The 144,179-nt window shown below is 26.9% G+C and overlaps 5 protein-coding genes and 1 long non-coding RNA gene across 7 annotated transcripts in view; 3 read left to right on the top strand and 3 right to left on the bottom strand.

The window, feature by feature from the left end:
* Positions 1-19,442: 19,442 nt before the first annotated feature.
* On the top strand, positions 19,443-21,175 carry LOC136086930 (zinc finger BED domain-containing protein 4-like). Its single transcript, XM_065809430.1, has 3 exons — positions 19,443-19,474; positions 19,626-20,203; positions 20,379-21,175. Exons 1-3 carry the CDS (start codon positions 19,443-19,445, stop codon positions 21,173-21,175), a joined length of 1,407 nt encoding a protein of 468 aa, XP_065665502.1.
* Positions 21,176-37,156: 15,981 nt separating this feature from the next.
* Positions 37,157-39,219, bottom strand: LOC101237947 (uncharacterized). Its single transcript, XM_065810485.1, has 2 exons — positions 39,011-39,219; positions 37,157-38,300 (listed from the first exon to the last, which is right to left on the bottom strand). Exon 2 carries the CDS (start codon positions 38,289-38,291, stop codon positions 37,233-37,235), a length of 1,059 nt encoding a protein of 352 aa, XP_065666557.1. The 5' UTR covers positions 38,292-38,300; positions 39,011-39,219; the 3' UTR covers positions 37,157-37,232.
* A 273-nt stretch (positions 39,220-39,492) lies between these two features.
* LOC100208929 (WD repeat-containing protein 75) lies at positions 39,493-82,156 on the bottom strand. Its single transcript, XM_065810484.1, has 21 exons — positions 81,903-82,156; positions 74,894-75,023; positions 74,699-74,761; positions 70,113-70,209; positions 62,643-63,005; positions 62,360-62,515; positions 53,770-53,832; positions 53,468-53,586; positions 52,306-52,413; positions 52,163-52,233; positions 49,947-50,098; positions 49,698-49,810; positions 48,845-48,918; positions 47,148-47,341; positions 46,151-46,314; positions 45,805-45,849; positions 45,545-45,608; positions 45,015-45,082; positions 41,746-41,831; positions 41,488-41,534; positions 39,493-39,706 (listed from the first exon to the last, which is right to left on the bottom strand). The coding sequence occupies exons 1-21, from the start codon at positions 82,049-82,051 to the stop codon at positions 39,570-39,572; spliced, it is 2,463 nt and encodes an 820-aa protein (XP_065666556.1). The 5' UTR covers positions 82,052-82,156; the 3' UTR covers positions 39,493-39,569.
* Positions 82,157-92,782: 10,626 nt separating this feature from the next.
* LOC136087526 (uncharacterized) lies at positions 92,783-95,735 on the bottom strand. Of its 2 annotated transcripts, XR_010641847.1 has the most exons (4): positions 94,022-95,735; positions 93,752-93,881; positions 93,460-93,628; positions 92,783-93,356 (listed from the first exon to the last, which is right to left on the bottom strand). It is a non-coding gene; the product is annotated as an uncharacterized LOC136087526 (long non-coding RNA). The 2 variants fall into 2 exon arrangements; XR_010641846.1 differs by having other exon boundaries at positions 92,783-93,628.
* Positions 95,736-110,747: 15,012 nt separating this feature from the next.
* Positions 110,748-113,371, top strand: LOC136087525 (uncharacterized). Its single transcript, XM_065810483.1, has 2 exons — positions 110,748-112,704; positions 112,953-113,371. The coding sequence occupies exons 1-2, from the start codon at positions 112,281-112,283 to the stop codon at positions 113,327-113,329; spliced, it is 801 nt and encodes a 266-aa protein (XP_065666555.1). The 5' UTR covers positions 110,748-112,280; the 3' UTR covers positions 113,330-113,371.
* A 15,346-nt stretch (positions 113,372-128,717) lies between these two features.
* LOC100205418 (rho GTPase-activating protein 15) overlaps positions 128,718-144,179 on the top strand; it is a 63,572-nt gene continuing 48,110 nt past the window's right edge. Inside the window, exons 1-4 of the mRNA XM_065810482.1 lie at positions 128,718-128,828; positions 129,142-129,655; positions 139,880-139,966; positions 140,820-141,011. Of these exons, the coding sequence (XP_065666554.1) occupies positions 129,212-129,655; positions 139,880-139,966; positions 140,820-141,011 (723 nt within the window). The 5' untranslated portion in view covers positions 128,718-128,828; positions 129,142-129,211. The remainder of the gene's footprint in view (positions 128,829-129,141; positions 129,656-139,879; positions 139,967-140,819; positions 141,012-144,179) is intronic.

Below are 144,179 nucleotides of genomic sequence, written 5' to 3'. Positions count from 1 at the left end.
AGACAAGAATATTTGAGGTTGACACAAACCAAACACTAGCTACTTGAGGCGAAGCTAAAAAAATAACCAAGAAATTGAAAGAGTCGTAAAACATCATTATATGTAACCAAAGATTAGAAAAAAAGTCAAAAGTAAAATTAATAAATTAACTTTTTCAATCATTTGCAATCAACATGCATACCTGTTTGGCAAAAAGTATTCATTATATAAAACAGTTAATCAATTTTTTTTCTTTGTAGGATACCCATAGGTGACCAAAGGAACCGCCCGTTATGTATCACTCAAATAAAACCTTCTTTATTCAACAGTATTTGTCTTAAAACAATAAAAAAGATTTCTTTTTAAAATCCGAACAAAGTGTCAAGAGTCATAATTGGGGCAAAAGGTTAAAACTAAGTTGGGTCTAATCATAATTAAACTTTTTAGATGCATAAACTTACAAAAACGTTTCAAAACTTTTTTATTTTATTCAAGAGTGTTCTATGAAAATAAAAAAGAGTGTTTTTTAAAATTGGAAAAAAAAAATTAGGGGTCTCAAATGGGTAAAGGGTAAAGTTGACGGAGCCTAAGCATATTTAAGCATTTTAAATTTACTATTACAAAAAAAAGTATAAATAAATTTCAAATAATTAAAACAAAGTTTTAAACAACAAAAACTTTTAAAAATATTTACAATATTAATGTATATATGGTACATTGTCCAACAACCCAGTGGGCATGGGACCTAAAAAAGTCGTCTTTTAAAGTAAATCTAAAGTACGTTCAAAACGTATAATTAATTTTTTTTTTATGCCCCATGCCTACTGGGAAAAATAGAATAATTTTTTATCCTGCTCTACTGCATTATTTAAATGTTAATGCTAAATTAAACTTTTCTTTCATTAAAAGTAACTACATAGTCACTTTCGATGTCGAGTATACTTTTTTACATGTTCAAATTTAGGATAAATTTAAACATGAAAAAAGTATAATCGACATCAAAAGGTAGGTTTGAATTAAGAGTAAAGTCTCCACACTGTTTAGCTAACTGTCTTGGGTAGATGAAAAAGAGTCTTTTAAAACATCTTTTTACATGACAGATTTCTCAACTTGAATCTACAATTCAGTGCATAAAAAATTTTAAAATAGAAAAAAATTCATGTCTAAGTCAAACCAGTGGGCTAAGATTGACATAAAATGTACAAAAAATCATAACTCCTTTATTTTTAAAGTTGTCAAATTGAAATTTTTATCAGTGACTCTAGTCATCATGAAGATCAGTTTAAAAAAAAAATTTTTTAAACTGATCTTCTTTTTTTAAACATTTTTTTTTGCAGATACAAGGCACCCTAAACACCATAATAGAAAAGGGTGCATAGGGCGTTATAGATTTTAGACATAACTTTTAGTTGTTTTTAGAAACAGTTTTTCCCAGATTCGAAGTATTAATTAAAATGTTCGTTACGTTTTAGACCCCTTTTTATAAGCAAAGGAACGTTAATTTATTAGATATTCTATTAGAAATCAGTGTAAAAATATAAAAAACTTAAAATTAAAAAAAAGTTACAATTAAAGTTTAATACAATCTTTGTAAAGTTTAAGTTCTTTAATACATCTCGAACTCCTTCTTAGAGAGCTAATAATTGGATCTGAACTGCACAATTATGTTCGCATTACATCTTCAATAGTGAGCTTTCTTGAATATATTCTCGTATAGTGTTCTCTATAATATAATAACGTCTTTATTTCGATATTTCTGAGCTGAGAAAGAAGACCTACTGTACTGGTTTATCTCTTACAACTTGAGAATTTTGAACTAGAATTTATTTTATGTACGATTTGAGGCATTGGGATCCATGGGTACAGAAAAAAGCAAAGCTCTGCTGTTTCTTTGGTGTATTTTTCAAGTTCATTAGCGTTAATTTGATGTTAAAAGAATTACGTAGAAACATTTCATGAGATTTTTATTGATGCCCAATGTATCAATGCTTTATGAAAAATTATCCTGGCTTCCACATATAATATATATCCAGTCAAAAATCACCAAAATAATAGGTTTGATGTATCGAGTTCGCTCCTACGTCAATAAAAATAGTCTTAAATTAATCTACTTTGGGCTAATTCATAGCTTCATCAGCTATGCAAACATTTCATGGGCAAGTACTCAAGCGGCAAAGATTAAAAAAATTTATAGTCTACAAAAACATGCCTGCAGAATCATTTACTCAAAAAATAGGCGTGAACACGCTAAGCCCTTAATGAAAGATATGAAAATGATGAATGTGTTTGAAATTAATATCTACCAGCATTTAATTTTCATGTATCGTTATAATCACAATATCTCTCCTATAAGCTTTAATAACAAGTTTAAAATAAATAAAAATGATAGCTATAATCTTAGAGCGAATATGTCCAACACATATAAACTGCCTCGGATAATAAACAAATATTCAGAGTACAGCATTCTATATCGAGGTCCAAAAGTATGGAATACTTTTCAAAAAGGATTCAAAGGCACGGTAAATTCGTTAAGTTCCTTCAAGTTTTTAACAAAAAAAGAAATTTTTAAAATATAAGAAATGTTTTTGGTTAATCATACTTTGAATAATTTCTCATAAATCTGTTTTTGTTTTATTTCTACTTTTGTTGGTTGCTTATCAATTTTATTAGCGAATTACGCGTTTTATTACGATATTTTATTGAAATTTTATTACGCATTAACATATTACGATATTTTTTTGAAATCTTGTTATAGGGGCTCTATGAAAAGATTGCGATAACGTACTGTCATCCTCATCTTCTTTGAGCCCCTATCTGTTTTACTTATTTTATTTATTGAAATTTTATATTACGAAGTTGTAAAATCTTATATTATATTAAAACAGAGAAAGAAAAAAAAAAAAAAAAAAAAAAAAAAAAAAAAAATGAACTAATTGAGTCATGTAATACCACTGATAAAGGGAATCATATAGTCTAACAGTGTCAAAACAATAATCAGTCTATTTCATATCCTGAAGAGAGTGTTACCAAGATAATGTAAAATCTGAATAGAAGGTTTTAATATTTTTATAAATGCTTTGGCCAGTAGCATCATCAAAACCAGCCTTACACGTGAGTGTCATTGCTTTCATTGCTTTGTCGTTCAATATTTAGTGCCTCAGCACAGGTTCCTGAAGTGCACAGATTCTTTGCAAAGTATGAATCATTAAATCTTTTAAATGAACTGAAGCCAAACTGTCATATTTTTAGAATAACATTTCAATTTTACATCCCTGACCTCATTGTAAGTGGGGTAGATGTTATATTCTTTCTCCAAGGCTCCGCTTTTAATCAATTTATATGAAGCTTTTGTCAGGCTGGCATCAATTTTTAAAGCCAGTGCTTTGTCTGCTAAATAGTTACTTGCTTTATATGTATTTGAAATATTTAAAATGTCCTTGGCAGCAATAACAATAGATTTATCTCTTAGTTTTTTACTAACAGCAAAAAATAATTCATTGGATGAGTGAGATTCAAGTATACCAGATGCACACCATTTTTTAGTTTTAGTATAACTATCATCAAATGTAACTGGTTTTCGGCCACGTCTACTTGCAGTTGGTTCATTGTCTTTTACTGACAACTAAGTGTTCATTAAGCCAGTTCACAAACTTCTTTTCAAAATTTTTGACAGTATAGTTTGCAGATTTCCACTTTTTTTTATACAAGTTAACAAATCGTTGAACAGCATGCCTATAATCAACGTCTTTAAACTCAGCAATTTTTGGCTGAACAAATTTCTTCAATAATGTTTTGTTTTGAAATACTAAGATTGCTCTTTTATAAATGTCAAAGTTTAATAAAGCTATATCTAAATAATTCTAACAAATATTTTGTATTTAAAAGTTTAATATTATAAAATATATGCCGCGTAGGGTACTAATTCTTGTTAGTAATTAAGTTACTACAAATGTTAGTAATTAAAATTAAAAGTAATTAAATTGCTGTTAGTGTTAGTAATTGAATTACAAACAACTACCGAAAATATGTCGTTGCTATGCTATGCAAAGTAAGGTATCCATAGCAACCAAAAAATTAACCTCATAAAAATTGTGAATCTTATTTTAATACATACGCCCAATATTGTGTACTTTTTCAAATAAAATACTGTAAAAACAACATTGGTGTAAAAATGGATTGTTGCTATGCAAAATTAACTACCATAGCAACCAAGTTAAAACATAAATAAAATCTGAATGGGGATTTAAGGGGACGAGTAATCAATGGAAATTCAATTGAAGCATCATATAGTTCAAATAAATTTAAAACAGACTTGCACACGGCAAATTGAGGTAATTATCAGTAATAGTGCGGCAAAAAATATATTTCTTAAAGATTTTTTTTTTGAATCTGAAATTTTCCAAGTATAATTTTTTTTTTTTTTTTTTTTTTGTCAGTAAGTAAAAAATTTTAATCGTAATTAATAAAAGAAAATTTTTTTTACATGACTGGGGCTAGAAGAAGACAAAATTAGTCTTATCATTAAGCCCAGAAAAATGCATCATTATAAAATAAAATTTTCAAATAAATGCAAAAAGTATAAAATGTTTTACAATATTTAATTTTTAAACTTTCAAAATATTTAGTAATTTAAAGAGTTATATTTAAGAATTGGTTAGTAAAATAAGACAATATAAACTAAAAAATATAATTGAGAAAATTGAAAATTGAAATTAAAAAAATATAATTGAGATAACATGCTATGACAAATTTTATTTCACGTAATTGTTTTTCTTATCTCTAAATACTCCAAAATAACATGTACTCATTTTTTGTTTTAAAAACGTAGATGTAATTAAAATATCACACAACGTTGATGTCACCAAAATTACTAATTTATATATATATATTTTTTCTTTTTTTTTATTTCAATATTCAAGTGCTTAAAGTCCTGGTAACTAAGAGGTTTAATAAAAATAAGTTACCAATAAATTTCTCCTAATATATATAGATACTAAAATTGTATAAGTTTTTAAGATTAGACAACTAAAATTTTTCCCATTTTGTTCACCTACTGGCTCACTGTGTGTGGATAAAAAATGCAATGCAGGATTAAAAATTATTCGATTTTTGTTGGATTATAACTATATATATAATGATATTTTTTTGTTGTTGTTGTTTAAAACTTTATTTTATTTATTTGAAATTTAATTTTAGATTTTAGTTTTTATTGGGCTTCTAATATGCTTAAATTGGCTTAGTCCCCCCCCCCTTTCCTCAAATTTACCCTTAGAACTATTTGTGACTCTTGTTATTTTTTTCCGATTTTAAAACTTTTCTATTTTTATAGAACAAATTCTCTTAAATAAAGTTAAAAAAGTTTTGTAAATTGCATCTATAATGCTTAAATGGGCTAAGACCTCACTAAATTTTACCCTTTTGCCCTAATCATGACTCTTAACACTTTGATTGGGTTATAAAAAAACTCTTTTCAATTGTTTCAAAACAAATAACTCTTGATCAAAAACGAATTCATTTGACAGACAAGGCATAACACCTGGCGATTCTTTTGACCGCCAGTGTACCTTAAAGTTTAAAACTTGTTAAAATATAAGTGAAAAACGTAAAATATCTGGTTCGAAAATCACGTAAAATGACTCTGAAAGTTATAAATCGCGTCAGTCATGGTAGTCAAAACTTAATTTAAATGTCAGAAATAGATTCTCTGACTTCAATTACCAAAAAAAAATTTTGATGTGTATTATGAATAGGTTTTTTTTATTTTTGCTAATTTTTGGTATGTGACTACAGTGCATTGATGTCATCTAAGATAACGTGATGTTATTTCACTCATCACTCAATGTCGCCCACTATCTTTGATTGCTTCTAACTCAGTGAACACACACGCTACATCAACACAAACAAATTCATATAAAGCAGCAAATCAACCTTAATCAAAAGAAAAACACCTTGATCTCAAAGAAACCGTATTTATCTACCGTAATTATCTATCGAAGAAATTTTGTTAATTTTTGGTTAGTTTTTTGCAATCTAGTTTGCTAATTTCAAACAAGCTAATTTCAAGTAACTCTACCAAGTTGTTAAAAAGTTGAAGCCAAAATTGGCCTCCCAAGATGGCGGCGATTTTAATACCTAGCTCTGAAACCGATATACGTTTTATATGGCTTATCAAATTACAAAAGAAAATAATTAAATAAGAATAATAAATTTGTAAAAAATAGAAGAAAACAAATGAATTATTTAAATATTAGAGAGAAAAAAAATTATCTTTTTGAATAATTGAATTTATTATTAAATGGCATTAGTGAAATTTACAATTTTAGTTTTATTTATAATTTATGTACCTTTTAGTTCTTAGTTACCCAATGCTGTATGCTAGAAGGTTAATAACAAAACAGCATGGTAAGCAGCAATTATGTCTTCCTCAATTTTATACTCTCAATTTTTTGTAGCAAAATACCATTCTTTACATATGCTGCATGAACTATTTTATGAGTGCTCATTATAATATAATTCTAGAAGAAACCCCTGAGTTTTGGGTACTCACGTACACAAAACTCAGGGGTTCCTTCTAAAATTATATTATACTTGAATGCTATTATTGCATAAATTATTTGATTAAAATATTCTAAAGTGTCACTTATACTGGTAAAAAAAAACCAGTTTTAATTATAGTTATTTAAAACAATTTTTAAAACAAATAAAAGTAAATAATCATTTCTTATAATTTAAAGGATAATCACTCAATACATTGAAGATACAAATGTATGTAAAAATACATTTAATTAAAAAAAATGTATTTATTAAATCTTTAATATAGAAATATTCAAAATAATATCTCTTCTGTGAAATATCCTTAACTAATATATATATATATATATATATATATATATATATATATATATATATATATATATATATATATATATTAGTTATACAAAGTTTCTTGTCTAGTCTAAAAACTAGTTTCATTGGATATTTGGCAGCAATTAAATCTGTTTAAGGTATATTTCTCGACTAAGTAGAAAAAGAAGGTTCACCATAAAATTAATTAACATGTAAGCTCAGTCAAAACCATCTTACAAGCTCTTTATTGGAGCTGTGAAATCGACTCGAATGTTTAACAACAATATCAATTGCCAACAATTCACAGCCACATATAAACAACTCTTGATGCGAAGTACCATTTAATGTTCAAATGGAAAATTTAGCATCAGAGATAAAACTCATATATTTAAAGTTTTAGACAGTTTTTTGGCTGACTCCAGTACTAAAATATCTGGCAAAATTGAATTAATAAGAAAATTTATTGGAGAGAAAACCACCTAATAGTGACCACGATTATGCATATATTCCAAACTGCAGCAATCTATTTGAATACAAAAAAGCTTTGGTCTCATATATTGCTGGATATGTAGCTAAAATAACATCAGAAAAAAATTATCTCCATTAAATGTCAGAATGCATTAGTACTTCTATTTCATTTTAAACAAAATAGCTTTTTAAAATTCTGAGGCAGGAGGTTTGATTAAACCAACCATAAATGTTATTATCATATGGAAAGAAACTGAAACGTGCTTCCAAAGATTGCTTGCTTCAATTGATGGCCACCTTCCAATTGAAATAGGAATTTAAAATGCAATCGCAAGTGCTGTTTTAAGATCAGTGGATTTCTATATAATATTCACTGAATTAGCTCCTCCTATATTTGACTCTAAGTGATAACCATTTATTTTACTTGGTTCAGCTCGTTCTCGAAAACTATGCAAAAGTACGCCTTTAAAATCTTGGATAAAAACAAACTGCTAAATTAATTGGAAAAAAAGCTTCAGAAGCAATTGATAAAACTTTTTTATTTATGATTTATAAAAACAATATATACATCTTAAATATGTTTATGTATATATATATACATGTTTAGTGATTTTAGTAAAATACATAAAAAATAAGGTACAAATAATTATGTATAAAAAAATTCTAGAAGAAACCACTGAGTTGTGTGTACTCACATAGCTCAGCTTACAGTTCTAAAACTATTAGCTGAGCTCTGTGAAAAATCAATTTCATAATAGTTTATTTTAAAAAGATATTCAGCTGCCTACCATGCAGTTGTGTTATTAACCTTCTAGCACCCAGCATTGGGTAGTGAAGAACTAAAAAGTGCATAAATTGTATTAAAAAAAATATCAAAAAATAAATTACAATAAAACTAAAATTAAAAGAAAGTAAATAGATGAAATATAAATTTAAAATTATTTCAGTTTTTCACATTTTAAATAATTCTTTGAACGTTGTTTTGAAATTGATAAATTAGATAACTATTAGGTTCTTATTTGTTTTTTACTTCTACTAATAGGTTATAACTAGTTATAACCTATTAGTGGAACCTAGTAGTTAACTACTAGGTTCTAGGTATAATACTAGTTTCTTGTATGTTCTTTACTAATTTCTAAATAATTAAACTAAAAATCTTATTTACATTAAATAAACAAAAAAATTTAGTTAAATTAATTAGAAATTAGTTTATTAACATTAGTAAAGAACACACAAAAAACTATTATTATATTTAAATAATGGTAATTAAATTTTTAATTACAACTATATTTAAATTTTTTTTAAAAAAAAGAGAAAAGTATTATACAATTGTTAAGAGTATATTCTGTAAAACAAAGTATTTTATATATTTTAGAAACTTACGTAAATTTGTAATATTGCGTTTTATTCAAAAATAATTGTTATGTAAAACTGAAAACTATATTTTTATTTGAGGCTTGTACATTTATTTTTATATAAAAAAGATATAAAAGTTCGTCATAGGCCGCCATCTTGGGAGGCCAAAACTGGCTTCAAAAAATTTGCCCTATTATCTATCCAGTTATATTTTGAGATAAGTGCATGTTATATTAAGTCATATCGTCTAGATTTACTAAAAATTTTACATATACGAACTATTTTTACTGGATAACTTTCGGGTTTACCACCCTAAGTAACCATCGCCTACGATAAGGTTTAGGTTACAACTAATAGCGTATAGTTTTTACAATATGTTAATATTTGTAGTTCTTGTAAATTTTAAACATTTTATTATATTAATATGACATTTTATACTATAATGTTATTTAACTAAGCCCTGTCTTGAAAAGTAACATAATTAAAACAAGATGTATACTATCATTGCAATTACACAGGAAAAGTCACATTAAACCGGAAGTCTGATGAAAAGACTGCTTCTGCAACAGAGGTTATAAAATGTTATGAGACAGCTCATTTTCATGATGGTATAACTACTTCGACTTCTGATAGTAGTGCTCATGGTATTTGTCAAACAAAAAAGCTGCCAACACTTGATATTTCATTACAATAAATATTGACATTTACTTGTGTCAATTGATTACATTCAATTGATCAGTGAGTCTTTGTTAAAAAACTGGGCAAATTCATAAAATGGAGTGAAAAAATTTGATGAGTTAACCATGTCAGATTAAAGTAATCTTTTTTATCGCGCAAATCAGAAATGTTGTACAATGTACCACGTATCAACACTGAGAGAAAGTCTCTCTTAGAAAATTGCAATTGGAGCAAAGCCAAGAAGGAAACCTACTTTTAAGCAACCAGTGGTGGTCTTTGATTAAGCACCAACATAACCATATATTTGCTCTGCAACAACCTCACTACGGCAGGAACAGCCTCACTACGGCATCAGTGCATAGATAAAGTTAAGTGTCAAAGTATTTTAGAGCCTTGAATGACGTCATGGTAAAAAATGGCTTTCAACTTAAACCAAAATCTATATGGAATATGGAAACTGGTCTACAACTTGATAAAAAACCAAGAAAACCAAAACGTTTAAAAAATTCTCCATAGTTAAGCAAGTAGAAATTGAGAGTCAATCACTTTGATTGTCTCTGTGAATGCACAAGGCAAGTTCATCGCACCTCAGGTGATAGTGAACTCAATGTACAAACCATAAATATGGTTTGTACATTGCCCATTTACTTGGAAAATTATAAAAAAAAATTTCCTGTGTAATGTGACTTTTCCTGTGTAATTGCAATGATAGTATACATCTTTTTTTAATTATGTTACTTTTCAAGACAGGACTTAGTTAAATAACATTATAGTATAAAATGTCATATTAATATAATAAAATTGAAAAACATTCAGGCCTTTAATAGGTTTCAACACAGATTCTACACAACCAGAAATAAATTTTTTCTGGTTGTGTAGAAATTTGTTTGTTTATTTCGCCATTCTATAAGTTTTACAATTTAAAAGTTTACGAACAAAAACACTGGCGGGACATTACTTTGTCTTATCACCGAGCCCCAATCATACGTAATTACAATAACCATATAATATATTTATACTTTCCAAATTATTTATTGGAAATTATAAATATAAAAATAGATAACAATTAGTTTAAGAAATACTTCAAGAATAATTAAATAATCAATTAAACAAGAAAAATCGAAAGAAAAGAAAAAAAGACAAACCAAAAAAAAAAAAAAAAGAGCACATATTTACAAGAGCCGTACTAAATTTAGTATGTTACAAATTGTTATAAATTTTATTTTTAAATTTTTCAATAGATACTTTGTATAATATACGTATGTATATACGTATATTATACAAAGTATTTATTGAAAAATATAAAAATAAAATTTATAAAAATTTGTAATAAAGTAATATTTAAACAAAAAACGAAAAATAAAAAATAAAAGAGTACTTAATTTACAAAAACCATAATATTTATGTATATTTTAAAACCAATATGAATAAAAGTAAAATAAATAACAATTTATTAATAGTTTAAAAAATATATATATATTCAAGAACTCAGATTAGATTTCAACAATAACTTTTAAGATTAGAGGCAACACCATAACTGAATTAATGAAAAAAAAAGTTGATAAATTCTGAGATATGTATAATTTGAATTTTAGTTTAAAAGAAGCTTTTAAAATCGGATATGATAAAAAAGTAATAACACCTGTTTCGATTTATTTTTAAACTATTGTATACTAACTTTTTTCGTATTTGCAATATTAGTAAACTTTTTCAACAAATAATGTCCACGGTATTGAATTAAATATGTAATTTGTATTGAATTATATTTAGGGACAATGTACTTATTTATCTGAAAATTTTTTCGGGTATTTATGCTCTACTTTTTCAAATTGGAAGTGAAATATTTTATCAGATAGTCCCATCTTTATTTTATACATGAACATTAAAACTTGGTGTAAGTTTATTTTATAAACGTTTAATGCGCCTAGTATACACAGAAGAGGCTCGCATAGTACAATTTTATCAGCTCCAAATAATATTCTGCACGCATGTTTTTGTTTACTGTACAATTTTTTTAATTTTTTATGGTTTGTACTTGCCCATGCAATATTACAATCAAATAACAATGAATAAAAGAAATTGTAAACTTTTTAAAGATTTAATATTAAGAAATGATATCGTGGCTATATTTTTTGATATTTTTTTCTCAACGCTTGATCAATCCAACGTAAATGTTTGTCTAAAATTTTCTAATTTATTTATTTTATGGAATAAAATATATAAATTATTACTTTTAAACCACTCATTAACCTTACCCAACTCTTCGTTAGCTGTTTTAAAAAGTGTTTTAATATCTCTGTGAGAATCAAAAAGATTGGAGTCATCTGCAAAAAGAATACAGTTTAAGAAGTCTGTTGCTAAATTTAAATCATTTATATATACTAGAAATAATAAGGGTCCTAAAATAGAGCCCAGGCGGACACCACAATTGTATAAACTGCTTTCTATTGGTCAAATAAGTTTTGAACCAATGTAAGTTATTATTTTTTACTCCATATTATTCAAGTTTTTTTCAGTATGTTATGGTTTAAAGTATCATAAGCTTTTGACAGATCAATGAAAACTCCTAATGTAAAGTTAATAGTACATAACTTGTTTGTTATTTGATTAACTATTTCAACCTCTGCATGGTCAGTGGAATATTTGTTTTTGAAATCAAGCTGTGTTAAATACAACATATTGTTTTCTGATAAATAATCATCAATTATATAAATATACAATATACAACTGATAAACAATTATCATAAAATTAAAGCTGGGTCTAGTTATAGCTATGATTTACCAAGATATATTTGAAAAATTTTGGCACACAACATCCTCAGTTGTTAGTTCTTAATGAGCGCGATTCTCACAATTTCCTTGAACTAACTGATATTGCTATTTACGACCAAATAGATATAGTTCAAATGCCTTTACACGCATCAAACTGGCTTCAACTATACAAGTGCACTTCATTCATGCCACTGAAAGATTATAATTGCTCTACAGCATAAGATCTGATGGGTCAGTTTCGTGGAGTTACTACCTTACGTTTAAATTTTGCAAGTATATTTGCTTCAGCATGTGGTAAGCAATGACTCCAAAAAATATTTTATCTGGGTTCGGGCAGTGTAGAACTTATCCATTCAATCCTTAGGTTATTCCAAGTAATGCATATTTGTTCAAATATTGAGACTTAGTTGAGGATTTCTAGCTAATTCAACCGTATAATTCTGTTTCGGAGTTTACTGGAATATTTAATAATTGGACATTCCATGCCAAATGGTTTATGATTTTTATTCAATGTGGTATTCTTAAGGACTGTTCACAGGGTTGCTTGTTTCCAACTTTAGTAAACAAGTTTGCCTCAATGACCGACGACACGGTTTTCGTAGTGGAGGGGCACAATTGTCAATTTTTAAAAAAGTCCTCTATATCTAGAATTTTGTTAAATAAACAAAACAAAACAAAAAAAAAAGGTTCTTCAGAAAAAAGTAAGGAAGGGGGGGGTGCTCGTGCATTTAATAGAAATATCTGCTAAACTTGGGCATTATTTTTTTGTTATATTCCGTTTTTTGCTAAATAAGTTCTTTTTATAAGTAAATAGTTGACATTTTTTTATCCTAATTATTATAGAGCACCACAAAAGAGCATTTAAGTAAAATGTTCACGCCACCTTGCTAACCATTGATGTTTATATAATCAGAGTAGGCGTCAATAATTGTACCTCTTGGTTCTGAGGCTTTTTTAAGCCTAAATTAAAAACAAATTCTTTTTTAAAAAAAAGAAGAAAATTAATATTAAAATTTTTTGACTTGAGATTATTTAGCTATTTATCATTTTTACAAAGAAGTTTATCCGGATATCCGTTTTTTAAATAATTTTTCTTGTTTTTTCTTTACTTAGCATAATCTTTTATCCGACTCACTTTATTTAACTATTTGTTCCTTTTCTAAGAAACAAATAGTTAAAAAATTTTGTTTTGTTGGATTTTTTTCTCAGCTTTTTGTCGATTCAAATTTTGCTGATTTTTTTTTTTTCTCTCTCTCTCTTTTTGTTCATTTTTGTTTTTTATTACAAATGTATATACAAATATTTATAAATTATAGAATGATTACAAACGAAGATTTTTTTTTAAAGACAAATAAAATAAAGAAAGAATAAACACTTAAACTCAATGAAGAACATGTGGCTTTCTCGCATAGAACGTTAAAACACGAGAGAAAAAAACGCGTTAAACCCGAGAACATTAAAACGCGTTAAAACTGGTTTTGATGCTTTTTTAATTTTATATTTTAAATTCTTTCTAATCTTATTAGAATTTTAATTGTTTTTTTTGTTTTTTAATTACAAATTAAATACGCTAAATGATTGCTCGTTTATCATTAATTGTCATTAATTGCAGAGTGCTCGCAAATAGCGGATGTGTCTGTCTAACGGTTGATAGAAAGAATAAAATAAAGGAAAGAAAGAAACCATTTGAATAAAGAGAGAAAATTTATCAATATAGTTGACGATAAAAGTAAGCCAAAAAGAAAACTTCTATTTTTTTGTCTAAAAGAAATTACTAAAATTAAAAATCAATCAATTAATAATTAATAAATTGCATAAAGTGATGAGAATGCGCACAAAAATATCTACTTACAAATTAAAAATTGAAACAAAAAGTAACATAGAAATTATTTAATTTTTTACCATTTATCAGTTACCACTGTTGAGTTTTTTCTTCACTAGATCTGGGTTTTTACTGCTGTCTCGGTTCATGGGTGTTTTTTTTTAGCAAAATGTTGCCAAATATAATTATATTTCCTTCTTTAGGTATTTTTTATTGATAAATTTAGGATTTATATTTAATTTTTTCAAATCAAACTTTGTTTACGCAACCATTTTATCAATTTAAGAATTTTTGAAATTTGTTATTCGAGTTTTAACTCAAAAGTTCGACCTCTATACTTTACATTACAAAATTTTAACTGTTGATTTGCACTTTGCTTAGAGTAATATCAGTCGTAGGATGTCTTTAAAGGCGTTTTGTTAATCTTTGATTTAAAATTTAGAACTACGTTAGTAAATATATTGTAAAATACATTTTTGTTCTTTACTAAATTAATTTATTTTAAATTTTGATAAGTTACTAAACGATATCAAAGGTGTTTTAAAATACTCTAGGAAATTTAAATCGCTGCAACTTTAACTGCTAATCGGTAACTTTAACTGCAAGCGGTAATCGAACAACTATCCATAAAATTAAATTCTAATTAAAATGACGTCAGTTTTGTCAAGTTTTTAGTAACTTAGTTGCATACAGTAGACCTTTAGTTAATTTAGTAATTTTGACTTAATTTTACTGTTAATTTTATTTAAATATTTGTTAAAATATTTAACAAAGCATTTTGATGCTGTTTACATAATCTTAGTATTATATCTGTGTTTTTTCCTGAAATTTGAGGACACGTATGTACACGTTTAACGGAAATTTGCAGAAGTTTAGGACGCATTTAAAGAATTAATCATTACACTTACATTACGCCTACTTAAAATTGCATTTACTGTAACTATTTTTTCTTCATTACTTTTTAGCTCACCTAATTTTTTTTCTTTTTTACGTATCCTTTTTATATTATAAATTAGTTTATTATTTGCTTTATTATTGTTTATTCTATTATTGATTATCATATTTATAGCATTTATATTTTTAACATTTATATTTTTATAACATAATTGCTATTACTATTGTCATTACTGTCATTATTGTTATTATTGCTATTGTTGTGATTGTTATTACTATTGTTCTTGTTATTATTATCAATATTGTAGATATTTTTATAATAAAATTCATTATTATTATAGTATCGTATATTTACTACTGTTATATTATTGTTTCTGTTGTAATAATCTTATTAATATCAATAACTTTATTTATAACTAATTTCTAATAATAATAAATCTGCAAAAATAGAGAAAAAATTATTCGAGCTAATCGTCTTTTACTTCAATGTAATTTCTGCTCATCAATCACTGCACAGTGGGCCAGGTGGTGGACAAAACCTAAAAAATAAATATTTATTATATTCAAAGCCATATAATAAAACATATTTGTAATACTCTCATTTAAAATTTGGAAAATTGTTTTGAATATAATAGTGTCTTTTAAAACCATAAAAATCAGTTGCGGTTTCATGTATAATGAAAAAATAATTTTTTTTTTTAAAAAAGGGTGAAATTTTCACTTTTTATTCATACCTATAGTAAACAGTAACTTTTAAAATTTTATGAGCTTACGGTATTAGTTTATATATTTAAACTATTTAACAGTAAAGCTTTATAATACACTTATAATCAGGCTTTAAAATAACGAGGTAAATTTTTAACATTTATTACTTTTATTTTGTACAAAAAGTGTCACATACTTTAGGGAACCTACGAGAACCTATACTAAATACTTGAACTAGTAAATGTAATATGTATACAATTATTTGAATTATATACATTGGCCTTAACTTCTCTTTTTCGGTTTCTTTAACATTTTAAAATAATGACTTGTAACATTTTAAAGTTTGAAATCAACTTTTATTTCTCGTAAACAAAAATACATTTTGTTTGTTTTTAATTCAATACAAATTGCACTGCTTACCTAACAATTTTTTTTTTTTTTGTTTACTATAAAAATTGACGACATTTACGGACTTATACGACAAAATGAACTAGTTCCTTATGATATACCATTCTTTTCATTGAAATTAACTGTTCTAGTTTCTGCAGATATTCTGTTAATAGATATAACTGTTCTAGTTAATAGATGCTAGTTAATAGTTAATAGATATAACTGATATAACTGTTCTAGTTTCACAAGTAGAACAAGAAGATTGTAAACTTAATAAAATTATAATGTAAAAAGTTGATAACTGCAAAACAATGATAACACTCATTTTGAGAGAAGTAATGAAAATTGGCTAGCTCAAGATTTTCAATACACGGTCACATTAAATGCTACACCATCAGTTAATAAAGTTGGGAAACCATGTTGCTCTTTTAAAAAAGTTTGAAACAGAACAAAAAGAATAAGCTTAACAATGTTAATAATATTTTATTTAGCCATAAATTATTTCATGCAACAAAATTGAAACTAAGAAGTGAGTTTAAATACAAACCTGGCACAAAAATTTCTGAAATTTGAAATAAAAGCTCTATGAAACCTGCTTAGATATATTCACCTGATAAAGCTTTACCATTAATTATTAATGATGATATATCATAATCAACATACCAGCTTCTGAGAAATGGTGCTGAAAAATAGTTTGCCATATATATCCTTTATATAATGGTACAAGATCTTCAAAAACTAAATTCAAAAACTAAATCCCAAGAACATTCATATAGATGGCAATTCAGTACAAATACCGTTAAAAGATCTTCTAAAACACACTCTTAAAAAGCTATGTGGTATACAAACTACCGTGCTAATTACAATTCTAAAAAATTAACTAAACTGACGTTTAGATGCAAGGCTGGTTTTGATGGTGCTACAGGATATACTGCCTACAAACAGGTAAGTTAAAATGAAAATAGTAACGAATGGAGAGTGACTGTTGATTATTTACATAGTACCTTTAGAACTCAGTAGGCTTTATAATAATAAAAACGTTGTAGTATTATTCATCCAGAATGTGCGGCCAATAGATTAAAAAATAAAAAAATATATTCTTATGTATAGAGATGATAAAGATAAATGTTCAAAACGTCCTGGACATATAATAATATCAATATTAGTATTTCAAATCTATATATTTATTTATATTTTCTATATAATTTTATATATTTATCTATATATTTCAAATCTATTATATAATAATATTGATAATAGAGTTTCAAATCTAGTGATAGATTTTCATTTTTTCTAAAGTGCGCATTTTTATTTTTAAAGTTTATTGCATTAATTTTTTTTTAAATTCTATTCCACCAGAAGAGTTTGTTATTCAGTTCCGCGATTTTAAAAAGTTATAGGATTTGAAATTAAAAAGTTATAAATCCGCGTTTTTAAAGTTTTATAAAGTTTGTTAAATAATTTTAAGTATTAGCAACTATTTAACTATAATTTATAATAAAATTAAATATATCTTAATACAAAGTGATTCTTTGGACATGTAAAGGGTTTTAGTAAAAAAAAAAAAAAAAAATCTATTTTGTCCACCATATCTCTAATATCCAGCCCACTGTGCACTGGTTAAGTTCAATCCACAAGAAATATAGTTCTTTGAATTATAATGATTTTATGAAAAATCTTTTTCATCGCTTTTGGCTCTGCACCTTTCCTTTTAGTTCTATATCAAATAATAAACTACATCTTTAAACTTTAATTATGGCCGTCCTGATGTGGAGGAAAGAAGGGGGGGTAGGGGATGTCTAACCCCCCTTAAGTAAATTTATATTTAAAAATTAGTAGGTAAATGTGGACAATGGAGTCGGGAAAATTGGATCTGCTGTAGGCAGTCAAATGTTAGCCAACGTGGACCTTTTTTTTTAAAGATCTTTCATATTTAGTTTTTTTTTTTAATTTTCCATATTTAGTTATTCTATTTGAAATACTTTGTTTGAAAAGAATAAAACTTTTTTGATTATGGGTGATTTTTAAGCTTCGGCATTACGAAGATTTTACTTCGAAAAACTTCGAGAATCGAAGTATTTTTCGAACTTCGAATTTCGAAGTTTAAAAATATGGACTTCGAAAACACGGAATTCGATTTTTTCGAAGTTGAACAAAATGGTCCTTATAATTGCGTATACAATCAAAGTATTTCGAAGTAAAGAAATTCGAATTTTAAATTTTCGAAGTTTATATTTTCAAAGTTCAATTTTTTTAAAGTTTTTTTAATTAAAAGTATGCTATTTTTTGTTTATCGCACATCGTTTATTGAATAAAAACTAATTAATTTTGAAATATTTTTGTTACGTAAATAATTTTAAAATTAAAGTTAATATCAGGGTTGGCAACGGTTGGAGCGGTGTTTTTTACAAATGAGTAGCCGTTGGTATCAATTTAATTAGTTTTTCGAGTTTTATATTGTTGAGTTTTTCGAGTTTTATATTGTTGAGTTTTTCGAGTTTTATATTGTTGAGTTTTTCGAGTTTTATATTGTTGAGTTTTTCGAGTTTTATATTGTTGAGTTTTTCGAGTTTTATTTTGTTGCAACCAATGAAAAGTAATTAGTAAAATGCTCAGCGTAGTTTTTAAAGTACGATCAAAGTATTTCGAAGTAATGAAATTCGAATTTTTAATTTTTCGAAGTTTATATTTTCAAAGTTAAATAAATTTTTAGCAGATAGTATGGTTTGTTGAGCACTAATTTATAGTTGTATTTACTAGATTTAGTAAATACAAGTTTTAACAAAAACAATAATTTAAGACTTTAGCTGATTAAATATCAGAGTAAATAAACAAATATTCAATATATTATCAGGAAACATTTAGTTGTGCAACTTGAAAAAAACCTCTCTACAAGTTAAAAAATGGCTCCTTCAACAAAATCATTGTGGAAAGAGTTTGACAAAATAAAGGCTCCTGATGACGCACCTCCAGGTGAGCGTGATCCTTCTGGAATGCGGAAGAATTCTAAAAATGAAAAACTCATCAACTGGCGCTTTAAGGTCTCATTTAAAGTGTCACAAAGGAATTCTTGCAAGAGTGGTAGCCTCTGAGCTAGCAGAAACTGAGCAAGATAACGCGAATCCACTGGAACTTCACCACGCTTTGGTTGATGTGAACGAATATGAAAAGAACCGTGACGGTAAGAAAATTATAAAACACAGGCGGCCCTTGTTATATGCGATCTTCTTATTTAGCTTTAAATGCTCATAAATAAAGTTTAACTGTTTCAATTTAATTTTTTTCAGATTTCATCAACAGCCCATCAAGCAACACTCCTCTGAAAACACGCAAACAGAAGAAGCTGTTGCCAGCCCAATCCACACCTAACAATTCAATTGTTGGATACTTTCAGCCCAAAGTTTCAATTTTTGACAAGCGCTAACTTGACTATGATTTCGACCTACTTGAGCTGTTGGTGAGCTGTTCACTCTCATTCAACATTGTTGAGACGGAAGGATTCAAAAAGTATGCGGCCAAAAGGGAACCCAGGATGACGGTCAAGTCTGCAACAACTTTTTCAAAGTGTTTGTGTGTGTAAAATTCTTTCCTAGTACAGTATGCTGCTGTCAAAAATAAGTTACTGCTGTAAAAACGTTTGCATGGATAATTGTAATTTGAATTGAAACTCTGACATTATATATATTTAATTGGTTATTATTATTTTATTTTTTAGGCAAAAACTCCCATTGCTTAACGGACAGGTAAAGCAATTCATTTCTAAGGAATTGGCTAGAGAACTCAATGACTGTGAAGGCCTTGGGGCTTTGACAGACATGTGGACAAGCAGAAGCAACGATTCTTACATATCTGCAACACTTCATTTCATCAACAAAAACTTTGAACTGAAAAAGTTTGTTCTTGCTTGCCAGCCATTTAGTGGCCAACATACAGCTGCAGCCTTAGCCAAAGCTTTGTATAAGGTTATGCAAACAGACCTTTCTTTTCTCAGAGCCAGTACGCAAAGGATTGCTGTGCACAATTCAGCAGCTAATATAAAGGCTGCAATTCCGAAAACAGTAGAGATTACAGACTCTCTGCTTTGCGCTGATCACTTGATTAACTTAGTGCTGCAAAAAGCCAACGAAAAGAAAATTTTTAAGTATTCATGCCACAATGGGACGTCCCAATCTTCTGAGGAAGATAATAACGACATTAACAAGGCAATCAAACAAGCCCAGGATTTCTCTGCAAAGGTTCACAGAAGTTCAAATTGTCAAAATGACATCAAAAAAAAGTGTCAAGAAAATGAAGGTAATATTAATAATATTTTGGTCTAATATAGAAACTTTTAAATTAATAAAAGTATTTGGTAAAAATTAACATTACACATCTTATAAACACTGAAATATTGTCGACCCCCTCCTCCTCCTCACACATGCAAATAATTGTGACACTTAATATTTATTTTTTGTTTTTCTATTTTTAGTTTCTTACGTCAAGATCATCACAGACTGCTTGACTAGATGGAACTCGAAGTCCATGATGATCACCTCCGTAATTCGGTTGAGAGAAGTCCTTGAAGAATTGAGAGACAGTAAATGTGAATTTGCTGATGTCACCCCGTCAGAGAATCAGTTTTTACTTTTGGTGGAAGTTCAACCCATCTTGGATTCATTCCGGAAAGTCAGCAAGGTCTTTTCTGCTGACAAGCATCCTACACTTCATCTTGCTTGCAGCCAACTGGTCAACCTTCAGATGAAGGTAAACTACATTGCTCAATTAGACATACAATCTGCCACGAAAGGCTTGGTCCAAATTCGGACTGGTGAGCTGAATAGGCGATTTCCAAACAGTGGAACAAAGAATCACTACCATGCCATGGGAAATTTTCTCCACCCCTTCTTCAAGGGTGCATTGGTGAAAAAGTATGGTGATTTGGAAGGGCTCAAGGACAGGTTGGTGAATGAGCATCCAAGTCATCAAGAATTTTTGTCCCAAATCAGGAATGCTTCCCTTAATCTGACAGGGTCTGGCTTTGACTTTGACGAAGCTGAAAAAATGGCATCAGAAATGCCTGGAGAAGAAATTCTGTTCAGGGATGGAAAGTCAAAAATTAAAATTGAGTTAGACACATACAAAGGTCTCCCTCGTCCCAATTCCTCAAACACTGATACCCTAAAGTGGTGGGAAGCCCATGCAAAAATGATTCCACTACTTTCCCAAGTTGCAAAAAAATACTTGGCCATTCCTTTAACTTTTGCATCAAGTGAAAGGGTTTTCTGAGCTGCAGGCAGTGTGGTCACTGATTCAAGAACAAAGTTGGATCCCCGAAATGTTGACAAAATTGTTTACCTCAAGACCAACATTGGAAAGATAAATAATGCACAATCTGCTTTGACAATTGAAACAGCAGAAGAGAAAACAGAAAGGAAATCCAAGACCTACCAAAAAGGTCAATCTGCTGTCACTCCACTACGACAAAACAAGAGGATCCGAACAAACTGTGGTTCCATTGATATTTCTGATGATTAAACTTATTTTGTACATCTGTAAATTGTAATACAAATCAATTACAAGCAATAATAGTTGTTACAAAGAATTAAATCCATTAATAGCTCTTAAATCCATTAAAAATGGTCTAAAACTGGGTTTGATATACATCAGGAAAATTTCGGAATACTTCGAAAAAAAATTTGAAATACTTCGGAAAAAAATTCGAACATTTTCGAAGTCCGAATTTGCTTTGATTGACTTTGAAACTTTGACTTCGATTTTCGTAGTTACAAACGTTCACTTCGAAACTTCGACTTCGAAAGGCTTTGTCACCCGTAATGCAGAAGCTTAGTGATTTTAATACAGATTTTATAAAAACAAACTCAGATAAGTAAATCTCGGAGTATTTAACATCACTCCTTCAAATAACTTTCTTTCTTTTATATCCTTACCAATAATAATTAAAAATCATTCAAGTGCTTTAATTTTCTAACTCAATTTTACAGATATTTTCTCCGGAAATATGACCATTAGATTATCGGATCATTTTCCCCAGTTTCTAATTTATTCATCTTTTAAAAAAAGAAAAAACTAATTTTCGTAAAAGCAATATTTATCTTCGAATTTTCAAAAAAACTATATAGTAAAGACTTCAAAAGTAATCACTTGAAACTGAGATTAAGTAAGTAGAGTTTCTAATGGTAATACTTATAAATCACATAAAGACTTCTTACTAGATTTAACACTCTTCTAGATAAACACTTACCGCTAAAAAACAACAACTAAGTAATCGTGGCTTTAAACCGTAGATTACTTTAGGAATGTTAATCTCAATAAAAAAACGAAATAAAATATTTCTCAAAACAAAAAATTTATATGACAAACTAAATCTTAAAAAACTTATAAAATTTACTTGTAACACTTAATCGGCAAAACAAAAAACAACCATTTTTCCAAATAGTTTTCTACTTATAACAATAGTTTAAGAGCTACGTGGAAAAACACTGGAAGTCTTTAAAATATGCGTTTGTAAGGTATATCGTATCCATCATGTGTATTTTCAAACAACACAATTATACATGATCCAGTTAAAATCTAGAAAATTTTAATCCCTAAAGAACTTTAAAAAAATATTCACTTATCCGATACTGATTTCCATAAGTATTTAAAAACACCTAAAGTAAAGTCTATATTCATTAAACCTACTGACAGAAATAAGTTATCACTTATTATTTCTCTAAATAATTGCAAGGCTTCTGGTCCAAACAGCGTTCCAACAGCGTCTAAAACAGCGTTCCGACCTTTTTTAAACTTCTTGCTTATGATATTTCTCCAATACTTTCTGAACTATTTAATTTCTTATTCGTTACTGGTATTATTCCTGATACTTTAAAAAAAGCATCAGTTAAACCAATCCATAAAAAGGACACAAAACTGTAATAACCATAGACCAATGTCATTATTATCAAATATCAGCATAATTTTTGAAAGGTTGATGTATTTTTGTATTTACCACTTTCTTATTTGTACGTCAGTTTAGATTTCGTTAAAAACACTGCCATGCACCACGAATCAGTTCTTTTTTTTTTTTTTTAGATGCCCCAAGAAGTCAAGTTATTTAGTTATTTTTAGGTTATTTATGGTATTTACTTGAAGGTTGGTCATAATTCGACCTTCTTTCAGAAAAAAAAAAATTTATTGGATCATAGTTAGAAGTGTGGGGGTCGTCTAAACGATTTTTGATACATCAAAATAAATTTTAAACAGCTTATTTGACGTTAATATGCTCAATGATGTTTGACAACATTGCATTATTCAAGTTCTAAATTTAATGCTTATAGTTTAAGGATTATTTTTAGTAAATAATGTTAAATAATAATTATTAATGGTTTAAGAATGAAAGCGTATACACTTTAAACATCAAGACGGGGGAGGTTTGCCCAATGCAAATGGGGCACATTGATCATATGTTAAAACCGTTCCTCAACAACTCTTTTTTTTTTCTTTGTTAAATAGCTTGTTTTATTTGCGATAATAGCTTTTTGTGTTTTAAAATGCTTTCAAATAAAAAAAAATTGAGGAAATAATAAGAATTAAATAAATAAGAGCTTTATGTTTTTTCAATATATTTAGAGGGTTTCATACTGAGGTCCAACGCAATTTAAATTTTAATTATGAATAAGTTTTTTTTTAATCAAAAAAAATAAAACATAAAATGATTACAAAAAAAAAATTGCTGAAAATTTAATTTGACCTTGTTTTATATAACTTGGTCTACTTACCCCGATAGCGGGTTAGTCAGCCTCCTGGGTCTACATACCCTGATAGCGGTTTAGCACGTTAGCCAGTCAGAAACCTAACGGGGCCCGATAGCGGGGTATATTAGTATATCATAATCCAACAAAATCAATTTAAAATGTATTAAAAACCAATAAATAACGTTATTTATGCGTAGTCTAAGGTCTTGTCAATTTTTTTTCATATAAAAATAAAATCCTCCTCAGGCTAGTTGCTATAAAGAGGCCACACGCCAAGGCCGGTGACGAGTATAGCTCACTAAAAAGCATCATAACCTGCTTCAATGGACGAAGTGTAATTGAGTTTAAGAAAAATGAAGAATATTAAAGTGACTGAAAAATTTGAGTTAAAAAGATAGCATATAGATAGCGGACTAATATTTCACTGGATGTTAGAATGTGAAATTATACATAAATCGGTTACGACTAATTAATGTATTTGATTAAAAGCTAAAAAAGTGGTATGGTGGTTTATCCTCTTCCGGCTAGATGCCATATAGAGTCCACTTACAAATATAGAGGCCCGTGAAGACGAGTTTAGCTCACTTAAGAGCATCATAACCCACTTTGACGAACCAAGATAGCATAGAGAAACCGGAGATATTGCACTAGATTTTAGAATGTGCAATGAAACATTAATCGGTTATAATTAACTAATGTATTTGAATGTAATTTTATTGTATGACACTTAACAAGTAATTACTACATTCCACTAACAACAGTTATACATCAGTTATACTAAGCTAAAAAGTTATACATCAAAGAAAAAAAGCGGGCCAAATTATCTTGGTCTACTTTACGTAGTTTCTCCAGATTTACGCAAACTTGTGGTTTTAATCATGAAACAGTTTATTTAATACAGACAGTACGATCTACACTTTTTGAATCAATTTTTTTTTTATATATTTTTACAATTACATAATTTTTACAAGTTTTAACTTTATATACTTTAATTACAAACACATTCAAACTACCTCTAATATAAAATAATAAAATAATAAAAATTTAATTTAAAATAATATTAAGATACATTTGATGTATATATATGTGTGTGTGTGTGTGTGTGTGTGTGTGTGTGTGTGTGTGTGTGTGTGTGTGTGTGTGTGTGTGTGTGTGTGTGTGTGTATATACTTGCGTGTGTATATATTTATTGTGTGTATATATTTAAGTTTTGGATGTTTGTTTGGACAGATTTGTGATATTTTACTCATAAGATATTTGATATTTATTCCTCATAAGATATTAGAAAATTTTCATAAAATTGCTTTTATCTAAAATAAGTTTTTTTAGATAAACTTTTAAAGAATTTTTTCGAAGAGGAATTTTTATTGAGGAAGTTTTTGGTATTATTTTGTTATACAGGCAAGGAACGCGATATGCTATAGTTTCCAGTTGCTCTAGTGCTAAATTTATTTATACTAGTTTGAAAAAAGTTATTTATAAATCAACTTGGAACAGTTCTCATTTTATGTTTGAACACAAACAAAATACTTTGATATATATTGATTTGGTTAATATTTAAAACAATCATCTGTTTTAGTAATGGGTTTGCATGAGTAAGTTTGTCTTTATAAAATATAACTCTTGAAGCGAATTTCTGCCGTCTATATAGAGAACTTAATTTAGTTTTATGGGTACTTGCCCATGTTATATTGGTGTATAATTATACAGATAAGGTGTTGCTTTAAAGAGTATACAAATCTTTTTTTGATATTTTGTATTAATGGCATTTATGTGAGAGTTCCATGATAAATTATTAATGCCAGTTGCTTCTTATTTGTATTTTTAATAATCATGTTTTAAAAACATTCATATAACAAGCCTGATTATTACATTAAAAACATAAAGATTTTATTGAAAGCCCGAAGTATTCGTCAGAAGTCAGAATTAACACTTATTTACTCAATTTACTTGTGCAAGTTAAGTAATTAGTTCAGTTTCAAGTTTGATAAATAAGTAAAGTCAAGAGTTTGATAAATAATTAAAGTCAAAAATTTCAGCATTAAAAATGATAACTCCAAGGCGTTTAAAAATGAGACCCCATTCCCAAAAAAGTCTAAATTTTTTCATTTTGCTTTCATGTAATTTGTAAGAAGTTATGTTAACGTCTACATAGTTATATAGCATTATATATATATATATATATATATATATATATATATATATATATATATATATATATATATATATATATATATATATATATATATAACTCAGGAAAAGATATTAAGGTATGGAGATTTTTTTTTTAATGTTTGATTATGGTTTTTTTGTTTTGTTAAAGTTAAAAGGAAACGTCCCAGTTTCCCAATCCTGGTTAAAACAAAGATAAAAGAAATAAGGTAAATAACGTGTTGACCTTATTTAGTTATATGTATAGTTATTTTCTTTAAGCCATTACGTTCTGTATGTAGCAAATGTTACACGGCACAAAATTTGATAAAGAGTTGAAATTACACAAATACAAGTCAATGAAATGAGTTACAACGACAACAGATGTTTTGTAAGAAATTATTGTTATAAAAATAAGTTAAATTGATATTTAGATTTCACTGAATCTTCTTTTAATCAAATCTATTTGAATTTATAAAAAAAATCTATTTGAATTAAAAAAAAAAAAATCATTCAAAAATACGTCTTGGATCAAACTCAAGAAAGCACTTTTTAAAAATTTAATTAAAAAAACAATATTTATAAATGAAAAATCTTTAAATAAGAGTTATTCAAAAAAAAAATTTGAAGGATTTAAACAACTGCTTAAAAAAAAAAAGTACTTTCAAGGTGAGATGCCATGACTTTTTTGATTTGCCGCTATATTCCATAACATCTAATTGAGCTTTTTAACTTTATTTACTTTCATAGTTTATAAATTTAAATTCACTAAACATTAAACATAAAAATCAGTTTTTATATACTTAGTTGTATTTTTATTAATTAATTAATAAAAATACAACAAAAAATAATTTTAATAATCCCCGAGAGTCGCAACATAAAATTTTAAAAAGCAAAAAAAGTTTTTACAATTGCAACACGTTTTTGTTACAAATAATTTGATTTTTTTAATACTTTTTTATTTATAAATATAAAAGGTAAATAATTATTAAAACAACATTTAGGACAAAAACTGTTCTCCAACGATAAAAACGTTTTTATCAAAAACTGTTCTTAAACGATAAAAAAGCTATTATTAAAATTTGTTTTTCAACTATAAAAACACACTAAAAACTTTTCTTGTAAAATTAAAACGCTTTAGGTTCGGAAAAAAGTAGCTAATGCGACACCTTAGACGCAAGAGGCTGTAAAGCAACTTCTGGGTGCAAATTCAACTCTTATAATGTTATATAAAAAAATATTTTTAAACAAACAACTTTTTTACGCCTCTTTGCACAAATTCCTCGCAAAATACGAGATATTGTGACTGAGACGCAGCCATGGCCAAGCCAAATTATAGTCCCTTAGACCTTTACTACACCGCCTGTAAAAAAAGTATTTAAAGGTATTAGTCTTCTTATTAAAAATTTAGTGCAATTCTTCAATTTATACCATTCGTTATCGTTGAAACTTAAAATAGAACTTATACTATTTGTTATCATACAAACAATTATTTCAAAGTATAAAGCAAAGAAATTCCGATTTCATAAAATTTATAAAATTTTTTGCTTTTTAAACAACTGGTATAGAAAAATTCTAATATTTAAAAAAAAAAAAAAAAAGAAGATTTATAAACCGGAAATTAATAATTAAATAAACAAAAGGAAATCATTTTTTAATTTGAAATTGTCGTTATCATTTGATCTCTGCCTATTGGTTTTTTTTCCTTCTCAAGTACTTGATTATCTGCAAATCGCAATATAAATAGCCCTTTCTCTCATTCAATTAATTTTTATATAATCAATCAATATTAGTATTAACTTATCAATAACGATCGGCATTGTAGCATTAGCAGTTAAAAATAATCAATCAATAATGTAAAGATTAGCGTTGGGACGGATTAAATGAAATACTATGCTAATATTGTGATAATAAAAAAAGTAAGAAGGAAACTTTATGAACTCTCATTTTAACATTTTTACTAATATATAATTATGAAAGCTCAACGCTATATTAGTTTATACTGAATAAATTTTATGCTTTTCTTTTTTAATGTTTGATGAAAAAAAAAAAGTTTTTAGGCCTTAACGTTTATCTTAAGCAACAGGTTCACTTTGCTACTAGTGTGATTTTTTAATTACGTTATTTTAATAAATATAAACTGTATTATAAATTTATTTTGAAATATACATAAAATTCTTTTTTTTTACAATTTGATTACGGGACTTAGAGAATAAAACACATTTGACTTCTTGTTTTTGCCATGCAAGTATTTGTTATATATTATGAGGGTACATTTATCTTATTGGCAAAATGCATTCAAAAACATATATCAAAAGATTAAATGTATTTACAAAAATATATTTACAAAAATATATTTACAAAAATATATTTACAAAAATATATCTACAAAAATATATTTACAAAAATATATCTACAAAAATATATTTACAAAATATATTTACAAAATAATATTTACAAAAACAATACTAGTTACACTTAAAATTACGTATGGATAGGGGAAGACGGGAAAAGATGGCAAACGTTTTGAAAAGCCTGAGTTATTGCAAAGCTATCAGCCGTAAAGCAATAATACTTTGGAGTGTGTTTGTTTTATTATATTGATTCATTCCCTGCATGAATTTTCAGTTTGGAAGTATAAAAACTGGTTATCTGGTTACGTGACCAGACTAAAATGATTTACTATGCGTTTTCTGTCTCTAATTAAAAAAAAAAAAATCCAAAAACTAATAACTACTCTAACTAAAATAACATCAAACAAAATATCTCGATAAATTATTCCTAAAAGAATTACACGCGAAAAACACTATTCATTAGCAATAACCGAAACCAAGGTATTTTTTTTAACGTATAAAACAAATTTATGCGTATAAAATTACACTAACATATTTTAAAATATAAGATATAAATACAGTTTCGTTTCCAATCATTTTTAAATTTTTTGTTGAGTTGTTAGATAAAAAGCCATCTTGCCCCATTCGCCATCTTGCCCCGTTTTCTCATACACTTGTTTTCATAAAAACCTATTAATAAAAGTAAATTCATGACCATTAAGATTTAAGATATATTAAAGTATTTCAATGCTGTTGTAGAATCAATTAATAAAAAATGTTTTCTAGACTTGAATATTTATAAACTCCCTTGTTCATTATTTTTTTAATCATTTAAAAACTCTTTTTAAAAAAAATCTTTTTTTTTGACATTTTAGGCAATAAACATATATAGATGCTTATCACACATTAACAAATTTTTTTATGTTGACTCCTTAGATGTGCTTTTAGTCATTAAATGGCACCATAAAGTGTTCTTGGTGTTGTTTAGTGTGGTAAAAATCACATTAAACAGAAATAAGGGAGTTTTATATTTTTGAAAGTTTAAAGGTTAGATTTCTTGATGTTTCAGGTAAGACGCTTTCAGGAATTGAATAAACTCCAAACTTAGCCATGTTCATAGTTATATCAAATAAAAGCGCTTTACTAAAATTGGGTTGATTAGAGTCTGGGAACAAAAATAGCCCCAAAAAAATGTTATATATTTCTAAATTTAAATTCACCCAAATTTCTTATTTAATATTCAAACCTTTATTCAACCTTTTAATATTCAAAAGTTATGACCATGTGAAATCTACAACCCTCATTTTGGGGAGGGAGGATATTTTTTGTATTATTATAATAATAAAACAAAACCCATGATCGTAAAAAAAAGCTCAATTTATTAAAGTATTATATATATATATATATATATATATATATATATATATATATATATATATATATATATATATATATATATATATATATATATATATATATATATATATATATATATATATATATATATATATATATATATATATATATATATATATATATATATATATATATATATATATATATATATATATATATACATACATATACATATATTATATATTATAAATAATATATATAATAATTTAAATATATATATTATATTTAATATATATATATTAATTTAAATATATATCATAAATAATATAACTAATATACATATTATATTTAATATATATATATTTAATTTAAATATATATTATAATTAATATAATGTAAACTCAATTTTTCATAAAAAATGTTTTTTTAGTAAAGCTGTAAAAAAAAACCATTTATTGTTGCAGTTTCTAAATTTCAATTGGTTGATTGTTGTGAATCATTGCTTCATGTACTCGGTGTAGTTAAGGCGATTTATAAATTATGGCAGCTTTTAATTTCAATTGATTGGTTGTTGTAAATCTTTCCAACATGTACTCGGCGTAGGTTGTTGTAAATCTTTGCTTCATGTGCTCGGTGTAATGTTGCTGTAAATCTTTGCTTTATGTACTCGGTGTAGTTTGTTGTATATCTTATAATTTTGTAATAAAAGAATTTCTTTGCTTCAAAAACTAGTCTAAAAATGTTAGAAAATGATCTACAAATTTTACAGATATTTTTGAAATTGATCTTATTTTCATAAAAAATTGGTTTGACCCTTTTATTTTCTACCTCTTATTTCCATAATTATTTATTTTATTTTGTTTCATTTAATTTTTCCCTCTTATTTTCATAATTATTTATTTTATTTTGTTTCATTTAGTTTTTCCCTCTTATTTTCATAAAAAATTATTTAATGCGTAACTTTTTCGCTTTATTTTTATTTTTCATTTTTCGCTTTTTTATTATAATTTTTTTTAATGGAAAAAGGTTGACAAGACCCTAGACTTCTCATAAATAGCATTATTAAAAGTTTATAATCAGTTTTTAATACATTTTAAATTGCTGATGGGCTAACGTGCCCCGCATCAAGGAAAAGTTGGCCAAGAAATATAAAACAAGGGCAATCTTAATTTCAACAATTTCTTTTTTTTTTTTTGTATTGCTATATGTTTTATTTCTTTTTTTTTAATAAAAAAATTTTCATAATTGAAGTTTGAAGTGTGTAAGTAAAGTAAGTGTAAATCATAAAGTCCTTACTTAATTGCTTAAGTTTTTATTTATTTTCAAAACATTTTAAAACATAAAATATTATTATCGGAAATGAAAACAAACTAATTTAAAAAAAATTTGTTGAAGATTGGTTTTAATGTATGGCCATCGCATTCTGTTTGCATTGTCCAAACCTGCCCCGTCGTAGTATTTAAAGTGCAAACGCTTTTATTCTTAAACCATTGATAATTATTATTTAACATTATTTATAATCCTTAAACTATAAGCATCAAATTTAGAACTTGAAGAATGCAGTGTTGTCAAACATCAGTGAACATATTAATGTCAAATAACCTGTTCAAAATTTACTGTAATGTATCAAAGTTTGCTAAAACGGCCCCACATTTTTAAATATAATTCAATGAACATGATTTTTTTTAAGGGTTTTTGAAATACTATTAACCTTCATCTAAATTCCCAGCTCGAGCAAAGTGTTTTAAAAAATTTGACCGGGCCAATTTACCCCTATGGCCAACCTGCTACCTTAGTTCAGCATTTTTTTATTAGTTATAAAAAATAAAATTTTGATCATTCAGAAATTTTTTGCACAGATATGCCCATCGTAATATTTTTTGCTGTAAAAAATGCCCCGACGATGTTTTAAAAACTTTTTTTTTAGTTTCAAACGTAAAAATAAATAACAAAATGTTCTAGAATAATATCGGAAACATTTTTAAGTTATGCGAACTGTAATATAATATCACATCCGCCTGAAAATTACCATTAAAAAAAAAAATGAAAACGAGAATGAAAAGTTATTAAATAAAATTATTCAAAGCATTTAGAAGTTTTTGTTTTTTTTAATTGCAGTATATTGTGGTATAATGCTTATGAAGTTATGAACAATGATGGAATTATACGATTCTTAGTGATGGGATCTTATGATACTCTTCGAGTTTCCTTGTTCTTGTATTTTATGTTCACCGGCATTAAAATGGTGTACATAAAATACAAGAACAAGGAAACTCGAAGAGTATCGTAAGATCCTATCACTAAGAATCGTATAATTTCATCATTGTTCATAACTTCATAAGCATCATTGTTGTAGACTGAATAAGCTGCTAATACAATAAGATATCTATTTAAACATGATTTATGCGTTAAACAGAATTTACAAACCTATGGAACAGTTTACTCGACTATTAAAATTAAAAATTAAAAATCCATCATCAAAAATCTTTTTTATATTTGGTTTTTGTTACATAGAATAACATGCCACGTTATCTATATACTCCATCGATGTAAGCTATTATAGCATCTAAGTCATAAGTTCAAAATACATGATATTTTAATTATTTTTATGTGTAACTTTTATGTATACGAGGAGGTGATACTCTTTGCAATAGGGCTTTGAAATATTTTTTTTTTATTCATGCAATCAGTATATGCAATCAATAGGTCGTGAAAGCTAAAAGGAAGCAGAAAATTTTTTTTTAGCACCTAAGATTATACTCAATAGCAAAAAATTTGTATTGGGTTGTACTAATCCAGGGTAATTCAATATCTTTAAATATTCAAAAACATTTTCTCAGTCTGTTGTGATGGTAAGATATTAGATTTCAACTAATAATTCATATATGAGACCCAACTGGTCCTTCATATATGAGACCCTTCATAGAAATCCAATCTACTGACAATATATATAATTTGTTTAGTTAATCTTTGTCGGCAGTAAATACTATGAGACCTTGTAAACTAAAAATAAAGAGGGGTTTATTGTTGTGGTCGTATTGATATATATTATCAATAATATATATGCATATATATATATATATATATATATATATATATATATATATATATATATATATATATATATATATTATTGATATAAATAAAGCATTTTTTCAAGACTTAAGCCCTTTATAATCGTATTTTTTTCAATAGGTTTGGTAAAATTGTTATATGTGGAAATATTTGAAAAAATTTGTTATCTTTTAAAATTTTAGTGTGAAACCTTGATCATTACACAAAGCTTTGATCCTCACTCGCACATTTTATGTTGTCGTATGCCTTTGCTGTGTAAAACAACATGTTGTTTCTTGTAATTTTAGTATAAATTTTTTTAACAATATTAATTGTTAACAGTTTAACAGTTAACAGTTAACATTAACAGTTTTTTAAATTTATGCATTTGTAATTATTTAGGTTTCTGATTACTTGGAAATCAAGCTAAATATATTTTTGTTACCATTTATTTTAATTCCATTATAATCTAGTTAAAAAAAATACAAAAACTAAGCTAATTAGCTAACTTTTTGACGGACCAAAAAGTTATTAGCTTTAATATATAAGCTTTACGCTCAAATATTAGCTTATTATTTTCAACACAATTTTTTATCAAGCAACTTATAAACCAAAAAAAATGTTTAAGGACAAAAATATATAACAGTATGTCATCAAATTCTATTATATTTGCATCGGTATAATCATTTAAACAAATCGCAAATAACAACGATGTGAGTAAAGAACTTTGCGAGACTTTATTAGGTGCTGTACTTATTCTAAGATAATCTATAAAATATTTTATTCAAAAAAAATCAATTTTGAAAATTTGCAATGAAAATAAATATGAGAATTATAATTTCTACTTAGCTAAAAAAATTGAAATGTACATGTCTCCTCTAAAATTACCTACACTATAACGGTATTCACAAGACAAAGGGTCAACACAATAATTTAGATGACCAACTTTGTGTTTTTATTTTAATGTTGTTTATATTGCTTTTATTGTTTTCAAGTCAACGTCACTAATGCATTTCAATTAAAACGTCACTAATGCATTTCAATTAAAACGTCACTAATGCATTTCAATTAAAACGTCACTAATGCATTTCAATTAAAATTTGGCGGAAATCAGCAATTTTATTTAAACTTTTTTTAATCAGTTTTTAAAATATTTGTTTAATAATACATTATACTCTACAGTATAATGTTACATAGAAACAATTAAAGATGCAGACTGATTTTGTGATGAAAATCTTCTTTATAATGATCCGTATCATGACTGTATGGCAAACCATAAAAAAAACTATAAATATTATAATAATGAAAGCTATTAATAGAATAGAAACATAAAAAATAGTTAGAAAAATGATATTCTTGATGCATTTTAAATCAATTTATTGCTAATTATCATTTATTTTTTGTTTATTTATTCTATAGTTATTTTTTTTTTTGTTTTTTTTTTTTTTTTAGTTTAGTAACATATTAACATTTACAATAACGGTAATCATTTTTTTAATATTTAAAAAGTAGCCTGAACAAGAAAAAGAATTTTTTAATGAAAAGTTTGTATTTTTCAGACAGTATTTTTTATCCATATTTAGAATTTGGTTTTAAAAAAATGTTTGGAATTAAACTTTTTGAATATTATTAACTTCAGTAAAATGACTTTTGTGGGGCATATCGGGACAACAAGTTATTAATATAACTGAATATATTACTACCATTTCGTGATGTTGTTTACAGCTTGATGATTTTTTAAAATCTAAAATATTATTTCTCTTATTTAGAATAACATATTTAGTAATAAATTCAAAGAAGTTCATATTATTATAATTTTGATTATTAATAGTGTTTAATGTAAACAAAGATGGTAAGAAATTATATAAGAAAGATCAATCATCCAAAATGTGATGAAATGCAGTTTTAGCTGTGAGTAAAAAAAAACTTAGAACTAGAAAAGCTGCTGATACATATGTCATGTTTAAGTTTGCTCTAAATTGGCATATTGTTGATAAGCCAGCTCATCAAAAATGTTGCCAAATAGTTTCAGGATGTTTTTTGTGTGATTTATGTTATCCATAAACTTTTTTGTTTAATTTCAAATTTAGTAGTAGTTACCAATTTAATGATATATAGGTTACAAAAGAGCGGAGAAATTTTAGAATAAAACACACACACACACAAATTTTATTTTAGCTGGTATTTCCTTATTATTGTATGGGTGAAAGAGCGTGTAGTTTCTATGGGTGTGTTACCTTTTTTGAGAGTTTAATGTCTGAAAATATTTAGACGATTAATAGATTTCATTTTTTATGATTTTTAAATCTTTACAATTGATGAATAACTGCTGCATTTTAACTTTCCCGTTTTGCCCCGCCCACTTGCAAAATGTAAAAGGAATATTTATTATTTGGAAAATATCAGGAATTATTATTATTAGAAGTTATTATTATTAGGAAATTTATAAAAAAACAGTGTTAACTATGATTAGTTTGTCCGCAATTAGCATTTATTGCTTAAGTGTCCCTATATGTCGCTACCCTAATATAAAATGCCAAAATATTTATGAATTATTTTGACAATAATTGTTTCATATTTTACTTGATTTTGATATAAAAAGGTGTTTCTCATGAGTAACTTTTTTCACTTTAAAATACAAAGTTTCTTTTAGTTACAATTATAATTAAAGCTTTGACAAAAAAACTTGACTGCTGCAAAGGCCAAGGACGCTGGATAGGGGTGGATAACGCTGGATATCTTTAGCATTTTTTCACATAATTTTTTGGTCAATAAATTTTAAAGAAAAATATTTATGTTTTCTAAAATCTCTATGAAAATACGCTTCTTTTGAGACCTAGGTTGACATACTTTTGAATAACTTTTTTCCGCAATATTAGGGACTTTACCCTAAATACTTAAGATTTGAACCTAAATATCTTTACAACTTGACCTGATGGTAAAAAAAGAGTTACTTATTTGAAATCAAAATGAGAAATGCTATACAAGAAACAAATTGTTTGCTCGGCACCAGAAAAAATTTTTTTTTTTGTTGACCTGTGTTATAAATCATAATATAGTAAATTGTAAACTCGTAAATTATATTAATAGCAATTCACACTACCTAGTGGAAACAAATGCGCGCGTTTAGCTCGGTCCTGTACACATGTTATGATATTAGACGGTAAAAGTTATTGACTTGGTTAACTCGTTATTGATATTTGTAGATTTTGTTTCTATTATTAGAAATCACACATGCTTTATGTTTACTTGTCTGCATAAAGCGCTCAAATCCGATTTGTGAGTTAATAGTGTGCGCTATTGTTCTGCTTTGGTTTATACTTTAAAGCCGCGATTATTTGTTCATCTTCATTTTCATATTTGGAATAGTAGATAAAAGAAAACCTGTTACGATGTCTTTAAGACAATAATAATTTTCTTTTGTATAAGTTCTCACGAGCCGCGTTAGTTACCAGTACTTAAAACTGTCATTAAATAGTTATCATTTAGTGATAACTAATTATTTTAAAACACTTTTCTTTTTTTTTTTTACAGTTTTTTAAAATGTTCTTTATACCCTATTACTCCTTAAATAATTGTCAATCCAGTCAGCCACATGTCACGTGTTAAATTTAAGCAGGAACAAATTTTATCGAAGAATCGTTAAGCGATTCCGTAATAAAATCAACACAAAGACAAAAATATTTTTTATATAAAAAGTCGCCTTATTTTAAACGAAATACAAAAGATTTGAACAAATTAAATTCTGCAATAAACAAACGTTTTAAACAACAAAAGCTTCTAATAATAAATGATTTTGGTTTTAAACAACAACAAAAAAGTTATTTTAGAAATTTAAGTAACTTTTTTTTATAAATTTGTTGTTTAATAAAAATTTACAATTAGGCATTCGGCTTTAGTCAACTGACTGTCAATATTTGGTACTTATTTTGAACGTTAAGTGAAATATGATATTAAAATATTTTTTTTAAGCTATTGGTATTTTCCGAGTGTAATTTATTTTATTTACGCTTAAACAATTAAAATAAAACGATGGTAAGTTTATTCAAAGTATTTGTCGAACATAAAATACTGCTAGCCTGTTAAATAATTTGTTGAATATCCTCCGAATTTTGGATGTCAAAGCGTTTTAAAATAAAGAAATTTTGTTTTCAAAACTTAAGCTTATGGGTTTAAATTAAATGTTAACTTTTTTACTTGCAGGTATAAATCGAAAGTAAGTGCTTTTTATCAACTAACGCCTCTAAAAACTTTTTAAACAAAAAAGTGTGTTTTTTGCAAAAATTTGTTAGTTTATTTTTAAAGATTAATAATATTTTCTATGTAATAAATATCAAATCCCATTATCATATTCGATGTAAAGAAGTATTTACAATAAAATAAGTGAAACTGGATTTTACGCAGAGTGACCAAGAAAAAAATGTTTTTAAAATGCAACAAAAGTTAATTCCGTTTAAAAAACCTTATTTTAAGACATGATAAAAAAATTTATATTTTTTTTGGGCCGATAAACCGAAATTCTCTAAGTAATCAGATTGCAGAATTATTTGGGGTTTGTGATTCAACCAAATTTTTTGTTTGAGCACAAAAACAGGTTCATTAATAAACATGACGTAAAATAGATTAAGAAAACTTTTGAGAGACAAAATAACTATGAAAATATTTACAAAATGCCAGTATAGTTTATCCGTTATGTTATACAATTTTATGTATATAGTCTTTAAATATGTCAGCGAATCTACTCATTGCAATCAACTTTTCACGATGTACATCTTCTAACCTTCGAACACGATCATCTTCGTGTGCTGCTCGCGCTAAAATGTATCTATTTGTTCGTTCTATGCTTTCGCGTAAACTTGCAATCTCCTCGCCACATTCACATTGACATTGCGAGCGCGGCTTTTTGGATTGAAAGTTTTCAATATGACTATTGGAGAGTAGATTATTTGTATGTCCATTTAAATATATATCGTTGAACTTACGTTTTAACGAAGGAAGGGGTGGTATATTCTCATTTTCAAAATAATGTGGCGTATTATGTGGCGTTTCGCCATTGACGTTTATAGAGTTTGAAAATGTTTTTTGCTGAGCATACGGCGAATAGTTCAATAAATTGACCAATCTATCGTAGTACTTGCATATACGTTTAAAGTTGCCGGGTCGTCCGTTGTGTTCCTGAACCTTTTGAAAATCTGCTTTGAGATTACGAAATTTTTGATTGCACTGACATCCATTAACATCGGAATCTAGACTTTCGCGTATAGCAGTTGCAATGTCTTCCCACACTCTTGTTTTTCTAACACGTGGATCTTTAAGCTGATCTTGATTTTTTTCATATAAGTCTAAGAGCAACTCAACCTCAGCTTTTGACCATACGTGTTTGTCTTCTAACGGAGTTGTAGATGGTGAAGGTTGGTCGGAATTTTGAGTACTATCATCTTTTTGACTTAATGTAGGGGCTTTATCGATATAAGGTGGAGATCCATTTCTATAACTATAATTTCGATAATCTGGCGATGGATAACCAATGGTGCTTTCTGATGTAGCCAGGGACATTAATGTCGGAATATATGCAGAAGATAAAAATGTTTCATTGTGGCGAGAAATACTTTTTGCAATATAATCTGATGAAAAGTGATGTTTAGAGTTAATTCCACTTACAGTCGAAACAACGTCAATATGCTCTTCCTTTGAAAAATTATCTTCCGTTTTTACCGAGTTACTTTCTGCAGCGCTCATGGCGGCAATTTGCATATTTTTAATCTAAAATAATAACCTGAAATAGTAACAAACATATAACATTATACAAATATACATCAATATATATATATATATATATATATATATATATATATATAAAATTTCATATGCAGTTATAAATTCCACTGTTCCAGTTAAACAATACTACGATAGACTTCATGAAATCACATTTTTCCTTCTTTTCAGATAACACGTGTTAGGTTGCGGTGGTGTCTTTGTTTCTCAAACAAACGGTTCGCTTAAGATTTTCAAATGAGCACGTTTTAATTAGAAAACAAAAAGAAAATACACCAAATCAATTGCTTCAAATTTTTCGTCTTGAAGATAAACAAAGTTTTCTTCGTGACGTCATATATTCAATTTACGCAGGATGAGGGGAAAATTTTTATATTTTATTTTACACGATGTAATACAAGATAAATTGCCATGATAAATATAGCACAATTGATTGTAGCAAGAAAAAACCAAACACTTCAATTTAACGTTTAATGATCGATTACGGTTGACATTGATTGACGACAACAAAACATGAGTTAAATTCCAGTATCCGTTTAAATCACATAGCCCGAACGGTTTAAGTTCAGTTGACTATATCGTTTACTAATGCGAGTTGAACTCGATTCCAATATCCAAGAATATTTTTTTAAACATCATAGTCATTTGAAGAAATTAATAATAATAATTTAAATTGAATATAAATTTAAAATACTTACTACTTATTTGTTTGAAACTGCAATGACGAACACAAATGACTGCAATGACGAATTCAAGCAAACTTTTTTTTTAAAGTGAAATTAAAACTTAAGCATTAAAACTCAAACTCGACCAATTACATGTACCACAAAATGTTTAATAACAATGAGGTCGAACGTTTGCAATTAAACCAAACCGAACCGCTTTGAAGAAAACAAGTGCTTCCTTTGCAAGAAAAAACCAAACAAAAGTTGACTGAGCGCCATGGCTATCAACTTAAAAAGAAACACCGCGGAAGTTTGTTTATTCAGAAAAAAATATCGGTGTCATTATTTGGAAAATGAAAGGCGACTTAATTAAGCTTGGTTATTGTTTTGAATATAGTAAGATTATATATTACCTGCAAATGTAAAAAAATGTATCATTACAGCGGATCATTTGTTCTCAGAACTATCTTTTAAAAATGGTTTTGAATTAAAAAAAAAAAATAAAAACAAACATGTTTTGAAAATATTTTTCTCTAAAATACTAATAGTGTCTATACAGTATCGTATCGTAAGTTATCGTAGCTTTTTGTACTTAAGTCTCTACCATCTCCTTCATAAATGCAAAGTCATACGAAGGTAATTTAATATGATCAATCGGAATAAGATCTTCGAGGGCCGGGGAAATTGCGACTACTTCCGAATTTATGCGATCTTGATCACAAATATCATCTAAAGATGAAGCAAAAACGATAACAGAACTGATTTGATATACTTTTAAAAAAGTAATTTTAAAAATTTGCCTTACGAAAAAATTTTTCCTTGAAAATTAAATAACTTTCAATTTCAGAAATTTGTTTACTTTTTACCCTTAAATTTTAAATAACTTTTTATAACTTTCAAAATATAATTTGGTATTTTAACAATTTTAATTTTAACAGGTTTCTCTTGAATATCAAACGAAAGAAAAACATAAGTGAGAAAATTTACTTAGATTTAATTGTTTAATTGAATTGTTATAGTAAAACAAACAAAAACGCGCGAAACTATTAAAGCGCTCGTCAAACAATGGGTTTAATTATTACATAGGCTTTCCAAATAATATGATCGGGACGAAGAAAAAATTATCAAAGATATTGCTAGAATTATTATACAATAGTTAAGCCTGTTTGAGCACTTGAAGCATGTATTAAGCCTATAGATCAAAATAAAATTGTCACACACCCGAAGCCGGATCATATTTTATGAATGAAAACCGGACATTGTTATAAGCGATGCGACTGGGCATTAATTATTGAGCAAGCTCCGTTTCAATATCGTTATTTTGCTTGCTATACACGTTGCGTCATTAAAGAAGCTTAAAAAAATGTTTTAATTATTTTGCGAATTAACAAATATCATTAACTATAAAATTATTACAATGAAAACCGAGGTTTGCTTTCTTGCTTCTTGAAAAACAAGTTCTTGATAAAATTATCAGACTTTCTTTTTAATTTACATGTAAAAATATATATTGAAAATAGAAATATAAGATTTATAAAGATTTAGGCGAATTTCGAAAATTAGGCGATATTACCTTAATTAAGGTTGTCAAACTTAAAAAAACTAAAACTAAAAAACTTATTCTAAATTAATCTAATAAAATTGTCGTGAGGTAACCTAAATTTATGTTTAAACAAATTTATAAGGCTTTGTTTAACATTCTTCTTAAGATATTAGGGTTTATTCGTAATCGGGTTGTTTGACACACTTGTGCACATCCGCAAACAAATTCTTTCACAATAATTTAAACTAAGAAAATGCTTTTTATGTATGTGTTTGTGCATGCATAGATTTAAGTCATATAGTTTACAGTAAGGCAGGAGGGCGCTTTTTATATATAAAAAAAACCTGGGAAAACTTTTGTTTATGCAAAAAAGAATTTTAAAAACTAATTAACAAAAACCTTAAATAGAGACTCGCTTCTTTTTAGATGTAAGTTAATCTATCTTTTAATTTATATTTTGTTAGTTTTTTTTCAGTTCATGTAAAAAAACAACAACATTTTTTTGTTTTTTTCTTAGCTTTTCATAGAATTATGTCCAAGCACCTTATATCTAACGGCCCAAAACTAATAAACTTATAATAACGTGATGTCTCTTTGAACTCACAATTAAATAAAAATCTCGCATTTTATCTAATCAAAACAAAACATAAAAAAGAGAAAGATTTAAAAAATAATCTCACATGTATCAACAACAATAACAAAAAATTAAAAAATAAAAGAAACATGTTAATGGTTTACAAAACTACCGAAAAAAAAAATACTTCAAGCTTGTCTAATAGTCTGGGCTCTAGTCACAATCCTGGTTTGGAATAACAAATTTTTTTAGTTGCTAAATACTCTGTCCTCCACACCCCCCCCCATCCCATCCTTACAAATAAAAAAAAGGCTTCGCTTGAAAACACTTTTATTAAACCGAGTAGTAGTAAAAGCTGTATTTTATCTAAAAGTTTTCAGATTACGTGCCTACCTTTATCGTCGTCGATATCATTATTTGTATCTTTTAGCTTAGCATGGCTAGAAAAAAAATTTAATTACACAACACACGCAAATTTATTTCCATTAATAAATATAATTCAACAGCTCTGAACGTTTTTTGTGGGGCTATTTGAAATTTAAAATAAAGAATACATAAACAAGCTAGCCAAATTCTAATAGATAAGTATGAATAGTCTAATAGATAAGTAGTAACTTTTTTTTTAATTACATAATTCATTAATAAAACAACCTCGATTTAGAGATGAGAAAAGACTTCAAAAAAACTTTGCACAACACATCTGTAGATGGTAAAACGTGAGATGGTGTTGATAGTATCTAAATATAAAAAAAAATTATAATTGTAATTTATAAATGTTCTAAAAACTTTATCCAAAAGAACTCAATTTTTTACTGAAAACTTAAGTTATTTAAATTAATGAACTCAGTAAATTATTTTTACTGCTTTAAAAAACGTGAAATTTATTTAAATTAATGCCCTCAAGTATTCAAATTTCGTCATTTTAAAAAAGATGATTTTTTTTGTTTTAAAAAACGTCAAACAATAAACTTGATCGGTTTTAACGTTTCCAAATAAAGAATATTAGGTATATTTAAAAAATATATATATATATATCAAATTTAAAACTGAACGATTTACTTTAGAAATATTACTATAAGTTGTACATGTCATTTACTTTTTTTTACTTATGACAAATCAATTATAAAATAATCAACTAAAATTAGAGCTACAGTTAATAACAGAATGGTAAAATTACTTAATAAAAACCCTCAGTTATGTATTCTACATGGCCTAGATTGAGCAATCATAAACGTTTATTATAATAATAGCACAGTAGATGTAAATATGATGGTAATATAATATTTAATGTTGATTCTAATTATTTAGAAATTGAAAATAAAAAAAACTACGAAGGAAACCACTACTGATGCTATGAAACTTGTTCCAGAAAACACGGAGCTTAACTCTTTAATTAGAAAATTTGTTAAAACCATAAGACTTTTCTCAAGTCATTAGGAAAGTCATTAGGAACTTTCATTAACTTTAGACTGTAAAAATAAAGGAGTTTATTAAGCTGTAAACATTTTTAAACTTAATGATACTATTCTAAAAAGATAGATTAAGCCATGGACATAGATTTTAATGAAAGCAAAGTAAAGTTACTGTAAAAAATATATATATATATTTGATAGTCAAAAAAAGAAAGAAAATTAACTGATAATATAAATCGTAAAGTAATATAAATTTGCAACCATATAAATATTTTATGTAGCCAATATTACATCAAAACTTATCTAAAAAAAGGAATGTTGTATTAAAGAAAGAAAACATGTTACATTATATAACAAGTTTTGTTTTTTCTGTTAAAGACAATTACAACATTTTAAATCATCAGTAAACCTGCAATTATTAAAAGTATTGTTGACATTGTGGAAAACATTTTGAACAATCCAAAATCATCAGTAAACCTGCAATCATCAAAACTATAGTTGACATTGTAGAAAGCATCTTGTATATTATTAAAAGTATTGTTAACATGTAGAAAGCATCTTGTACAATTTAAAATCTGACAATAGCAGTCAGAGACACTTAAATGAATCGAATTGAAATTCAATTAATGACTAATGAGTAATGACAAATAACTGTTAAATCAAATTTTTTAAAACTGTTTAATGATTTTTGTATGAATGAAAAACTCTATCTTCTTTTTACTACACATTTTATGTCAGTACTACCAGTAAAATTGCAAACTCTATATATAAGTAAATTGGCTTTAAAAAAGAACTAGCAACTTCTTCAACAGAAGTATCTTTGTCTTGGAGAGATGCAATAAATTTTTGATTTTTATTAACAACTAACAAAATTATTATAAAAAAACAAGATGGCTCATATAACCGAAATATCTAAATCTAAAAAACGTAAATATATAATACTAGAAAATTCATGGATGTCCGTGGCGCCTGTTTTTAGCAACCTTTTACACTTGTAAATGATATTTGAGAAGTGAAGCCAGTGAAAGCAGATACATCTTATATATATTATGCATACCTAATGAGTGTTTATAAGTAAAAAAGAATTTAAAAATTAAAAATTTAAATGACTAATAGCCAAATATTAAAAATAAAAAAAAATTTCTTTGCAAACTATATTAGGAGCATAACGATAATGCCTTTCTTTAAAAGCAAGACATGTTACACGCATTTATGTTATTTATTAATTGAATTACTTAACTATTTATTAACCACCGTTTCTTTTATTATATTAATATTTATTATTATTAATATATTAGCAAAAATTAGTTAATTAATAAAAAATATTTAATATAAAAATATAATGCATAAAAAAAAAACAACAAAAAAAAAAAAAACAACGAAAAAGAACTCTAAAGAATTTAATTAACCACTGCACCGCACAATATTGTTAATAAAATTTAAATAAACTGAATTTGTTTTGACGCAGGATACTTTTAAAGTAACTAATGCGCTTTAAAAAGAAATAACTTATGCATGATTAATATGATAAGTTAGCATTACACTATCAGGGAATCAGTGGCCTATATAAATATATATGTAGGGGTGTACCGGATTGGAGATTTTGAATTCTGCCAAAACAAGATTTATATTTATGTAGGTTTTTACCTTCAATATTGAAAGTGAAAGCCTGTACCTCAGCATCATGGCTACATAATATATATATTTTTAACCTATAAAAAATATATATATATACATATATATGAAATATTTACTGTATTAGGCATGCTGTACTTTTTAGCTATTTAAAAGTTAAGAAACATTAAAAATGAGACTATTGTCAAAGGCAGGTAATATTTTTGATGAAAAAGGAGTTTGTTGCCCAAAATTGGATAGCAACTCTTTTTGCACCACAATACTCCTAAACTTTTAAAAATCTTTACATAAGTGATTACTGAAATTAGGCAAAGCTACAGATATGCAATAATTTTACTTTATCGCTTGTTGTGCTTTTGTGTGGAGACTTGCTCAAAGTGGTGACTTTTAATATAAACATAAAGAATATTTATTAGTTTTAGTGCATACATCGACTATCTTATAGCCTACTTCTACAAGGAAGCGCTGCAACATTGACTGAGGATTTGGCATAGGGCAGCAATCTTTTTCCTTTTATTAATTCAATTAAAATTTCTAATGTTAAAAAACTCTGCACTAACGAGAGCGCAACAAGCGAAAAAATAAAACTTTTTTAGATCACTAAACTGTAGCTTTACCTAAAATTATATTGTGTTTGTTAAGAATTTTGTATTTTTTACCTAGGTTTACCCATAGTTCTTCATTACCCTGTAGGACAATGATTTTTTTGATTTAATTTACACAGTCTGTGTCACTTGTCCGGCCTGAAATATTATAATTCTAGCTGGAACCAGAATGACCTAAAAGTCACAAATTCTGGCCAGAACGGAATTCTGGTACATCCCTATATATATTAGATAAAACACTTACATTTTAATTAAGATTATGTCATACCTTTTGTATAATCATTGAAGCTGTGTTACCAGTAGGAATGGATGCACCATTGCTATCATTCACATTTTCTAAACAAATAAAAATAAATGACAACTACGCAAAAATGTTTAACAAAATAGAAAAACTTTTTAATCTGTAGTTTTTTTCATTCTTGAATATATGCAACACTTATATTTTTTTTTCATTAATGTCTTAAATATATGCAACACTTATATTTTTAATTAGAAATAGAGGGATAAAAATAAAAATACTCAAAATATGTGATACACAATGACATTAACAAAATAATATAAGTTTTAAATAATACCGTAATGCAAATTAAACTGTAAAAATTAAAATGGTGATAAAAAAAGATAACATAACAGTAAAAACAAAAATTTAGTAAAATTTAAATTTATTTTTATTTAACTTTATGGTTTAACTGATTTTTGTATTAAAATACTGTTCTTCTTCATATTCTATACTAATATATCTTCTACTTATTATATTACTGTATTTATAATTTTTAAATAATTTTGACAAATACACACGTTTTTGTGCAGCTCCAAAAATTTCTGTAAAAGCTGAATTTTCAATTGGAATATTAGATTCTTTCTAAAATATACAAATTTAAAACATTGATAAAAATAATTATTTTAATAGTGGTTTTTTTATATAAGTTTCATGATGTATGTATGCATGCATGCATGCATGTATGTATCAACACATGTCACCCCTATTATTTTTAAAAACTTTAAGAAAATATTAAAACCAATAAATCAAAGAAGAAAAAAAAAAGACTTTTATTTACATTATTTGTTTTGATTTCATCTGCTTCGACTATTTTCATGATACTCTAAAAAAAAATTGTTACTAAAAATTGTTACTAAAAACTTTACGATAAATATAGCAAAATATTTTTAGTGATTTAAAACTTTAATATTCTAATAAATTTAATTTCTAAACATAATTATAAATAAAAATAAATTTATAAATAATAAGTACAAATAATCAATAAAAAAAATATAATAATAAATAAAAACATAATTATAAATAAAAATATAAATACTTATATCTTTAATTATAATTATATTTAGAATTATGGATAACTAAATGGATAATTAAAACTGTAACTCATTAATTAAAAACAATTATACGTTGTCTTTGAGATAGTATAAGACTCCAATTTTAGTCCAAATAGTATTTCCAACAGTGTGTTCCAAACGTGGGGTGAAAATCGCAGACTTAAGAGATAAAAAGTCTTGTTGTATATTACATATGAGTCCTGCAGGTGTTGGTACACAAGGATCAAACAGATACACTTAAATGTAAATAAAACATTTTTTTAACAATGAGAAAAAGTGTAATTTTTGGATTTTACATACAGTAATCATTTTTTCACAGTTTATACATAATCACATTGGCGAAACTTTTTTCTTAACTCATTTTAACTTCTCATTTTCTCTGAGTAAACTTAAATATATTCTTTTTTAAAGATTTCTAGTAATGCTGTATATATTTATATTTGGATAAAAATGAAATAGTTGCATTAAAAGACTATACTGAGTTACCCCAAAGGAAGTAAAGTGGAAACTGAAAAATGAGATATAATATACAATAAATAAAGATATGTTGAATAGGACTTCAAAAAATACTAGATATTTCAGAGAAGAGTGTGTTAAAAGTCACAATACCTTAATAGTGCGCATTCATTAAAAAAAATCAAATCAACTCAGCCCTAGAAAAATTGCAAACACGTTAAAAGCAGCAGGTAAAAAAGCATAATGCAAATAAGCTTCATTGCTAGAGAAAGTTAAAATAAGCTATAACTTCATTGCTAGAGAAGTTTTTAACTGCTCAAATTTTGTTACAAATGATAATTATTTAACAAAACCTAGAAAGTATAATTTTTTTTTTTAAATGTATACTTTTTATTTTGAAAATTAAAAATGCAATGCCTTAACTGAGCTATTTATTATTAATGCTGAATATTATTTATGACAACCATGAATAAAAATATCTAACAAATTAAAAAAAAATACATATTCCTTATTAATGACTTATTATTGTCAGAATATATTAATTAATAATAACTATTAATATAAGCAGATAAATTTCACATAATTCAATAAAAAGAAAACACTAAATACTAACAATGCATTTTATTATTTCTTTTAAACCAAATAAATGCAGCAAAATATTTAGAAGATGGATCTGATGTTATTAACTTTACTTCACACTGCATTTTCCAAGCAATTTCCAATGTAGAAACATTCCAAGATACAATAGTGTTGTCAGAGCATCCAATAAGATATTTATTAGATTCCTTGTGACAAAACATAAGGGATCTAAAGAAAATTAAAAAAATATATATTAAGCATTTATTTATATTTTAAGAAATTGATGTATAAAGTATTAAAGTAAAAAAATTTTTTTTATGAAAACTTCATAAATTGGAAAAAATACAGGAAAGATGTTATTGTTAATTATCAGAAATAAAAGTACAATATTAGTTTCAAAAGATTCAATACAACCTTTCTAATGGCAAATATATAATAATATAAATAAAATTATGAAAAGTTTAAGAAAACTCTCTAGTATATTTTAATACACTGTTCATACTAGAGAATATTTGATGGAACATTCCATGGAACATGGAACATGAACAAAAATTCTCTCGTGTGAACACAACTTGAACGAAAATTATATGAACACACGAGGAATTTTTAATAAACAACTTTTGGTGTCATGGTGGGAAACAAACTTATCTAATCAGCTTCAGTTGATCTGGCAAAAAAAAAGCAAACTCAAAGAAGCTAAGCCAAAGTTTGTAAAGACTTTGTCGATGATGTTGTTGGTAACTAATTACAGCATCTATATTTCTTTATTAAACAAAATAAATCAATACTTAATACAACTCTTCTGACTTTTTAGCTTGTCTTTATCAGATACTGGAAGTGCACTTAAAGAATATGCAACACCAATCAAAATAAAATTTAACATTCCATTGAAAGCTAAGGTATCGTTCAATTTCACTAATTGCCAAAAGCTTTTTCTCGCAGAGCCTTAGTTTAAGTAAAAATTAAAAATTGCTCATTAAATTGAATGAAAATTGCTGCGTAAAAGAAATTTAGATCTCCAACTTTTTTTTAAAAAAAATTTTGAATTGCATAATTTATGAACGATCCATAATTAGATTTAAATAATGAAAGATGTTACAAGAATGTCAAGAGTATTTCTGTCTTTTTTGGTTATTTAATATTTAGAGACATTTTTTTAAAAAGTTTACATACGCTTTTTTTTTTTCTCCTACTAATAACAAATATTACTTATACAATTTTTTCCAAGTGCAATATCTAAACTGTGGAGAGTTGGAAAAAAAACCTGTTTTTTTAAAAAAAAAGCCTAATTCATTTTTTAATTAGTTTAATGTTGGCATACCTTGGACTTGTTAATTATTATACTTCTAACCACTTTATAAACCTTAAGATTTTTTTTACACAATCACAAAACTTCTTCTTCTTTTACCTAACTAAGCTTTGACTTGGCTAGCTTTAACTTGAATTAATGGCCAACTATATGTACTAGATTTTTGGGGCACATAGGTCTATTCATAAAACCAAGATCTATTATAAAAAAAACAAAAAAACAACAACAAACAAAAACTTTTTCTATTGGTCAACCCTGAGCATTATGGGCATTTAATTTGAACAGAATAATGTTCTGCCAAATGTCGCTAGGGTAAACATGGTATAAGTGTAAATAAATAATATAATGAAAATTATGAAAAATTTAAGAAAACACTCTAGTAATCTAAGAGTTAAAACAAAAATGTTAAAAAGTGTAAATACTTGATAGGATCTAATTCACAATTCCAACTAATTGTGCTTTCCAATGAAAGGTTGTCAGGGTCCCATATTGTTATCTAAATAGAGCACATGATATCCCACTATTAAAAATGTTAATTATATGCTCAATTACACTTTATATTATTGTATTATTTTACATTCTTTGTTGTTTAAATTTAAATAATTTATGTAAATTTTATATAATTTTTATACAAACTTTAGAATACCTTTTCAAGATATAATTTAAAGACAGTAAAACCTTTAATAAAACTTATACCTTATTATTATTATATTTATTATTATATCTATACCCAATAGAAATGAAATAAAAATATACACAAATATATATATATATAATTAGAAAAAAAACAACATTTTTTCCATTCCTATAAACTATTTTTTTCAAATGTTTTTTTTTTTTTTACATAATAGATCACTTCACTGATTAAATTAATTCTAACATCAGCCAGTTTGAAGTTCATAAAATAAAAAAAAGATTCAAATGGTCAAAATATTTTGCAATACTTCATAAATTATCAACAAGATTCCTATAAATTAAAAAAAGCTAAACTCAATAAAACATAAAACACACTTTAAAGTGTGATTTTCATTATCTATGTGACTACCCTACCGAAAAGAATTAAAACATAAATAACTATTTTTGTCAACTTGAGCCAGAGGAATTGAAAAAAGCTGTATATCTTTTTATTTAATTATAATATTATTATGATTTCAAATTATTTATTTAATTAGTTTATTTAGTTTTAATTTATTTAAATTATAATTTATGGTTTAAATAAATTATTTTCTTTTCTTAATATTTTTATTCTCTATTCAGTTAAATTTATATATTTACTTCAGAAAAAAGTGCAGCTAACAATGATCCATCATCAGAAAAACAAGCTTGGTGACAGCTTTGTTTACCATAAGTTCCTATAGAGTGTAGCTCCCATGCTTGTATCTGCTTGCCTAAACATTTTTATATATTATTTACAACATTATTACTTGAAACTTTATAATTTTTATTTTTAGAAAAAAAAATTACTAAACATTTATCAATTTTTTGTGGAAATTTTTTAAAACAAACTATTTAAAAAAAAAGAACCTTGACTATTCTTTCCTTCAGCTAATTGCCAAGATTTGATGTTTCCATCTTTACTCGAAGTAATGGCATAGTAGTTAGATTTATGTGGACGAAATAGTAATACACACACATCATCGGAATGAACAGGCTCAACAACAGAATTTAAATAAAATCTAAAAAAGTAAAATCCAAAGTGACATTATAAATTTGCATTTTTAACAAAAACTTATATTTTTTATATTTCTAGTCTTTTTATTTAAAAACTTTCTGAATAAATTATATAAAATTTTTTTCTGATACCCATTTAGATTGTGTCTTAACACTTGTTTATAGACTATAAATTTTTTGAAATTCTTTTTGAATTTATTTTTCGTTTGTTGTATGTTAACTCCATTACCAAATTTTAGTTATTTAAAAAGAAAAAAATTACAAAAAACAAGTTTTTTGAAATGGCATACCTCCTATCTATTAGAGTTTGTTAGGAATTTCCAAAACATTCCAAATTAGGCTTTAAATAACAGTAATGGTGCCATCACAAAAGATAAAGCAGTTATTTCATAGAAAAAATCTAGTTTTTCTTTAAGGGCCGAAAAAAATGTAAAAATTTAATTATTTTTCTTCAAAAAAGTCTGTTGGCTAGTCACTGAAATTAAACGCTAATGGGTTGGAATTGTCAATTTATCTTTAGATACTATATTTAGTTACTAAAAAGTACTTAATTAAAAAAAAATTCATAAATTTAATATTAATACAAACTGTTTTTGTTCAAGAAAGGGAAAAAAATACCTGAATGATGAACGGGCTTTGGATTTTAAATTGGAATTTAAAACTGCTCAGCACTAATATTAGCACTGATATACTAGGTACTATGAAAGACTTTTACCATAACTACTATTTTAATAAAGAACCGTATTGGTACCGAAGTACCGAGTACCATGACAACACTACCCTTAAACATTTACAGGTCCCTAATAATAATACATAAAAAGTGTTTAAATACGCGATTTTCCAATTTGTGTACTATTACTCTCTAAATATGCACTTTAAATTTTCAGAAAAAGAAAAAAAAACAAAGTATAATGAAAAAACTGATAGCTGCTTTGATCTTAACTCTTAGTCAATGTAGAGGCAATCCCTTGGATGCTCTACCTATATAGTCGGTCTATATATGTTTGTACTGAATGTATGTGTGTATGTGTGTGTGTGTGTATATATATATATATATATATATATATATATATATATATATATATATATATATATATATGTATATATATATATATATATATATATATATATATATATATATATATATATATACACAATATATATATATATATATATATATATATATATATATATATATAACATCTAGGTATAATATTTAACTACTGAAGGAACAATTCTACTTGCAAATTATAGCAATTATTCATCAAATCTATAATCATAAAAAAGTCTTGAAAACTTGGAGAACGATAAAGAACCAACAAAAAGGTGATAAAGTGAAGAGGTGCAAAGTGGAAGCAAATAAAAGAATAATCAGAGGTTTCGAACCTAATATTTATCAAATTAGTGAGTTGATAGCTAAGTATATTCCTGACTCAAGCATGCAACTATTGTAGTCTTTGCAAATCAAAGTATTTTATCCATTAATACTGAAATCTGAAGAAGAAATAGATAAATTTAAATTAGTCTCACAAAATGCAAGCGAGTCTTTCAAATTTTGTAAGATGTATGATTTGACTGATAAAGTTACTTTAAAGATCACAATTATTTGTGAAAGTTGTATTGAAACAGTAAGGTGGTGGGGATGGTTTTTTATGAATAATATTTTGGGTTACTTTAGGCATAATTTAAGTTTAAAGAGAATTTGACTCATTCATAGACAGACAAAGGCAACTTGACTCATTCATAAATAGAATTAGTATATAACATAGAACTAATGCGGTAGTGGTGTAGTGGTAAAGCGCTCGCTTCATAAGCGAGAGGATCCGAGTTTGAACCCCACCACGTCCCCGGTAGTACCGCGCTCAACTTGTTTCTCCGCGCAGTGGCCTTGTTCGTCAAGGTTTGTGTTTCGGAGCTATAGAGTTGAGAGAGGGTTATAACCACTATTAAGTAGCCTCCTCATCTGTAGTGGCCTTCTCGGCCTTGAGGAGGTGAATAACAAAAAAAAAAACCAAAAAAAAAAAAAAAAAAAAAAAAACTCAAAAGCATACATTAAATGAAAAGCATACTTATTATTGTAGTATTTCCATAACTTTAATGTTCTTTCAGTAGGTAAAAGTACATCCTTTCGAATTACTATCTAACCAAAAGTAAAAAAAAAATATACTTCAAATTTACTTAAAAATGTAAATAATCTTTTAAAAAAACTTACAGTTGCTAACCATGAACTGTCTTGTGAGAATGCTATTCGTTCAATGCGACTAGGGTATATATGACGATCCTCAACAGATGTTATCAGGTTTTCACCAACAACATCTAGCTAGAAAATAAATTAATTTAAATAGAAGAAAAGAAGCTAAAAAAAAAAAAACAAAAAAAAATAACAAAACAAAAAAACATTTAATAGCATTAAACTTTTTAAATCTGGCATCAAAATCAATCAAAAGTTTATAAAACACAAATAAGCTTAACAAAAAACAAATAAGTTAATAAAAACATTAATAAGTAAAAAAACAAACAAAAAAACAGCGGTATCAAAAAAAACTCAAAATAAAATTTAAACAACTCAAAGATAAAAAATAAAAATTTAAACAACTCAAGATAAAATGAGTTGCTTAAATTCAGTGGGTATTCTTGTTTTATCTAAGGTCAAATATAAAGAACTATATTTTCTATTTTTAATCTTATCAAAACAAAACAAAGTTAATAGGACAAAGTCCACTTTCACGATCAGATTATAGAAACACACTAAATTTAAAACTTGAGAAAAAGATAAATTATCAAAACACAGCATTCCATTTTTGATGACTTATTTTGTTATTTGTAAGAAACATTTATTATGCCTAATTCCTGGTTGTTTTAATGAAAAGTCCACATAATATATCAACTTTCTTCTTGCTAAAATGTTTTACATAATGGCCCTGTTTGTTCAAAGGGCTTTGATGAAAAAGTTTTTAATACTACCAATCTGCATTATTTAATCTTATGATTTTCTTCAAAATTATTATTTAAAAAAATAAGTTTAATTCTCATAGTTCCATAATTATGTGGAACATCGGTTTTTAAATGTTTATTTACTTATTTAATTGATGTTGAGATTTAAAAGTAAAAGCTATTTTCTTTACAATCGAATGCACTTTCAGGTGTCAACTTGTTTTAAACTAAAATCAGGAGCAAGTGTTTTTATATTGATTAAATAATCTCTCTGTTGTTACCTTGGGAAAGTAACACCAAAGAGATTACCTTCCCAAGATTGACAAGCTTTTTCTACCCTTATCTTTATTTTATAAATTAAATACCCTAAACTATTTACCTACCTCATCAAATAACAGTTTAAAAAAAAAAAGGTAACCTAAAAATGAGTTAATACTTACATTAATTTTAACCATATCTTGTTGTGGGTTATAAAACTGAATAACTCCATCAGGTTTTCCATTCATAACAAGACAACCTGTTTTAGAGTCATAAGATATTCCGGCAGGAAAATCATTAGCTACAAAAAATATCAAAATTTTTAAAGAACTTTATAAATGTATTTTATATATATATATATATATATATATATATATATATATATATATATATATATATATATATATATATATATATATATATATATATATATATATTAGTAATAATAATAACAATATTATTAATAATAATAACAAAAGTTTACCAATAGAGAATCCTTTTATAGCTTTTGTTAACTTGGTATCGTGAACTGATAAGAGTTTAATAACTAAATTAAAAAAAAATTATTTTAATATAGTCTGTAAATTACACAACTCAAAAAGTAGTCTTTTTGGTGTGCAATTTTATTTCAATCTCTTTAAAATATTTTTCAAAAAGTGCTTTTATATCTTATAGAACACATTAAGAGGGTGGCAGAATATATTTTTCAAAAAAGTTTTTTTTTGAAACTCAAATATATATATATATATATATATATATATATATATATATATATATATATATATATATATATATATATATATATATATATATATATATATATATATACACACACACACATATACATATATATATTGCATTAGAAAAATTCTTTTATTAAAAGAGAAATTAAAAAGTGTCACTTTCTTTTTCCAGACAAGGGTTTAAAATTTAGCAGTATTTAGAAATATGTAAAAACTTTATGTCATTGTATACTTTGTAATTTCAAATGTAAAGTCAAATATGATGCACATGCGTAGTGCAAATCCAAACAATATATATATATTAGTTGAAAGAGCAATGTTTTTTGCACATTTTAAATTATAAATTTTAATTTTTTAATAACAGTGTATATATATAATTCTTTTTTAGAAAATGCCCATAGAAAAAATACATTTTAGACATTGCATGTTGTACGAATTTCGGCAGGGTAAAAATGCAACAAAAGCAACAGAAGCGATTTGTTCTGTTTAAGGTGTGGATGCTCTAAATGTTCGCCTTTGCCAGAAGTGGTTTGCTAAGTTTCGCAGCGGAGATTTTGATCTTGAGGACAAAGAACGTTCAGGAAGGCCACAGAAACTGGAAACAGACAATTTAGAGGAATTGCTCGAAGAAGACCCACGGCAATCGACTTGAGAATTAGCAGAACAACTTGGAGTTGATCATTTGACTGTTTTAAGACGATTACACAACATAGGAAAGGTTCAAAAGGTCGGAAAATGGGTCCCACATGACTTGACTAAAAACAACAAAATGCAATGTTTGAGCACCTGTATTTCTCATATGGCTAAGTACAAAAAAAAGGACTTTTTGTGGAAAATTGTAATGGGTGATGAAAGGAGGGTTTATTATGACAATCCTTTCAACAAAAAACAGTGGTTGAGTCCTAGTCAATCAGCATCTGCCTCACCTAAACCCAATATTCATCGAAAAAAGGTAATGCTTAGCGTATGATGGGATATGGAAGGTATAATACTATGAACTGCTGAAACTGAAGCAAACTATTAATGCTGTACGCTACTTGCAACAATTGAGACAATTGAATGAAAAAATCTTAGAAAAGAGGTCCGGACCGGGTCATGGAAACCGTAAAGTCATATTGCTGTACAACAATGCTCGGCCCTATGTTGCTATGAGAACCAAGGAAACTATTTTAGAACTAGGCTGTGAAGTCTTGCCGCATCCTGCGTATTCACCAGACATGGCACCATCAGATTACTATTTGTTCTGTTCAATGGAACATTTTTTACGGGATAAATCATTCAAAGAAAATCAAGATTTACAAAATCAGCTAGATGCCTATTTCGAAGCAAAGCCCCAGTCTTTCTACAGAAATGGATTTCGCCAGTTGGTCACAAAATGGCAAAAGGTCATAGATAGCCAAGGAAATTATTTTGATGACGAATGACTTCTTAATTTTAACTATATTTAATAAATAGTACCGAAAAAAAAACGAATTTTCTTTTGCACCAACCTAATATATTGCGAATATTTAAAATAAAAGTTATTTTTGCATCTTTTAAATTATTAATACAAATTAAATATTTCATAATTTTACAGGGCTCGAATTCAAGATCACGATTTGCGATATCTGGAAAATTTTCTGATTTTAAATTTTTAGCTTTTTAAAAACCATAAATTCTGTTTTGATTACTAAGCTGAATAGCTATTATTCAATAAAAAGTATTTATTCTTGAATTATGATATAAAATCTTATTGTAAAACCATATTATTACTTTTACTTTTATTATTATTAAATATTATGATTTAAACGTTAATATTTAATTCATTTTATAAATCATCAGATAAAACTCGAAAAAAAAAGCACGATAAAGTACGATGTAATTATTAAAAAACAGCTGCTAATCACAACATTATAAAGGAAATTAGCAGTGATCAAATATTTTAAATTAAAGAAATCGTGAAATAAGATATAAAATACTTTTATAACTTAAATCCTATTCAATATTTTCTTATAAACTAAATGCTCATAACTCTTTTGCAGATATGTATATAAAATTAAAGACAGAGGAATTTAAAAATATATAAAAACTAATTTAAACTTTTTATAGTTATTTTAAAACAAAACAATAAATCTCTCATGACTTTTCAAAATTTCTTTTTTATTGTTATTTTTATTATCAATTAATTAATTTCTAATTTAAAGCATTTAGATTATTTCTATATTAATATTTCATACAATGTGCAAATAGATTTAGCATAATTTATTATTGGTTGATTATTGAATTACCGCGCAAATTTTTTGGACCTTTAGTAATAAATATTTTTTTCTTATAACATATTTTTTATATTTATAATCCTTAAATTACCTGATGTTTAAAAAAACAATAATTAAAAATCTTTAAGTTTTGACTGTTATTATTTTTGCAGTAGTAAATTTTTTGTTTTGTTTTTTCATTAATTTTTGCAATATGATAAATTGACTTTTTCATTAAAACAGTGTTCATGGTTTTTAATAAATTGAGAATTTAATGACCAGAAATATTTCCAGATATTGCAATTCACAATCACTTAATTCAAGCCTTGATTTAGTTTTATAATTTGTATGTTTCATCATGCCTTTTTAGATAGCTTTTAAAACAGCAAAACAATATTGTTGATGATCAAATGGTAGTTGACAAAAATGTAATGACACAATGAATGTTGCTGATGACAAAATAGACTGATAAAAAAAAAAAAAAAAAAAAAGGTCAATTAATAATAACAATCTTTTTGTAATTCAAAGTGAGAAGTGTTTTTCAAATGTTAGTTTACTGAACTTTGAAACTTGGAATAAAAAACAAAATACACTAAATACATCAAACAATTAAAATAAAATAGATATTTGATTATACATATGTTAGGAATCACTGTCTAAGAAATTAAAGCAACATAAAGCATGATCAACTCAATAACATATTTGTAAATCAGCTGCTAACTTCTTTGCAAAGGCTGAATTCGGTAGTTTGAATAATCACCTTAATCAACAATTGCATCTTCCACATCACCACCATCTTCCACATCACCACCGCCACTTTATTTAAGAAAGAGAAAATAATGATTTGTTGGTTTCCACATACTCATTTGGCTTTAGCTTTATTCTCAGCAACTTGTAAAGTTGTTCAAGATTTTCTTTTAATTTTCTTTCTCAGCCATTTACAATTTTTTTTCTTTTTTTTTTCAAAATATCCAAACTCTTTTTTTTTTTTTGCAATGCACATCCAAAACTTTTTTTTTTTAATTTTCAAACCTTTTTAATGGCAGAATGGACTTCAAACAGATGATGGGAAAAATTTATGTTTGAGGATATATTTTTTGTTTATGTAAGAAATTCAGTCTACAATAGATTTTGTTCCAAATCAAGAGTTGTATTTTTCTAAAAAAATGTGTTTTAATAAGAATTGTTGACAGAACATGTGAGTCATAACATTTTTATTAACATAATACTCCCTCTGTTCAGAACTACTGTTCTGATTTGCATTCAACGTAAAGAATTATTAAAAATAAACTGTTGTTAATTTTTTTTTCATATAGTTTTTTTTTTTTAAACATTTTGAACAGTATTTCAGAATGGAGGGAGTATATATTAGAAATTATTAGTGCACTAAAAAAATTTGCAAGTTGAACTACAGGGCATCATAATTTGAACTGAAAAACAAAATGTCAAACTTTTAGAGTTCTATTTACCGATTATACTACTCTAATCACTGAATTTACCTTTACCCATTCAAAACATTCTTCTCTTTATCATGCGATTAGAGAAAAACTAAAAAGAATGATAGCTGCTTATATTGGAGTTTATTGTAGGCCAGATAAAGTAGAAACTTTAGAATCTATTGTACATACAGCAGAATTTTGAACTCTATTGTACCTTAAAAAGTACCTTAAAAAGATCTGAAGATCAGAAACGACTAGTTGTTTTTGATCTTCTGTCACATCGATATTTTTCACTGGCTCGTAACAATATCATTTTACTTTTTAAAATTGCTTTGTAAAGAGCTTTTAAATAGAAGTTACCATGATAAAATGATGCATTATCTGTTTTTGGCATTAAAATTTTTTTTTAACTTTGGCCAAAATAACATTAGCAAGACAGAGTGCAGGAAAAGGCTTTGTTCACATATATACACAACTGTGAAATAGTCTTTCATGGAAGAAAAAATCAACATGGAATCATTTATTTTTCTTCAAACTGTTAGTTTTGGTCTCAACAGAATTTTGCTAGCAAAATGTTTTGACAAAAATCTTTCAGCTAAAATCCAGTTTCCTTATCAAGTAGTTCAAAAGCCATTGCCTTTGTAACTTTGATGCTTTGAGCAGGTTTTAACATCTTCAGTAGCCACATTTAAATCATATAGAAAATATTCATCAAATTTCTATAACCAATTCACAAACCTGGTTTAATTCTAAAACGAAGACAGCACAGTCAACAAGCTGTTTATCACCAGCAGCTATAGTAAGACAACTTAAATTTTAATCAATATCTGTAAGGGAAAACAAAGTAGAGTTACTCTGTAAAGTAAAACTATCAATACATTTGGAAAAAATCATACCAAATCCATTAAAAACAGATTTGATATAACTTGTTTTGTTTCTTTAAGTCTTCTATTTACTTATACTTTATCTCAAATAACTGCTTTATCTGGAACATAAACGACTTCAGCAAGAAAGCTAAATATCATTGATTTTGGATCTTGTTCTAACATGCTAATATTAATTTCTGTAGAAATACTTTTTAGGTTGCTGAAGCAAACTGTAGCTCCAAGTGGAGTGGTAAATTCTTTTACCAACTATAAACTTATGCCCAAGGTATTGACATTTTTTGAATATATAATACCTAAAGTAAAAGAATAGTATGCACCAAACAAGTTGTACCATTAAGCTTAGAAAATCTTTACCATATGCCCTTCCTATACCCATTAAAAAAATGTCTGAAAACAAATTTTTTTACTCTCTGTAACAATATCAAGGTTTTTAAGTAGTCATTGCTCAGTATATACACAAGTGCATAGGTAATTTTTTAATTCAAAATATTGCTATACAAGGCTTTTATAAGATAATAGAAACATGTAGACTTTCTACAACATAAGGATTTTTTATTTAAGGTAATAGAAGTAGCAAGAAAACTAAATATTTACTTTTTATGACAAACCTAAAAGCATTGCTTTCATGGGTATTTATTTTAACAAGATGCATTAGAAGCAAAAATTAAATTTTGAAAAACCAAAAAAAAAAGAGAAAACTACGTGAAGGTTTGATGGCTTTAGACCATAATTTTTAAACAACCAAGAGGATAACTATGTTAATACTTCACTTTAACTGTTGAAATTTATTTGAAAAGTTACAAAGCAACATTTCTTTTATATTCATGCTGTTAAATTTGCTCTTAAAAGTCGTAACTGCACTTCTAGCAGAAATGTTTTTGCAAAATAAACCACATTTCAGGATTCAATATCTCTGGAATTAAAAAAAAAAAAGAATTTAAAGTATTTAAATTTTTTAAAATTTTTTATACCAGTTTTATTGTTTTCAAATAAACATTCGAAAATGAAGACAATTTGAATAAATCACTTCTAGACTTTACTGGATTTCACAGATAATGCTTTTAAATAACAATGTACTAAATTATTTTTAAATAAAGCATTTTAAACTAATGCAAGACACTTCTTTAAGTTTTAGTTTGCTTTTAATGTAATGTTTTTTTATTTATAAATTATACTTTTTCTTTAATTTGGTCACACGGCTCTAGTACCTACAAAAGTGTAATAAACTATAAATTACATACTTTATGGATTATTAAAAAGTAGTAAAAAATCATACTACACAAGAGTGTTGTCACGGTACTGAAATTTCAGTATTTGGTACCAATACTTATCAAAATACTCGGTACCAAATTCAGTACCTAAATGAAGGAAAAATTACACTGGCCACAAACCAAATAATGTACAACGTCATGAGTTTGCATTTTTAGCAAAAACTTGTAATTTTTGTATTTCTAGCCTATTTTCCTTTCTGAAGTATAAAAAAATATTTTCTGTCATTTGTTTTGCTTTTAAATCAAAACAAGCAACAGAAAATATTTTTTTATACTTCAGAAGGTTATTAGTAAAACAGACTGGAAATATAAAAAATGCATGATTTATAGACTATAAATTTTTAAAATTCTTTTCAAATTATTTTAATTTATTCCTTTGTTGTATGTAAATTGCTATACCAAATTTTTATTATTTTACAAAAAAAAAAAAAAAAAAAAATTACAAAAAACAATTTTTTGGAAATGACTTACCTCCTACGCATCAGAGACCGCTAGGAAATCCCAAACCATTCCAAATTAGGCTTTAAATGACGATTACGTTGCCATCAAAAAAAATATTAAGCCATTTTTTCATTAAAAAATAATTCTAATTTTAGAGCTAAAAAATTTTAAAATTGCATTTTCTTTTCAAAAAAAGAATAAAACTTTGATAACTATAAACACTTTTTAACTGATGTGTTTTTATTTAATGGGGTTCAAATTCAAAAACTTTTTTGTTCCAAATTCTTATAGAATCCTATAACACTTTTTGACTAGGTTAGTTGCTGAAAACAAATGCCTATGAGTTGGAATTGTCAATTTATCTTTAGATACTATATTTAATTAATAAAAAAAAATTCATAAAATTAATACTTGTACAAGTTGTTTATGTTCGAAAAAGGGAAAAAGTGGGTCAATCAACTCAACTGTTAATCATCCTTCTTTTATACACTATTCCATCATTTTTTTTATGCTATTACTCTTTACTTATTGAAGGTAATTCTAAAAAATTACGGCCTTTATAAATAGCGCTATTTTACTATTAAAATTGCTCGGTACTAATGTTAGTAACGATAAACTCTATACTTTGAAGGATTTTTACCGTAACTACCTTTTTAATAAAGAACCGTGTTGGTACCAAAGTACTAAGTACTGGGACAACACTACTACATGACTTATTTTAATAATAACAACATAAAAAACATAAAAGAAATCATTAATATTAAAAACATCATCACATAAAAAACCTACTCAGCTAATCTGAATGAAAATATCAACACAGACCATGGCACTGTTTCAAATATATTTATTAATTTTATTACTTCTAATCAATGAAAACATACCATCAAAGTGTGTTTATAGTGACTTTCTTAATTTCCCTTTGTGTGAGTGAAGTTAATCTAATCTTATGAATAACGTTTTTAAAAATGATAAAAGTTATGCACCTAACAGCATATCTACATTTTTTCTTGAACTTACTTCTCAAATAATATTCAAACCTTTTTGCATTATGATAAACAATTCTATTAAAAGTGGCATACTACATGAAGTTTTCAAAATAGCTAGAGTAATTCCAATTTATAAAAAAAGACACCTTACTAGTCTTTCTTAACCTATTTTAACCTTTTTGACCTATTTCCCTTATTTCCAACTAAGATAATGTTTTGAAAAGAAATAACAGGCTATACTAAAAAAATATGTATAACAGGCTATACTAAAAAAATTTAAATGCCTATTCTAACATCAATATGGATTTTAAAATAATTATTTCAGAACCCTTGCACTTATTAAAATCACTGAGAAGATTAGAAGAGTTTGTAGATTTGCAAACATTTGAAACTGCAGGTCACCCCATCATAGTTTAATTCATGCCTCATAAAAATTTATCCTTAGGTCCTATTAAATATCTTGGTATTAAAGTTGATTTTTACCTTTCTTTTTATAAGAAGACCATCTAAACAACTTAGCAATAAACTCAGCAGATCTGATAAAATGTTTGCTATAATGTAAACGTAGAAACTGCTAAATATATGGCATGCTATTTTTGGGTCCCATCTAAATTATGCAAGTCAAGTATAAGAACAACCCCATAAACAAACCTTTTTAAGGTTTTCTGATCTCCAAAATAAAACCTTAAAATCAATATTTCTTCAGTATAATTACTTATAGTCTAGTGTGCTATACCATATCTCCAATATATTATAAAATTATTAATTAAAATAACAATAATTAAAATATAATAAAATTAAATATATTAAATAATTAATTAATAATTAAATATATAAATAATTAAATGTATTAAAATTATTAATTAAAATATAAAATAATTAAAATCCAATATATTATAAAATTAAGCATCCTTGTGATATTCCTTAACTGCAAATTTATCTGGAACTACCATCACAAAACTTTATTCAAAACTTGATTCCCTTTATATACTTTTTTCTTGAATGTTACATCTTATTTTGAAATATATTTGATTTGATTTAACATCATTTTTTATATATAATATTAAATTTACCATTACTATCGATAGCAAAACCAAGATGTTGTGAATCATTAGATTGAAATAGGTGCAGTATTGATCCACCAACTCGAGGTAAATAGTTTTTTTTATGGTTTTCAAGCTGCCATATAACTAACACACCTTCATTTCCTCCAGATACTATATAAAAACCTAGAAAAAAATAAATATTGTACATAATATTATTATTATTTTCCATATAAATTCATTGCAAAACCAAATATTGGATAAACTTATTATTATTCAAAAATAAAATCAGTATAAAATAAAAAGGACAAACCATCATTCATAAAAAGCACATCATTGACATAATTATTATGCCAGTGGAGTTTAGAGCAAATCGGTTCTTTCTGCTCTCCACATATATCATTCCATAAGATTAATCTTCCATCTTCATCTCCAGTCACAATTACGTCTGATGAGGGATGTATAGCCACACATGTTAAACTAACAGCATCATATTTATACTGGACAATACTTTGTTTATTGCAGTTGTATATTTTCAAATATTTTCTGTATATTATTGCTATAAAACTCTCACATTTACTAACTGCAAACTTTTTATAACCTTTGCTAATAACAGATACATGCAACATTTCTTGAGTTAACACATTGTATCGAAATAAAACAGTTTTATTTTTTTCTAAAAAAAACATAATTTTTATTGTGTTTTGATTACATTTTATTATAAGCTTTAATATATATATATATATATATATATATATATATATATATATATATATATATATATATATATATATATATATATTAGATATTATATATATATATATATATATATATATATATATATATATATATATATATATATATATATATATATATATATATATTAGATATTATATATATATATATTATATATATATATAATATATATATAATATAATATTTAATATATATATATATATATATATATATATTAGATATTATATATATATATATATTATATATATATATATATATATATATATAATTTATATATATAATATATATATATATATATATTAGGGCTGTTCATGTGAACACAGGAAAAAAAAATTTTTCTCGGATTTGAATGCATAGTTGTTTATTTTGTGCCATTTGACGTAGTAATTGACTGTGGAAAAAATCTTTCCAATCAGATAATGTTTAGGGGGTGCTCAATGACCATAAAGTTTTACGAAAAACGTCAAAAACGTGCAAAAAGTTCCAAAGTTCCAAAAATTTCTAGAACCTGGTTAGTTAGATTTTTTCCACTGAAATATTGTCTGATTGCGTGCTATATAGATTAATTAAAGTGCAGCAGATTAACTGTCATCAGGGCACCAGACTAAAAAATGTCTGCTAGTGTTTAAAACAACTGTGTTTATATCATTTTGTTAAAATTTGTATTCATAATTTTAATACTATTATTTAACTCAATTTAGAATTTGTTCAAACAGAATAAAAAGGTTTACAAGTATAAATATTTTTATTTGGAATTTCAGTTTGACAACAAATGTATTAATATTTTGATAGTACCTAACCTTAGTAACCTATTACAGAAAACTAGCATGGTAGTCTGGTAGTGTATTGTTTGTTATTAAGTGCAGATAATAATAATTTCTAATTTGAAAATATTTATTTAATTTCTTTAGTAATAATTATTATAATATATTGCTGCAGCTGCATAAACCAACAACTGAATGATAAGTTTGTATAATATGGTATTGAGTTTTGATTTTCTCATAATATTTCAGTTATCATTGAAATGGCAGCATCATCTCGTGTTGCTATCTCTACACGACTTCAAACCAAAATCTTTTTAATTGGACAACCAGAGCCAAATCTTCCAGATAAAGTTCTTCCCTTAACATCTGATGTTTTAAAAACATTTTTTTATCATCTTAATTCAACCAAAAAGTCAGTGCCTGAAAGTCTTAAAACAACTGTTGATGAACTGATTATTATTTGGAATAAAGCCCGTATTCCGACAGCATTTCATCCGAATGTAGTCTTAAAGTTGAAAACTTTAGTCCAGGAATTTAAATTAATAAAAAAAAAAAAATCCAGATTGTCAGATTCTCAGAAATCGAGAGAGAAATCATTTACAGACACCATTGGCCTACTTTTTGACATTGCCCACAAGGATGCTGAAACCATGATCAGAATTGAAGAAGATAAAGAATTTTTATTGGATCAGAGATGTCAGAGAAAAATGGTGATGTTTGGAGAGGACAAAGAACTTTCAAAATTAGAAGAAAGAAATGAAGCAAGGAAACAAGCAGAGAGAGAACGAAAGCTAAAAGAAGAGCAAAGACAATCTGGTGCGAGTGCAATAGTTCCTGTTATTGAACCTTTACATGACGAAAGTTATAGTGATGACAACGATAACGATGCTGTTGATAATGACAAAATGGTTGATAGAGATTTTGAGATAGAAATCCCTGTTTATTACAGACAACAAGTCAGTAAAGCAAGTTCTTCAGGGTCAGCTGAATCAAGTTTAGCAAGTACTCCAAAACGACAATGTATCTTAGATACAATTCTTGACTCGCCTGATGTTTCATCAACATTAGACAGAATTAATCTATCTGACACAAAATTTACTATACTACCAGCAGCAATTGCAAGGGCTGGTGGACAGAACCTCGATGATGGATCATTGTCACGTTCTACAGTCCGTAGAAAACGAACCTATCATCGATCAAATATTGAAGCCACTGTTCGAACTGAATTCTGCGATTTGGACAAACCACCATTAATCGTCCACTGGGATGGCAAACTGATGATAGATCGTACAAATTCTGCAGCCCCTAAAGCAAATGTTGACCGGCTATCTGTAGGTGTGACAGGTCACAATGTTGACAAAATACTTGGAATAGCAAAACTATCAGCTGGAACATGAGAAGCCCAAGCAAAAGCAGTTATTCATCTGCTTAATTTCTGGGACATAATTGGTGATGTTATTGGAATGAGTTTTGATACTACAGCCTCTAACACTGGCTCCAAAAATGGTGCATGTGTAGTTCTAGAGAAACATATAGGTAGAAATTTGTTATATTTCGCTTGCAGACACCATGTTCATGAGATCATAGTAGCAGGAGTGTTTGGATCACTATTTGGACCATCATCTGGTCCCAACATACCTCTTTTCCAGAGATTTCAGCAATATTGGCCCAAAGTTAATCAAGGAAATTTTAAACCTCTGGATGACATTCGAATGAAAATACCCCTGGTGCAAGAACTACAAAATGAAGTGATTGCATTCCTCAAAGAAAACCTGCATGTTAAAATGCCAAGGGATGACTACAAAGAAATCATGGATCTCTGTCTGTTAATACTTGGAAAACTGGTGCTTATCACATGGCTCGCTGGTGAATCCCTGGTGCTTATCACATGGCTCGCTGGATGGCCAAGGTTATTTATTGTTTTAAGATTTATTTATTTCGTGAAGAGTTCAAGTTGACCACAAAAGAGGAAAAAAATCTCTGTGAATTTTGCTTATTTGCTAGTCTGGTTTATGTAAAATCTTGGATATCATGCACAAATGCCAGCGATGCTCCAGTTAATGACTTGTTTCTGTTTCAGCAACTTAAGCAGTTTGCAGTTGTGAATAAAACGATTTCCGAAGCAGCAGTCAAGAACTTTCAAAACCATTTGTGGTACCTTTCACCAGAATTGGTCCCACTAGCTTTGTTTTCAAACAAACTTCAAACGGAAGAGAAGCGAAAAATGATTTCCAACATGAAATTTCACGGTGAGAACTGGTCTGAAAGGTTGATCAAATTAAAGAACATTGAAAGTCTAGAGAAAAAATCTCTGGACATGCAGGTGACATCAGTTTCAGCAAGTGCGTTGCGGTCAATGAAGGTTGATATTGATTTTCTGTTCAACAACGATCCAGCTACCTGGAATGATTCCCCAGAATACCAAGAAGGAAAAAATTTAGTATATTCATTGGAAGTAGTAAATGATGCTGCCGAACGATCTGTGGCTTTAATGTCGATGTTTAATGAATCGATTACAAGGAATGAATCTGAAATGCAGAGGTTAATTCAGGTGGTTGAGGATCACAGAAAGCGAGTGCCAGATGCCAGAAAGTGTACTCTGAAGAGTTATAGTCCTCGCTAGCATTAACATTGCACGAACTATAACATTACGATAATTAAATGTTAATTGCTCATATGTTTTTTTGTTTATAATTCGTATTTTAATCAATGACAAAGAGTCAAAAATCCTAGTGTTTTATTTTGGAAAAATTCTGATATAACAAAAACCGCAGAACTTTGTCGTATTGCAGTATTTTATTTCATTAATTTCTCTGCTAATAAACCAGTCTAAAGTGGATGTGGATTGTAATTTGTATTCATAATTTAATATTTAGAGATAATTAAAACTGATCAAATCTGAAAAATCTAATTAACCGGGTTTTAGAAATTTGTGGAACTTTGTTACTTTTTCCATGTTTTTCACATTTTTTGTAAAACTTTATGGTCATTGAGCACCCCCTAAACATTATCTGATTGGAAAGATTTTTTGCACAGTTAATTACTATGTCAAATGGCACAAAATAAACAACTATGCAATCAAATCTGAAAAAAAAATTTTTTTTGGACAGCCCTAATATATATATATATATATATATTATTATTATTATTATAATAAATAGTTATTAGCTGTCTGGGTTTTACTAACAACATATGTTATTTAAAAGCTTTTATGTGCTTACTTGAGGTTTTTTGTTTGATGTTTATAAAGTTAAAAAACAAAATTATTTTAAAAAAATTTTTTGGTTTTAACATGTTAATTGATTGGTTTATTTAGTTGTGCATTTGTAGTTGCAAATAATATTAAAATTTTAATTTTATTTAATATTAAATTGCATTTAATATTAAAAAAAATAAAAGAAAATAAACATTCCCGTATAGTAATAATAAAAAAGCTGTTAAATAACATTTAACTCGTTTTGCGGTAAATAATATTATTGTAGTAATTTAAAAAAATTAATGTCTTTAAAAAAATAAAAAAATAAAGATAACTTTATGACACCAAATATCACGTTAATTTAATGCATTAAGCATTTTTTATTTAAAACAAGGTCTGTTGTGTGATTTGCATATTGGTTGATTTAGTTGTGTAATTGGTTGATTTAGTTGTGTGATAGGTTGATTTAGTTGTTTGATTGTTGTAGTTGTGTAATTGGTTGTAATATAGTAAACCCAAATATTAGTCGAATTTTTTTTCCAGATATATTTCAACCTGAGACTTAATAGAAGCAGAACTATATGCTGATTTTGAAAACAATATTGATTTTTATAAAAACTGAAGTTGTAAAAAATATAACAAATTTTATGTAAAAAACCTCAGCAACAAATTATATTGTTAGCAACAAAATTAGCAATAAGAAACTTATGTACAATTTCTTCTTTTTTTTAATAAAAATTTCCTTTTAACAAAATTATTATTTTTAAAACTATTATTTTATTCTGCTTCCTGAGTTTCAGGTTAACACAAATTTAAAGAAATTTCACTTATATTAGAACCTGTCAAAAAAGTTGGGTTCTAGAGGAGCCTCAAGAACTTACCTATAAAAAAAAAAAAATTCTTATTAGTAAAAATACAACGATTTGTAATTCAGGAAAATCTTATTTCAAAAAATTTTCAAATTGCTCTATGTTAATAAGCAAAAGTCCTGGGGTCAATTAACTATAGGACTAGTAAAAGTCCTCTTGCCATCAAACAACCAAGAACAAAACTCGACATTGCTAAAATCTCAGCCAAAACCTTAATTTTTTAAATTGATTAATTATTAGATTATCAGGGTGGTCAGACAATTTTCTTTTTGATTTTAAGTCTCTAATAAGCAAAAAATATATACATTTAGTCACTGAATCCATCAAAATTCCTCTGACTTTTTCATGACTATTGCAAAATTTAATAAATTCCCTGACTTGATAACATAGTTTAGAAATTCCCTGACTTTTCCAGGTTGCTTGCTGCCCTGATTATATAAATAGACAACATTTAAGAGAAAAGATACTCTTTCATTATAAAATCAGATTATAATAGATTTTGGGGTTTCTAAAAATTAAAATTAGTCAAAAATTAATTTACTTAACACCAGTTAAATTTTATTAAAACACTTAATGATGATGACATACTATAATTCTATTTGTATATAAACTCAATAGATCATCTACAAAAAATTAGATGTCACAAATATTGTGACTATTCGATATTTGGCCTATTAGGCTACTTTTTCCACTATTCGGTATTTGGCAGAATATTGCAAACTATTTGGCCGAACACAGAATACCAGATTGTAATGAAAAAAAAAGCACTGCCACCGGTAAATAATAAGAAAAACTTAATTTCTATTAGGATAGTGTTTTGCATTTTCTGACCACAACTTGTAGAGGTTTTCTGTCTTATTTATGCAAACAGTTTCATGTAAAAACTAATTTTATTTGCAATTTGAATTTTCTTTTCCACATCTTTATGAGTGCATATTTTCTTTATAGACTGGTTTGATCATTTTTATTTCTTTTTCTTACTAAGTGGAGATACATCACCAGCTACACTACTAGACACCAGTGATGGTTCACCGTGTCAATCAGTCTTTCACTGAGAAGAATTAACTTTCCACTGAATTAATTTTTCTCAGAGAATTTAATTTTGTATTGTTTTGCTTGCTGTGTTTTAACTAATCTCTTGAAATTTGATTTGGAATGTGCATTAATAAAAAAGAGTCCACTGAATAAGTGCAAACTGGTGTAAGTACAAACGGCATAAGCGCAAACTGGCATAATCGTGAACTTGCATAAGTGCAAACTAGCATAAGTGTGAAACAGTTGCAAAAACTGGCATGAGTGCCAACTGACATAATTGTTAACTGTCATAGGTGCATAGCTTAAATTAGCTGATGTGTGAACTGGCATAAGTATGCCAAAAGAATTTGAAACATTGGCATAAGATTCACACTCATGCAAGTTTGCAACTGCTTCACACTTATGACAATTTGCACATATACCACTTTTTTCAGCTGCTTTGCACTTATGCCAGCCTGCACTTATGCCAATTCACACTTATGCCAATGTTTGCAAACACTTTTGGTGCATTTATGTTAATTTGCAATAATGCCTGTTTGCGTTTATGCCAGTTTTTGTGACTGCTTCATACTTATGCCAGTTTGCACTTACAAAATTCGGACTTATTCAGCCTCCTGATAAAAAAGACAACCATATAACTCATATTACCATTAAAGTTAAACCATGTTTTAAGTTCAGATCATAGTGAAAATATCATTTTTAATAAGTTTGGAGTTCTTTGTGCTCTATCTATGGCAACTTCTAAAATTACCTCAGAAATGCAAGATATACCTGACCTGATTAAATTTGTAATCTTTTTGAATAGTTTGAAGAGTATGACTTTTACACATAATTATAGTTAAAACAGTTCGATATATAAAAACTAAGTATAATAACAAAACAACTAAGTGTCAATGAATATTCGGTGCTTTAACTGAGTGCCTAGGCAAATATTCGGTATTCCCTAAAATCACCATTGATGACATCTCTAAAAAATTTTTTAGGATATTACTGCAATAGATTTCAACCATATGATGATACTATTTGACCCAACCCTAACACAACTCCAGAGTTAGTACTCTTATTTTTACTTACCTACACTTTAAATATGGTTTCATCAATATTATTTAATAACCTAAATTATCAATAAAATAGATTCATAAAAAGTACAAATAAATTCTTACTTATTTCTTTTTTAACGGTTGAAACAAAATAAATCGTCACTCCACTTTTTGCTGTTGGCATGTATACATCGAAGATTTTACAGGGAAGGATGAACTTCTAAAGTTTAAATAAATTAATAACTTAATTAAGCTTATAATTTCCATAAAGAAGAAATCTAACAAGTAACATCACACACAGAAGAGATTTTAGTATTTTATTACTTTAGCAAAAGTAGCATGCAACTTGTTGACATATAAAAAATATACATTTGATTAAGAACAAATAAAAGCATAACCAAATTTGAGGTTTGCCAATTTTATTGACATTAATTTAAAATTAAATGTTATTTATTTTTACTTATATTTATTATTATTTGTATTTATTTATACTTGTCTTTGTGAGAAAACATTTAATAACTTTGAATTATGAGTACGATATTATTTTAATGAGTATGATATTATTTTAAATATTTTAAAATAGAACAAGTATTTAAAAAACATTTTATTTAAGAACGCAAAATATTCATAAAAATATCTTATTTTATGTATAAAAATTGATCAATAATTTAAAAATTAAAAAGCAGCAAAAAATTTCTTTATATTGTATTAACTAAAAAAAACCTTTTGATGCAAAAATTGCAAAAATGCAATACAGTCAGAGAAACTATTTAGCTTTTACAATAAAGCCTGATCCTGTAATTGGATCATACTCTACAGAATCAAAAGTCTTTGTGGTCTGTTTGGAATACTAAAATAAAGATTTCCCTCAAGTTGACTTCAAAAGTTAAAGTTAGTACTTTCCTAAATAAAATGCAATTTCCAGATAAAATTATTAATTTTCTCAAAAAAGCATATAAGAAGTAATTAAAGGCTTCTTTAAGATTACGTTCTTGAGTTTTAAGGGAAAACGTAGAAAGAAATTTGCCAAGTGAAAATTAGACTATTAAACCACTCCTAATGGCTAACTTTTGAAATCGGATTGTGTCTTTAAAATAGACTGCACACTTTCAGAAATGCCAAACCAGTTTATAAACCATGTTATAAACTTTGTTGTGCAAGGGCATGTGGTGAGATATCAACAATACTTAGAGGCACTAGGAAAAGCAGATTGATGGGATCTTGTATAAATAGAATTTTTATTCACACACAAAAAAAAAGACCGAAAAGTACCTACAAGCATGAAAAAACTTTATAAAAATAAAATAACAAGTGAATATAATAAATCGGTTTATTGTGAATAAAATCTTTAAACTTGGTACTTTCAACTTTATTCTTACAATGAATAACCACAATCAATTGATGCATAATTGATCAGATTAAGTAGACCTTTTCCAAAAATGCATTTTTGAAACAGCTCTTACTGAACACTGAAATTTTTTAACTTTTTTTTTTTTATGTGTATATAAAGATTCCTTTGTGCAATCCTTATACAATTACTAATACAAAAAAAAAAGTAAACTTAAAATGATTAAAAATCATTTTGGACAAACTTTTCAAAGTTGAAATTTAAGCTTTCTTAAAAATTATGCGTTAAAACTTATTCATAAAGATTTTTGTAAACATGTACTAATTTTATTTGGTTACAGCTTTTAAAAAGAAATTTATATACATATTAATTAAACATATTTTTAATATTTTCTAAATAATATTTAACTAAACATATTTCAAAAATATCATTTTAACAGTCAATGTTTAGAGAACTGTCTGATACTTTGAAAAGAGTTTAAAAAAGGTCAGAAGCTCTCTGCTTCTGCATTTACTCTCAGGTGCTTAATACAAAGAAGGGGTAGTTGGTTAACTTTTGGAAAATATACCCACCCTGAGCGCCTGAGCATACTAAGATTTATTAAATTCATTCGTTTATCAAATTCCATTTATTGCCAAAGAAAACTATCTACTGATAAAAAATAAAAACTTGAAACAACCAGGCTTTAAAATGTCAAATTTAAACTAACTGATTAAAATGAAAACTTCAATTATCAGGCCTTCCCAGGAGAGTGCGGTCGGTCGCTTTGAGTGACCACGCATATATATATTTTTTGAGAATTTGACCACGATTTTTTAGCATAAAAGGCGCTGAAAAAACCTAACTAATTTGTCGTATTATTTTATTATTCTTATTCATAATTTATTCTTATTATTAATATAAAAATATGAACATAAAAATGAGATATATATATATATATATTTATTACAAATTTTTTTTTTTTATGTCTAGTAAACATAAAAAAATATATATATTTATTTATATTATAATTATTTATAATATATTTTTAGGTGTTGATTTTTTCAGCAACAATATTTGAGACAAGTAGAAAAATGAAACAGAAAATGTGACCGAAAACTTTTTTAATCTATTTTGAAAATATATTTATATTATTGTAAATGTTACAAGTTATTAAAGTATTATATAGTTATTATTTTAACAAAGAAATTTAAAGTATTTTGCTGCATTCACTGTCAGTAGAACAACTTTCATCGTCACTGCATTCTTCATCTGTTCCTGAGACGTCAGTGGAGCTACTTTGCATCTCGTTCATCTGGACATGATAGTTCATTGTCGGATGAACTTATGTCACTTATCGGATGTGCAGTTATCGGTTTTTCATTTACATTTTCAGGATTTGGGGCAAAGTTAATTTTTTTTTCAAGTGGAAATTTTTTTGTTGCGCTTTTGTAAACATTTACTTACGGCATCTTGCAATATCTCGTTTTTTTCTTCTACAGTCCATACATGGCTGTTTCCAGAAATCAGCATGCACTCTTCCAAGGTGTTATGCTGCAGACTAAGTCTTTTATCTGACAATACTGTTGTTAGTGTGCTGAAGCATCTTTCGACGGCACTATTCGATGCTGAAAAACACAAACACAAATCAGCTACTAGCAAGATATTTGGAAAATCCAATTTATTGCATTGCAAAAAAGTACTTAGGAAATGTTGTGCTATTTTATTTGTAATTACGGAACAAGTTTGATGTAAGAATAAAATCATTTCAAATGCAACACGGAAGAGAAAATTAATGGAATGATTGGTTTTAAAGATTTTGCATAAAACGAACGACCCCAACAGCTGCCAAATGATATTGATGTCAATCTTGGGCATCTTATAGATGACAAAATAATATAAAGTGCATTTGTGTAATCGATTTTAAATCTTTTAAAGTTTTAAATGATAAAACTACTTATAAATACGATTTATTATTTTAACAACTTGTAACATTTACAATAATATAAATATATTTTCAAAATAGATTAAAAAAGTTTTTGAACACATTTTCTGTTTTGTTCCTCGACTTGTCTCAAATATCGTTGCTGAGAAAAATAAACACCCTAAAAATAAGAAAAAAAACATATAAAATAGTTCGGATAATAATCTAGCAAGAATCACAAACACATTTTTTAAAAATTGCTTGTGGTATTAAATATTTCGGTGTTCCGAATATTACGCTGCCCGAGGTGTTACCCCCTCCCCCCTACAATTTTTTTACAACTGATTTATATTTCTTTTGTATTGTTAAACGGATATCGAGTTTATGTATTCCTATTTTTATGTAAAACAGCATTAAATTCAGAATATATTGTAACAAGAAAAAATATATATTTAAATTTTGTGATAAGAAAAAAATTTGTAATAAAAAAAAATATTTAAAATTCAAAAAAAAATATGTAAAATAAAAAAAAAAAATTTTGTTATAAGAAAAAAAAATTCAAAAAAAAAAAAATAAATATATATATATATATATATATATATATTATTTTTATGTTATTATTTCTTTATTAATGATAAGAATAAATTACTATTAAAAATAATAAAATAATACAACGAATTAGTTTGATTTTTTCAGCGCCTTTTTAAAAATGCGCCATTTTTAATATATGCTAAAAAAGCGTGGCCAAGTTATCCAAAAAAAATATATATCCGTGTTCACTCAAGGCAAGCGACCACACGCCACTCCTGGGAAGGCCTGATTGTAATCAGCTTTTAAAAATTCACTTACACTAAACAAGAACTCTAAAAGTTATTGAGAGTTTGTATTGAAAACTGAATAACTTGTATTATTGTTGTTACACATTTTTGATTTGTTTGTCCACATTTAGATCCCAGAATCCTTAGTTTTAATTTATTCAATATATACGCTACAAAAGAAAAACAGTACCCTGTTAGTTTTTAACATATTTGAAACCAACATTTTTTTTCTCTCTTACACATACCATAGTTGTGAAATGTCATTGGTTTGTTTCTTGTTAATGATTATACTTGGTAACATTAACAAGTAATAAATACAATCAACTACTTGTAATGGACCATATCTAACATCATATATTACCTTTACATTTAAAAGCTAAAAATTTTTGTTAATAATTAAATTAGAGCTGTTAAATCACAAAAAAATTACAAATGATTTAAAGCCTTACTTAAAAACAAAGATGTTTAAAAATGCAAGACTACCACTAAAAAAAAAAATAATAAGCTTTATTTGAAATACATCTTTTATAAGCAGAACCTTGTAAAAAAAATTTGGTATTTTAAAACTTTATTTCAATAGACTTTCCTACATAAACTCATGCAAAAAAAAATTCACAAATTTTTAAAATAACACACAAACCTTGTAAACAGTTAAATCAGTGCAATCCCACATAACAACCTCATCCTCTGTACAAGATATTACCTATATTTAAAAATATATAAATAATAAATCTAAATAAAGTTCAGTACATGGTATACTTCATGTCCTAAACTTTTAACCTGCTATCATTATCTCAATGTTTAATAAATATAACTGATAAATAAATTGTCATACTTGCAAAGGATTTTTTTCATGGGGAAATATTGCAATAACATTTTTTTTGTGTTCGTCAAAAACTTTTTCCAAAACACCAGTTTTTAAGCGAAATATTAACACTTTGCTGCCACTACTACATACTATATGCCTACAATAATATACAACACATATTAGTATAAGGTAATAAAATAATGTAACAATAAATTAAAAAAAAAATTAGCATAAGAAAACCAAAATAAAATTTTAAAAAGTATGATCAATATTGTAGGCTATTTTTTCCAATTTAATTTTGCAAATTAAATATCCCTTTAGTATTTTTACATAACTACACCATAATGAAAAAAAAAGCAAACAAATGATTTTCTTTTATTGAACTTCGTCATTGAAGATTTTTTTTAAATGTTTTAGCATAATTATTTTCTAAATAATTTTGATAATTCCATATGACCAGTATAAGAATTCCATAAAAAACCATATTAAAAAAACTTTAAAAAAAACAACAACAAAGAAGTATAGAGCTTTTATAGCTTTTAAAAAATTTAAATATTTAGTTTATATTTTTAATTTTATAGCTTTTTTAGTTTTACATTTTAAGTTAAAAACTATTTAAAAATTAAATATAAAATTTAACCCACAGAAACTAATTATTCTAAAAAAAATGGACTTTAATAAGCAATATTTTTTTTAGTTGCATTTTAAACTTAGTATGTAAAATACAACCTAAAGTGAAAATAATGGATAGACGCATATTTAATAACTTAAAATCTCTTTTCATAAACAATTTTTCATTTTATTTTTGAATTATGTAACACAAAAACAATTTTAAAAGTATTGAACTCATTCATTCAAGTTTTAATTACAAAGGTCTTTTCTTATAACTACTTGATTTCTCACTTAGAGTAATTTCAGTGCAACTTTTAAACTTCAAATTAGAAAAAAATGTTTCACAAATAAGGAGAGTAACCAAGGAACTTTTTAAATATAAAAATAATAAGAAACGCAATAAAAAATAATATTTATAAAATAATAAATCATTTCAATAAAAAAACAATCAAATATTTTCTAATAAATTTTTAGACTGCTAAAATAGATTTTAACAAATTTAAAAATGCTTGTTGCCTGCCATACCCATTTTAGGCGAGTGATTCACCTCACGCTAATGCTTGACTGATGAAAATTAAAGAGTATATATATATATATATATATATATATATATATATATATATATATATATATATATATATATATATATATATATATATATACACATATATATATATATATATATATATATATATACACATATATATATATATATATATATATATATATATATATATATATATATATATATATATATATATACATATATATATTTACACACATATATATATATTTACACACACATATATATATATATATATATATATATATATATATATATATATATAAATTTACACATATATATATATATATATATATATATATATATATATATATATATATATATATATATTTACACATATATATATATATATATATATATATATATATATATAAATTTACACATATATATATATATATATATATATATATATATATATTTACACACACATATATATATATATATATATATATATATATATATATATATATATATATATATATTTACACATATATATACAGTGCTCAAAGTGAAGCGGGATGCCATCCCATCACCTTTTTATAAAGTATAAACTATTCAGCTACCTTTTTATAAATCTCTATATATAACAATGATTAGGTGGGATGGTGTTTTTAATTTAACGAATACCATTCTGTTACTTTTTTTTCTCTACTTTTAACACTGTATATATATATATATATATATATATATATATATATATACTATATATATATATATACTATATATATATATATACTATATATATATATATCAGGCCTTGTTACGAGATTTCGCTGCGTAGCGAAAACGCGTAACGCATTTTTAAGTAACTCAAATCAGCAAATATATTTTGCATCGTTAGAAGTTATATTGCGTCACTAGCGTCTTTACAAGTACGGCATTGTAATTAAAGTTATTTTATTAACGCGTTAAAAATCATACAAAAAGTTTTTTTTTTCTCACTATAACAAAAGTTACAAATAAAATCAAAGTTCTTATTAAAAAAATCATTTTAATTATTTTTTTCAAATATAAACTAAATTTTATTTTGAAAAAAATATTTTTTTCATGAAACGTAAAATATTTGTTTATTTTCTTATGATTTTACATTTGGTTTTTGGTAATTTTATCAATTGTTAATAAATTTTTTCTTATTTAATTTGTGAACTCTTTTTAATAATGTTTTTAAACAATAGAGTTTTTTTTTGTTATTTATCAGTTACCGATAACATACTCGTGATCATAATTTATTTTCATAAATTAAATGAACGTCATTAAAACTTTACATTATTGAATTAACAATAAACAAAATATGTTATTAATAAAATTTTTACATCAAAATAAATCGTGTATTTTTTAAACTATTATGACTAAAAATAATTTTTATATTCAAAAGGAATTTATATATTTAATTCCTTAAGATAAAACTTAAACACTTTATTTTTTTTAACTAATTTTTAATAAAAAAAATAAAAAATGAAACAAACTGTTTCTTTAACAAAAAAATCTATTAGTTTACAATTGCGGTTAAATGCTTTTACTTACGACTTTATTTCTTCTGAATAAACGTCACGTTAACGATAATCAAAAGATAAATTAAATATTTTAAAAGATATAAGTTTTTGCGTAGCGCAAAACTGCTGAGCGCGTAGGCAAATCGCCTCTTCGCAAGCAAAATGCGAGCTGCGTAACGCTTCTTAACAAGGCCTGATATATATATATATATATATATATATATATATATATATATATATATATATATATATATATATATATATATATATATATATATGTATATTAGAAACAAAACACAATATATAAAATGTTTTAATGCTTCATATTTAACAGCCTTTATTCTTTTCAGCATTAAGGCAACAAGAGACTACTAATATTTGCGCATTACTTTATGGCACCATCGTTTACTTATGGCTTCTCTAAGATTAATTAAATTATGTTTACAAACTTCTGCTTTTATCTTTTTTACCCATAAAATCAATGCTGTTTTACATCATTTACTTCGAGGAAAAAATTAGTAAATCCACAAATAATTTTGTTGCAAAACTTAATTGGTCCAGTCTTTGCTTTTATTAAGAAAGGTGTTGATAACCTGCAGGTTATCATGTTATCTGTTTTTGATGTAGATTCTAGTTTTGAATTTTTTTTTGAAATTTATTTATTTATATATATATATATATATATATATATATATATATATATATATATATATATATATATATATATATATATATATATATATATATATATATATATATATATATATATATATATATATATATATATATATATATATATATATAACTCCTAACTGATTGACAGAAAGTTTTGTTGACAAAACATAAAAATTAAAATGCAAGATCGGAATTTTTTTTTGTTACTTGATAGACTGCCTGCCCCAACCAAACCCTCAGTCGATGTAGCAGCACTCCCTTGCGAGTCAGGCTATAAGATAGTCGATGTAGCGGCACTTTGTTGCGAGTCAGGCTATAAAATAGTCTATGTAGCAATACTCCGTGCATGATTTACAGTAAAAAAAATAAAAATAAAAAATTTTTATTAAAAAAATAAAAATAAAAACATTGTTTATATTATTAAAAACATTCAGAATGTTTTTAAAAACATTCCGGTCAATTAATTTTGCATTTTTGCGGGTTTTTTAAAAAACAATTAATTTGTAACTAAATTAATGGTTTTTACTTTCTGACAGCACGCAAATGTTGGATATATATATATATATATATATATATATATATATATATATATATATATATATATATATATATATATATATATATATATATATACATATTTTAAAAAACTATAGTTTTTCATAAATTTAAAATTAAGTATGTGAACCAAACTTTTATGTAAAAAAAGATTTGGATAAAACTCAGCCTTAGTATATAATAAATCATTTATAAATATCCTATTCTAAAACTAGGTTCTCAGAAGCAATCATAACTAAAGTAAAATCATTAAACTTTAGCCAACTTTGCTCAAACACTGTTAACTTTAAACAACACTGTTAAAATGTTATTTTCCTTTCTGTTTAAAATTGATGATTATTTAAATCACTTATCAAACAATCTGTCAAAGAATAGCCTACAAGATATCTGTTATTGTATAAAACTTTCAAGATAACTGTTATTGTATAATAAACTACAAGATATTTGTTATTATATAATAAACTAAACCTCCAGCATATCTATTTAAACTCCTTAAAAAAAATAATATTAATAAAAAAATAATAAAAAAGATTATCAGACAGTTGCCAACATTGTCAAAAACAGTTAAAAACTGATGAGGCGTAAGAACCTACGATGGTAGAAAGCAATTATTGTAAATTAATAGTAATAATAAAACTAATAATAATAATACAATAATAATAATAACAATCTAATAATAGCAATAATAATGATTACTATTATAATAATAACAAAAATACTAATAGTAGCAGTTGTAATAACAATAACAATTATAATAATAACAGTAATAGTTTACAACAATAACACTAATAAAAATAATAATGTTAATTATAAAGATAATAATACCAAAACAATAACAATAAAGACATAGGGGTGGTTGTTTATAAATAAGAAGCTATACCTACATTTATACATTCAGATACTCTCAAAAACACACTCACACACAAAGACATTCACATATACATATACATATATACATACACACATACACGGACACGTTATATATGTAATAAATGAACACATGTAAATAACTAGATATATTATACCTACACACATATTCTTATAAGCTCAGGCATATATACACACAATGCATATAAATATACAAACAGGTTCATACACGCATACAAATATGAAACAGAAGAAGGAGTAGAAGAAAAGGTTACTGAATAGGTTTAAAAATAAGAAAAATTAAAAACTGTTATAATTAAGAAAAATAGTCAAATTTAATTAAAGTTATAAGACAGTGATAATGATGTGTTAAAACTTTATTAAGTATTTTTATGGAGGTTAAATGTTTTGATTTTGGCAATGAAAGCACTTCTAGTAATGTTTGGAAGACTTATTTTTATTGAAAATGGGAGAGAGTTTCCAGAATGAATTGACTATTTAGTAGATATGAATACCATATTTACTACTAGTTGATATTAGATTAGGGCTGCACTCTCCTACATAAAAACCGGGGCAATGGTCACCCTAGGTATTCACAGCTGTTTCGAAGTGATCTTTACGGCTTCTTGTTTTTTTTTTAAATAATCACTTAATTGGTGTTACTAAAACTTTTTAAACTTTTAAAATATTAAAGATAACTTTGTTCCGTAAAAAGAATATAAACACCAATAAAATGTTTTACCATATGATATTGAATGAATGATTAAAAACTTTCTTCAATTTTAGATAAAACATCCCAAATGATAAGCTTGGCTAAATTTTAGTAATTTGTTGTCACTTTTTATCGAAAAAAAATTGAAAAAATATATTTTAGATATTTAATAATAAATATACACATTGTAAGACCACTTTAACTTAAAAAGAAATTTATTTGAACCTAATTTTTAACTGAAACAGGCAATATTTATGTCAGTAAAGCAAATCGCTATTTTTTTACTCATAAAATATTAAAGGTCATGTGATTGTTTTAAAATGTAAAAAAAAATTTACGTATAAAAATAGAAAAAATGCTGTACACCAGCCAAGTTTGAAGACATATGGTCTGACATAGCTAGAGGTACAGAAAATAATTTTATGATTTTCATATGTATAAAGGATTGCAATTTTGATAATTTGGTGCCCTTTGCAAAAAAATTACAATTTTGATTTAATAGTGATCAAAAATAGAAATGCATCAATATCTAACTTTTCTTCAAAAAATAAGCAAAGGGCACCAAAAATCAGATAGAACAAACATTCATTGATAAGTGCTTCAAATTTCAACCATCAAGGATGTAGCTATGCCAGACTATCTTAGTTGTCCAAAGTCAAGTTTTTTGTAAATATCTCAAAAAAAAAACAGAAAATTGATCACAATCCTTGGCGATATTTTAACATTATTTATTTTTATTCCGTTTAATGTAATTATTTATTTAACAAAGAAAGATAGATCTTTTATATTTTTGTTATTTGAAGATGAAAGCGTTTATAGAAAAAAAATACTACTATTTTAAAGTTAATGAATTTTAATACTTTTTATATGGAAATGCTTTTTTTTGATAAACTCGTGACGTCAGGCTCGTTTATATTGAGTGAAACAGCTGTGTATTATGATGTCCCACACAAAAACACAGTTTAATAAATAGATGAGTTCTTACTTCAAAATATTTAATAAACTATACAATGAGTACAATAAGTATAACAAGTATATACAATAAGTACAACTATACAATAAGTCTGAATAAAAATTACTTGGCTGGAAATGTATTAATCGTTTAGACTTATTTTGAAGTCTATAAGATTTTTAATTTGAGTAGATGAATCTTGCCCCATATTTGACACCCATACTTTAGGTGAAAGTTAAATATGGCATGCCAAATATTGATTAATGTTTCATAGTTGAGAAAATATCTTATTTTAGAAAGCATTCCATTAGCTTGACTTAATTTGCAGGATATAACAACTTTGTTTGGTTTTAAGTCTTTTGACATATCTGCACCTCAAATTTGAAAGGTGGAAACATGATTAAAATTTCATTAAATCAAATAATTTATAATATCTTTTTTGAAATATTTGGAAAATGGAAATTATAGTACTTTGTTTACAATATTTATTTTTATTTACTAAATTATAATTAAAAAAAACATACACATACCTTTATTCAGAAAACTTTAATAGAATTAATTTGAGAAAATAGAAAAAAAAAACTCACTTTGAATCTGCTGTTATAAAGGGCTTGATTTTCACAAAATATTTGTTACACTTATAAGGATAAACATCAGAAGCTGTACACTGTTTTTTAACAAATAATTTTTTTTTGTTTTTGTCTTTTCGAGAAGCATTGTGCTTTTCATCCCCCATTTTTATTTACCATGCTATTTATACTAGATTCATAATTGTAATAAATGTTGTGTAGCGAAGTCTCGAAATATTTCTGTCCGGTTTTGTAGCGTAAATAAAAGTGTCGCGAAGGTAAAATTTACCGGAAAACTCTTTATAAATATACCGCCTGGGAAGTTTTTCTTACTTATTTTTGTTTCTCTTTAAAAAAAAATTTTATTCTGAGGAAAATTTACCCTCTCCGATTTAAAATTTACCGGTAAATTTTGAATCAAATTTTACTGAAAAATTTACGTCACTTGTAAATAATAACGGGTTGGGGTGTGAATTTCCACCTCAAAGAGATGAATACATAAAATTACATTCAAAATACATGTAATGGGTATTCAGGAAAAGTAAAGATTTTTTTTGCATTATAAAACGTTAATATAGAGTAGAACAAAAGCGGATAGAACGATTTAGAGGTAAGAATGAAGTAGTTGTGACAACGTTTATGTTTAGCTTCTACTTATTTACTAAATAAACATTTTTCAAATGCTTTTTTAACATGCTGGGGAGAATATTTTTCTTAATAAGATGACATAAAATTTTGATTCAAAATAGCTTTTTTCAATGGATTGTCAAACTTTTGGTCGCGTAATAATTATCTTTTTTTTTAAAAAAAAAAAAAAAAGGACATAAAGTTCTCGGTAAAATTTGTTCGCATTTCACCGGAATCAGCAAATTAAATTTGCTGTTTCCAGTATTTATGAGTTAAATAAAAACGGTGGTCAATGAGGTTAAATGAAATACATCAATTATTCGCTTGGTAAATAGGGCTTTTATTAATAATTTTTTCTAAACTGACCAATGAATCTTTATAAATTCTTTGTTCAACTTTTAAATCAGTTATTATCAAATCTATTCTAATATAAAATATGTCTTCAAAAAACTTGTACACAAAATAAATAAAATAAACTGAGGACCAGGTGGCACTTGCAGTGGAAAACTTTCACTCAACAAAGCTGCTCAATCATTCAGCATACCAATAGCAACTCTTTAACGACATTGTTGAAACAACTGATAGTGGTTTAAACACAAGATTGTCGCAACATAAACTCATCAAATTATCCGATTAAGGCTATAGTAGAACTTACAATGATGTTATCACTTTAGTTACTGACTATTATATAAACGCAACATCTCCGACCGAATGGACAGAAGATAAACAAATCGTGCTGTGGCTTAGTGGCGTGTACTTACCCGCCATTAAAAAAACGTCCAGTTAAATAGTTTAGTCGATTTGTTAAAAATTAGGTTAATCAACTAATTATTTACTTAAATAAATTAAACTTTCATTAATCAACTATAGGTACTCCTATTTTTGTCGTAGATGGACACTTGACACATGTTACCCATCGGGTTGTAATTATTTGTGTCAAAAACAGTATTTTGTTAATTTGCTTACCAGCTCATTCGTCTTATATTTTGCAGCCACAAGATGTCGATATTTATTGCCATGTTAAAAGATTTTGGCCCAATTTATTCATGAGCTTTATGCAGAGAGAGTTCAGTAATATGTCAAAAGAATGTTTTAGTAAACTGCAAGCAAAACCTTTTTAGCTCTGGCGAAGTTTTTTACACGCACACAAACAGTCACTGGATTTCAAAACACTTGTTTGTCTCCTCTCAACATCAAGAAAATTGATTAGACTAAATTACAAATTGCTAATACTTCAAAACACTTTGATCTCAGTCTGAGTTTTTGTTATCTCAACCACCAGAATCTATACCATTGCCATCACCAATTTCAGTCACTGTCTTCTAAATCTACGCCAACAAAATCCAAGTCAAGCTCTAAAATCAAACTCCACTGTCAACTCGTCTGTAACCAACTTTTCATATAAATCCTGGTGTTCAAAAAGAAATTCAAAAAGAAGTTGAAAAAAATTCCAATTGCTTGCCGCAGCTTTGTGGCAAATGTTTTGACAAAATATAGACATGCCAAGATCCAAAGGGAAGTGTTTGAATAAAAATGAAATATTATAAAGATGCTGACAGCAAAAAAGTAGCAAAGCAAGAAAAGAAAGAGTTAACAACAAAGACTCCAACAACAAAAACACCCGTAAACCAAGTCAATTGTAAAAAGTGCCGTGATGTCTTGAGCAAAGCTTCAGTAAATCAAATTAGTGAATAACATAATTGCAAAAATTCAAGATGCAAGGTAAATGTAAGGTTTGGCTTTGTCAAATATACAATCGGAAGCGATATATGAAAGTCACCGAGTTTTATTGTACCGAATAGTTCAATAAAACTTAACTCAACCTCCAGAACCTCTTGAAGATTAACCATCATCGGATAAATAAAAGTATATTTTTAATTAATTGGTTGTTTTTTTATTGTTATTATTTATTGCATTTTTTAATTAAACATTCTTTTCATTACCCAGCAATTTGGATATTTTATTCTCCCGAAATATGAGGGTAGAATCATATAGTTTTTTTTTTCCAATTAAAAAAGCTTCTAAAACAACTTTTTAAAAAGTTGCATGATTTTTATATATTTAAATACACCTCAAAACTCTCTGCAACTTAAAAAAAAAAAAAGAATTAAAAATCTTTTTACCCCAAAATATAAAATGAATTCAAACTTTTAACTTTTTCATTTGACCCGCTCTTACTCTCTATAATAGAAGAATAGAGTAACTTTTATATATTTATGTATTTATACAATTAACTTACATTGAACATTCTTTGGTTTATTTTAACACAAAAAATTCAAAATTACCTTGATAAGTTTCTTATCAAGGTAATTTTGAATTTTACGACAAATGATAATATGAAGGTAATGTATGGTCTAAAAAGAAATACAAAATTAATTAAGTATTAAATATTAATTTAATAAATAATTTATTTAAAAACACTAAATATATAAAAAAAGTTAAGTTTTAGAAATCTATAACTTGTTTTTGACGGAATGTAACAATGTTGCGAAACGTTAGCCAACAAGTTTGCATCATCATTGTGGGGATCATTTCCTATTTAAAATAGCTAACTTCTTTTTTTTTTTTTTTTTTTTGACAATATTACTAAACAAAATAAAGATTCTCAATGGTCTCAATGATTAAATTCGTTTGTGATAAACTAGTTATACTGTCAACAAATTTTATAGCGCTGCCAGTCTGTAAATTTCTACTTCTGTTCGTATGAAAAGTCATACGTTTATTGCATGATTACTTGCATTATTTGAAGCAGTGATAAAGAATAAGCTGGTGACATATTTTGTTTTTAGATAACACATGTTACTTTTAAGTCTGTGACAAATTATAAAATAATATCATGCATTTAATATGTCATTAAGTTGACTCTATATTTTGCATATTTTGCAAAATTCAGATTCAGGTGTTTATTTTCATGATAAAATTATATGGCAAAAAATAATTAGTAAGTATTACACTACACAGTGGGCCAGAGGTGAGCAAACCCCTCAAAACCAACTTTTATATTGGAGTAATTTCTATTTGTAAATGTAATCTAGAGACCCTCAGCACTCTAAAACTGATATAATTTTTTCTCTACAATAATTCATGAGCTCTGTATATTAATTTTACCACGAAAATGGCAATATTTTACCTTTCAAATATTGGTGAAAATAAAAAAAATTATGTAAAAAAGAAATATCAGGCTTGTATGATAATTTTACAAAATTTTAATTTCTTAACGGTATATATTAGTATTAACGGTATATATTATTTAAAAGATGAAAATTCATTTTTTATGCTTGCATTTTTTTCAAAGTGTTTTTCAATAAAACCTCTTAAGATGTGCAAACTTTTTTTTAACATTTACCTTTACACAAGCAGAAAAACATTACATTTTATGTGAACAAGTGTAAAAAGATGATTTATATAAGAGAAGAATTATTATTTGTATTTATGCATGAAAAACGTTTTTATTTATGTAAAAAGAAGAGTTTAGTTTAGTAAAGAGAAATTAGCTTGTTTACGAGAAAAAGAGATTTTTAATTTCTCGTTGTGTTGAAAGCGAGAAAACTGCATCACCTAGTACTTTTAGTTTTAATGTCGTCTAAATAACTTTTCTAAAATGCCGTTTTCATCTAGAAAATTGTACTTGGATCAAATGTATTTTGTTAATTAAAATAACCACAACCAAAAAAATGAAAAAACAGTAAATTATTTGTAAAAAATAGTCATTTCATACACCCTAATATTAATTTTTTACTCTTAAACAACAGAGAGCACTACACATTGAAGTTCTCCAGGCCCCAACCAAACTATGATCTTACAATGAAAATGCTTTGCAGCTACGATACTAGGGTGTCTAGAATAATGAGGAGTCAAGGAAAAGTCAAAGATTCTAATATACCTGAGGAGGCCAATTCTCGTTTATTCAAACGTTTTTTCCTTTCAGATTGCTCGACTTGCTCAAGATTGCAACTTTATTTTTAAAATCTAAAAGTTTTATCACTACTGTTCTCGGCTTATTTTATTCTTTTCTTGCAGTTCTAAGGGCCCGTTATCTAGACATACAACTGTTCCATCTTATTGAAAAACCATTAAAATCATCCTTGGCCACCCCTAAAATGACCATCTGTACGGTTACGACCACTTCCAGAGATCGAATATGGCCAGATTTAAGTTTCTCGATTTTTTCTTTTTAAATCTCTATTACTTTTTAACAATTAATTAGTACTATTTGTTAAAAATAAAATAGTTGTTCTCGAAGGTTAAATTAAACTTAATAATTTCATTGTATAACTTGTGTTCGGTAGGTCATTAAGGCATCGAATTTACAGTGTCAGTGCAAGGTTGTTTATCGCACTATGAAAAACTTATTTTAAAAATATGTAAGAAAAAAATAGTTTTAAAGTAACATATTAATTTATTATCAATTACATACATGCTGCAAGTAGACAAGAGAATCAAAATTTAATTTTTCGTGCTTTCTTCCATGCAAAGGTTTTTATATAGTCAATTAATTTCAGTGTCGAGCGTTTTGCGTCAATTAACTTTACGTATAAGATGTTTCTAAATGTTTGTTGACAGTTAGTTATCCAATATAGCATAAAGACATCCGTCTTTATACTGTATTGGATATATAGAGTTATTTATCCAATATAGCATAAAGACATCCGCAGATGTCTTTTTGCTATATTTGATATATCATAAAGGAAGCCAAGCAGAATATTATGTGGTTTTATTTGTTGAAACCTCTCCTTAATAGACTATATAGCTATGTCCAAGATAGTAAAGTTGAATTCTAGCTTGAATTTCTGTTTAGGATCTCTTTGTGCCTTGACTTAATCTCCATATACAAACCGTCGTTTATGCCTTCATTTTTTGCGTCCGTTCGGGAAGTATTACTAGATAAATTATTTAGCCTTAGGCTCGTGAGTGTACTTTAAAGCATTATATATTGCACCTATTTGATAACTTATAAGCCTCAAAGCATTAACTTTACTTTCCCATGTTTGTTTTGTTCAATAATAAAATAGAATAGCGCATTCACGGAAGAATTAAAAACCAATATTGCACACGCCTAAGAATGCCATATCATGCGCTGGAATTTTCTCTAAATCAATGTTAAAGTTATATCTGAAATTAGTAAATCAAGCATTTAAATCACGAGATATTAAAAAAAAATGTTGAATAAAATTTGAAAGACAATATCGAGACCAAAACAAGCAAACCAAAGAAACGATTTTAATGCGATTGAAAAAGTGAATAGCCACCTCTAACAATTATTTATGAAAGTACTGAAAATATATTTCAATATTATTATTACACTCTTAAGATTTTTTAACCAAATGAACTATGTTATTTAAGGTGAGTGCGCCAAGTACAACCAAGGATGGAACAACCAACCTAAACGAACAAAAAAAAATTTATATATATTTATATACAAAAACTGTTCGAATGATTTGTTCAAAAGGGATGTCCAGAAATTAAATAGCAGGACGTAATCTTAATATGTTTTTATTTCTTATTATTATCGCCATTGTAACTAAATACCGTCGAATTGTTTTAGCTTTTTATAGTGAAGGAAGTAACTCATTCTCCTTTCATGAACTTGATCCCTACAATTCGGAGAAACAGAATTGTAGGGATACTTTTTGGAGACCCAAATTAATATAAATTTGAATTATTTCGTTTAATATTAAGTGTTTATTTGATATACCTTCAATGATTACAAAATTATGCTTTGGGATAAATAACTATTCTTAACTTATTAATAAATTTTATCTAAGATTTTAATAACATACTCTCGTGTGCTTGATAAAAGAAGAAAGAGAGGGAGGGGGTGTAAATTTTAGATCAAGTGAAAAATTAATAATTTCAATTTTTAACAGACACAAGCGCTTGATGTACTTGATTTCAAGGAAAATTTAAAAGTTTTGAACTATTACTATTTACTGAGTTTCCCAGACCACCTTCATCTGTTAATTTGTATTTATTTATAATTTATTTTTTTATCTGCATATTTTTAAAAAACCCCTTTGAGATAGAAAATCGCAACTCAGTTTTTTTAATGTGCTGTGGGGTTATCTTTAATGTTAATTCTTTTTTAGATTTTATAGCAGAAAAACTACGGCTTTTATATCAAAAATATAAAACATAAATTTCTACGAAAATTTTTACATCTTTTTTTGCAATTTATTGCAAGTTGATCTATTTTCAAAGAAATTAAAAAAAAATATATTAGCGGCCTGTTGAATAAAAAATGGCTTTGAGCATGTACTAAATATTGGACAATTAAACTTAAATTCGGCCTAAATTAATCACAAAATATAACAGAAAATAAAAAAACTTTGTTTTGATTTTTTATATAAGGGGGAAGGGAGGGGGAGGGGTAAGGACACTATATAAAGGATATATATATATATAATATATATATATATATAAATATATATATATATATGTATATATATATATACATATATATATATATATATATGTATACATATATACATGTATATATATATATAATATGTATACATATATACATGTATATATATATATATATATATATATATATATATATATATATATATATATATATATATATATATATATATATATATATAGCTTTTGACAAAATTTGGCATGTTAGTCTTCTCCATAAGCTAGCTTCATATGGTGTATCTGGGAAAGTTTTTGAGATTATCAAATCGTTTCTTTCTAACCACTTTATTCAAGTCATACTTGAAGACCAACACTCTTTTTCATTTCCAGTAACTTCTGGGGTACCTCAAGGTTCTATCTTTGATCCTGTTTTGTTTCTTAACTACATTAACGATCTTTCCAAAAATCTTATTATCTAAAGTAGCTCTTTTTGCTGATGACTCAACTTTGTAATCCTATTTTGACTAAAAGTCTTCTCTTTTCAATCGCTTAAAACAGGCAGCTTATCTTGAATCTGATCTCACTTCTGTAACAGATTGGGGCTCATAATGCCTTATAAATTTTAACTCCAACAAAACTCAGTTATTTACTGCAAACGACTATTGCAGTACTGTCGACATTCCTATATCAATGAATGGCAACCCTCTCACTGAGTCCTCTTCTTTAAGTCTTCTTAGATCATTGTTTACTACTGACCTTTAATGTAAACCATATACACAATCGATTGCTAAATTAGCATCAGCTAAGGTTGCTTCTCTTTATAGTGCTTGTCATTTTTTTACCCCTGATTCCAATCACTACCTCTACAAATCTCTTATTTGTCCCTGTATGGAATACTTTTGTCATATTTGGGCTGGTTCTTCTAATGATGCTCTTTCTTTTCTAGACAAAGTCCAAAAAGGAATTGTAAACATAGTTGGACCCGCTCTATCTGCTAAGCTTGAGCATCTTTCCCGTCATCATAAAGTTGCATTTCTTTATTATCATTCATTTACTGTATTTTTCCCTGCATGCTCTAAAAACTTTTATTTGTTTAGTTTTTTAATTGTCCATTTTGTAATTAGGTCCGAAAAAATATAGTCCTAGCAATAATATAAGCAAATAAACAACAAATAAAGAAATTAAATTTAATTAGAAAATAAAAATAAAATTATTATCCTGAATAGTTAGCCATTGAAAAATGTGGAGTTTTTCACTAAAACAATTTTTAAAAAATCTAATGCAAAAATATAATAAATAATAAACAAATAATATCATCTTTTAAAATCAGGTTATAATTGACAGGTTGAAATGTTGACTAAAAAATGTTTTCAACTTAATTTTTCAATTACTAGAAAGTTATATAAGAAATAAACTCTGGCATTTTAAATGTCCATTATATTTATTATTATTAAAGACTTTTTTGATTCATGCAACTAAAAAAAAACTATATAGAAAAGTTAGTAAAATATATAAAACCTTTATTCATTATAAACATATAATTCATTATAAACATATAATTTGATTTTTGCTAATGCATACATACTTTGTAAATCTGAACTTGTTATAAGCAAGAATCCTTGCCTGATTTGCAGGCTCCTAAAAAAAAGTTTCAACTAGTTTATTAAAAGTTTATATTTTTTTATTATATCTATTTTTTATTTCTTATAATATATACCATATATCTTTGTATTGCAAATTTAGCTAAGTAATATGAAATCATACTGAAATAGGTAGCTGTGAGGACTTCAGTACTTATAAAGAGAGACTATTTCAGGGTTCCTACAGGGTCATTGGTATTTTCTTAAGACATTTTCTTAAAAAAAAAACAGGACTGTTGAGGCCTAAAAAACAGGATTTTTCTTAGCAAAACAGGCTATTTTGTGACACAATTTAAAAAAAAAGAGAAATAAACAAGTGAAAACGTTTTATAAACAGTAAAAACTATATATACATATACATATATATATATATACATATATATATATATAAATATATATATATATATATATATATATATATATATATATATATATATATATATATATATATATATATATATATATATATATATATATACACATATATATATAGATATATACATAAATTAGTAAAAAACACTTATCTAACTTTTTCTTCTACTTGAAGTTTTACCATTGCTGGATCATCAGGAGGAGTATCCAGCAATGGTGAAACTTCAAGTAGAAGAAAAAGTTAGATAAGTGTTTTTTACTAATTTATTATTGCTCTGTTCTTTAAGAATGTTGAGAACTCTATTTGTAAAATACACTAACATAATTTACATATATATATACATATATATATATATATATATATATATATATATATATATATATATATATATATATATATATATATATATATATATATATACGTATATATTCGTATTAATCTGTATATATATATATATATATATATATATATACAGATTAATACGAACACATTTAATATTTTAGAAAACAACTAACATATATAGAAATTGGATAAATTATTGAAGCTGCTGACCAAGGAGAGTCTCACAGAAGCATTGGAAAACGTTTCAAATGACAAAACTCAACTATTAGTAGATTGGTGAAGAAGTATAAGCACACTGGTACAGCTGAAAGGTCTGTTGGATCTGGTAGAAAGCCTAAAACATCAAAAAAGGAAGATCACTATATTCTTAATGCCGTCAAAAAAGATCGTAAAATTACATGTTCTGAGATAAAGCTAGAATTGAATTATACTAATATCTCAAAATGGACAATATCTCATCAAATAAAAGCATCAGGGGAGTTTTTGCTGGAAAGCAAATAAAAAAACCTTTTGCTAGTGAAATCGTTTGCAAAAAAAGATTAAAGTGGTGCATTGAGCACAAAGATTGGACATGTGAGCAATGGCCTAAAGTTATTTGGAGTGATGAGTCTCCATTTGTGCTGTTCCATAATAGTCAATCTCACTGCTGAAAATTAATTGGGGAAAAGTTCAACCCCCAAACATAAAAGACAACCATTAAACATGACACAAAAAAATTAATGTTTGGGGTTGTTTAAGTGCACACAAAGTTGGAAAGCTTTACCGGCTGGAGGGTACCATGGACCAGCATTTGCAGCACAAAATCTTAGTTTATCAATTTGGACCAAGTATAGAAGAACTTTTCCCTAATATTGACTACACCTTTCAACAAGATAACGATCCCAAACATACAGCATGGTTGAATAAAAGATATCTGGAATCGAAATTGATACCAGTTATGTCTTGGCCAGCACAGTCTTCTGATTGAAATCCAAGAGAAAATCTTTGGTTTATATTATATAGAAAATTGCAAGATCGTCGGCCAACAAATGAAGATAAACTGTTCCAAATTCTTCTTGCTGGTTGGAATGCTTTACCAAATGACTTATTAAAAAAACTTGTAGATAGTATGCCTTCTCGATGCGCAGAAGTTGTTCTCAGAAACAAAGGATGGCCAATTAAGTACTAATATAGCTAAAACTTGAAAAATACTTTACAAATCCTAATTTCTTTTCATTACATGTAATGTACAATAATATTATATACATTTCTTTAAAAATTGTCCTGAATTACTTTTATTATATGAGTTTAAGACATTTTTTAATGTTTTTTTATCAAAAAATTGAGTGTGGCTTTTTTTTTGCACCCCACTGTATATATATACATATATATATACATATATATATATATATATATATATATATATATATATATATATATATATATATATATATATATATATATATATATGTATGTATATATATATATATATATATATATATATATATATATATATATATATATATATATATATATATATATATATATATATATATATGGTATAAACTAGCCCTTAAACAAATATGATGCTTTGTGTATGACTGACAATATCAAATTTCAAAAAACAAAAAATTAATAAAATTTAATAGAGCATATTACTTTATACTTATGATATTTGGGGTTAATCTTAATACTTATATTATAACTTATAGTTAATTGTAATTTAGGAATCCTATTTTTATATTTAATAATTATCTTATATTTTATTTTTTTTGTAATTTATACTTGTAAACTTTTATGTCTTAAGCTTTTATTTTAAACTTTTTTAAGGAAAGAATTAAAAACAATAATATTTTTTCTATTTTTAAAAATTTTTCAATTGAGAACAGCCTTTCATTATTTTAATTCTAGTTTTCTTTTCTTTCCTATTTCCATATCCAACTCTGCACTTAGTTTTCTTTTAAGTTTCTGTCCCAACTCTACTTTTTGCTGGCTTTCTAGGAATACAACCCTTGACATTTTTGCAACACAAACTTTCAATAGTTTTTTTTCCTTGTCCAACATTTTTTCAGCAGAACCTATTTGTATTTTTGGCTCTTTTATGGAGTGCTCAATATCTTCAAGCTTTAATTTTCTATCGTTGCACTTTGCCTAAGTGTAATGGAAAAAAAAATTTTAATTGATGAAACAATTTTATTTATTTATTTGAGAAGTTTAAATTAAACTTTTTATTTTTTTAAATCACTCAAAAAACCTTATCTACTTCATTTTTCCCTTTCTCAACCAAGTATTTTTCATAGGCTGAATGAGAATTTTTGCATCCATCAATGATTGCTGGAGTCACCTTAATAGCTTTGAGTAATTAAGTCTTTAATGATTCAAATTGACTCGAGGGGATCTTCACAGATGTTGTTGCCATGTTTCTAAACAGAAATAAATAATAAAAACTATGATAATTAATGGTAACTAGCATTTTAAATAAACTATCATATAAATCCTTTTTAATCATCTGAACAATATAAAACAACTAATTCTTGTAAATTTACCTCGAATAATCTTTATTGATAAAAAATCCTCTTTCTGAATCTACATTTCTATGTAGAAGTAAAACTGTTAATGCAAATTGGCAAGGTGAAAGTACTTTGCACTGCCATTTTCGTCTTCGAAACAGCGAATCTAGTAAAATAACTATACCAATTAGTTATGAAATGAAGAATAGTGGGCCGGTTTAATCAGGTCTATTATCTATTTTCACTGAAAAACACAAAGAATATTTCATGCATTAGAAAAATCCTATAAAATAAAAGTTACTTTACCTTTTTCCAATATTCTTCGACATCTACATTGACAGCAGTGTTTGTAACTTTGATATAGGCTTTAACCTTTTGGATGGTTGCAGAATAACATTATCAATAACAAACTTTGAGAGCAAATTCTTTAGAAGGTTCTGCATCTTTGGGAACAGGACTGTAATCATTGGCTGTTTTGTTTTTAATTCAATTGTGAAGCCTTTGAAATCGTGAACAATAAAGATGACAGAGTATGCAATGGCAATATTTTATTATTTAGTGCTTTCTGATTGATTACCTGCTTTACGATTGAACTCTTTGATTTGGTAGAACTTTTAAAAAATATTCTCACAAATTGTTAAACTACTCCATTACTCTCACTAATTTGTCTTGAATGCTTATCCAACGAGTAGAGATGTCTCAATATCCCTTGACCTTAGAGCTCAGTAAATGATTCCACAGCAAAATATTCTTCAATTCTTTTTGCAAAAAATTTAAAAAACGGTGCAAATCAATTGCTAATTGGTCCAAGTCAATATCTTCAGAAATCAATGATTTCAAACCTTCCAAAAAAGAATTGGAAACTGTATGGAGCGGACATGACCCAACATTGATAATGAATTTTTCTTTTTTTTCAAAATCATTTTCTTATTTTTTAAGAACAATTTATTGACATTGGGACCGTCCATACTAATGGAGAGAATTGACTATGGTTGCAGTTGAATTTTCCCTGACAAATTTTAAAATGACCAAGAAGGTCATTTTAAAGTACACCTTCCTAAAAACAATGTCCCCAAGTACGATGTAATTATTTGCTGAAAGTGATTAAAATGGTACGTGGAATAAGCATCATATTGTTTTTTTTTTCCTGTGATGTAGTTGTTTCTTAAAATTGAAATGTGAATGGTAAACATTTCAATTCATTCCAAATAATTTTTTTAATATAAGGGGCAATGCCAAACTGAATCATATATTTAAGTTTATCAGATTTTTGTTGATATGCTTTAGCAATTTCAATTAGAATTTGTCACAAATTTAAATTGTGATCTAGCTGATTTTGCATTTTTTCCCGTTTCTTTGACTTCAAATGTAGATTAATCTGGGTTACACCAGCTGAAAATGTTTATGTCTACAGAACAAAACCTACAAAAACCATGGTTAACATACTTATTTGAAGCTTTTATCCATGGATAGAACTTTTCCCAGGATAATTGGTATTTAGTCTTTCCCATATACAAGTACGGAAATATTTACTTCAAAAAATTAATTATTTTCACTAAAACATAAAAATAACAAATTGCACTCCTGGCTGCCTAAAAGGTTCATATCAGTATAACAGAGTCTAGAAAATCATTGTAAAGTTTAATTGCAGTTGCAACTTTTATATTGGAAAAGGCTTTCCCATTAGAATTCTGCAAAACTGGTTTCATATGGGGAAGGAGAGGCTCCTTAACTCTGATTTAAAAATCTAAACCATCTAAACTATAAAACCATCTAAACTATAAAACTACCTAAACCCTAAAATAAAATTGCAGTATGAGGTTAGGATGGTAATCTTTCTAGTTGTCACATAAAACCCCCTGATCAGCAAAATAGGCTAACGCCATATAAAATAAAATTGCATTTCAAAATAATTTAATTTATGAATCCAGTTTATTTTATTTTTAAATGAAGTGAAAACTTCATTTAAAAATAAACTTTCATAATTATTACTATAATTTAACTATTCATGTTTAACATAACAAAATAAATAAAAATTATTCAAAAATTCAATTTATAACATTTATATGGTTTAATATTATATTTCAAAAAAATAGATGTTACAACTACGTTAAGTAATAACTGATAAAACAAAATTAGTAAACAAACCTAAAACAAAATTAGTAAACAACCTAAAACAAAATTAGTAAACTTTGTTTGAAAATTTTTTTATCTTGATTGCCTCCTAAATCCATAAAATATATAATTTTAGATATAAACATCGTCAGACTTTAAAAAAAAACAGGCTATTGCCATAAAAACAGGCCAAAATAAAAAACAAGAAAAAAACAGGAAAACAGGCTCTGTAGGAACCCTGCTATTTAAGAACTATTATATATTTATATTTTATTACTAATAATAAAAAAAAATGTTAACAATTAAACTAATTTACCATGAACTGTTTACAATACAACTGCCAATATTTAAATTTGACCTGAGGGTCAGAAACATTTCGAAACTCTTGCCAATATTTGCTTACTATTTCTTTCCTCAGTTCGTTAGACATTCTAATATAAACAGATATTAGGTTAATTAAGCATTAAAAAAAATCTGGCATAAGTTTTACATAGACTGGCAAATGTTCATTTAGAAGACATAATTGTTGAAAATTTCAATTTACCATTTTCATTAGCAAACAAATGTTGTCTTCATATACTAGGACCATAGTTTTAAAATGTTTCGTTATTTAATAAAGATTTCAGTTAACCACTCATTTGACAGTAAAATTGAGTATGCAGCAAACGCATTTATTGCATAATCTGTTTAATACTATTTTTCAAGTGTATAATTCAAAAATTGCTCAAAACTAAAAATAACTAAATTAGTTGCAAATATAAATAAGAGCAGTTGCAAATATGGCTTTTAAAGCCATACATAAATATGTATTTAACAACACAAAGAATATGATATTGACACAAAGAATTTCAAGATAGAATCATTGACATGATAAACAAATGCTATTTTTTTTTAAAAACATGGCATAGAAAACAAAAAATGATATTATAATAATAGAAGATTTTTCTGGCAATTACATGTTAATGCTTCTAAACTTCACAAATTACTATTTTTGATTATTAAACTGTTATGGATCTAAATAATTTAGAAAGAGGGACCATACTTATCTGTTAAACTTTGTTACTAGTGAGTGTATATTTTGTTTGTTATAAGGAGGTACATTAAGTTTAAAATCTTGAGCAAGCATTTCTAAGCAACCAAAAATCTACTAACTAACCAGGCAGATTAAGTCATTAGTGCAAACTTGATAACACTGCTCAAATGCAAGTTTTTAAACACTGTGTTAAAAATATGATTGAGAAAAAAAGAGCTGATAATGAAAGTGATTATAAATTTGAGAATGTTACTTTGGCTGAACTGTGAAGAATTATCAGAGAAAAAAACAACAAAGAGAATTATGATGTATCAAGTAGCAAGATCTTACCATAATAAATTACTTAAATGGCAAACAGTACAAACACTATTTCCAAAACACCATCACAGACAATATTTAAAAAATGTGTGCCTACATCAGATTACTGGTGTATCAGATAAAATAGCAAATCAAATCAAATTCATATTCTTCTGAAAGAAAACTCAAGGAAACTCATTACTTTATTCTCTGGAAGTTTTACTAAAAAAATTTTAGTTGCCAAATCCGAGACTCTGTTCCATGGTTTTAAGGTTGCATTTTTTATTTTTCTATGATTTATATCTGATTATTCTATATTTTTATTTTTCTATGAATAGTCATTGTTTGAGTAAGCTACTATCTGTTGTTCTGCCAATGCTGGGCTTTTATTCTTATAGCTTTATTTTTCTTACTAGCCATCAAATTTTGCCAAGAAGAAAGTTTACACTAACAGTTTTTTTTTAAGTTGGCATTAATAGGTGCATATTTTTGGGTTTTATAACACTTAGGGGAAGTCAATATTTGTTTATTATAATACTGATACCATTTATAGGCTATTTGTATTATTGTAAATATCACCATATTTTCACTCAGATATTATCTGATGACATCAGTTTACCAAAAGTTTCAGTATCATTGTTATTCAAAAGTAATACTATTACTATTGAATAACAATACCTATCATCTTCGTCTTTATTAGTGAATCTTCTGGTTGTAGCAATTGTTTGCTGGTTGAAGCAAATAGAACCTTCTGGTTGTAACAAAATGTCTGCTGGTTGTAGCAAACAGAATCTAAATGAAAATTTTTAGAGAAAGGAAAAAAAGCAAGATTATCATACTTGTCTTCTCAGACAATTTGAGGGCAGAAATTCAAGACCTGAAAAAAATGAAAATGATATGCTCCAGATAAAGGAGGGCTTTTCCAAACATAAATGAGCCAGAAAAAAAAGACATGCTTAATACAAACAAGAAAAATAATTTATAAGATATTGTTAAAAAAGTGTCAACAGGTATTATTTCACTACAGATAAAAAAAAAGTAGGACAACATATCAGTGTTATTTTAACTGCTTTTCTCTATCAAAGTACTATAAAGCAAATGGCTTGTGAACTAAGTATTATATCAGACCTGCAAACATCAGAATGGGCTATCCATAATAATCATCACTCATAATTTTAACTACAATACAAGAAGGTATTCGCATATATACCATTCACTTTGCATCTACAAAATAATGTCAGGTCATAACTCTGGATCAATTAACTGAAAGCACAGCTAATGCTTTGGAAACTATATACACAATCTGATTGATTGTATGGCATTTATTTATTTAGATTTCTGCTAGCGTAATGTTGTAGATCAATTGATTTAAATATACCTGACACAATGTCAGATAAAGTTGACAACGAAACTCAATTTAAATTCAAAAACTCTTATCGATAATATTTTCATTAACTTTCACTCTAACAACATTATATCAGGTAACCTAATAATTTCTCAGATCATTTAGCACATTTTTTACAAATCCCAAGTTTTCACTACAAATATATAACAGAAAAGATATACAGAAGGTGTTATCAAAGGATCAACAATGATGCTTTTCTAGATGATGTTAAGAGTATTCCTTGGTCCCAATTAATAAAAGAAGAAGACGACCCTAATCAATCTTTAAATTATTCATTTATCAACTATAATAAAAGAAAGAATATTTAATTTAAAACATACAGAAATAAAATCAGTAATTTGTTAAAAATAAGTAAAAAAAAACTTTTATTCAACTTTCTTCCAAAACAATTTACATAATATGAGAAATACATGAAAAGGAATTAGAGAAATAATAAATATTAACAACAGTTTTAAACAAAAGCAGTCTATTAAACTTATGATCAATAACAACTTAATTATGGATAAAACTATTGCTAATTCATTTAATGATAATTTTTTAAATATATCAGTGAATGTTTTTGAAAAATTGAACCTAATTTAAAAAATTGAACCAAATTTAACGATTTTCGTAAAATCCCAAACTTTAACTCATTTTTCATTTCACCAGTAACAAAAGAAGGAATTGAAACAATTATTTCCGCAATGAATGATAGGAAAAGTATAGGTCCAAACAGTCTTGCAACTTCAATTCTTAAACTATCATCAAAAATTATATCTAAACCAATCTCTAAAATGGTTAATAACTCATTTAAAAAAGGGATTTTTCGTGACATTTTTAAGATTGCTAATATTATTCCAATTCACAAAAATGGTTCAAAGCTTGAACCACCTAATTACAGACCTATTTCTTTGTTATCTAATATTGGAAAAATATTTGAGAAAACTATGCACAAAAAACCGAACAACTTTTTTGATACCTTTAAATGTTTTCATAAATTACAATACGGATTTAGACATAACCATTCGACACATGCACTGACTGATTTTACAGAAACTTTACAAAATGCCCTTGATAAATATAAGTTTGTTTGTGGTGTTTTTTTCGACCTGCAAAAAGCATTCGAAACAGTAAATCACAATGTTCTTCTTGCCAAATTACAATACTATGGTGTACCTGGAATTCCACGTACACCATAGTATTGTAAAGTCTAATGAGGCCATATTTTCTGTTATTAATTGGCTTAGAGCAAATTAAATTTCACTAAACACTACAAAAACCAAAATAGCTGTCTTCGAAACTAAAATTTTTCCATTTATGTCAAAACTAAAACTTTTAACATAAATGGAAAAATATTAACTTTGTAAAAAAATGTAAAGTGTCTTGGAGTTTGGCTGGATGAGAGTCTTTCTTTTAAGTATCACCAAACTTACAGACTAAGCTAAGTCAATCAGTTAGAATATTAGCCAAGTTTATATACCTTTTTTTTTAAAGAATCTTTACATTTATCTACAGCTTTTTTGCTGTCCTTGTACAATGGTTGAATGCGTATGTGCATATGTGTATATATGTGTGTGTATATGTGTATGTATGTATGTATGTATGTATGTATGTATGTATGTATGTATGTATGTATGTATGTATGTATGTATGTATCTATGTATGTTTGTATGTATATGTGCATTTATGTATGCATTTATTTATGTATGTATATGTGCGTGTATAAATATAGATATATTTAAATATACCATTGTTATTATTATCATTGTTATTATTACTACCTTTATTTTTATTAATATCATTATTTTTTAACAATACCATTATTTTTGTTGATACCAATATTTTTATTAATACTATTATTTTTATTGTTATTAATACCATTTTTATTATTATAGTTATCATTAATGTTGTTATTATTATTATTGACGCTATGATTTTTAGAGTTGTTATTATTTATTATTAACATCATTATTATTAGGTGTTTATTATTTATCATTAGTATTTAGGTGTTTATTATTATCATTAGTAATTATTTGTAAACATCCTTGAATTGTGAGTTCATGTAATTCAGAATATATCGATTGATTGATAATAAAAGATTTTGTAACATTGGAGATACAATGCCATTGTCAATGGTTACTTTATGTTATTCATAGTAAATATCATGGAATGATAATTGTGATAAATGTCCTTAAATTTTTTTCATACTTGTTTAATTTCTTGAAACTTTCGAGTCAAACTCAAAAGTTTCAAGAAATAGGAACTGTAATATGTGAAAATTTAGGAACAGTAATATGTAAAAATTTTGATAATCAGTAATATGTAAAAAATTTGAAAATCTTGAATTTTAAGATTCAAGCCCTTGATATGAGAGCTAGACCTCTACAGTTTGATATGTTTTGACCCCTTAAGATAAATATAACTTTAGAAATTCTGAAAAATTAATTATTCAGAATTAACTTTTACATTATTTTTGAAATTCGAAAGCGTTTTTCTTTGCGTTTTAAAATACAACTCTTGATCCGACAATTACTTATTGTTTTGCAATGATTTTTTTATTTTCAAAACAACAGAAAAATTATAATTTCCAATTCAAACATTTTAAAATGAAACTGTTACTACTAAATCGCTAACCTGATTGAACACTTAGAAACCAGAGTTAATGTTTTACCAGCTTTATTTATACGCGATCAGAACACGACGCTAAAATTTATGCAACCGAGATATCTAATACACAGTAAAATGAAATAAGGCTCTTTTCATATCTTATGCAAAAACCACGTGATACATGTTTTTCTAGATTCTGTTTTCTAGATTCCCGTGTTTACCTTGTTTTTCCCGGTACCTTAGGTTTTCCGATTTAAATATTATTCTTTTCCTTTTTTTTTAAAATAGTAATGTATAATAGGGTTTCCCACCTCATTTTGACATTGTTTCATACAATTTCGACATTATATCAGCATATTTCGACAACAATTCATTTAATTTTGACATTGTTGCATTTGATTTCAACTGTGCTTCATTCAACTTCGACTGCGCTAAGGATATTTTAATTAATATAAAATAAAACAGTTTGATTATTTCTAAATTCATTAGGTTATATAAAATTTTACTTTGTATGTAAACTTTAGTTTAAACTAATCAAACTAATTAAAAACTATCAAGTTAAAAATATTGTAATTACAAATACAAATAAATTGTATTTATAAATATACAAATGTATACATTTTCATCACATTTTATACATATTCATCAATAATTGATTTTCTTCTTGAAAACAAAATCATAAACTTATGCAATTGCCCAAAATAGTTATTGCAATTAGTTCTAGTAATATTCAATGCGCCATTTTGAATATTTTCAAGTAGTTCCTCTCCAGTTTTAGACAAACATCTTCTGATAAATTTTTTCAATTCAGATAATATATTTTCGATAGGATTTAAAGAGAAGAATATGGAGGTAAAAGCATCAAAGAATGCCCAGCACGTACTCATCTTATTTTGAACAATAGGAACTTTATAGAAACGAATTTTGTCTAAAATTAAATAAAATAGAAAATAAATAAAATTAAATAAAATAGAAAATAAATAAAATTAAATAGCTGCAACAATTTTGTTTTTGCTTTCGTTTGTGCCTCATATTTCAAAATTTCACTTTAGATCATTGCACAACTTTAGATCATTGCACAACTTTAGATCATTGCACAACTTTAGATCATTGCACAACAGGCGTAAATATGCGTTGGATTTAAACTGTTTGTTTAAATCCAACAATATTTGCAATTTGTGATGGTAAATTTCCATTTAAATAAACTCAGCTATCCTTGAACGGTTTTCATTAATGATCGTTTGATTCGGCATTGTTGTTTATAAATATTGAAAAAGATATTTAAATTTTTATTATGAACACTGATTGTAAAAAGGGACAAATATTTTGAATAATAAAAACATTTTTGTTTTTTAGATAAAAAAGATTTTAGATATAGTTTGATGGTACTTTATAATTATAGGGATATTATAAACTTGGATACTTTTTTTGGAAAATAAAAATAATTAACTTGGTTAATAAAAATAATAAATATGACAACTAAAATTAATTACTGTGGTAACTTGAAATAATTATGTAATAATAACTAAAATGATTTTTTTTTTCTTATATTCAGAGATCCGAAAAAAAAATAAATAAATAAAAAAAAAATAACATATTTATAGTTTGATGAAGAGGTGCTACACCAGGCTGTGCTATGCTGACAAAAATAAAAACACAGAAGCGACAGACAAAGCACAAATTGTGTCTCTAAAAGTTACTTTTTTATACTGTCTTTGAAAACATTAGTTGATGGAGCGTTCACTGCTGCTTGAGAAAGCTCATTCAAAGGGACAACAACTATATTTGAAAAAAAATTTCAAATATAGTTGTTAATTTTCATGCAACTAGTGTTCAATAGAGGATATTGTTTTTGTTGCTCGATGATGAATGCGGCACTTTGTAAAACGCCTTCGCAAAGTTTGTGTATGACTTCTATCACGTGGCTGCTATAATTCGTTTTCGTGAAGGTGTTTTGAGTTTCTAACAGGTTTGATACGCAACCCTTGCAATGAACAAACCCATTCTGCTTCGGAGTAATTAAGTCATCAGCAACACAGTGTTCCATTATGCTTGTTTGAAAAATACTTTTTATCTTTTGCATGGAATGGATGTGAGCGTGATAGGAAGATAATTTGATGCATTTAGTTTACGCCTCTTCTTAAAAATAGGCATTAAATTTGATTTTCTCCACAAGTCTGGCAATGGACCTTCGGGCTCCAAAATAAAAACTGATTGAAAATACTAATTAAACAGTTATCATATATCACCGGTATCAGTAGTGCTGTTGCTATTAGCTGTTTCTAGTAATGTGATAGTGTTTCTGACTGTTTATTTGCTTCGTACATGAGCATCTAAGTGTTTAAGGTTGCTTTCAGACTTTCTATATATTTTTTATATACTATATACTTTTTTTTAAATTATATACTTATTATTATATCCTTTTTTACATACATATACTAAATATGTTATTCTTTATACTAAATATCTTTCTATATATTTTACATATATATTTTGCGCATATTCAAAAAACTATTTTGAAACCACATTCATAATTTCATTATCTACTTTAAATGTTTTAGAATTAAAAAAATAGCCACATTAATTATTTTATTGGTTCTATTAAATGCAACCCATTATTAGTTAACAAAAATTTTCATAAATATGAAAATTTTATATCAAAATATAGTGTTTTTATATTGTCAAAACGTGATGCCACGGTGTCGAAATTAAATGCATCAGTGTCGATATGTACTGATACGATGTTGAAATTGAATGATATAATGTTAAAATGAGGTGATACAATGTCGAAATGAGGTGGGAAACCCTGTAAATTTACCAGTAAATTATGAGTTCCATATTTGCTCGAAAATTTACCGTAAATTTTACCGTCACAGCACTACTCTAAAGTAGTTATGTTACTTTAACATATATTGTGATACATGGCAATACTTATCAAACTTCCTCTGAATCTGAAAATGATCACATTCTTACTTTTGCGTCAAATTTATTCTTATATCAGGTCTAAAGGATGTTACTCTTAGCTCAAATCTGTAAAAATTAAACAGATTAAAAAGTTTTTAAAAATATTTTAGTCATTGATCAAAAATTATAAGTTTTGATCTGTACAGCTTAAGTTATCCGACATAGGATAAAATTTTTTGCGATGACAAAACCATTATTTTAGTTATTGAGGTGCTTCTAGAAGACCTAATAGCTAAAGAGTGGAGGAACATTTAACGAGAAATTTAGCTCGAGTCGGCATCAACCCATCGAATATCTTGGTGTTAAACCAAAATTCTAACACTTTTTTTGGTGGTAGTTGTGGTGCTCCAAGAAGTTCATATTACCGAGCATCGCGAAAGATTATTTAACTAGGAAGTTCCACCTCCTTTCTTACCAATGTTGCTTAGCTGGCCAAAAGAATATTTAAAGAAGAAAAATATCAGAAATTTTATCAAATTATGTTGTTGAAGATAATAATTCTCTTTCAGTTGCTTATTCATCAGCTGGGTTTTTATCGGGTTGTGTTTTTCATAAAGTGATTCTAAATAAACTACACATACATGAAATTGCTGAATCTATTTTGATTATTGTCAATTTTTTTGTAAAAACTTTCCAGTTTCCTTACCACCTAGGCATATAAGGCTGATTATTTAATTAACCTATGAGTTTAGGGTAAAATGGTTTTGCAACAATATTATTCATATATGGAAAAAAAAATAGGAAAGGGTACAAGGGCCGGCGCGAATAAGTGTCACGTTTCTTCTGTCATTTAAATTTTTGCTGACTTTGAAAAAAAGAGCCTTATTTTTGAAATTTGCCGACTGACTTAACTAAAAGGTCTACATGACAATAAAAGACTATTACTGTGCTATTACTATTACTGAACATTTAGGGAAAAACGAGGCAAGATGGCGAGTGTAAAATGGCTTTTTCAATAACAACTCAAGAAAAAAAAAAATTTATATGGAAAGAAACAAAAATGTATTTATATCTTGTATTTTAAAATAGTGATTGATTTTTTAAATTATTGTTAAGATAATTTTATACGCATAAGTTTCTTTTTTGCGCTAAAAAAAAAACTTCGGTTTCGGCTACTGCCGCACAGTGGGACAGAGCGCGCCAAAATACCAAAAAATCAATATCAGCATTTTTCGGTGAAAATTTTTCATATTGGTGAAGACATGTTTATTAGAGGAAATATCTAGTTAAAAAAACATTAAATATTAATTTAAGTGTAATTTTATGCGGTTATTTACACGTTAATTTGACATGTGTTCTAAAACGCTATTTTGCATTTTTTATTTATCAACTTTCTTACACTACTATTGTTTTAAATTAACTTTATTGACTTTCATTTTAAACTATAAACTATTTTAATTAAGAATGTTTTTTCGCTCAGGCTTTTAAAAATAATTTAACGTAAGTGTCATCATAAGTTTTTATGCATCGAAAACAGACAGTTTTCGATATATTTTTTGCTACTAACCTTTGCTATTAGGTATAAGATAAACCAACCTCCAATATCCTCCAAACATTTGCTTATGTAAATCTCATGCTAAATGTATGTAAATAGCCATGCATCATAAATATTTCGCAACTTTTTGCAATAAAAAAAGTTATAACAAAAGATTGGTCTTCGGGTAATGGTCAATTGATGAGAAATACTGATCATGTAAAAAGGATGTTTGTACAAAAAATATACCAACAAAATCTTTCATTACTGTTATAATATATAAGTTCTGTAAATAAATCTAAAAAAGTTATTTTATGACAAATGCAAGCATTGAAAAGTAATATTTTTGATGTTTACACTGATAAAAGTCCATTAAAAAAATTTCGTATTTTTCACCAAAATTTAACTTTTTTAATATTTTTTTTTATATTATATAATTACATGTTTATTACTTTATTTATGTATTTTATATATAAATATAGCTATTTAAAAAAAAATACGAAAATAATTTTGGCACAAAAAACTTGATTTTGTCCCACTGTGTGCTGGTATCCTTTTCTGGCAACGTCCTAATTCTGGCCGATTTTTAAAAGCAATAAAATTTTAAAATGAGAGTGGGGTTGGTCTGTTATAAAACGAAAAGTAATACATATTTCAGCTTTTTTTATTTTAAAAATATTCAGCTTAAAATATACGAAGACTTCCCGATGATTCGAAAACGTACTTGAAATATTTGATAAATTTTTTGTATCCGTAAACTCAATGTTTAGTATTTTCAAAGTTTTTATGATCATATTCAAATTCTAAAACGTTTGTAAATCGCTCGAACTGCAAGTAATATTGGAAAACAATGTTGTTAAATCTGTATATGCAATTATGTGTATTTTGTAAATTGATTAATAATTCTTTTAATTTGTGAATTTCTTTATACAATCGAATTAAAATCAAATGGTCAGAAATAGATCTCTTAGCTAGCATCAAAAAATTTGATTACTAAACACATGTTAACTTTAATTTTGTTAAAAACTTTACATAATTATATTTATCGTTAAGTAACCTATTTAAAACCAAATTTCTTTAATTATATTACTTGATGAAAATTTGTTTTTTTAAAGAATAAATACAAAGTGGCCAAAATTAGTCAGTTTACCCTTATAATTTTATAATACCGAGCTATAATTTGATTTTATTAAGACGGAAAACAAATAAATGCGCCGGTGCACAGTGAATCGTTTCATACAATCTAGCTGGACAAAAATATTTTGCTCACGAATTCCATTGTTCTAGTCATAAAAGGGTTGATTTATTGAGTAATTACCTTGGTTTTAATAACTTAGAAGTTTTTTTTCGGAGGATAGGGGGAATCCTACCCCCCTCTTTCCAGTAACCACTGTTGTAATAAAAAAATGAAGTAAAAAAGAAAAAATTTCTGAAACAAGAATACATAATATTATACAATAAATTTTATATTTAGTTATCAGAAAACTCGTCGTTTGTATCCACCAAACACTCATCAATTGAATCTTCAGATGATTCATTATTTAATTCATCGGACAAGTTACAATTTCTTATTTGAGCCGGATCAATCAATTTTAAAATCTCTACTGGCAATTTTTTGCTTCTTTTTCCAGGCAGTTCTCTATGTGAATTGATAACAGAGGTTATTAAGAGCATATTCAGCAAATCCATATTTGTAGAAATACGTGACTTTTTCCTAGTATGATGTTCTCGAAATCTCCTACAATTTTTTTTTCGTGTTTCTTGAGATTCTTCTGAGAGCTGGTCATCGGAAGAATACACGATTTTATAACTTCCGTGCTATGCATTAAAATTTTATGCACTGTAACAGGCATGTAATACCACGAATATAAATGTAAATATAAAGTCCTTGTTTCAGAACAAAATTTTTCAAATTTGACACAATCAATGTCATGGCCAGAAGATAGCGTTCTTAATAAAACACTAAGTTTTTTAATTAATTCGACGTCTAATCCTGTAATCTCTCCGCTCTTTTCTGGATTTAAAAAAAACCTGCGAGCAGTGTTGCCATCATTTGTATTGCCATAATGAGGTTTCGGTCTATCCACAATAAGTCCCAATTGTTTTCTAAACTTTTGCCTAATCTCTTCCGAACGTTCTCTGATACGACATTTATCCTCATTGCCACTTTTTAATGTCTAAACGGTAGCTAATGTGTAGCAAGCATTCAAAAGTACGTATCCAAGCATGCAAGGTAGACAGACCAAAATTATAATTTTCTTTTTTATCAACCATACCTTTTAATTCACCATTCATCATTTTTGGAGTAGCACCACAAATATAATATTTTTGTGTAGAGCGCGTATCGGTCATTGTAAGTAACAAATTGTGTTTCACAAAAAATTTAATTTCGCCAACAGTACACAGTGTTGGAAGAAGTTCAGAAATTTCTTTTAAAACTTTGTCAGTTTCTATTACAGTAAATTCCTGTGTTTATTTTGAAATATGAATTTAATTGGCCGACAATAAAGTGTTGATAATTGCCGAGGATTTTGCCAAATAGTAGTATTAGAGTCATCACTTAATCTCAACGGGACAAACGCAAACACAAACAGAAACTTATCATTAGCATCGGAGTTCTCAAATCTTTGTTTATAGGTACTGTGGCCAGAACTTCCATCACATCCCCATTTGCTTATTAACGTAAGCGACAAATTAGAGGGTGCATTTTTGGGAAATTGACTTAGTATTTCAATTAAACGTTCAGTTGTTTTATTCAATATGGCATGAAGTTTGATTTCAGCTCGTGTTTCTGAAAAAAATTCTTCTGGAGGGTAACACAACCTTTTGGATTTACATAAATTATAGTAAGACGGAAACACTTCATGCCCTGCTTTCATCGACGACTTTCTTGTTTGTTAGTAAGAGTGACTAGTACACTTGGTATCTACATAATAAGCAAGTGCCTCATCGCTACTCAACTGCCTGCTACCACAATTAACATCAGTAGATTTTCTTTCTGAGGTTTCTGCACTTTTTCTAATAGAAGTAGCTACGTTTCTTTGACCCGACAAACGATGTGCTATTTCAGCTGTTGTTAATTTATTGGCACTTCGCGATTGCAATAAGTCTTTAACTCTACGTATTTTGGTTTTTAAAGATAAGTCTTCAAAGTTTTTCTTTGGCCGACCTTGAGGCCGACTTCCTTCAGATGTTGTGGAAGCACAGGACCGATGAAAACTTATTTTAAATTCTAAATTATTGCCGTCTAACCAACTTTTATTTTTATTTAAAAAATGATCCGTATTTCTATTGGCTGCATTCCACTTTTGCGCATATTTAGCGGATATGCTTGCCATTTTTAACTGCATTTTTTTTTTGGAATCACTAGTAACATCTTCTTTAGTATAGTCTTTCAAAATAAAGTCACACAAAAGAGAATTTTGTTCTTCCTTTGTATGTTTTTGCTATTCTTCAAATAACTCCAATTTTGTAATAGAATACACTCGGTCTGATAAAAATTAAATAAAAATGAAACGGGAAGACACGGGTTGCCAAATTTTTATATTTAGATGCCTTATTGCTGAGGTTATATATAAAAAAAATCAGCCTGGATATATATCGATAAAATTAGTTACACGCTCTGAAAATTAAAAAACGAAAAAGAAATTGCAATTTTAACATAGTTTTTTTAAATCTACAGAATATCATTTATGCCAATTATTTTAGATAAGTTTTCGATAAAATACAAAGTACATACCCTCTAATGTAAAATTCATCACCGCAGAGTTGATTATTATTCACAATAAATTAGTTATACGTTATTGTTACACAGCAAAATTGCAGCTATTTTTTTACAAAATTATGTTTATCTTTAAGTGACACTTGAGCGCTAATGATTTAACACTTAAAAACGCATGCACTAATTATTATTTTGAGGTTTTCTCTAGGAAGTATTCAGTAATATCATGGGAATATCTACTAATTGATTCCTTGAATTGACTTTTGTCCAGCTAGATTGTATGAGTCGATTCACTGTGTGCTGGAAAAAACATTTAGTGCATTTTACATTATGACGTTACAACCACGAAAAAAAATTACTTTACATATTAGAAGATCTAATTTCAAGTCATTTAATTGAGTCACATCAAAAAAGATATTTCTCGAACAAACAAACCAAATAGAATTACTCAAACATCAACTTCCTTAATTGATAGCATTATAACTAAAGATATTTTTAATAATTCGCTTAAAAAAGGCATTATTAAAAGTGAAATATCTGATAGTTTCCTTATTTTCTTTTCAATTGTAGTTTATGCGAAAATATTATATAGTGAAAAATCTTTTAGCAAACGAATTTTAAATACCAACTCTAATTAATTGGGACAGTATTGACTTTTCAGAAAACATTAATTTAATATACAAATCCTTTTTACCCAATCAGTTTACCCAAATTCGAAGTAAATTACAAACATAAAAAAATTAAATCGCCATGTGTTATTGATAGAGGTCAAAGCCGCCGCCATTAGCGAGAAGCCGCCGCTACTTACACCTACTTTTAACAGCCGCCACTTAGCGTTATTAGCAACTACTAAGCCGCCAATCGAACAATATGTTCAGCCGCAGCCGATTTCAAAGTCACTATTGTTGGCAGAAAAAAAAAAGAGAAGAGTTTAATAACCTAAAGTCCTCTTGTATAACTTAAAAGTAGCTTTTCGATTGCTACGCAAATTCTCTATGGGATGAAATAATAACCAATGATATATTATATAACTAGATGTCTAAATTGCGGGATTTTATTGGACAAAAAATGAAGCCGCATTTTTTTGTTTATAACAATAGTCCGCCATTTGTACAAAGGGCAAATGCTAAAGCCGAAGTGTGGTATAAAAGTTAAAAATGCAAGCCAAAAGCTCCCAATAAATTAAAGATAATTCAAAAACAAGTTTTAATAATTATAAAATACTTATAAAAGTTTTTTTATGAGCCTTTTTTTATTTAAAAGTTTTTTAATTCATAAAAATGCTTTAAAAGCGTTTGTCGTTTTACTTTTCTATTCAAAACTTTAATCCCTTTTTAATCGAAAATAAATTAAGGAATCATAAATTATTGTTTTACAAGTATTTTAATTTCCGCTTAACACTTTTACATAAATAGTATTTAAATTTAAAATATATTTACTTCATTTAAGAAAAAAAAAGTTAAAATATTTGTTTACAAATGTAATCCGCCATTTGTAAAAAGGGCAAAAAGCAGCTTCACTTTTACGATCGAAGTTAGACATCTAGTTTATATAATATATTATTGATAAAAACAAAGCACCCCCTTCTTTATATAACTACATCAACGTCCGCCACTTCTTTCATATTTTAAATACTGCGTTTTTTATTCTTGGCTTATAAATTTTTTTTATCGCTCTGACATTTTTCAACTTAAATAAGCTAAATTAAACACAAACAGAGTTTGTAATGGATTGAGAAGAATCTTGTATTTCACATAACAGTTCTTTAAAATACTTGAACATTAAACTGTGTAGCTCATTTAAAAAAACAACCACAGATTCATCATTAGTATGGAAATACTATGGTCAAATATTGACACAAAATTGTAAAGTTATCGACGATGAGCATTATTACTGTAGCCAATGTTTTTTGATAGAAAAACAAAAAGTTGAGTCTTCAGGTGCAGGATTTTATCAAAAATTCACAAGGTTAGAATTTCTACATCAAGCAGTAATTTGAAAAGTCATCTATTTCTTGTTCACAAAATATTAACAGACAAACCGACCGTTGTAATGAAAAATGATAAACTTTTACGTAATTGGTGCAGTAGCTCTATAGCTAGTTTATCAATATATGATTTAATTCGTGATCTTGTCCTTTAGTTTTCTACAGATCTACTACCATTTTCTCATGTTGATAATGAAGGATTTAAAAAGTTTTTTGAAAAAAACATTGGGTTAAAACTTCCCACAGGTTCTGCTATGAGTCAAGTTGCATTACCTGATATGTATAAATCTTTAAGGCGATCTGTATTGGAAAGTTTAAAAGATATTGATGCAGCAACAATTTTATTTGATGGTTGAACTGACAAATACAAAAAAGTTAATTATATGGGTCTGAAGTGTTCCATTATCAATGAAAACTGGCATAAAAAAATTTTTACTCTGGCTTGTTTGCCTTTAGAAAGTCATACAGGCGAAAATTGTCATAATTTTATCAAAGACATTGTTCAAGATTTTTTTCAGAGGCGTTGTAGAGATATGAGACTACATACTGTGCACGATGGTGCAACGAATATGATGAAAACCTCAAGACTTTTAGGCTCAAAGGATCCACAACATTGTCTAGCTCATATCTTGCATTTAATATTGACATGTGATGGCATAAACAATTGTACTGAAATAAAATGTTTGTTAGAAAAATGCAGACGAATTGTAACCTGCCTGAACTTCAAGTCAACTTTACTTTTAGAGGAATCACATCATGAAGCAGACATAAAATTATACAATAATCTTAGAATTCTTGCTGAAGTGAAAGACATTGATGATTTAGAGCAGCAATTTCCCATTCAAATTTATGATGAAGCAAACATGATTGAAGCAAACAGTTTAGATATTGCTTGTAAAGAAAAATTTGATGATAATTTCCTAAAAAGACAGCATTGAAGTCTAAAACAGCAAATAGGCACAAGATGGAACAGTGCTCTCTTTATGATAGAATCAATTAACCAGTTATTAGATCCTGTAGAAATTTTACTTAAGAAATGTGGTAGACAAGACCTTTGTTTAGATAATGATGAACAAGCCTTGATTTCAGAATTGGTTAAATTTTTAAAACCGTTTGAATCATTAACCCATGTGGTCATTGCTGGAAATTCACTTTCTATTTTGCCATTAGTTAAACACAAAATACTAAAGCATCTTTCAATTAATTCTTGTGATTTGAATGAAATAAAAAAACTAAAGGAATATTTCTCCAAAAAAATTGACCAAAGACTTAAGTTGTCAACTTCTGCAAAAATATGCTGTTTTTTAGATCCAGCCACAAAAATTTTATATACAAGAGATGAAATAAAGGAAAGTTTGTTGGAGAATGCTTTAAACATAAAAGTGACCCAATTAGATTCAGTTCAAGGTATTCTATGTCTATACAACTAATAACATCAATAAAAGAAGTTTTTGTTTTGGAAAAAATTACTGAAACACAAATAAATTTTATTATAAAAACTATTAATTTTTTAATATTATTTAATTGTGGAACACGGAGTAGTTATTTATAATTGTTAGACATTTTGAAATATTTTATTAACTCATTGAGTTCTTCAAGTATTATTTGTTTATTATTGATATCACTTTTTACAAAATTTGTTTATCTGTTTTTAGTTATATCAGAGTCAGAAAATGATAGAGATTCAAAAACATGTTCTAGTGCTAAGCGACAACTACTTCAAGAGATGAGGAAAAGTGTTACTTCTACAGAAAAAAATTATCAAATTGTTTCAGAAGTAGAGCAGTTTATCTCTCATACACCTACGACAGATGAAGAACTGGATTGTTTATTGTTTTGGCGAAATCATCATGCAAAGTATCCACACTTAGCAGTGCTTGCAAAAGAGTATTTTAGTATACCAACCTCGAGTGTATCAGTGGAGTCCATGTTTTCATTGACTGGATTAATTTTGAACTCAAAAAGAAGCAATTTAAGTTCGTCCAACATGAACATGACTCTCTTTATTCATGACAATATCAGTCTTATTTGATTTTTAATTTTAATTGAAAAATAAAAGTCGTCTTAATTTAAACTTAAATTTGTTTTCTTTTTGTCGAAAACAATACTAGTTATATTTCAGAGCAATTTGCGCAGCCAGAAGCCAGCAACTTTATTGGTCAGCCAGTATCAGCTAGTTGGTCAAGTTGCTAAGCTTTTAGCGATCTGATATAAATGTCAGCCAGCAAGTTACACGTTCTAAGCATGGCTTTAAACTCTACTATACTCTCTGTTTTTTCTAAAAATTCAGAAAGAATTTTGTATAACAGAATATAAAATCACTTTTTAGCAAACAGATTATTACATAACATGCAATCAAAAAAAAATTATTCAACAGTGCATGCAACAGTGCATGCCATTATTCACGTTACAAAAAATATAGCTGACTCATTTAAAAATTTTAACATTAGATTAGGAATTTTTATTGATTTAGTGAAAGCATTTGATACAATTTATTAATAAAATTCTTGTTAAAAAAATTGAAATACTATGGTATAACCGGCTTTAAAGTTGTTTAACTAATATTAAACAATTTATTTACGCCGATGAAACATTTTCATCAAGTTTGTTGAATATTACATGTCGAGTTCCTAAAGGATTCATTTGAGAACCTCTCATTTTCCTTATTCAAATTAATGATCTATACAGAGCCTCGGATTATCAAGAATTATGTTTGCTGGTGATGTTTATTTATTTATGTCACACAAAAGCAATCCTACTCTATTTCATTGTCTGAGCATCGAACTAGTCAAAATGAATCTGATTGATTTAAGACTAACAACTTATCTCTTAATATTGATAAAACTAAATAAATTATTTTCCATCCTCTTATTAAAAAACACAAAATGCCAATTAACATGCCTAAACTTGTTATTGGCATTATACAAATTCAAAATTAACAGTAACCAACTTTTTAGGTCTTTATAGATGAAAATTTTACTTGGAAAAGTTCTAATTAAAAATTAAAAACAAGAACAAGTAAATAAAGTAAACTTTCAATAAGCATAGAAATATCGTACAAAGCAAGAAATGTTTTAAATAAATATACTATAATACAATGATTTCACTCGTTTATTCATTGTCACATAAACATTGCTTGGGGAAGTACAGATAATAGTAACTTAAACCTCTTTATTGTCAGCAGAAGCATGTAGCACATCTTATATATTTTAAAGACCCTTATACTCATGCCAAACCTTTATTATTTGAAATGAAAGTTTTTAATATATATGCGCTTAATATTTTTAATATTCTTAGTTTTATATTTAAATGTAAAACCATTTCATCCCCAGTTTCTTTCCATAATTTGTATATGTCAAATGATAAAAATAAATAGATTTTAAGCAAAGATAAAAGTAAATAGATTTTACGCAAAGATAAACTTATTAGACAGCTCATTTTTAAAACAAATTATAGTAAGTTTTGCATCGATTTTCGCAGACCATTTTTATGGAATAAAGTAGTTCTGAAAAACTTTACAGATGATGTTATTCATCAATGTAACTAATTTTCTTTTATACGAAAGCTTAAGGAACTTATTTTTACAATTGATCATTTAATAATATATTTCTGATATTGTTTAGTGATCCATCTTTTAACCCTCTATTTAAACAAGAGCTTATAAAATTAATATATTTATCATTAACAATGGTAACCTACATATATAATAGATATAACGGTGATCTACATATATGATAGATAACGCATCTTGTATTTGTAACGGAATTCCATTTTATTTATTTATTTTATTTTTTTCGTTTGTCTTAAAGTATACATACTCTTAAAATAATTTTCTTATTTTCTTAACTTATTATTTATCTTCTAAACATCTTGTAAATTTTAATGCGCAAAATTTTAAACGGTTCTTGAGAACAAGACCTTAAGGCCTTCTACGAGCCCCCGCATTCTTTTGATACCCTTTGAAACTGCTTTAAAAAGAGCATTTGACAGCTTTAAGCTATAATTTTTTTTATTGGCAAATTTCTTTCCAGCAGTTATTAAAGTTCAAACTGCAAAACATTATTCAAATATATTTACGTATATTTACTCATTTTTGTAATTCACTTTTTAATGCCCAATAGAAAATCATTGGAACATTTTTTACCATTCATTCCAATAATATATTTTTGCTGGGCAGCTGGTATACCTAATCTCGTTAAAAATACATAGTATTGGATTCCTTGTTTGTCTTCCAGATACGGATTCTGTTGTAATCACATTGCACGCCCAAGAACTTTTATAAATCTACCCAAAAAATACGGAAGTTTATTTTTTAAAGGAATGTCTGCATTTCAAAAGATTCTTTCTCACTTTAAACAAAATTGGCTTTAGTGAAACCAAAAAACTTAATCATCTATGGTGTTGTAGAGGTGTAGTGGTAGAGTACTCGCTTCATAAGCGAGCACTTGATCCCCACCACGTCCTTGGTAGTACCGCACTCAACTTGTTTCTCCGGCTCTCGGCCTTGTTCATCAAGATTCGTGTTTCGGATTTAAAGAGTTGAGAGAGGGTTGTTACCACAAAAAAGTAGCCTCCTTTACTGTCGTGACCCTCCCGGCCCTGTGAAAGTGAATAACAGTAAATAAAAATCTAGATTTACATCTCGATATTCAATCAAAGAAATTTGAATTGACAAATCCCAAGGATGGTTCTCTCTGCTGCAATTACAAATTATACCGGAGAAAGGTACTTTTCAACTTTAGAAATAGTGAGGAGTTTCTAAAATTTTTATAGTGGGCAGAAATACCTGTACGTTCTATCCGTTCTTCAAATTAAAGATATTCCTTCAAATGAAATCAAGAAATCAATGAAGAAGGTCTGATCATTTTGTTGATTTAAAAAGCAGCAACAAGATATTAAAATAAACTATCTACTCAATAATGTAAAAATGTAACTTAAAAGTATAATAATGATCAAAAGTATTTAATCTTTAGAAATATCACTTTTTACCCTACTGAATTGTTTTAAATATTTATAAAATACAAAGATCTGATTGTCCCTTGCTTTTTCTTTGGAATACCTTATTATAATAATCTATTACAATTACTTATTAATTTTTTATCTGATGCAGTATAAATATTTATTAAGCCATAAAAAAATTGAGTTAAAGTGCAGATTTTGTGTGGGACGAATGGCGAGGAGGCCACAAACTTTATTTTGATTGGGAGCCAGGATGACCCAAAACGTGTCTGGTTACATGACCATACGACAAATTTATGAATTTTATATTTTAGTTTTTATCACAAATTTTTCTACTTACAAACTGAAAACTCATACAGGCAATGAATCATTATGATAAATTAAACATACTGACAAAGTATTATTACTTCATGACGGACAGTTTTTCAAAAACTCAGGGTTCTCAAAATGTTTGCTTTTTTACCCAGTCTTTCCCTATGCTTTATATACAGATATATAAAAATATTTTGTGTTTTGATTCATATCTCACAGCTTTATAATTATTTCAAACGAATTTTTACTTTCAAAGCTTTATTACCCATTACATTTAACTATAAACAATTTACAAGAAATAGATTTTTTATATAAAACATTGTATGGTAATAATAAATTATATTGGCAGTTTTTATGCAGCAACAGCTTTTATGAATGTTTTCAAGTAATCGGGATCATGCAGTTCAATTTTTCGTTGGTTTTCAAAATCCTAAGTCTTTTCAGTCCAATAACTAAAGACTAAGTATTTTTTATATAAATTTAAACTATTTGTAAAAAAAAAAATTTAATTTAAAAACTTTTAAACTTAAATAAAAATTAAGTTGAGTCTTATTTTCACTTAAGGATTTAAAGTTATCTAAAAGATAACACTAAAATAACATAACATTTAAGAGAAAACCAAAATAACATTAACCAAACTTCTTTTAGTTCAGCAGTATTAACTGCTTAACCTGCTTTTAAAAATCTTTTTTTTTTCTTCTTCTGTTTTTTGTTATATTTTTAAAAAGCTAAAAATAAAAGAACGTTGGGACTTATCAAAAGACCGTAAGGTCTTGTTGTCAAGAACCGCTAAAAAATTTAAGAATTATAACTTCATATAACATTCACAAAATAAAGAAACTTACAATAGGAAATGAGAAATAAAAGAAATTTTTAAGCTATTAAACAAATAAACAACAAGAAACAAAATTGATCAGCTCATTAGCTATCTCTTCTTGACAAAAATTTAAAATTTATTTTAATAGTTTTAGGCACAATTTAAAGTTTAAACTTTTCGCAAAAAGAAATTTAGAGAATTGTTTTCTTTGTTGTTATTGGGTACAAGGCTAATGGACTTTAAATAAGCCGAAATGGAGATGAAGTCCTCTTTGTTCTCAAACAGTTTTTTCATTTCAACGATAATTTTTTTTAATAGAACCTAGTGTATATAAAAATAAAACCTTTGGAAGATGATATATAAATAAAACCGTGAAATATGAATAAAACCTTGATATATGAATAATCCCTTGATATATTAATAATCCCTTGATATATAAATAAAACCGTGATATATAAATAAAACCTTGATATATAAATAAAACCGTGAAAGATAAATAAAACCTAGTTGAAGATGTAATTCAGAGATATCTTCATTAAAAAGACGAGGATGATTAGTATTTTGAAACTTTTGGCCTTAATGAGTTTAGACGCATTTTCTAACCATTTATGGTGCCATTGATGCGAAGAACTGATTTTGCTTGGCTTTTTGTAGTAAATGTGTCTCAGCTTTGCAGAATAGACACAGCTGTTTAAAAGATGCACATTATTTTCCAACTATTTATAATTGAAACCTCGTGTTTTCTGTAAATAAGTACTCTAAAGATCCTATATTAAGTTTTCAAAGTAGCGTTTTCAAGTTTACATTACATTCATCTATGTATTATAAAAAATTGCTAGAATAAGTGTATTTGAACCACTGGAATCTTTAGGGATTAAGAATTAGATCTTAATCCTTATGAAGACATAAAACACAGTTAACTTGTTAAAACTATGTTAATTGGACCAAAATTGGACCAAGTATCTTGGTCAAATTTTGGTCCAATTAGTTTAGACCATCATCATTGAAATAAAAAAAATCACCATTTTCAAATTAAAAGAAAAAAAGCATTTAAAAGAAAAATATATAAGTTTTACAAAAAAACTATAACAAAAAAAATTGTATAAATAAAAAAATAATAATAATTAAACTAGGAGTTTCAAGCCTCAAAGCCAGTTAGATGCACCTACAATAAAAATATTAAGTTTATGACTAAATTTTGCAACTTTCTATAGAAAGTACTTTTTCTAGAAGTGTCATAGATGTGACCACTTTCGAGATTTTTGACTTAAAATGGCAAAACAAAACAAAAATGCTGAAGCAATAAATATAATTAAAATTTAGACAAAATCTTTAAAAAGCGAACTCGGATCGGACATCCCACAGGAGAACAAAGGCTTGTTTTAAATATTTTACGATGATTTAAGACAATTTTAAAATTTATCCATTTGAAGTATGATAAAAATCTAGACGTAATGGTTACGTAAGGTACGTAAATGTACGTACAGGTTACGTAAGGTACGCAAAGGTACAGATTTTTTGTAATAAACAAATGAGATGCTTTTTAGAAATTAGAGAAAGAAATTGTATTATATGAGCAGCCATAGTGCAGTGGTTTGTGGGCTTGCCTCAAAAGCTATGGTTCAACGCCACCTCTGGGCAAGTTTTATAATATTTGTAAGGAAGGAGGCGTAAACTTCGTTTCAAATGCTCTTCCGCGGTGCTCTGCAATAAGACCGTAAGGACTACTTGGGGCACCTAAAATAAATAAAAATTAAAAAAAAATATTTATATCCTTTAATAATATCGTTCTGATTGTATTCTTCCACGACTGTTTGATATTATAAAAACTCATAAAACAAATTAAAGTTTTCTTATGAGTTCTTTAGAATATCTTGATAAAATAATAAAAGTTGTAGAAGTTTTTATTTTGTTCGATAAATTATGCAACAGCCGTTACAACCAACTCTAAATAAGAACAAAATAAGATTGCTAAACTTTATTTGTCAATGACGCGATGTCCTAGATTAGTAGCCCTAATAAAATTCAAATCTCGTTTGATGCGATGGCTATGTAACCCCTCATTCCAATTAATAGAGCAATATCTGTGATTATCGACATATTTAATAATGATAAAGCTTAATATGGAAAAAGAACAAAACTTACTATCACTGATATTTACAAGTTAATTAAACTCCGTATTAGTTACCCTTAATACACAACGGAAGTTAACCCAATAAGAAAAATGATGTTGGAACAACGCTACTCCAACATCTTCCGTATCGTTGAAAAGACGCTGGCATGATGTTATAAATTAAACAGCGGAAAAACGTCATTTTGTTAATGTTATTACAACGTTATAAAAATGACGTTGTAACAACGTTACATTTGAGCTAAATGACGTCGAAAAGGCATCAGAGCAACGTTAAATTTTAAGAAAAAAGACGTTATAAAGACGTTGGGCAAACGTTTTATTTTGTCTGAAATGACGTTGAGCCAACATCTTTTCTATCGTTGTTTAGACGTTGGAATAATTGCATAAATAAATCATAGATCAACGTTATATTGACGATGTTGGCCAAACGTTGTAAGAAAAACGTCCTCCAACATTTTTCTAACATTTTTGATGTTAATTCTACACTACAAAAAGCAATAAAGCACAATGCTACACTGTATAACATCGCGCTCTGAAGTTCTTTTTTCCTTTTATTTATTAAGGTCATACACGATTATTATATTAGTCCGGGGAAATAATTAAATACGGAAATTAAAAGATTAAAATAAATAAACATTGCAATACTTTAATTTCAAAATTTTAAAAATATATATAATAACTTAGAGTGAAACTAGTTTGATTTTTACTTTCCAAATTTCAACCATATCTCAAATAATTCGCGTATTCTTTATTTGACACTAAAAGAGGAAAATATATGAAGAAACAAGAAGTTTCAAACAAATCTAATTATAAGCATTTTTAAGACCGAAATAAAAAAACATTTGAAATGAACAAATAGAAATACCACAAATGCCAAAAATTGGACTAACTTTCTATTTGATGCTCGCCTGAGTTTTTCTGCTTTCGAAAGATTATTGAATGCGAATCGTTTAGCAACATCATCTGAAATAGAAAAAATAATTCCTCAATAAACTGCAAAACTAATGAAATTGCCCCCCCCCCCGCCCCCAGAAAAAAAAAAAAATTTAATTTAATAAATAAACAAAATTTATTTAAAACACACAATCAAGACATATTGGAAAAAATATATATTTCTAGTTTTACCCTTAAAAGATACATCTTTGTGTTTGAATTCAGATTTCTGTAAATTTTTTTTTACAGGGGTTTTATAGCAAAGACAATATATTTTCTTATAACTTGAATTGCATGGTACAATAAAGAAACTGAAAAAGTGCATTTTCACAAAGTGAAGAATCATAAATCGTTTTAATAAATAGCTCTCTTTAACATCAATGATTACTTTGTTTGGCGCTTTTTTTTTCCAATCCGAACTAAATATATTTCACTTAAACGCTTGACCATTTGAGCAAGTGGCATCTCCCTACCAAAAACCAATAGTTTCAGACTCAACAATTTTTAAATGAAAATGCAGACATCTCAAGAATTGGCCATTCAAAAAGTTATAACAAATGAATCAGGTTATGTAAAATGTATGCTTTGAATGTTGGACCATAAAAATCCACAGCCTTAATAATTCAGTCTTAATAATCAAGTCATCCAAACCAATTTAATAGCATCAATGCATGACCAATGCATTGATGCTGTTGATTTGGTTTGTATCTTCAGTACATAGGGACCAGTATACTAAAGAAATTAACTATACAACCTTTTAAAACTCTACAGGTGATCTAGACTTTCTGACAATATCAGATAGCTTTTTACCGGATAAGTCACTTTTCAGAAATATGATTAATTTGATCATATGACAAATGACATATCTTTGGCTCCTTTTTTCAAAATACCAATAATCGACATCCAACCCCAAAACAAACTAAATACATATAGTCCAAAAGGAATTTAGAAATGCAAAGTAAGTCAATCAAAAGACTTTTAAATACTTCATATTCTTAACAAACTTAACAAACTGTGTGTTTGCTAAGATGAATAAAAACATGAAGTAACTTTGCTACCATGAATTATAAAGATTATAATGTATCTCTAAGTAAAAAAAAATTAGCCAGATTGAAAACAACTTTCTTTTTATATATTTAATTTTTTGCTAGCGCAGAAGTATCACATGTAAATTTTTTAATATTATCATACTTCAAAAAAAAGTTTTTGTAAACAAGATCATTTTCTGAAAGCATTTGGAACTTTCCAAAAAACTCTTTGAGGAACTCCTTGAACAAGTTAGGTTTTTGTTTGCCACAAAAAAAAGTAACAAGAAACAGAGGTTTAGAAATAAACAAGTAAAGACTAAAATTATGTATTGCTAGATTTGAAAAAGGGCAGACCATATACATTTACAATTAAGTATTTGTCATTGTTAATACCAATGATATATTATATAAATTAGATGCCTAACTTGCGGGATTTTATTGGAAAAAACAACTTGGTATTCACATGATTAGGTATTTTTAGTAACATTTATTTCCAATGCCTTTGTTGCTGCATTAAGACAAGCAAATCATTTAATGAAAAATATGCAACTTAATGATTAAATGGCTACTGAAGATATAATACCTGGACAATTATCAGAGTGAAAAGGGTTTACTACAATCAGCACTTTTTAAAGCAAGTTTAGTTAAAGATAACACAGAATCACTTTCAAAAACATCAAAACTATTGGAATTGGCCAAAAGATAAAATCATTAATCAAACATTTTCTAATAAACTGGTTGTTAAAGAATTAGCCCATTTCACCATATAGTTGATCTTGATGTCATCATATATTTATACTTGTTTATCTGTAAGCACAAATATATAAACTTATATACATACATATATATATATATATATATATATATATATATATATATATATATATATATATATATATATATATATATATATATATATATATATATATATATATATATATATATATATATATATATATATTTATATAAATATTTATATATTTTACTCATATTTCCCTAATTTCAATATATATATATAAATATATATATATATATATATATATATATATATATATATATATATATATATATATATATATATATATATATATATATATATTTATATATATTTATATACTTTACTCATATTTCCCAAATTAAAAAAACAAAATGAACACTTAATTATGCGGTAGTAGTGTAGCGGCAAAGCGGTTACTTCATAATTGAGAAGTTCTCAGTTCAATCCCTACCACGTCCCTGGTAGTAATGCGGTGGTGAATAACAATTAAAAATAAATAAATAAAAATAACCTAATACAAAGACATAAAAAAATTAATTTTTTTCTTTTTTTCGTGACTTGAGGTTCAAAAGGTGTGAGAGTCAGTGTCCGTTATAATATTGTAGGAATAGAATGTCATAAAGTTTTTATCAGTAACATTAATTTTAAGAATCTGAAATTTATACTTTTCTTTTTTTTTTTGACTGTTTATTATAAATTGCACATTTTAAAAATGCGCAAGTTTTTTTTGTTTTGTAAATTCAAGTTGTGTTTACGTTGGAATGCTGCTTTGATTGTTGGACGTTGTTCCAACGTCGTTTTAATGTTAACATTCAAGACGTCAGATGATAACGTTTTTCCGACGTTGCCAAAGGTTTGACAGACTAACGTTAGATTAACACCTTTATGCTAACGTAGGAAAGTCGTTGGAATTCAGTTAACTTGCGTCGCGACCAAAATCCAACCAATTTACAACAACGGCTCGACGTCTTTTTCGCACTGGTAAACCTTTTAAACATTGCTATAATAAATATAACAAATTTTCACTATAATTTCAAAACCCATCAAAAATCCGCAATTTTAAATATAAAAAAACAAAACATACTTAAACATCAAGCCAGCAAGAATATCCGGCATCTTTAAAGGTTTTAAATACCTTAAAAATGAAACGCAGTTTGTAACAATACGTTTGTGGAAAATATATTTTGTCTTAAAGACAAAACATATCTACTCAGCCGCAAAAAAAACTTTTCCCGCTCTCATTAAACCAGTAGTACAAATATACCATTTTTGATATTTACTCCAATATCACAGAATAGATCATGTGTTTAAATTGCTGTTAAATGTAGAAGAGTATACGCGAGATGACAAGGGCAGTTGCAGTTACTTAAGAGTGTTTTTTCTTTCTAAAGCTGTCAGGGCCGACAACACGGGTTTCAAAATGGAGGGGCACACTACCTTATTTCAAAAAAAATTGTTAATTTCTATGTTAACTTCTAAAAAAAAAGGTCCTTAAATAAAAAAGTGGTTAGGGAACATGCCCCTGGCCCCCCGGTGTCGTTAGCCCTGGCTGTCATTTAAACAGAAATTCTTTATACAACCATTAAGTTTGGCTTATCAGCACTAGAAATGCAATTTTTCCAGAGAACTTTCTATAACTGAAAAGACAACAGTTATTTTAATAAAAATAACTTCAGATACCGTATAAGTACATATCCAAGCAAAAGTTTTGACACTGCGAAGCGAATTATTCGTTTAAAATAGTCATTGTTTTTGCTTGGCTTGCTGAATACCTCGTTGTAATTTTACTTTCTGGAAAATCTCTTTAAAATGCGAGGTAAGATGAAAAAGAATTGTTGTGCTGAAACAAAAAATGGTCAAAAATCATAACATTCTCATTAAGTACTTGCTTATCTAATGCTGTGTAAGTTTTTAATAATATTTAGCTTTGGTTTTAAAAAAATATTTAAGTTCAGTTTTTTAATGCTAAAAGATTCGCTTTGTGGCTGCTTTTTATGTAATGATCAGACAGAGCCAACGACACCCGGGGAGCCCTTTTTTAAAAAATTTCTAGATATAGAGAAATTTTCTTAGAAATTGGCGATTGTGCCCCTTCAATTTGAAATCCGCGTCATCGGCCATATCAGATATATCTTTAATTAGTTGATGATTAAAATGTAATTTTTTATAACAAGAAACACAGTAAAGTTAGTAAGTATAACCTTCAAAAGCTTGAACAACCTGCACATCATGTTTTGTTGAATTTATCTTAATAGTTTTGCTTTTTTTTCATTTATTAGTTGAAATGATGTTTGTTAAATGCCAAAGTTTTAGAATGTAAACAAATGGGATTTGATTTAAGCATTAGATCGATAAAGGGAAAAATAAGGGGATTCAAATTTCAGTGCCGGTTTATATGTATTTTAAATGTAAAATGCTTTATTATCAATCAAATCAAGGATATGCGCATTTAATATTCATTTGTACTTAATTATTAACTAAAACTTATATTTTTTAAATAAAGAGTAAATAAAAAAAAAATCTGAGCCTTTTTAAAATTTACCTTGAGAATTTTAGATCATTCGCAGGACTGTGAAAATTGTTATTTAACCATAAAAACTTGCAAAACTCGAAAAATTTACAGATCAGCTTTATGGTAAGACCTAAAGCAAGAATTAAATTTGTTATGTTTTTAAATTAAATATTTGACAGAAAACATTTGCTAAAATTGTGAATAAAACATATAAATGCGTTTTTTTTTCAAAATGACAGTTTTTGACCATTCGGCCAATATTCTTTTAAGAAATATTTTTTTTTAAATCAGGATTCCTGTAAATGTTTAAGAACCTTAAAGCACCTTTAAAAATATTTTAATTCGAATATTATTTTATTATTTAAAAGACATTTAGAGCTCAGGCAAGGTAGTTTTAAAAATTTGTTGTTTTTCAATGCGCCTTCGTGTACAAATAGCTGCTAAGGATTTTTGGTTCCCAGCTCAAGTCCAAAAATTCACTTTGAAACTTCTTAAAGTCTGAAATATCAGAAATTAGTAATAGCATTCATCTCATGCCAAAGTAAACACCAGATATAAAAGTTTTTTTTTTATGATTTAATACCTGGTTTGATGTCCTTAGAACAAGCTTCAATAGGCTTAGTAAGTTTAAACTTCAAAGACCCAAGGGATTTTATAAATTGTATATAAATGAGAGCATTTTCGAAACTGGGGAGCTGGTTTGTTAGCAGCTGGTTAATAGCACTCTTGAAAAAAAAACAGTATTCTTCTAGGATTAGTCTGTATTGTCCTCTTTTCTCTTTTATTCTTCTATTTCTTGCAAAGAAGACCCATATTAGAAAGATTATATAACAGAAAAGTTCATTTAATCTTTCATTAAAAAAATTGTATTCATTATTAAAATTCATTTTAAATTTTATATATATGTAAAATGCATGTAGCATGACAACAAATATGTATGTAGTGCAGCCTCGTAACTAAATTTATCTTTTTAATTGACTAAACAAATTTTTTTTCATCCACTAAAGACGATTGGCGTGTTACATGTTATTATTTCTATATAAGTTTAGATTTTTTTGAAAAACAAGCATACTTTTTTTTTTAAAATACATAAATTGTCGCTTAAAAGTAATACAATAACCTGATATATTTTACAATTATTGCAAAAATAAAAAAAATGTTTTACAAAAATAAATGAAGGTATTTTCAATTAAAAATACAATTTTTTAAAGCTTCTGTTTGAATGAAGCAAAAGTGAGTTAGAAAAACCCAAATTTGGGAAGACTATTTTATTCCAGAGATAAGGACCTCGGTAAGAAACAAAAAACTGGTCTTTGTTTTTATTGCAATAAGGTTGTTATTAATTCGAAGATTATATTTGTTTTTAGGTTTCGTACTATAAAGATTTTGTAATACATTTGGCAACAAATTTTCTCTATATTTAAACACGAAGCATAAAATATTAAAGACATTTAGTTGATATACATTTAAAACATTCATTTTTTCAAAAAGTTGTTTTGTACGATAAAAACGATTTTTAAAATTTATTATGCTAGCTGCGTGTTTCTGATGAAGATAAAGATATGTTTTCTCATATAATATTTGCATAACTTATATTACAATCTATAAATGAATAATATATAAAACTGCGTTAAACTGATGTTTACTTAATATATTTATGGCTTTTTTAGAATTCCGATACATTTTGCAATTTTAATAGGATGTATTATCAATATGATTTCTCCAAGATAGATTTTCATCAATATATGCTCCGAGAATATATGCTTCTTTGTAATTTTTTCTTTTTTATGATTATTAATTCAAAGGTCTGGCATAATATGACACAGTTTCTGTTTTTTTGAAGGTGGGTAAAAAAGTGTCCATTTAGTTTTTTCTATGTTTAGAGATAATCTATTTTGTTTAAATCAACATAAATATCACATGTTATATTCATTAATAGATGAGATATAGAATCTTTATTGTAAACAAATTGTTTACGTTTAGAAAGATAACTTTTGAACCACAACAGGCAGGGACGCCAAAAGCATTTTTTGGTCTTTGAGATAGCTAACTTCCAGACATGGAGCAAACTCCAAACATTTATATGTTTATACTTATGTCAATTAAGGATGCTTTGCAAAAAATTGCGATGATTGGAGCTTGGGGAAAAAAAGCGCCAAACTTTTTTCCCCTCCCCCCGCCCTCAACGTGAGAGCAACAAGTTGACGAAATATTTTTGTATTGTTTTCAACTTGACTTATATTCATCGATAAATTTTAAGTTTCATTATTTCTCAGCGTTCAAAAATTATGACAATGTAAAATTTGCAACCCCCTCAAATTGAGTGGGGTTTAAACTTTATATGATCATAGTTTTTGAATGCTAAAGTATTTTACTAATAAATTTAAAATTTATCGATGAATATAAACCTAGTTGAAAATAGTACAAAAAATATTTCATCAACTTGTTGCTCTCACGTTTGGGGCAGGGGACACAAAATTTTGGGGCTTTTTTGTTCCCAAGCTCCAATCATTGCAATTTTTTGCATCCTTAATTGACATAAGGATAAACACATTTTTAAGCATCCTTAATTGACATAAGGATAAACATATGAATGTTCGGAGTTTGCTCCATGTCTGGAAGTTAGCTATCTCAAAGACCAAAAAATACTTTTGGCGCCCCTGATAACATGATTTTATCTTCAACACCATACGACATTAATTTTTGAGCAGGATTTGATGACGGTATCAAATGCTTTAGACAAATCAATATACACTCCTAGTGTAAAACAAGAGTTTTTAAAAGAATTAGTTATATTGCGAGTAAGTTGAAGAATGGCATGCTCGATTGAATTATTGATACATGTCAAGCATATGATAAGCTTATTATTTACTCTTGATAACATAAGTTATTGAGCACAAATCTATTAATTCTTGAACTTTTGAAATTGCTTATTTGTTGCAATAAAACTATTTAATGTAGTTATTGCGTGGAAAAACAGAAATCTGTATGTAAACATACTTGTAAGCAAGAGTGAAAAAAGACTTTCTTTTGTTCTTATATATAAGAACACAAGAAAGTTTTTTTTTCATTCTTTCTTGCAAGACTTAAGTTTTGTAAATACTATCAAAATATTTTGAAGATTGATCATGATTAAGGCTCCTTATAATAGATCATGATCAAGGTTGCATTAAAGGGTTAAGATTACAAAAACGTGTGCATTCGTGTAATTACACGAATGCACACGTTTTTATAATCTTAAGCTTATTTTTAGACCTCATAAAAGTTAGGTCATAAATATAATCGAGCCTGTTTCATAGATTTCATACGCTTATAAAAAAAAATAGACATGTTTTACAGTAATATTAAAATTATTCAAATTAGGAATCTTCAATAGGAGTTTTTCAAAAAACAAAGTATAACGCAAGAAAAAATGTCCTTACAAATTAAACAAATAATGACATAACTTTAAATTTAAACTTTTCAAATTTTAAAAATACCACTATTTGACTAAAGATTTGTTTTTTCGTTTAATTTTAGGCGACTCTAGAGTATAGGAAAAATTTGAGAGGTACTGTGAAAAAAAAATTGTGTTTCTGGTACACCTTAACCTAAATGCAAAGTTTTAAAGATAAAGACCGAATAGCTAATCAAAACCACTTATGCTATGTTAAACTAGATAATAAAAATAAACTTTTTTTATTTTACAAAAGTTTTATTATTTGTATTTAGTAATTTAGAAAAACTATTAAAGTGTCATGCCAAACGGTATTAACGGTATGGCACACGATTTCGCAAACGATATAAATAACGCCAAAATACTAAATAAGCTATTGCAATAATATTGAAATGATATGGCACACGGATTGAACTGTGACATGAATGAATACAATTAAATCTTTATAGGTAAAAAACTGCAGTTTTTACACCCTGTTTCAAGCATTGAAATTATCTATGGAATGTTGAATTAATTTATAATTTTAAATTCAATTTTATCTCCGCTAGTATTGCGTTATAAGCTACGGACATACTGTAAACAAATCAAAGATGGACACTGAAAGCTATTGATGTTTTGAAATGTAAACATTTACTTGGTTGTCCCTTTTAAATAGAGTTTCACAAATCATAGTATTTGAGCCGTAATTTATTTTAAAAATAAATTAAATAATTTTATATATTTATATAAACTTACATGTAACAACTTATTTTTATTTTAGGTTAATATAATATTTTACAGTATATACTGCAAACGATAATAACCCAAACTGTAATTAACATTGTTAATAAATCAATTATTAAATCTATTACACTGTAAAAAGATAAGAAATAAATTTTCATAAACTTTTTTTAGAAACGGAGGTTGACTTTTTTTCTTCAACAAATTTGTTTTAGGGGATTTTCCAGATAAAAAGTGGAATCCACAACAGCTGTGGTTAAATAACTAAACGATGTTTTAAAGCTTATGAGATCTAACATCAAAATGAGCAGTATTATTATTGAATCGCAATATCCTTATTCATATGTAGATGATGATGGTATTGAAATTGCTTTTCGGGAAGGTGATCGTTTTATTCTTATTGATAGATCTAGTGAAGATTGGTGGAAAGTACAACGTACTGGGCTTTTTACAGGAAAGAGTGTTTGCTATATTCCAGCAGCTTACATGAAAGAACTAAATATTACCCAAAATGAAAATAAAACAATTAGTCCATATGCAAATTTAAAAAACAATATAGAAATACTTAATAAAGAAAAGACTTTAAATGAGAACCTTGAAAAGCAAAAAGAAGAATATGTTAATCTAAAAGAATATCAAAAGAATATAATCAATAAAAGTAATGCAAAATCTTTATCAAGTGAAATTTTTAAGAGCTTACCATATCTTGATGAACAACTTGATGAATCAGTAAGTAAAACTTTTATTTTGATCTTGGTTCTATATAATTATTTTCATGGTCATGTGGTTATATAGTTATGTTTATGGTCACTACATTAAACTGATCTATTATTGGGAAAGGTGAGGTTCTTTAGAAATTTTAAAAGCAACTTTAATCTTGGAGAAAGAAAACTGTAATATAAACGGAGACATAAAGCTAAAGACTTAAGTCTTGGTCTTGAGGCATCTTAAAACTTATATTTAACTGTCTTGAACTTAATCTTGTTAGTAAAACTTGGAGTCTTGGTTTTGGTTTTGAATGTCTGGAGTATAAGCCTTGATATTGGACCTTTACTGTATTATATTTTTTTATTATTTTAACACAATGAATAGGTTAGGAATTAATAATAAATTGTTACTTCTTATATAACTAATGTTATATAAGTTATGAAATTAAGTAATACATAGCTGTCTGATTTACTTCTTACAGGAAGAACATAAATAGAATATGTAAACTCTATTTTGAATTTTTGTAACTATAGTATGTGATTACTATAGTTACTAAAAAAGCATAACATGTCTGCTGCATGTGTGCTATTCTTAGTTTTAAAGTGTGATGGTCTAAGGTTAGGTGTCACTCCAATGACTAGTTTTTAACTATATGAGTGACACCTAACCTAGTTTTGTAAAATTATAAAAATTTGTAATTTTTAATTTTTGGTTAAATAAATGGATAAAAAAAAATTATGTTATTTTTTATTGATACATTTTGTTTTTAACAATACAAGAGACCTGTTAGTTTTCTTTTACTTTTAAAGATTACTATTAAAGTTGTAATAACATAATTTTATTTTACATGTGTAGTTGTGTTTTATCATAGAGTAGTGTGTATAAATGATAAAGTGATACATCAGCTAAAGGTTAAGAATAAAGGTTAAAAATTATACATACACTAGTCCTATCGTAGTCTTGATCTTGGTTTTGTGAAAATTTTCAAAATCTTGTTCTTGGGGTATATATTTTTGATGTCTTGATCTTTGTTTTGGTCTTGAGCCTAATTGTAATCTAATAATTGTAAGCCTAATCGTGTGCCATACTGTTAACACCGTTTGGCATGACACTATAATAGTTTTTCTAAATTACTAAATACAAATAATAAAACTTTTATAAAATAAAAAAAGTTTATTTTTATTATCTAGTTTAACATAGCATAAGTGGTTTTGAGCTTTACTGTCTTGACTACATCTCTAAATTGTTGTTAACTAACAGTTTCCTTCTTTTCTATGAGTTTAATATTTCAATAAACAAATTGCATTCTGTTGAAGTGTCTATTGCATGTTGTGTGATAGCATTTAACCACAACTCTGTTTGTTAAATACTTAGATTTTTCACATATTATTACAAGTGATGCTTTTTCAACTTGCACTCAGATTTCCTCGGTTATTTGAGACAAGAATGTGGAGATCATATTCAATGGATATGGCTGCATGTTGCTATAATACTATCAGTAGTTTCCATGGAGTTTTTGTATGTTAAATATTTCTTTGGATGACCTGCATGCATCACTTTTTTTTGATTTTTATTTTCATATTTATTAATGTTAAAGTGTATGAGCTATATGTGTGACCAAATAACTGCATTTTCAGTGTCTGTTTGAAGCGTTGTGATATCCAATGTAGACTTTATGGTGCTAATAATCTTAGTGTCACCATTGTTTAGCATAGTCTTGTGAGTGGTAGTAACTGAATAGTATCATGTATAAAAAAGTAGTGGCCCCAGGACAGCCTTGAGAAACTCTACTCATGGCATTCTTTCACTCAGAAACATGTTTTTTTAGAGCCAGTTAAACCATGATTCTTTGTACCATTTGTAACAGCTATTCTTACAGTTCATTTAAGATTCAGTTTCTAAAGTCATTCTTGATGTTAATTTCATGATGAAAATTTAAAAACATATGCTTTGCATATCTTTTTAAATTTTCTACATTTTTTGTAACTTTTCCCAAATGCTAGGTACTTTCATGGTAAATGTTTAAGTCTACAATTAGTAAGCCACTGGGATTGAGATTTGACCGGGTACTGGGGCCGGGTTTGATAAAAAATAGCCAAGGTCAGTTTGATAAAAAATAGCTAGGGCAGGGTCATCATCCTCATCAACAATTAATGCACTCTATCCATGTTTTCTTATTTCTACCTCAACCATTTTCTCCTGAAGCTACTGCCTCTCTTCATACTGATACTCAAACCACCTTGATCTTTTCAGACAAAAATTGTAAAATACAACCTTTTCCTAATCTCTGTCTAAAATTACGACCCATTCTCTTGTCTTGCAAATGCTAAGCCATATAAATACTAAAGTTTATTTAAGTATAAAAGGATATTGTATGGCAGCATCTAAAAAAATAGCAAACATATGTTTATATCCATATTTATTAATATTATGTTTGCATAAATGGGCCTCATACCTAACCTCCTGGCAGGTATGGAAGCTTTATTTCTTCTTGCCAATTTCAAATTTAATCTCATTCTACTCCACCTTTTGCACCGTTGTGCAGTTGCTATGTTAAGCCATAATCATTTTTTAAAATCTTTTGTACAAGAACATTTCTGTAACAAAAATAGATATAACAAAAAATCTTTAACAGTTTCATTAACTAAAGTAAGTCTAACATTCCATCTCTAATTAATTGGTTTGATCTTATCACTTCTTCCCTGAATAAGGCTGAGTTATTTGCAAAAAATTGTTTCTTTAATTTGACTCTTGATTTTAATGGCTATACTCTTCCTGTTATCTCAGTTAAACCGATTGAACTGTTGTTAGACATCCAAATCAATTCTAAATTATACTCTTTTATGGCTTGTAGTTCAGACAACATTTCCATACTAGTTTTACAAAACTGTTCTCCAGAACTCATTTCACAAAACCCTTCTCCAGAACTCGTTTTTATTCTTACTAAACTATTAATAAGTGCTATATAAGTTGTTCCAATTTTAAAAAACTCTAGAAAACAATCCGACCTTTTTAACCATTCTATGATTAGTCTTCTCTCTATTATAAGTTTTTATGTGATAGTTTTGAGATTATTAAATCAATGCCTTGTTTTAAATAAAAAAAAGGCTTAACTCATTAGCTCTTTGTGGTTTTGACGTCATAAAATTATCTTTATTATTTTTATTATTTAAGGATTTTATTTTTTTATCATTTAACTTTTTTAAACTACCACAATAAAATAAATTACCGCAAAACAAGTTTATTTTACTAATAAAGAAAAACAAATTTTGTAAATGTATATATTGTGGAATGACTATTTTGTTTCAATTTTTTTTTTTTGATTTTAAATAATTAAATTGGTAAAAGATTACTATATCTGTCTAACAATATCTATAGAGTAGTCCAAGATCATCTGTACACTTTGGTCCAAGGTTATCTGTATTTTTCTTTTACTATAATAACATTTGCCCCATATCATCTGAAAATTCAATGACCTCTAACAACACCTTTAGAAAGATATAATTACATCTGGTAATTTTTCTCCAAGTCCAATATCATCTGGAAGAATTTTCTCCAGATGTAGTTACATCTGAAAAAATTTCTATATGTAGCTACATCTGGTTAAAATAATGCATTATTAGTTAATATTTTTTTCTAAATGTAATTACATCTGAAAAAAATCCTATATGTAGCTACATCTGGTTAAAACAATGCATTATTAGTTAATTCATCTTAAAAAAAACTTCATTTTAAAATATACAGATGTAGTTGTACAGATGTTATTACACTTTGATAAATTAAAAGATGTAACTACATCTGTAATATTCATTTAATTTTTGCACATATATTATTAGACACCAATGAAATTTCAGATGTTGTTGGACAGATGTTATTATACCTCATTATATTTACAGATTTTATTGGACAGATGTTATTATACAGATTGCAAAAACTGATGTTGTTACTCTGACCCATTAAATTTACTTTTTTTATTTAACATTAATGAATTTCTTCTTTTTTTTTTTCTTTGAATAAGTTAATTAAAAAATTCTTTTTTTTTTTCATTATTTCTTCAAATTGTGGCTTTGCAAATAACAATTTTTTATTTTTAAAAAGTTATTAACAAACAAAAAATATTACCTGCAAAAAAAAAACAATCTCGAGTTAATTACTTTACCAGCGCTTTTTTTTTGTGACAAACAAAGATTTAAGTTTCCAAGTATCATTTATTAGAAAATATATATCATTGCGCTTTTACTTGCCTTAAGACAAAAAAGTTAAATGTATGCTTTATGCATATTTTTGATGCAGTATTATAAGTTATAACATGTTAACAAAGAATTTTTTTTTTTGTAAAAAATAAAAAAGTGGAAGAAAAACAGAGAAAAAAAAACTAATTTTTTTAAATTTAAATAACTTTTTTAATCAAAATTCTTTCTTATTTATAAAGAAATTTCTGTTTTTACTTTTTTCATATCGCACAATCTGTTATTCATATAAAGCTGATGTAACTATTATAAAATATTATTTATCGAAACTATTATTTTTCACAAACTAAAACTTCATGGACTGTGTTGTGTTGCAGTGGAAAACCCTGCCGCAAAAAGTAATTGATGCAACTTCTGTCAACATTTTCAAAAATCAACGAGATGAACATTTAAATTAGTTAAAAGAGAATTTTTAAACAATAACTGGAAATAAACTCTCTCCACATATATTTCCAGTATTCTATTATGTTCTTAAAGTATGGTACTTATGTCGCAGATGTGCACAAGTATCTTAAGACTGTTAGTAAAGATATGCCTGATGCAGCACATCTTTGTTGGTAATTTAGACATAACATTTATGATTTTTCAAAAGTCTATAAATTTATTACAGATTGTTGTAAATATTTTAAATTATTGACCACTAAAATAAACTAAACTAAACTTAAAAAAAAGAAAATTAGGAAGCGTTTGTAGTCTTGTAATACATACTCACCCAACCTTTAGTATTTTAATGACATTATCTATATTCTACTTTTTTAAAGCTGTGTTGTGCTTTAAAAATACCTGACACATACAGAACTAAATGAGCACACATGAGATGTTTACTCGTAATACTATTATATTTTCAAAGTTTGTGTTTGTTGGCCTGATGTAAAAACAAATAAAGATTTATGTTGGTACATAATCTACATTATATTATTTAAATGTTTATACCAGAATCGGCAATCTGCTGCTCACAAGCAGGTTGCTGACTCTGGTATAAACATTTGATGTTAAAATTTCAATGTTATAATGCGGCTCTCCAGCTCCATGCGCAAATACTATTATAATATTGAAAACAAGATGATAGTAGCTCTTTTAAAACTAGAAAATTTTTATAAATTAAAAACTTTGGGTCTTCTGTCTTAAAAGATTGCTAACCCCTTGTTTATGTAAATTATCAAAAACATTATTTTGCTATACTAGACTCTATTAAAATTAGTTTGCTTTCAATGTGAAATTAAATTAGGTCTAAAGTTAAAGTAAGGAGGATTGACACCTTCATGTTTTATGACTCTGGACTGTACATAAATTATGATAAAAAATATTATGATAGATATTTAATGTTATCTAGGACTAGGTCTGTTGACGGGTACGTTGGTTACTACCGCTATCCCAAATTACCCAAATGCTAACAATATCCATGCAAAAACAAATATATATATATATATATATATATTATATATATATATATATATATATATATATATATATATATATATATTTTAAGTTTGAAATTGTTAATCGTAATATAACAACTTAAAAATATAAACTTGTTTTGTGAAAGAATTTCTTGAAGATCTTATTAAAAATTTCAATAGTAACGATTTCTTTATCATAGAAAGAATTTTGGAAAATATGGAGGAATACTCTCCATCAAAGTTTTATTGTTTCTCTTTGTTCTTTTAAATTCCATAACTGGAACGATTTTTTTATTACTGACATAATATTGACTTGCAGTTCTTTGATAAGTTAAGTGAATTTAACTATTTTTACCTTCTATCATGCACTAGAAGAAGCTTAAACCAGTAGTGTTGCATGTAGTAATCACTTTTACTTCTATTCCCTTTTTGTTCAGAGCAAACCTTTATAATTTTAAATGATTGTATATATTTAAAAAATGTTTATAAGTTTAAAGTTGAATTAATTTTTTTGTTCTAAACATTTTACTTTTAAACACTTTTTCTTGAAGTTGTAAACTACTACTATTATTACTATTTTAAAATGTTTTATTTTTTTTCATATTTTTTTAATTTTACACAAGAAAGGAGGAGGGGGGGGGGTATTGTTTACGTAATTAATGGACAGCCCCTAAACATAAAATTTTCTTTGTTTTTTCTTAAGTTATTACATTTGTAAATAGCACGAATATCAAATGTAAAACTTATAAGTGGTTTTTATAACATTAATTACTTCTTTTATCTTACCGCTTATTTAAATAATTTTTATAACCCCTAAAAATTTTTTTGAATGAAAAATATTTTTAGGGGTGCCGCAAGACCCTTAAAAAAATACTTTTATGTAAATTGATTATTATTTTTGAAGTTTTTATATAATTTTGCTTCTTTTTAGTACCAGGTTGACATACTTTAGAAAAACTTTAGGCTGGGGTGAAAATAAACAAAAGTGTGAATTTCATCACAACAAACCATACTTATTTGCCAATCCATCTGTGAAACCAGAAGCATTTGTAAAAAATAAAAATGCTTAACTGGAAGTGCCCCATTGTGACCCTTAAACATCAGACAGGTCCCTAATATTATAGAAAAAACATTTCTTCAAAAGTATGTCAAGTTGGATCTCAAATGAAGCAAAATTTTATAAAAATTTTAAAAATAATAATAATTTTGTATTTATATTATTAGTTTACAATTTAATTCGTAAAAACTGCTATTTTTAAACATTATTTAAAAAGAAATTTTCATGGTGTTTTTGAGTCAATTTTTTTTAGAGATGTTTTTTTAAAACATACTTATTAATTTTGAAATTTTTATAAAATTTCGCTTCATTTGAGACCCAACATGATATACTTTTTAAGAATTTTTTTTTCTATAATATTAGGGACCTGTCTGATGTTTAAGGATCAAAATGGGTCGGTTTCCCATGTCTTATATTAATATTTTTTGTTCATTAACAGTTAGATGAAACAAAATATTCTTTGATAGACCAAACTTTTATTTTCACCCTAGCCTAATATATATATATATATATATATATATATATATATATATATATATATATATATATATATATATATATATATATATATATATATACATATATATTTATACATATATATATATATATATTATACATATATATTTATACATATATATATGTATATATATATGTATAAATAACAAAATATATATATATATATATATATATATATATATATATATATATATATATATATATATATATATATATATATATAGATATAATATATATATATATAGATATATATATATATAGATATATATATATATATATATATATATTTTGTTATTTATACATATATATATACATATATATATGTATAAATATATATGTATATATATATATATATATATATATATGTATAAATATATATGTATATATATATATATATATATATATATATATATATATGTATAAATATATATGTATATATATATATATATATATATATCTATATATATATATATATATATATATATATATATATATATATATATATATATATATATATATATATATATATATATATATATATATATATATATATATATATATATTTTGTTATTTATACATATATATATACATATATATATGTATAAATATATATGTATATATATATATATATATATATATACATATATATTTATACATATATATATATATATATATATACATATATATTTATACATATATATATGTATATATATATGTATAAATAACAAAATATATATATATATATATATATATATATATATATATATATATATCTATATATATATATCTATATATATATATATATATATATATATATATATATATATATATATATATATATATATATATATATATATATATATATATATATATATATATATATATATATATATATATATATATATATATATATATATATATATATATATATATATATATATATAGATATATATGCCAGTGTTTAATAAGTAGTAAATGTATGTATAAATTTATAATACATAAAGTATTATTAATTTTTTCTAGCCCCAGCTGTCAATCCCTGCAAAATTTTATAATTTTTCCAGGCTGGGGTCGTGTTTATAAAAGCTGGGACCCCCAGTCACTTTAAAATTTTTATATAATTTTTTTCCTTTATTTTTATCAATACAGTTAACTTTAAGTAAGTCTATGTTGTATTAATGTTGCTTTGTATACTAAAAGAAGATATTTGTTTAAGCTGCCTAAAAAAATCAACAGATTATCCTAGTTTAGGCGACTCTCCACTTTGCAGCATTTAAAGAGCTTTAATTTTCTGATCATGAGATTGGAGCCCATCAATTAGTCTCATTTGAATTAGATCGTCTTCCTAATTTTTGGCCATGTTTTCCTAATTTTTTAAAGTTACAAAGGAGTGAAGTTTTGTATAATCTTAATGCATAAGGTTCAATGTTTTCATTGCTTTGTTGTTTTAATCCTAAAAGCTGAACTCTTTCAGCAATGATTAGTTGTTTTTTAGGTCTCAAATGGCACATAACAGTTTTAATGTTATCAATCATATTTTCTAATTCTTCTGGATATACCATAAAGGAAATCCTTTTTATTGCTTTAATACTTGCTTTCGACAGATTTTATATTGTAAATAAAGTTATATCCTGACCACTGTTTACCTAAACTGATCATTTCTTTTATCGTGCAATAGCTGAAAATCTAATCCAAATTTCTGCAAATTCTGGATCATCAAAAAAGCTTTTGTGATTCTGAATGTTAGCAATTGGGAACTAGTTTTGGTCAGTTGTGCATATCATCATTGAGTTTAATTTTGTGTTATAGTTTTAATTAAGTTCTTTTTCTTTTCTTTTTTGTTAAGATATCATTTCTTTTTTTTCTAAAATTTTTTTTTAAAGTTTTTACTTAGTTTAGAAATGTTTATGCAGCACATTTTTAAAATGCTAAAATTCTAAAAACATGTTAATAGCCTCGTTTAAATTGTCAATACAATATTATTATTTGCATGATCATATAATGGCATGTGATTGCATGCTTTCCTGACCAAGCCTTGAAAAAGAAATAAGAAAAAAATTAGAAATTTTTTTCTTTATTTATGCTTAGGTTGTTAGAAAAGTTCATAAAACTAAAGCCAGCGAATAATTAAATATTTATATATCACCTCAAAGCACAAGCTAAACAAATCAATTGGCATTTATTCACTGTGACCATGCGCCAAAATGCGGTATAGTTGCCAAATGGGCTATTTTAAGATGGTAGACTTTCTGGAAGATGATCCCCAGCAGATGATCAAGGCACCCCAAAACCACATATGGAGCTGAGAACATCAAAGGCGCGCACGTCATCATTAAAGAAAACTTTCATGCAACATGATATAGTTGACGTCCTGACTTCAACTAGTTATTTTACAATCAATGAAACCATTCGCTCTTAAAAAAAGTAAACTAGTATTATGTTGGATACCCCACGAGTTACCTGATCAAAGTTGCAAGATTAGAGTTGAGGACTATAAGGAAATGTTATCTATTTCAGAAATCCTATTTCAGAAATGGAGACTATGCAATGTTATTACAGGGGATGAGTCATGGTTTTAGTTGAGACAAGTTGACACAATCAGCTAACGCTAGTTGGGTCAGTAAAGGTGTTAGTCAATAGAAATATAGTGAAATGCGACAGGTTTAAGCATGTTCTACATCTTATTTAAACAACAGGTGATGTTGATTTGGTTTATGTTAAAAAGGCGACACTATTACTAGTCAATAATGTGCGAAAAATTTGTTATATAGGAAATAAATTTAGTTTAAAAAAATTATTTTATTTTGTTTTTATAGCGACCTAAGTATTTTATTTGAATAAAAAAATTAAATAAAAATATAGTTTATTTACTGGTATACAAAATATATGAGTTTATTAACTAAAAGTTTCTTATTTCGCAAATTAATATTCTTTTTTAATGGTTCAGCCTTCTTTTTGATAGATGAGGTTCTTTACCATAGTTTGAATTTATTTTTCAGAGGTTTTTTGATTAACTTTTTAGATTGATGACGAAGAGAATGCTTTTGAAGAAGAAAGTCAGGAAGAATTGCAAAATCTTTCAGATGTAAAGCTGAGCAGCTCAAGTGATGTAAGAATGATTGGAAAACCATTATAATTAATTTATTATTTATTTTTATTGTTTAACTTAAAGAGGTGTATAGTTATGTTTTATTTCATTATATTTATTTATTTTATTTCAAGTCCATTTAACTTAATTTTTCTAAATTCTAATTTAAATAATTATTTAGTTTTATACGTAAAAACAAATATTTTACTTAAACTTATAAAAGAAATAGTTATTGTTATAAAATACAGTCTTTTGCAACATGGATGCAAAAATTTCTCTCTTTTTCTTTTTGTTTTAAACCATTAATTTTTCTCTTTTTCTATTTAATTTTATTTCAAAATTTTTTCAAAACTATAAGCTATTTTTATATACATAATGTTGTCAAAGTCGGAAGATAAAAATTAGTTTTAAAGGACAATTAGAGACATTTAGGATTTTCCTCGTGACTAAAAGTTACCATGTTACCATGTAATCATAGATCTTTAAGAAGATTCTTGAGATTTACAGCCTAGTAATTCTAATTTTATATGTTAAGGTTATTTCACTTTTTGGCTTTGATTTGTTGTTCTTTACTTATCATAAACTTTACATTATTTTACTGTAACTTTACATCAAATTGTGTAATTACTATGAACTTAAGTGCTTTTGACAAAATAGCTGACCGTGTTGCTAAAAAAAGGTATGTTCACCAATATAAAAGCTATGTTCACCAATATAAAAGTTAAAACAAAAATATCAGATTTTCAATTAAGTCAAACACGCCAATTAGAATCAAGAATCATGATCATATTTTAATTTATTTTGTTTTGAATTTGTTTGCAATATCAAATATAACAGGGTTTATCATTATTATTATTTTTATTTACATTTACAGGTTTCTCTACCAAGATCCTGTTCTACTGGTTCACTTTCATTTGAAATTTCTCCACGTCCAGAATCACTAAAAACATTTGCACTACCTCAAAATTGGAAAAAATGCCAAGATGATGCTGGTCGTTCATTTTATTATAACAAGGAAAAAAATGAAAAAACTTGGAAACCTCCCCGAAGCAATCAGTCTAGCATGGTAAATAGTTTATATAATTAGAGAAAACATTATTTTTAATAGTGACAATATTAAAATATATATGCAATTGTTTCTATATATTTGTTTTGAGGTAGACATATCAATATTTTTTTTTTCAGCAATTCAAAACCAAATTATTAACTAGTAAACTAGCAAGTAAAATAGCTGTTTTTACAACTTTTTTAAAGATAATTTAATGACATAATCTAAAAAATTGAACATAATCTAAAAAATTGAATGCAACATAAAATATAAAATACATATGCAATTATTTTGAATACTATGCAATTGTTTTGAGGTACTATAAAACTATTTTCATGCTGAAAATTTTCTCAACAAATTTTATCTTTGATTACTTTTTGTCTTATTATCAATGCATTTACTTTTCACTTTTCTGAAAAGTTGCTTATGGAAACTGTTTTTTGCACACAGAAAAAAGCAAACTTACGAAGATAAAAGATTAAGGTTAACAAAAAAGTCCCTGTTAGGTTAACAAAAGGTTAACAAAAGGTTAACCTTTTGTTAACCTGTAAGGTAAGGTTAACAAAAAAGTCCCTGTTTTAGTCAGATCAGGTTATCCTGCTACTGGTAACATGTAACCTAGTACAATATACTTCATGTCCTGCTGCCTTGTAGGATACACCTTTTTTAGGCAAAGGCTAGGAGATGCCAACTCCGATTTAAAACACCCCCTGCCTTGAAGCTCTTGGTTGAGTAAAGGCTAGAGATGGTGTCTCGATAAAAATACTCATCTTGGGCAGATGTTAAATGCACCCGGCTACTGTCTTGTAGAAGGTCTCCAAGGTAAAGACTTAAGGGATAAACAGATTCTATCTGTTGACCAGCCTCGCACCCCTTCTTTATCTAGTAGGCTGGCGCAGATGTATTTTTAATACATTGTTTCCAGTTTAGGCTGGATCTTCTTGACTCAATGCATGGGTTTTGCTTGTGTCTCTGTTTTTATGACTAGGAAACTCATTCTATTATCTCCTAATGAGGGTACAGCTCTAAAACTCAGTTTTATGGTTCTGAGGCTGGCTGGTAGTCAGGTTTCCCGAACTCTGTGGTAGCTCTCAGAGAGGCTGACTCCATCAACAGCTGAAAAATATCAAAGTATTAACAGTGCCATGTTGCGCATGGATGGTGTCCCTGTTTGTACTTTTGGTGTGCATTGCGGAGGCCACATTTTGAGCCCTTTGTTACAGCTTAGGGTTTATTTGTAGTAATGAGGCAATTGCTTGGGCTATTAAACGGTGTTCTGAGTACTATCTATGCTTTGAGTCAAGTTCTTCAATCTAATTTAAAAATGAATAAAGTACCAAAAACTGTAAAACACAAAAAACCATCATCATCACCAAGTTCTCTAAACCTATTATTCACTAATATTCGTGGTCTTCGAAGTAACTTTTCTTCTGTTGAGTCTTATCTCTTGCAAAGTTCACCAGACCTACTTGCTCTTTGTGAGACTAATTTGAGTTTGGCTGTCTCATCTTGTGATCTTAGTGTTATGGTTATCTTCCTCTAATTTGTAAAGACTCCAATAGTCACATGCTTGGCCTCGGCATTTACATTCGTAAGAATTCACCAATTTGTCGTGAAACTAGGTTTGAATCCACAGACTATTCTTTCATGTGCTTTCGTTTAGCACCACTTCACTCCATTGCCTTTCTCTTTGTTTTATATTGCTCTCCTTCATCTCAAGACTGCACTCTTTTTGACGTTATTTCTGATCATATTGACCAAGCCCTCTCTTTTTATCCATCAGCTAATATAGTTGTTGTCGGTGACTTTAATGCTCACCACTCTGAATGGCTTGGCTCTAGTGTCAGTGACTCTGCAGGCATTAAAGCCCACAACTTTTGCCTTTCTCAATCCCTAACTCAAATAGTCAACTTTCCAACTCGCTTTCCTGACAACCCGAATCATCTACCTTCTCTACTCGACTTATGTCTTGTTTCTGATCCTAGTCAGTGCTCAGTTTCTCCATATTCACCCTTAGGTTCTTCTGATCACAGTTTGATCTCTCTAAAACTAATATATCATTCTTCTTCATCACCTGAATACCCCTATTATCGAACCTCTTACAACTACAGTAAAGCTGACTGGGATTCTTTCCGTGATTTTCTTCGTTATGGCCCTTTCCTCACACTGTGCTGCTGCGATTGCCAATCGAAACCGTTACTTCCATATTTATCAGCAAAACAATTCTCCAGAAAGCAGACGTCTGTTTATTAATGCTAGAAACAATTGTAAAAAGGTTTTGTCTAACGCCAAAACCCGCTATTCTCAGGTCATGAAATCTTGTATCTCCTCTCAAAAATTAGGCTCTCGTGACTTCTGGAGAATCTTTAATAATATCAATAATAAGGGCAAATCTATAATTCCACCTCTCTTGTATGGTTCAGACTTTGTCACCTCACCTAAAGACAAAGCTGAATTGTTTGCTAAAAACTTTTCATCAATATCATCTCTTGATTCCACTAGTTGCGTTCTACCTGATATTGCCAACAAACAGGTTGATCCATTGCTTGACATTCGTATCACTCCAGCATCTGTATCTAAAGTGATTTCCTGTCTAGACTCTTCTACAGCTTGGTTCCTCAAGGTTCTATCCTTGGCCCTATACTCTTTTTAATTTACATTAACGATCTTCCAGATATTCTCACATCTAAGGTGGCATTGTTTGCAGATGATACTACCATTTATTCTTGTCGTGATAAGAAACCAACACCCTCTGATTGCTTGGAGGGGGCATTTGAGCTTGAAAAGGATCTCACTTCTGCTACAGCATGGGGCTCACAGTGGCTGGTGAACTTTAATTCAGATAAAACTCAAATTTTTTCAGCCAATCGTTATCGCAATAATTTAGATCTTCCTATATTTATGAACAGTGATGTACTCGATGAGTCACCTACTCTTCATCTTCTAGGATTAACTCTTACTTCCAATCTTTCTTGGAAACCATGTATCAAATCAGTTGCAAAATTAGCATCTGCTAAGGTTGCATCTCTTTATCGAGCTCGTCACTTTCTTACTTCTGATTCTATTCTCTATCTCTATAAATCTCAAATCCGGCCTTGTATGGAATACTGTTGCCATATTTGGGGTGGATCTTCTAATGATGCCCTTTCTCTTTTAGACAAGGTGCAAAAACGCATTGTAAACATA

This window comes from Hydra vulgaris, chromosome 11 (genome assembly GCF_038396675.1).
Source record: "Hydra vulgaris chromosome 11, alternate assembly HydraT2T_AEP".
NCBI lineage: Eukaryota > Metazoa > Cnidaria > Hydrozoa > Anthoathecata > Hydridae > Hydra > Hydra vulgaris.
This window is presented reverse-complemented; position numbering and strand designations above follow the sequence as displayed.

What these genes read in the sequence shown, in the direction of transcription:
- LOC136086930 (XM_065809430.1), top strand. Translation starts at nt 19,443, where the DNA reads ATGACGGTCAAGTCTGCAACAACTTTTTCAAA. An exon ending in TCTGCAACAACTTTTTCAAA is followed by an intron (nt 19,475 to 19,625) that starts GTGTTTGTGTGT and finishes TTTATTTTTTAG; the next exon opens with GCAAAAACTCCCATTGCTTA. An exon ending in AAAGTGTCAAGAAAATGAAG is followed by an intron (nt 20,204 to 20,378) that starts GTAATATTAATA and finishes TTCTATTTTTAG; the next exon opens with TTTCTTACGTCAAGATCATC.
- LOC100208929 (XM_065810484.1), bottom strand. Translation starts at nt 82,051, where the DNA reads ATGGGGGATGAAAAGCACAATGCTTCTCGAAAAGACAAAAACAAAAAA. An exon ending in TTTTGCTATCGATAGTAATG is followed by an intron (nt 53,833 to 62,359) that starts GTAAATTTAATA and finishes TTTTTAATTTAG; the next exon opens with TTATTAAACTCTTATCAGTT. An exon ending in TTTTGGAGCTGCACAAAAAC is followed by an intron (nt 45,083 to 45,544) that starts GTGTGTATTTGT and finishes TTATTTGTTTAG; the next exon opens with AAAATGTGAATGATAGCAAT.
- LOC101237947 (XM_065810485.1), bottom strand. Translation starts at nt 38,291, where the DNA reads ATGCAAATTGCCGCCATGAGCGCTGCAGAAAGTAACTCGGTAAAAACG.
- LOC136087525 (XM_065810483.1), top strand. Translation starts at nt 112,281, where the DNA reads ATGATAGAATCAATTAACCAGTTATTAGATCCTGTAGAAATTTTACTT. An exon ending in CCAATTAGATTCAGTTCAAG is followed by an intron (nt 112,705 to 112,952) that starts GTATTCTATGTC and finishes ATCTGTTTTTAG; the next exon opens with TTATATCAGAGTCAGAAAAT.